The sequence below is a fragment of the Hemicordylus capensis genome, chromosome 2 (genome assembly GCF_027244095.1).
Source record: "Hemicordylus capensis ecotype Gifberg chromosome 2, rHemCap1.1.pri, whole genome shotgun sequence".
Lineage (NCBI taxonomy): Eukaryota > Metazoa > Chordata > Lepidosauria > Squamata > Cordylidae > Hemicordylus > Hemicordylus capensis.
In genome coordinates this window covers 128512117-128656295 of record NC_069658.1, presented here as the reverse complement: position 1 = coordinate 128656295, position 144179 = coordinate 128512117, and the positions used below count along the sequence as shown (strand labels likewise).

Here is a 144179-nt window from a genome sequence, read left to right as displayed (position 1 = left end):
TAACTCAACAAAGAAGACAGATTAACACCTAGTAATCCCCCTTCCTTCTGTCAGTGCTGACTGAATCTCTCCTTCTGTGAATTTGCTTTTTATGGCTCCTGTTCAGTTATTCTGAGCATTTACTGAGTGCTGGTTCAAAAGTAAGAATTTGTTGGAGTTATTAAAATTAATTTCAGCATGTTCAGAATCTTCAGAGCCACACCTGCATCCATGAAGTGGTTAGCATTAATGAACAGAACAGGTGAGAAAAGAACTCAGTCCATGAAGATGAGGATACAAATAGTCACACACACACACACACCCCTCCTCATTCTGCAAACTCACATAGAGACTATTCTCATGATCGCCCAAAAGTGGGCTAAGAGACCCTAGCCCACTTTTGGGCAATTGTGTGCTTCAACAGGAGCCGCGTGGCTTCTGGCAGCAAACCTCGCTAAGTATCCCTCCCCTTAGACGAGCGAGCGCTCTGTTAACCTCATCTTTTTGCTTGTGTGTTGCCGTGGCGAGTAGACCCCCTGAAAACAGCCTCCCGGAATCAGGGGTCTCTCCAGGATGCCCTGCGCAGTCGCGCGGGGCGTCCCGGAACTTCCGGGGGCTGTGTGGCCCTCAATCCCCATAGCCCCCGCTGCCTCCGTGACAGAGCCAGCAGTCATGTGGGCAGTCATTCTGGCCACCCAGGGCTGCCATTAGATCTTCTGTGGGGAGAGCGGGCTAAGCCCACTCTCCTTGCAAACCCCCTTACAGCTCCTCACAATAATCATGTGAAGAGCCTCATAGTGTGGACTGTGGCTGGAGTATGTTAGGTACACTTCTAGTGTTTTCAAAGAGAGAGAAAAAGTAACCCCATGTCAAGACTTGAGGTTGGGACTTGGAAATTAGTGTTTAAAATTTACAGATGTTAAAATAAACAACATATTTGTTAATCTTTGATGTGTTTTAAACCCTTTATTTATTTATTACGCTGCCACAACCAAATTAAATCAACATTTGGGATTCTAACAGTAACTTTGGTATTGCGCCCAATTTGGTAACATGAGCCGAAGTAAATAGACACAGCTGAAACAATGTTTAAAGTTCCAAACCAAAGTAAATAACTTTCTTCTTGTACAATAGCTTCAGTGGTTTCTTATTCACTACAGTATAGAATCAAACACATAATAGTTTATGAGACAAAAAGCCATTTCTCATGATCTGTGAGAAGGGCTCAAAGGGGCAAGGGGAGGAAGCCTTGAAAAGCTTACCTCCTCCGCAGACGATCCTCTTGTTGCTGGGCGGGCAGATCGCATGTGTGTGGGGCATTATGGGGAGTATTTTGATGCCGGCTGGGAGGCTGATGGTGTGTAGGGGCTGCGTGGAGCCCCATGGCACCAACACATGATCAGTTAACCCAGGCTAACAGCTGGGGCTCCCTTGTGGGTTTGCCACCGCTGAGAACCACGGGGTTCCCGGCAGTTCTCACACTCAGGCAAAACTGGGCTGGGCTTCCCCAATCCAGTTTTGCCTGTGGGTGAGAACTAGGGATGTGCATAAGTATATTTTTTTTCATTTTGATTTGTACCCAAATCAAATCACTGCCAATTTGTTTGGGGTCCAAATCTGACCCCACCCAATCACCACAGATTCTATTTGTACCTGAATTTCCCAAACCCAAATTGATTGGGGCAAAAAAGGGGTCCTGGGAAAAAAAGAGTGAAGTGGGTGGTAGTGCCCAATGGGTGGAATCTACCACCCAAATTTCAAAGAAATTGGGCAAAGGGGTGATTTTTAAAGAATTTTTGAAGTTTGTGGGTCTTTAAGCTTTTCCCCTTAGGGAATAATGGGAATTTCAGCAGCCCCAAAGCCCCATGTAGGGGGCACCAAGATGGCCCAGAGGGGTTGTGGTGGGTGTTAGTGCCCAATGGGTGCAAGGAAGCTACCACCCATATTTCAAAGGAATTGGTCAAAGGGGTGATTTTAAAAAGATTTTTGAAGTTGGCATGTCTTTGGGGCAGATTTGGGGCAGAAAATGGGTTTCAAGGGCAGAAGAGAGGGTCAGGTGGTAGTGCCCCAATGGGTGTCTGCTACCGCCCAGATTTCAAAGAAATTGGTGTAAGGTGTGATTTTAAAAGGATTTCTGAAGTGTGCACGTCTTTAAGCTATTTCCACATAGGGAATAATGGGGAATTTCAGCAGCCCCATAACTCCTCTTGGGGGACACCAGGGTGGCCCAGAGTGGGGTGCAGTGCGATGCACATAGGGTGCCAATCACCCCCAAAATGACAAGCCCATGGGGCACTGAGTGGATTCAATGAAAAACATTGAATCCACTCTCATTCCTACCACAGAATCTACTCTCAGAAGAACACTTCAAAAACAACAAAGCCCAGTGCCCTATTGGGCACTACAACCCACCACAACCCGCTCTGGGCCACCCTGGTGCCCCCACATGGAAATCCCCATTATTCCCTATAGGGAAGAACTTAAAGATGCACCAACTTGAAAAATTCTTTTAAAATCACCACTTTGCCCACTTTCTTTGAAATTTGGGTGGTAGCTTCACCCATTGGGTGCTGCTATCACCCAACCCACTTTGGCCAAAAAATGGAGGTCTAAATCTTTGAATACTTCAGGTCCAAATCTGGGGTGATTTGTTTTGTACCCAAATCTGGGCAATTGAGGACAGGGTTGATTTGTTTTGTCTACAAATCACATGAATCAGCCAGATTCAGGTACAAATCATTTTGTACCCAAACCATTTTGCACCTCCCTAATGAGAACAGCCTCAAAGTAACAACTGTATAACTGTCAAGACTGCACACCACCTCTTATATTTCAAACTTGTATTCATACTCAGGTACTTATATAATATTGTGTCAGTACATCAATAAAGGCTTTACTTTAAAGTTACTGAGGTAACTGTTTAGAAATAAGCTTCTTCAGACTTTCAACACCTTTACTGGGATACAGCCCCCTGGCTGTATATCCCATGTAATCAACCATACACTCCCAGCATTTATATTTGACAGTCAAGCTTGCTTTACAGAAGTAAAGTTTGCATGCCCAGCCTTAGACTAAAAGTTTGAACTTCGGAGTTCAGGCACTCAGTTTAATGCAGTGGTATGTGTCTCCTATTATACAACAGCATTCAAATTCAGGCACAAGTTAAAAATGCATCCCAAAGGTCTTTGACTTTGCAGATTCTCCAGCATTAACCTGCTCTATTCAAGGATGCAACACAATAATTGAAGACTAAGTTTTTCATGGATTACCTCTTGTTATTCTTTTTAATCCTAGGATTTAAGATGTCTAAAAAGGATTGTGACTAGCAGGAATTGCTGAGTTTCCCCCAATGCCCATATGTTTATTCTGTTTGCATTCTTGTGCTATCTCTCTGTTTATGTCCCAGATTTGAGGGAATCTCAATCTTGAATGAAGCCAGCTACTTCTAAATGTATAAGTAGTACTTAAAGGGCTTACAATGAGACTATAGAACTGTATGATTCAAGGTACTGGATCTCATTGTCAGACAAAGGTGTGCAATGTGAATATTAATACTAATAATATTGCTGGGCCACTAATGCAGCCTTGTGAATAAATATAAACCCTGCACCAATGCACATAATGTAACTACAAGTCTCTCCACATTGTGTTTGTGTCATAAAGTGGGTTGAGCACAGAACTGGAAAAGCTTGTCAACTATCTCAGTTAGTGTGCCTGAGTTAACTGTCTCGACATATGCAGTAGGATCATGTGGTACTGTTTTCCCTGAACGTCACCATTCAGACTGTAAGCATGAAGATATCTTTTCCGCGTTCCCACAACAGGGGGAAAAAAACCTCCTTGAACATTGCAAGAGCCTCCATAGCTTGCACAGAGAAAGCTAGAATGTCATGGAGACAAATTAAAGGAGGTGGATTAAATCTGCAGAGGCGGATTAAAGGAGAGGCAGACGCTGGATAATTGAGAAAGCCAAAGAATATCAGAAAGAAGTCAATATGCAGAGGCATAACTAGGGAAAACGGCGCCCGGGGCAAGCACTGAAATGGCGCCCCCCACCACCACGCCCCCCCGCCGCCCCCCCAACATACTACATTATACTTAGGTTTTTCCTCACAAGCGCCCACCGCCGCCGCCAAGCCAGGCCACTGACTGGCCGCCAGGCGCCAGCAAAGCAATGGGGGGGGGGCGCAGGCGGCGTGGAAGGGACCGCTTGTGGGGAAGGGGGCACTGACACGTTCCCTTGACTGCTGCAGCGCTGCTGCACTGAGCAGGAAACATTTGTATTAACAAAAAATTAAAAATTAAAAAAAAATTGGTGTTGGCGGCGCCCCCCACGTGACCAGAAAAGATGGCGCCCGGGGCACGTGCCCCCCTGCCCCCCCTATAGTTACGCCTCTGTCAATATGTGCTTTATTGACTACAGAAAAGCCTTCGATTGGGTCAACCATGTCAAGACGTGGAATATCCTTAGGAAAATGGGCATCTCATTGTTCTCATGAGAAACCTATACACAGGACAGGAAGCCATAGTCCAGATGGAACATGGTGAAACAGACTGGCTCCAGATTGGCAAAGGAGTAAGACAAGGCTGTATACTTTCTCCTTCTCTATTCAATTTATATACTGCATATATTGAGAGAAACTGGATTGGAAGAAGATTAGCATGGTTTGAAAGTTGGAGGAAGAAACATCAGTAACCTGTGCTATGCTGACAACACCACTCTGATAGTTGAGAATGAAGATGGTCTGCAAGCTCTAGTAATGAAAGTCAAGGAGCACAGTGAAAAAATGGGACTACAACTAAATGTAAAGAAGACTAAAACTGTTGACAACGGGTACAGCAACCAGCCTCAGAATTGATAATGAGGACAATGAAGTGGTGGATAGCTTCTGCCTTTTAGGATCAACCATCAACAGTAAAGGATCCAGCAGTCAAGAAATACACCGCAGACTAGCACTTTATAAGGCTGCAATTAAGGCCTTGGAAAGGTTATTTAGATGCCATGATGTGTCTATACCTACAAATATTAGAATCATTTGGACAATGGTTTTTCCTATGACACTCTATGGATGCGAAATCTGGACCTTTAAAAGGCAGGAGAGGAAAATTATTGACGCTTTTGAAATTTGGTGTTGGAGAAGACTTTTGAGGATACCATGGACAGCCCAGAAAACAAACAAATGAATCATAGAACAAATCAATCAGGAATTTTCATTTGAGGCACAAATTACCAGTCTCACTTTGGACACATTATGTGAAAACCCAGCTCCCTTGAGAAGTCCATAATGCTGGGGGAAGTCGAAGGAAAGCGAGGAAGAGGGCGACCAACAGCAAGGTGGATGGACATGATTACAACAGCAATACCACTGAGAGACTCTCAAGGCCAAGTTGAAGACAGATCATCCTGGAGAAAATCTATCTATGTGGTCACTAAGAGTCGACACCTACTAGACAGCACTTAATCAATCAATCAATCAACCAACCAATCAATCAGGATAGGCAGCTGCCTATTGTGGCTAAGTTCCCTGCAGCGGCAAATTTTGGGGAGAATAATGTTCAGCACGCCTCAGATTTGTTCTGGATTTCCCCCCTCCCTGTGAGTGATTGAGAGCATAGGCAGAACTTGGGGGGGGGGCAGGCACGGCACGTGCCCTAGGCACCACTGAGGTGGGGTCGCCACGCCAGTTCCTGCCACCCACTGCCCACCTGCCCAGCCCCAGGGCTCCTCAGCCACTTGCCTCCAGCTCCGGCTGATCGGCAAGGCCTGCAAACTGCAGAGCTCTTCTCTCCCCGCCTCTCAGCTGATCGGTGGGCGGGCGGGGCTTCCAGAGAGGCCTCCGAGTAGGCCTCCCTGAAGCCTAAACTTGGCAGGCCCGAAGGGAGGCAGGAAGCCAGGAAGGAGGCTGGCAGAGTTCCCTGCAGCAGACCCTCTGCCCAGACCATCCAGTACAGCCTTTGCCAGGTAGGCTGTGAATTCCTTTTTGTGGTTAACCCCCCCCCCACCAAATATAGGGATCTGCTTGTCATAGGGCTTTGATATGGGGGGTGGGGTGAGACTGAGAAGTCTCTGAATATTTAATTTAAAACAGACTGGAAAATGTGCTGGCTTTAAAAACAAAAACTATCTTAAAAGGCCTATAAGTGGCTTGTTTCAGGGCAGAAAATTACGAACACTTCTGGAACAAATATTTATTCATTCATTCATTCATTCATTCATTCATAAATGCACTTATGTTCAAGTTGTTTTGCAACCCAGAAGGTCTGCGTGAGAACTGTGAAGCATGTGTTGTGCTTTTATTTTATTTTATTTTTCTTGTGTGTGAACTGCTCTCCAATAACTTGCAGGGACTTCAGGGTAAATCTGGCCAACATGTGAATACAGCACCTCCATTCCAGAGGAAATGTGTGTTAAAGGGTTTTAAAAGTCTCGTGTGAAAAACCTCCTGGAATCAAACTTGACTGAATTTGTTCAGAATTCTGAGAAAACAAACATAGGCTCACCCTGCATGGTTGAAAGTCTCCTTTGCTAATCTGCAGCGAGGGGGCCATTTTAATAATTAGCATTGCTAGTGTGTTCTAGGCATTAAAAGTAGCACAAATATATAGTACACAATGTATATCACTATATATTGTGAAGTGTGCATGTGTATATTCAGTGAAATGTATTTCCAGGCAGCATACTTATTTTGAAATATCAGACTTAAATCCTTGGGGGCCTGGGGTATGTGGAGGCCCTGGACTTTGAGTGGGGGGGGGCATTTTAAAATCTCATCTTGGCCCATTCCAACCTTGCTATGCCCCTGGCGGTCACTACACATGGGTTTCTGCACAACACCTACACAGAAGAAACTTCCATGTAGAAAATGTGTCTCTTGTAAATTGACCCTGAATTTTCGATCCATGACTGGGATATTTGAGAGTTAGAGTCAATAATAAAAGAACAGCATGCTGCTTGTGACAGGAAGGGGCAAATTACAATGATTTCTTACTCTTAGTCTGGCAGGGGCTGGTTTTGGCCCTGGAAGAACTTGGCTGTCTGCTCCTGTTGCAAATGCCTCTGTCTAGTGTGGCAAACTAATGTATCCTCCTCCCTCTTGGTGTCAAAGTAAGCACTAGTATGGTGAATGCACTTATACCCCATCATGAGCCAACAGTCATCATAAGACAAAGGCTGGCAGGAATCATTCACTGGTTTATAGACACACACACACACACCCACCACCTTCTTCTTCCCCTATTTTGCTAGTGGCTATTTGGGCAGGTGATCCTCTAGGACAAAGTCATGTTTTTAAAAAAGAATGAGATGAGACAGATAAAATGACACTTGGAATCCTCACATAACTCCTGACTGTTGTTCTAAGTCTTAGAGAGATGGCTCATGTTTTCAGGTTTTGATCAACAACCATGTCTAGATGGTACAGTGTTCCTTTTAACAGGGATTTCCAGATATTGTTGACTACAAGTCCCATCATTCCTGTTTGGACAGGGGCGCAATTTCAGTGCTTGCCCTAGGCGCTATTTTCCCTAGTTACGCCTCTAATTGAGGGTGTGTATTTTAACTGAATTTGCAGCACGTGGGGGGTGGGGGCAGATGACAGCATGTGGAGGTGGCCTGAAAACTGGGGGAGGGGGGCAGCACCATGGCAGACAGACAGTATGTGTGTGTTATTATTGTTCTTCTTTCTCTGACCATATGCTTGAGTGACTGACTGAGATCGTGGTGTGTGTGTGCACCAAGACAAAGCAGAGCAGCCTAGGACTGGTTGCCACCCAGAGGGAAGCCAGGGGGAGGTGCAGCAGTGTGTGCCATCCCATTGGCTTCCTTCCAGGTGGCAACCAATCCTAGGCTGGCTCTGCTTCATCTTGGCATGCACACACAAATGCCACAGTCTCAGTCAGTCTCAAGCAGACAGGGTGTGTGTGTGTGTGTGTGTGTGTGTGTGTGTGTGTGTGTGTGTGTGTGTGAGAGAGAGAGAGAGAGAGAGAGAGAGAGAGAGAGAGAGAGACTCATGTTTTTTCATTGTTGCTGTCCGTTTTGGAGCGGAGGATATCATTTTTGATCCGTTTTCTCGGAGGAGAGGAGTGGTCGCTATTATTAGCCAAGCAAGCCAACAGGCAGCTGAGCTGTTAGTGCTATTAGGAAGGTAGTGATTGATTAACTAAAAAGGTTAAGTGTGATTGAAATCCTTTTGTCTTCTCTAGTTTCCCCTTCCTGGAGTGAACAATTATTCCCCCCATCTCTGAGTAATAAGTAGCCCTTCAGACATCACCTCTTCTAGGTTAGTGAGTGTTTAATTTTTATTTTTCATTTTGCCACTAGATCAGCCCCTAGAGCAGGAAGAGCCGAGGGGCCAGGGCCAGCAAGGAGAGGTGTGCAGAGGGAGACTGGCTGTGGTGGAAGCAGCCCAAGGAGCTCAGGCCATGGTGGAGGACAGACTGCCTGGCCTGCTGGTTCAGGATGGAACTTCCTTTGCAGGCCTGGCCTGGCCAGCAGGCTTCTGTTCTCTGCCATCCATCCTCCAACTTGGACTCCCAGTCCTGGCCGACTCCCACGGCTATGGGTGCCGGCGCTGCTTGCAGACAGCAGCCTACTGCCACCCGCCAGCCTGGGCAGTGCCAGGACTCACCCCATCATCCCTGAGGATGAGGATGACGATGACCATACAGGACAGAGGAGTGAACAGGACTTCAAGGAAGCTCTCAGACACAGGCAGGTAGGGAGAGAGACAACAAGCCGACCTGCTGGACCATTAGCCAGACAGGCAGCCCCACTGCCCTGGCCTGCTCTGTCCAACATGGCCACCTATCTACTGCTGCCACTGAAGGTGGAGGAGAAGGAGGGACCTGGAGAAAGAGAAGCATTTTGCTGCATTATATAATACTAGCCGACCCGCACAGAGCATCTGTGCACTCTTTGGGGCTGGCTGTTCCCCCCTCCCTCCTGCCCCACTCTCTCCTGCCCTCCCTCCCTATCCTGCCCCACTCTCTCCTGGCAGGCTGCCTGGCAGGCCCGCCGTTGGGCCAAGTACCGGTTCCGCGGCCCTCCGCTTGCCTCCGTAGCCGCCGCTTGCCTCCCAATGCCAGCCAGTCCCAGCAGGCTGGCCCGCCACCATCGCAGCCTTGCCACCGCAGCCGGGCCTGCAGGCCCACCGCCGAGCCGAGTACCAGATCCGCAGCCCGCCACTGGCCTCCACCACCGCAGTGTCACCACCGCAACTGGGCCTGCAGGCCCGCCGCCAGGCCGGGTACCGGTTCTGCGGCCCGCCGCTGGCCTCCAAGTGCCAGCGAGTCCCAGCAGGCCGGCCGCCGCTGCCATTGGCATGCGCATCGACTAAGCAGGTGCGTCTGCCACCCAGCCAATCAGCTGGGTTGCCGGGACACATCCCCACAGACACGTTTACGAGAATTAAATATATGGATGAGTCATGTGATTGACTGTATATTGGCGTTTGGGACACATTGCCAGGGAAAGGAGGGGCAGCAAAATCCTTGCTTGCTAGCGGGCGGCAAAAGAGTTAATCTGCCCTGGGAGAAGGGGAGAACCTCTCTGTATGTTCTTTTGAGAGCTCTGCATATATATGTGTAGAGACCACTCCAAAGAAACTCTGGACCACCAGGAGCTTTCCCAGACAGCAGGCTTTACCACAGGTTTACTGCAAGGCTTTACTGTGAGTTCAGGACATATCAGATCCTCTGATGCAAAATGCAGGTTTTTTTAACGCGGACATAAACCAGGCTAGGATCCAATCCTCAGGAAAAATGCTGAATCATGTACAGAGTGCCTTCTGATATGTTGCACGGACTTCAGGATAAATCTAACCGATATATGAATGCATATCCTCCATTCCTGTGGAGATGTGAGCTAAAAGCTCCATCTGGGAATGCTTCATGAGAACAGATGTTCTAACTGAGCAAAGAGGCACCTTTTAAAATTGTGCCTCTCTTATATTTAGCATGAGGAGAGCAGCAGTTCCTATCCATCCCCAGCACAGCATCCCTCCAGTAGTTGTTCCTGGTGTCTACCTTATGTTTAGGTTGTGAGGCACAGGGAGTCATCTTATTTATTACTGGGCACAGAGAGTCATTTATTTTTCTATGTAAACCACTTTGAGAACTTTGGTTGAAAAGCTGTATATAAATATTCATAGTATTCGTAGCAGATTCTTGAACCTGTTTGGGGCGGGGTTTTTTGGTAGATCACTTGAAAAGTGTTTGTGATCTTGGTAGACCGCAGGGAAAATTACAAATATTCTCAATGGTTCTGCAACTATTCTGCAAACAAACTGGCTGGAGCTTGCAGACGTGGGGGTCCACGGACCACAGTACTGAGTAGTTCTAATGAATGTGCATAGGCCAGGGTAGAACCTGCCACTGAGATGCTGCTCCTCATCATACTGTGAGGTGTTTATGGTGCACCTGCTACAAATTCCCTGTGGCTGCTGGGCAGGGTTGGAAAAATGGCTCAGAAACAAAAGTGACTGTGGTGTGGGTGGTTGGGGACAGAGAGAAAGGACCTGCCGTAGGGATGCCATTTTCATAGGCAGCCTTTGTAAGAAGTGTAACAGCGTGCTCTGCACAGCTCTTACCTAACAGGATTTCAGTACAGGGCCTACTTTCGAGAGCTTTCACCATCCCATCTTATTCTTCAGGAGAGATGGGAGACCTCTCCTGGTCTTGTGGTAGCAAGCATGACTTGTCCCCTTAGCTAAGCAAGGTCTGCCCTGGTTACATATGAATGGGAGACTAGAAGGGTGAGGCCTGTAAGATATTCCCCTTGGGGGGTGGAGCCACTCTGGGAAATGTAGAAGGTTTCAAGTTCCCTGTCTGGCTTCTTCAAAATAGGGCTGAGAGAGATTCTTGCCTGCAACCTTGGAGAAGCCACTGCCAGTCTGTGAAGACAATACTGAGCTAGATAGACCAATGGTCTGACTCAGTATACGGCAGCTTCCTATGTCCCTATGACATTTTTAGCCACCTTTCCAAAGGGAAGAAGACTTATGAGTTCACCATGCCTGTGAATCCTCCTCTTAATAACTGTTAGGATTACAGTCTGATCCAAACAAAATGCTCAGCCAGCACATGGGAGGCAATTCTTGGGGATCCCAACAGAGTATTTCCAGCACACCCACTCACCCCTCACCACAATTTACCATGCTGTTTCAAGATGGGAGCTGTAGTTCAGCAACATCTGGAGGCTCCCAGTTTGGGAACCACTGATATAACCTATAAAATGCAGGGGAATTTCTTCCTTAGCCCTCATAAATTTGTGCTCTCAATGCACTCAAAATCCACTCCCCCTCCACCAGTGCAGTGCTTTTTTCATTCTGCCACATTTATACCACTATCAGTACAGTGGTGATAGTGTTATGCCTGTGAGTTAGGATAGAGATAAAGCTATTGTTTCTGTCGTGTTAGAACAGAGCACTTCTACAGAACATAGTAGAAGTAGCAAGCATGAATGTCCATTTTGTTAAGCAGGTGCACCCTGATTTGCATTTGGATGGGAGACTACATGTATGAGTACTGTAAGATATTCCTCTTAGGGGATGGGGCTGCTCTGGGAAGAGCATCTGCATGCTTGCATACAGAAGATTGCAAGTTTCCTCCATGGCATCTCCAAGACAGTGCTGAGAGAGACTCCTGCATTCTGTCTGCAGCCTTGGAGAAGCCACTGCCCATCTGTGTAGACAATACTGAACTAGATAGACCAATAGTCAAACTCAATAGAAGGCAGCTTCCTATGTGAAACTTGGGGACATCTTGATGGTGAAACAGAGTGTAGTGTGCCCTCCTATGGAATCTCTCAAGAACTACAAGTCCTAGTGTTCCTTAGCTAGCAGTTTTTGTGTATTTGCAGGCAGTGGTGGCAAGAGGGGCACTGCTCCCCGCCCAAATAAAAACAAACAAGCTAAAGAATCAGACTTACCAGCAGCCAAGGAAATCTTCAGAGCTAAGAGCTTCTTCTATCTTCTCCTCTCCTGCCTGTATTGTCTTCTTTTGGTCTTACCAGCTGAAAAAGCTGCTACTCAAGCTAATCTGATTCCTAGGTGGCTCCTCCTGGCACTGCCCCCAGGAAAAACTAAAATAATGGGATAAACATGAACTTCTTAATTGCTTCAGTGAGTATATTTTAAATACTTTCTCCCTTTCCTGGGGGCAGTGCCAGGAGGAGCCCCCTAGGAATCAGATTGGCTGGAGGAATTTGAGTAGCAGCTGTTCTAGCCAGCAGGACCAAAAGAGGAAGTTTCAGGCAGGGGAGGAGGGGCTGGAGGAAACTCCTTGCTATGGAGGATCCCCTGGCTGCTGGTAAGTCTGATCCTTTACTAGCTTGTTTGGTGGGAGGGGGATGAGATCCCTGCTTTCTCCCTTCTGTCCCTCTTTCTACCTTTTGCCCTTCCTTTCTCCCTGCTTTTTGACCTGGCTTTTTTGCTTTCTGCCTTCTTCCTCCCGCCCCACAAAACCTTTCTGTTTTCCACGTTTGCCCAGCTTTTTCTGTTTTCCTCAAGGGTGGCAGGCTTAGGTAAATACCCAAGCCAGCTGGCATGGAGGAAACCTCAGGGTGGGGAGGGGTAGGCTTCTGCCTTGGTGACCAGGCTCTCCTTTGCCCCCACCCCCCCACTCCAGTGCCCACCAGCCACTACAGTTTGCAGGAGAGGTCTATGGGGTATGATAGCTGCTTGTGCTTGTTGCTTTCTCCTGCAGGGTTAGGGACATTCATCTCAATAAGAGAGAAAGTCAGGGCTGGTGTTAAATTTATAGGTGCCAGAATGGATTAAGTGAATTAACCTTAATTGAGAAATTTGCCCAGGCAACTATATTTCAAGAAATAGACAAATGAACACTTACCAAACTAAATGGCTTCTCAGATACGCTGAACTTAGTTTAGGGACAGGGGAGCAGAAGGCTCCTAGGGCTTTTGGAAGCCATTTGATTGCCTAAGAGCTGGATGCTATTTTATCCTACCAGAAGGGTCATCCCATGAAACTAATTGCCAAGAAATTTAGGATGGACAAAAGGAAGTACATTTTCACACAATGCATAATTAACCTATATAATTTTCTGCCACAATATGTGGTGACAGCCACCAGCCTGGATGGCTTTGGGAAGTGTTTACTTAAGTTCATGGAGGACAGGTCTATCAATAGCTACTAGTCTGAGGGCTGTAGGCCACCTTCAGCTTCACAAGCAAGATGCCTCTAAATACCAGTTGCATGCCCTCACCTCTTGCCTGTGAGCTTCTCAGAGGCATCTGGTGGGCCACTGTATGAAACAGAATGCTGGACTAGATCGGCCTTGGGCCTGATCCAGCAGGACTGTTCTTATATTCAAAAGAATGAGTTGTTCATATGTTCGTATTTCTGGAAAAGGCTGTGTTTTTGTTTGTTTGTTTTTGCTATCTCAGAGGATCAGGAAAAAATTGGTTGCTGTTCTTGTATGCCCTGAGTCTTCAAGAGTTTAGAAGTTAGGCAGACAAGTGGAGTGGAGGTGGTGGGAGGGGGCAGAAAAAGCATCTGTGCTATGTTTTCTTAAATCACATTCTTTCAGTTTAAAATACACGTATCATCATCAGAGGTTAAGAACATAAGAACAGCCCTGCTGGTTCGGGCCCAAGGCCCATCTAGTCCAGCATCCTGTTTCACATAGTGGCCCACCAGATGCCACTGGAAGCCTACAGCAGGAGTTGAGGTTCCCCTAGGTAATTTTGGAGCCTGGGTCTAAAGGCCTTTGGAGGCACCCCTCCCCTGCAAATTAAGTATCATCATGCTTAGCCGGGTGACCACACTACAAATGAAAGAAGATTTTGTACTTCCTAGGGGCTGTGGAGGCCCTGGAGTTCGGCCCGGAAGTCCAGGGCCCGGAAGTCCAGGGAAGTTGGAGTTCCGGGAAGTCCAGGGAAGTCGGAGTTCCGGAAGTCCAGGGAAGTTCGGCCCGGAAGTCCAGGGAAGATGCATAGCTCAGTGATAAAGCAAGATTCCAGGTTAAATCCCTGGCACCTCATGTTAAAAGGGATTTCAGGTAGCAGGATAGGGGGAAACACCTCTGAGCTCATGGAGAACTGTAAGAGCACCTCTGATCATCATATTTCTTTATTGAAATATATATTTTAAAAGGTATGTTAAAAGTCCACCTCTTTTCCTTATGTAGAAGTGCCCTTTTGAATTCATCTGCCACCCAGTGAAAATCCCTTCAAAAGTGCCTTTCTATTCTTTTTAGCCCACCAGAAAGAAGCTTCTGTGTAAACACACTATTTGTCTCTCTAGCCCTTTCAGATATTACATTGTACGTGTGTAATACCTATGTACATGTTTTACAATAATGAACTCTCCTATCATTTGTAATCACTCAGTAGGGTTTTTCATTTTTGTGACTGTAGTTGAGATTGTGTATTGCTTTGCCGCTTGTCAGAAGAACCACACCGTCAGGGAAGATGCATAGCTCAGTGATAAAGCAAGATTCCAGGTAAAATCCCTGGCACCTCATGTTAAAAGGGATTTCAGGTAGCAGGATAGGGGGAAACACCTCTGAGCTCATGGAGAACTGTTGTTTGTCAGAGAAGACCATTCTGGGCTGGATGGACCATAATCTGACTTGGCTTCATACGGTAGATGCAAACCAGGATGCATAATAGGTTAAAATGGGTTATCTGTTTTTATTTATTTCTGAATTCACCAGGAAGCAGGCAAAATTAAAAAAGAAATGAAGCATTAATTACAAATCATTTGCAGCAGTTTAATAAGGCACTCCCAACTATTTCAATTGTTTCTTATATAAGATTGCAGCTGTCAGAGCAAAATGAAATTTGAGACATTCAGCTGAAGGATCCTCTTTCTAAGATCTATCATGGTACTGCATCCAGAACAGTTAATTACTGGAATCAAACTCTATCTTCAGATCTGCCAGCCATTTTATGAATAACATTTAGGAAATAAATGTTTCCTGTCCATTAATATCTATGCTGCTTTTCAGTTTACTTGTTGTTTAGCCCTGCCCTGTTCATTTGCTAATAACTAAATGGATAGTTTCTGGGCAAGTACTGCACATATCAATGATGAATTTCCAGTTCAATATCTCCTGTTACTCATACAGATATCCCAGTTGATTTTACTAAAAGTAGATTCTGATGGATTTGAGCTTAAATATGTAACTAGTTTTATTCATTCCTCCCCTCCACTTATTTTTAAAGGGGGGAAATGTAAATGTGTTCAAATGCAGTGCTTTCTTTGGGAGTGTGTTAAAATAGAATAGGCTGAAATGTAATGATATATTGAAATTGTCTCAATGTTTTCCATTCAAAATGCTCCCTCTAACAATTCCCTGCTGCTTTTCTTCTTAACCCATAATTTTAGCACTTCATTCTTGTTTACAGTGTGAATACAAAAGATTTCTGCAAGGGCAAGTCAGCAGCATAATGGTGTTTCCAGGTGACCTGTACTGACTTTTCGTGTCGCTTTCTTCTCCTTTTAACCACGTTGCATTCCCCAATTAGTTCTACTTCGATGTCATTGCCAAGGATGCTTTAAATAGCCCTGCATGTTTTGTATGTGTGTACACGTGCATGTGCATGTGCGTGTGTGATGTTGTAGAACTGTGGATCACTTTTGCACAAAAGTGCTTTGTGTCACTTTTGCACAAACCAAGACATCCCATAGAAAGGGTGAAGTCAGGAAGGAAAAGGAGGGAAGTAGAGCAGGAGAGAGGGAGCAGTGGGTATAGCCAACACGGGAACAGAAGGCCCCACATTAACTAGAAGAAACCATTAATGGAAGCCACCCCCTTTCTTCCATCCAAATTCCTTTCTCCTAATACCTCAAAACAGGGGTTCAGACAGAGGTAAAGCTTGACGATCAATTGGTCACTTAATCTGGGGTGGGGGTGGGAAATAAAGGCACTTTTTAGAGGGAGATATGAGCTATTACATTTGGTGGAAGTTCAGTGAAATGGGGAGGGGGACTCACATGCTTAGAGGGGATTCTACCAAAAGGGCCCTTCTGAATAGAACCTTCTTTCCTTACTAGGACATTTGCTGGCAAGTCTCCAGACTCGCTGCAGGTCACGGCCAGCAACTTAGGTCTCGAAACAGAATATAAAGTGCACTGGTTATGGCAAAGATAAGGAGAGTGCTTGCTTCCTTAATTAGTGCCTCATTGTCGAGCTACTTTCATAGTACCCTCTGAGGTGTATTTATGAATGTAGTCCATCCCCCTCTATACTGTAGATGCACTTCACAGTCCATGTGTCTGTGAGAATAATGTGAAGGAGGATAGCGACTGAAATCTGAGAGTAAGGAAAGACAGCTGTAGGAGGTGCATGAGGACTGGAGCAGTGGAGAAGAGATATCAGGCTGCAAGAAGGGTTATGACCGATGTGTGCTTCGATTCTCCTCCCTCCAAAACATAAAATAAAATTAAGTGTTATTTTAAAACATTGTTTATTCTGACTATTATTGGCTATGGGGAGAAGAATAAAACACTAGGCTTCTGAAAAGAGACAGCCCTTTCAAATCTGAAGTGCGTTTCTGAAAGCCTGGAAGGCCTCATCTCATGCTGCACAGCCAAGTATTCTGAGGCACAGAAGACTACTTCAGTGAGTCCCTAGAGTCTTTGTCTCTTCTATTACTCTGGACATCATCATAATTTGATTGCTCAAAGATCAATACTTGCCTGCAATATGGCATAGAAAGGTTAAGTTGGAGTATTTGAGTGTTGATTACAGTGATTTAGGACAAGATTACTTGTTAAGCAAACCAGTTTCTGAGGTGAGGAGCTCATTCGTGCCAAAGGGCACAAGCATTTGTTCTTGTGCCTGCCTATCACTCAAGAGATATTTCAAAATTTCTCTCATGATTCTTTTCTTCTTCCTAGAGTTATACCAGTATACAGTTTTTTCTTGTCATGAACAATCACCTATAAAAGTGAAAATGTCGGGAGGCTGAGAGATCCATTTCTCTTTCAGGGTTGCAGTGAGGGCTAAACCAGTTGTGATGGCAACAGCTCTGTGTGTTTGAACATAGAACGTACCCAGTCTCATAGAAAGATGGGGTGGGGTGGGAATCCAGCTTGAAGAGGAAAAGGCTGTGTCAATGAGGGGAGGTGTACTCTCCCCACTTTTGTGGTTTAGGTCTTTGAAGTCCCTTTTACCAAGTCCTTTCTCTCAGCCAGGGTAACTTCCAGTATCCAGAACAAAACAAACCACTGACAGGGGAGGGGCTGAAGTAGAGAAGGTAAGTAAGCTATGGGCAAGGGTAAGCTATGGGCAAATCCGGGTGGCCTAATTTGCAAATTATGCAAATTATGCATTGACTAATTTGCATTTTATTTATTTATTTGACAAATTTGTATATTTTCCACTCCTTCTCTGTTCTCCTATGTGATTGGATCCAGAGTAAAATCCGGGTAATCCAGGCAGCGCATTTGAAATCTGTGTAAATCCAGGTGGAATTCAGCAGCTGGGTGGAAGAGCCAAAATCCAGGGGCTACCCTAAATTCCGGGGGACATGGCAAGTTGGCAACCCCAGGCAGGGGAAGATTCTGCACTTCATACTCTCTTTTTGATCTTCATGTCACTGCCAACCCTAAAATTATTAAATATGTAGTAATTTTTTGTTTCATTACAACACTATCAGTAACTCCAACCCCACAGCCAATGCTAGGACAAGGCTCCCTATATTCTTGTATAGCTGCTGTAAGCATATGTGTAATTCATGAGCATGACAGTAGCCTTGCCCATATAAATAAAAAGCTGATGCTACAAGTGACATCTGATGACATCTGTGAATTGTAAACCAGCTCTTGAGAATGCATCAAATGTATAGAACAATACATTCCCTAAGGTGCAGACATTGAGTTGCCGTGCATCACAAATTTGTTACCTAGAATTGCCAGACTGAATTCCTGTTATAGTAATGCAACACACACATATGCACATCACATCCTGTTCTCCCGGGAACTGAGAAGAAAGTATTTTTAAGGGGAAGGGATAGCACTAATTTTAAATTGCTGCAATGCCTTCAGTCCTTCTGAAATGCTTTAGCATTCATAGACTATTTTTACTGCAAGCCAAGGAAGTCTAGTGTGAAGTTTTCAGCAAGATGTATTCAGCTGCATGGATGTATTGGTGCTAAAGGAAGAAAAATGTTTTGGCATGGCCTTTATTGCATTGACAATACCAGAGGATTTTTATTTTATTTTTATTACTGGGAACCTTTGAGAAGCCATGCAAACATTGTGGGTACCAGGAGTTAGAGCTGGATCCAAATAACTTCTGGTTGTGTAGTTTTTGCCCCTTTTCCTGAGCGTCCCCTAACCCCCAGAAGCAGATTTTAATGGGTGTAGAGGCCTGTGGAAAGAAAGGGGGGTTGGTCAGTGAAAATCACTCCTATTCCCTTCATGAACATAATTTGTTAATATCGTTATTTTGTATTTGTATTTTCATTTTTGTACTGTTTTTCTTTCTCTCTCACACACACACGGCCTCAAGGTATTATCTTCTGCTTGCGTAAGGAGTTTTTAATTCTTCTAATCTGGGTACCTGCCAGGATTTGAACTCACAGCAGATCCTTAACCTGAGAGGTTTCAGGCTGGAAATTAGCCTGTATGTGGTTTCAAGGCATGTATATGTATATATGCAAATATATGCATTTATTTACACCCGAGTAGAGATAAATTCCAAATGCAAGTTTACAGATATGAATACGGTGAATATTTGTATACCGCTTTTTAAACAAAAATTTCCAAAGCGGTTTACATAGATATAAATAAATAAAATGGCTCCGTCCTCACAGGACTCACAGTCTAAAAAAGAAACTTAAGATAGACCAGCAACAGCCTGGAGGGATACTGTACTGGGGGTCCGTTACAATAGGACAAGCCACAAAGAATAACCCCATATGTATACAGTAGTGTCATACAGCTATTATATGATAGCTTTGCTTGTTCGAGGTAGCATGTGCCTTCTTCAGAACAAAAACTCTCAGAGGTCGTTCACATGACCAGATGGGCAAGGCAGCAGATGGGGGGAAGGGAGGCTTGGTAAACTCACCCCTCCCCGCTGCCGACCCAGTTCTTCTGTTGGGAGCACGAACCACGCTCCCAGACGAGCAGCGCTGCATGCCTACAGTGCTCTGTGCCTACAGTGCTGAGCTCCAGAGGCCAGGAAGCATTATCCCAGCCTCCGGAGATCCCACAATAGACTGCGGGAGTGTGTGGTACATTGTGGGGATCCCCTCAGCGACAGGCAGGCACCCATCACTGTTGCAGCACTAGCTGAAAGCAGCTGGCACTGACACACAGTCAAGGAAATGGGGTCAAGGGAGTGTTTGCTCCCTTAACCTCATTTAAGAAGCCGGTTCCCTAGGCGGGTTTGCTGCTGAGGTGCCTCCGGGAGCTGCATGCCTCTTGGCAGTTCTGCTGGGCCTCCAAGCCCAGGCTTGGCTGCCTTAGCCCGGACTTGGCTACTCAGGAGAGCAGCCTCTCAATCTCTCTCTTTAGCAGTGTCCCCAAAGTACGCTTGTACTGCTCATACCACTCCTATGTGAGATCCCAAGGATATGAGAGAAAAGGAAGGCAGACAGGGATTGTCTTGTCCAAGGTCTTGTCCTTGGTTTGTCCAAGGTCTTGAACTGGTGGACAGACTTGCTTGAAGACCAGCTGCAACAAAAGAAGCAAGTTCATAAAGCAAAGTGTTTCAAAGCCTCCTTTATCCTCTCAGATCAGGCTTCTTTCTGATGCAGCAAACTCCAGAACATTCTAAAGACGTTCTGAACACACTCCACTACTGATTAAGAAAGGGGAGGGGAACTCGCCACACTCTTTAGTTGCCAGGTTCAGGGATCCTCTATAGCTAATCCTCACCATATGTTAGCAATAACACTGGTAGTAATGGTGGGGGTTACATGTGCACCCCCACCAACTCTGGCCAAAGGAAGGAACTGCAGATAGATTGGTCAGACTAACAAGAAAGTATTTTAATGGCAACAGGCCAGTACAGGCCAGGTACTTCCTGTAAGTGTAACCTGTTCCCTAAATCTATGACTTTGTTAGCTGATGATCAATCAGGAAATAACTTATCAGGAAATTATTCAAAATAGAGCAATAAGTGACTAAATCCATTATTTCTACTTATTAATTTGAAATGTTACATAAACAGAAAACATTGGCTGACCAGCAGAAAACATTGGCTGCTGGGATTCCTGCTGCCGGCTTCAGCCACTGTTCTGATTGCCGTGACGAGCTGCAGCTGCGTGGGGGCTAGTTTCATCAGCTGGGCTCCAAAGTCCACACAAGAGGTGGAGTTTGGGGTGTTTGGGCTTAAAAGGCTAGACAACAGATGGTAAATCAGATTATGCTAACGGGAAATTGCTGATTAGGATGAGTCCATGTTCCTGATTATATTATGTATATATTATTACTATATTCCGTGTATTATTATGTATGTAAATTTTTGTCTATGACCGTAAATAAACATGACTTTGACTTTGACTGGGGCAGGCTAGATGTGCAGGGCACCATTAGGTGGGCTGCCTGTAGGCAGCAGCTGAAGCTGGCTGCTAAAGGGGGCTGACCTTTGGTCTCAGGGGAAGTTATATTTAAGGTCCTCCAGTCTTAGTTTTAGTTTTTTATTTTGCTTTTGTTTTAGTGTCCTGTGCCAGACTGTTTAAAGGGATGTGTATGGGCTCTCTTGTTAATGATGGAGCAGGGAGCATGTTCATTGAGGTTGGGGTGGCTATTTTGGTAGTGGTGGGGAATAGAGGATTGGATATTGGCCGGCCAGCATGCTGTTACAGGGGAAGGGAGTCCAGTAATTTAATTACTGTTTTCCCTCCAAGGTGCCCTGTCAGCTCTCAGACCTTGAGGAGTAATTCCAACTGTCCACTGAACCTAACCATGCTCTGTTGTAATGCCAGGTCAATTCAAAATAAGATCAAAATCATCCATGATTTGATCGTGGATGAAGGAGCTGAACCAGCTTGTATAACTGAGACCTGGTTGGGAGAGGCTAGTGGTCCTGTGTGGGCCCAGTTCCCCCCCCCAGGATACTCTGTTGTTGAGCAGGTTAAGGGAAGTGGGTGGGGTGGTGGTGGAATGGCTGTGGTCCATAAGAATAACATCTCCCTTACCAGGATCCCTGCAAGAGAATTGACTTGTATTGAGTGTGTGCACCTTAGGCTGGGGACTCAGGATAGATTGGGGTACACCCTGCTGCCTAACAGACTTCCTAACTGAGCTGATGGAGCTGGTTGCTGAGTTGGCCTTGGAGTCGCCCAGGCTTTTGGTGCTGGGTGATTTCAACATCCACTTTGGGACAGGCTTGTCTGGTGCTGCTGAGGAGTTCATAGCGGACATGACATCTATGGGCCTATCCCAATTAGTCCTAGGACCTATGCATGTTGCTGGTCTTTTGCTCAGATCGGAGGGTGTTCCGTGGGTGAGGTCTCCTGTAGTTTTCCCATTATCATGGATGGACCACTTCCTGGTTAAGGTTAGTCTCACAATCACATCTGACCCCAGAAGGGGTGGTGGACCTATTAGAATGGTCCATCCAAGAAGGCCGTTCAATCCTGTAGAATTCCAAAGGGCCTTGGAGGGTTTTGTAGTTAGTTCTTCCAATGATTATGTTGATGCCCTGGTGCATACTTGGAACAGAGAACTTACCAGGGCAGTAGACATGATCACTCGTAAGCATCCTCTCCGATCTGCTTCAAAATTAGCTCCATGGTATATGGAAGAGCTATGGGAACTGAACTGGCAAGGTAGATGACTGGAGTGCAATTTGAAGAGGACTCATCTTGAATTTGATAAGACACAGCATAGAGTCAATCTGAAGCCATACACTGTGGCAATACATGCAGCAAAGAAGCGATTTTATCTGTGTGTATTTTGTCTGCAAGTTCTCGTCCATCTGAGGTGTTTCGGATTGTTAGGGGTTTAACTCAACCCCCTTCTGTTTCAAATCTGTCTCTAGAAACAATATCTCACTGTAGTGCATTAAATGAATTCTTTGCAGATAAAATATCTCGTATTTGGGCTGATCTAGACTCCAGTATTTCTGCAGGGCCAGTTGTGTGGGGTGGGATCCAGCATCCCTCTTGCGAGATTAGATTGGATTACTTTTGATTTTTGACTCCTGAGGATGTAGACGAGCTGCTTGGAGCGGTATGGCATACCAACTGTTTTTTGGATCCTAGCCCAACATGGCTTATTTCATCTTGCAGGGAGGTTGTTGGTCTAGTTGATATAATTAATATCTCACTGAGGGAGGGCAGGATACCATCTTGTTTGAAGGAGGTGGTGGTTTGACCCCACTTTGGATCCCCTGGTGATGGATAACTATAGGCAGTATCCAACCTCCCCTGCTTGGTTAAGATGATTGAGAGGGTGGTGGCTAACCACCTCCAACCGGTCTTGGAGGAAACTGGTCATCTAGATCCATTTCAAACTCACTTTAGGGAGGGCTATGGGTTTGAGATGGCCTTGACCTGACTGATGACCTTCGTCAGGGAATTGACAGAGGGAATGTGATTCTGCTGGTTCTTTTGGATCTCTTAGAGACTTTTGATACCATCGACTATACAGGTGAAACTCGGAAAATTAGAATATCGTGCAAAAGTCCATTAATTTCAGTAATGCAAATTAAAAGGTGAAACTGATATATGAGACAGATGCATTACATGCAAAGCGAGATAAGTCAAGCCTTAATTTGTTATAATTGTGATGATCATGGCGTACAGCTCATGAAAACCCCAAATCCACAATCTCAGAAAATTAGAATATTACATGGAACCAAGAAGACAAGGATTGAAGAATAGAACAATATCGGACCTCTGAAAAGTATAAGCATGCATATGTATTCAGTACTTGGTTTGGGCCCCTTTTGCAGCAATTACTGCCTCAATGCGGTGTGGCATGGATGCTATCAGCCTGTGGCACTGATGAGGTATTATGGAAAACCAGGATGCTTCATTAGCGGCCTTCAGCAGTTCTGCATTGTTTGGTCTCATGTCTCTCATCCTTCTCTTGGCAATGCCCCATAGATTCTCTATGGGGTCAGGTCAGGCAAGTTTGCTGGCCAGTCAAGCACAGTACACTGTATACTTTTCAGAGGTCCGATATTGTTCTATTATACAATCCTTGTCTTCTTGGTTCCATGTAATATTCTAATTTTCTGAGATTGTGGATTTGGGGTTTTCATGAGCTGTACGCCATGATCATCACAATTATAACAAATTAAGGCTTGACTTATCTCGCTTTGCATGTAATGCGTCTGTCTCATATATCAGTTTCACCTTTTAATTTGCATTACTGAAATTAATGGACTTTTGCACGATATTCTAATTTTCTGAGTTTCACCTGTAGTATCCTTCTGGATCGCCTGAGGGACTTGGGTATAGGAGGTAGGGGTGTGCACATTTGTACTCAAATTGAAACACCCTCTATCTGTTTTCAGTCTGAATCTGACTCCCCCGAATCACCCCAGATTCAATTTGTACTTGAATTTTCCAAATCGATTCAGATTAAAAAAGAATGAGTAGTAGTGCACAATGGGTGGAAGCTACCACCCAAATTTCAAAGAAATTGGGCAAAGGGGTGATTTTTAAAGTATTTTTGAAGTCTACACATCTTTAAGCTTTTCCCCATAGGGAATAATGGGGATTTCAGCAGCCTTAGTTATAACTGACTGGCGGGGGTGGCACCAGGGATTCATTTTATGAATCTACTTTCATTTGCTACCAGAGAATCTAATCTCAGAACACCTCAAAAACAACAAAACCCAGTGCCTCATGGGTTTCTAGGTTTGGAGGTGGTTGGAACTACACCACCACTCGCTCTGGGCCACCCTGTCGCCCCCCCCCCCCATTTGAGTTTTGGGGCTGCTGAAATCCCCACTATTCCCTATGGGGGGAAACTTAAAGATGCGCAAAATTCAGAAATTATTTCAAAATTGCCCTTTTCACCAATTTATTTGAAAGCTGAATGGTAGCAGGCATTGGGGAACTAGCACCTGACCCACTCTTCTGCCCCCCCAACCCCCCCTTTCCCCTGAATCTGCTCCAAAGACATGCCAAATTCAAAAATCATTTAAAAATCACCCCTTTCCCCAATTTATTTGGAATATGGCTGGTAGCTTCCTTGCACGCATTGGGGCACTACCACCCACCACAACCTGCTATGGGCCACCCTGGTGTCACCCTCCAGGGAGTTATAACTAAGGGTGGTGAAATCACCATTATTCCCTATGGGAAAAAGCGTAAAGTTGCATAAACTTCAAAAATTCTTTAAATATAACCCCTTTGCCCAATTTCTTTGAGATTTGGGTGGTTGCTTCCACCCATTGGGCACTACCACCCAAACCACTTTGGCCACAAAGTGGATGTCCAAATCTCCCAATTTTTTCAGATCCAAATTGGGGGTGATTTGTTTTGTACCCAAATCTGGGCAATTGAGGACAGGGGTGATTTGTTTTGTATACAAATCACCCAAATTGGCCAGATTCGGGTACAAATCCTTTTGTACCCAAATCGTTTCTCACATCCTTAACAGGAGGCACTTTTTTATAGTGGTTCTGCCCATTTGTCTTGGGTAGATTTCAGATGGTGGCGCTTGGTGACAGTTGCTCTTCAAAGCAGGAGCTATGATATGGAGTCCCCCAAGGCTCCATTCTGTCACCAGTGCTTTTAACTTCTACATGAAACTGCTTGGTGAGGTCATCAGGAGATTTGGTGCTGGGTATTATCAATATGCTGATGACACCCACATCTGTTTCTCCTTGTCATCATCAGGAAATGGCATTAGCCCCTTAAATGTCTGCCTACAGGTAGTAATGGGCTAGATGAGGGATAATCAACTGAAGCTGAATCCAAGCAAGACAGAGGTGCTCATTGTTGGGGAGTCATAATCTGCAAGATGGGATATAACTTCTGGATGAGGTTACACTCCCTCAGAAAGAACAGGTTCGTAGCTTGGGATGAAGATGTGGCCTTGTGCCTTAAACAGTTGCACTGGCTGCCTATGTGTTTCTGGACAAAGTACGAAGTGCTGGTTATTACCAAATATAGCGCCTCTCTCTACAAGATCTCCACCACTCATTAAGATCATCGGGAGGTGCCACTGGTTCTGTTGGCAGTAACCTGGGACTTATCGCCCTTGGGTTGTGGAAAATGCTCCCCATGGATATCAGAGGATTATTTTCCTTGGAGGTCTTAAAGACCTTAAAGATCAATCTTTTTAGCTGGTTTTTAATGCTATATAGTTTTAATTGTAAATTTAATCTGCTTTTAATTGGTTTTTTTATTTTAATTATCATGTATTTTTTATTTTATTGTAAACTGCCCTGAGCCACTTTAGGAAGGGCAGTAAAAATAAATCAAATTAAATAAATATATAAATAAAATAAACAAACACTAAAGGTTAATAGCAGTGAAAATGAAAACCTTTACTTGAGTAATCCCAACTACATTTGATTGAAAATGAATTCCTGTTTTTAAAAATGTGGAGGTGCTTCTTTTTATATCCTATGCAAACTTTGATTCCATCTTGAGCAACGTGAGTCCGATTCTTTATTTCCCTCCCCCTATCCTGCTTCTTCTTCTGCTTCTGCTTCTTCAAGGCACATGTCTGCTGCTGTTTAATGTGTCTTTCTAGACATAGGGATGTGAGGTGAATGCTATCAAGTTCACAGCAGATAGGTCTCATGTGTGTTAAGTAGATTTCATTGTAAATAAGCACATTTATCTTTATTTTCCAACAAGGAAATTAAAGGATTTAAATGGTTGTATTAGATTTTTACCCTCTGTGATATTGGTTCATGAATAATAATTAATTGATTTTTCTTCCTTCATGGTTATTTCTTCGACTAATGCATTGTACTCTTCTTCCTTTAATTCGTTTAATGGGCTGCATTTTAATTTTCTCTGTTGGCCTTGAAGACGATGTGGATAATTGATGAGGGACACATTTGCAGGGAGAAATGACTGGGGAATGAAACTGTCCCCCACACAACGGTCTTTGGTGAGGAGTTTGCATCATTCAATCACTATTGCAATAACATTAGTGCTTAGGCCTTTAGCTGCTGGCATTAATACATTTCATTTAATTATAACTTACAAGTGGTGGTACAAGCAGCCATTAATACTCGGGGGTTGAGTGGGGAGAGAAGAGAACTTGTGGCGCCCTTGTCAGCAGCTGCTCCAGGCCTGCACAACTTGTGCTCCATCCAACCAAATACAATCTGACAACTATGTATGGGAGCGCACCAGTGAGGGGGCTTGATAAATCTTCCTGATTTTACTTCCATCCTGCTTAGTGTTGCAAAAACAGGGTTACCAACCACCTAGCTGTCCACAAACACTGGTTGGTTGCCTTTTTCTCGATGAGTTACAGTTTGTGTACACCTGAACCATTTTCAGGTGAGGAAACACTTTGAGTGGGGATGAAGAGCAGTCGGCTAGGACTTCACTCTCCCAGTCACTCTTCACTCTCCCGGTCACTCTTCACTCTCCCACTGTTCCCGCCAAACCTCTCTTACCTATCAGTTGGCAACTATGGAGGAGGTTATTACTGGTCTTAGGGGCATCAGTTAATTACTGGACTTGGGACTTATGATAAAAATAAGAGAGACTGGGTTTATGCGGCCAGTCTTTTCAAGAAGTATTGGTGGAAGGCTTCCTGAAACCGATTAAGGCTTTTGTGAAATTTGAAGTAACAGGCAGAATACCAGACTTTGCAGGAAATAGTGGAAAAAGCTATAGAGAATTAGTAGTATGAAAAAAGTTTAGGGGCAAATAAAAGTTGCACAGAAGGAGGAAAGAAAGGTCATGCAGGGGCAACATCCTATTCCTTGGAATCTTGGACACCCTCCCAGTATATCCTGTCAAGGAATGCTGCAAAGGGACATCCAAGGCATCCTCTGAGGCAGGGGTGTAGCTATAATTGAGTGAATAGGTTCAAAGAACCCAGGATCCTGAAGGCCACCCAGCTCCACCCCTCCCTATTTTCTTCATTATCTCCCTCACTCCAAGGGGCCACTGGACAGAGGGGCAAACATGGGCCCCCTCTCCCCTTGCTACACCCCTGCTCTGAGGCAAGCACCTCATCTAGCTCCTAGGGAGACAGAAAGAAGAATGAGATGGGGCGAGTATACTTATTATCCTCCACTCCCACCTCCTATAAACCCCCAACATCAGGGACAGGCAAGGGAATGTACGAAACAGGTTGTGGAGACTTTTGGCAAGTTTGGGAGTGAGTAAGGACCAGATGGATGGGAAATCTACTTTGGAGCTGCTTGAACAGCTCATGTAGTTTTGCAGGGATGGTTTTTCACACCTCAGCCAAAACCAAGGGTGATAGCCCTGTAGCCCCTAGCCGTGGAGGGGAGGTAGGAGTAATTTGCCTAGCAGACAGTGACTGACCAATACATTGATACAGTAGTAGTGAATGACACCTAGGGACAACCAAATGGCATAGTTTTTGATGATGTCATCCACCCCGTTTCAAGATGGTGAAGGTGTGAATGTTTAAAACTGAAGTGGGCTAACTTGTGAGGATGGTAGTTATGAATTATCTCATCTATCTATCTATCTATCTATCTATCTATCTATCTATCTATCTATCTATCATATTTTTATACTGCCTGATATATACTTCTCTGGGTGGTGAGCAAAATTTAAATATTTAAAAGTCAACACAGGTTAAAATACATGACACAATTAAAACAGCATAAAACAGTTATTAAAACAAACTATTAAAATTCTAATTAAAAGCCTGCAAGAACAAGAGAGTCTTGAGAGTCTTGCTGAATACAAACTCAAAAGGAGATGCTCTTATTTCAGCAGGAAGTATATTCCAAAGCCCTGGGACAGCTACAGAGAAAGCCTAGTCCTGTGTCACCACCAAACAAACTGGTGGCAACTGTAACCGGACCTCTCCAGAAGATTGTAACAGGTAGCAGGATTTATGACAAAGGAGGCGCTCTCTTAAATAGCCTGGACCCAAGATGCTAAAGGCTTTATAGGTAATAACCAGCACTTTGCATTTCACTCGGAAACATATCGGCAGCCAGTGCGTTTCTTTTAACACCGGTGTTATGTGGTCTCTTTGTGTTGTCCCAGAGACCAATTTCCTGATGGTTGATATGGGGAAATAGTTCTGGGTGTCATCACCATATTGATAACACCCTGCACCAAAACTCCTGATAATCTCTACCTGTGGCTTCATGTAGATGTTAAAGAGCATTGGAGATAGTTTGGAGCCTTGTGGAACTCCATACTTTAGCTCTCACTTTGCAGAGCAACAGTCTCCAAGCGACACCATCTGGAATCTATCAGAGAAGTGGGAATGGAACCACTGTAAAACAGTGCCACCAAATCCCACCTGGTTCAGGCGACCTAGAAGGATACCATGGTTGATGGTATTGAAAGCCCCCAAGAGATCCAAAAGGATTAGCAGAGTCTGTCAATAGCCAATTGGAGATCATCCATCAGGCCTACCAAGGTTGTCTCAACTCCATAGCCTTCTCAAAAGCTGGTCTGAAAAGGGTCTATATAATCTGTGTCATCCAAAACTGCCTGGGCCACAACCCACTCAATCACCTTGCCCAACCATGGAAGTTTGGAAGTGGGTCTGTAGCTAAGTCTGAAGGATCCAATGCAGGTTCCTTCAAATAAGGTCTAATAATAGGAGAGGAGAACTAGTCTTGTGGTAGCAAGCATGACTTGTCCCCTTAGCTAAGCAGAGTCTGCCCTGGTTGCATGTGAATGGGAGACTTGATGTGTGAGCACCATAAGATATTCCCCTTAGGGGATGGAGCCACTCTAGGAAGAGCATCTAGGTTCCAAGTTCCCTCTCTGGCATCTCCAAGATAGGGCTGATAGAGATTCCTGCCTGCAACCTTGGAGATGATGCTGCCAGTCTGTGTAGACAGTACTGAGCTAGATGGACCTATGGTCTGACTCAGTATATGGCAGCTTCCTATGTAATAGCCTCCTTAAGATGAAGAAGCACCCTGCCCTCCCTCAGAGAAGCATTGAGAAGCATTAATGTTGAGGCAGGAGAGAGTTAACAAAACACTTATGTCCTTGGAGATTCTCTGCACTGTGTAACTTTGAATGGTTCTTATTCTTTGGTTCTGTTCTTTGAAATATTAATGCTTGAGTGGGTGTCTATTGTTTTGGTCTATGGGTGGGTGTGAAGCTGTTGTGCTGGAAAAAAACAAACTAAAAATCTAAAAATTCCCATTTAGTTCAGAGAATATTCTTTTTGAATGCCAGGAGTTCTACAGAATGTTCCGGGTTTGGGGATATTTTCTTAATAAATATGTGAAATTTTAACATTGCTTCTCTCTAGGCAAAACCTTGATGATTTGGGATGTGTGTGTGTGTGTGTGTGTGTGTGTGTGTGTGTATATATATATATTCTTATACAGAAAATATAGTTTGATACAAAGAGTCGCCCATATCAATCTGCCAGTAACAGAGATCTGGTTGGTGGGGACTAGAGACGGGGCCTTTTCGATTGTGGCCCCTAGACATTGCAACACCCTCCCTGAACAGCTTCACCATGCTCCCTCCCTCTGTGTTTAAAAACAAACAAACTAAAAGCACACCTTTTAAAGGAGGCTTTTCAATGCTCCAACTTTATAACTTTGGTTATATCTGGTAGGTTATGAAGATGAATGGAGACGAAATGAAGACAGGGCAGGGAGCCGGATTGGTTGCGGGTGTTGGGGCAGGGGGGGGGGAGACAGGAAGAACTAGGGGTGCAGAAGCTCTGCGCCGGGTCAGCTAGTAAATATATAATTCATTTGCTAGCTAAAGACATGCCATAATGCTTATATAATTTCAGTGATCTAATCCTATGAGCTAGTGTGCTGACCCAGATGATCTGCGCACATGTTATGATCATGTACAGTGAATACACACAGCAGGGGAGGTGCGATTGTGCATGCTACACCGTCACTATGTGCGTTCAGCATAACTTCTGAAAATGCTTTCAGGCCTACAAGATGTTCATGTCTGGACTCTGTACGTATGATTGGAACCCTGCAAAGAGTAAGGTCAGCCTTCAAAACCCTTACTGAATTCAAGTAGAGAGGGGTCACAAGGATAGCAAACACAGTCCCACTCTCTCCTCTGTGCTTTCAGCGTACTCAGTTATACACTTTACTAATTTCACCCCCTGCCCCCAGCTGTGCTCAGCAAACATAGCCCCAGTTCAGGCTGGATTTTTCAAGATGAATATGATTGTGCTTAAGTGATGATGATATATCCCCATAACTGTAAGAATGGCAGAATGCCTAAAGGGTACAGGGGACATGTAAGAAAGTTATTATATTTCTTCAAGGAAGGTGTTCAGTATTGATTGATTGATTGTTCAGTTGTTATACTGCCTTTCATAGTGTATCTCAAGGAAGTTTACAAAAGATAAAATACAAGAAAATTCCATAAAAGTTACATTTAAAACTTTAAAATCAATATTAAAAACCATAAGCACACCAAAAAACAATTTTAAAAGTATAAGTGGGTAAAAGCCTCTCAACTTTAAAAAATAATAATTCTTGTTCAATATATATATTTCTGAAAATAACAATTCATATACACTCAAATGCATGTTTCGGTTTGACAAGAGGGTCATACCAGTTTTTACTGAGTATCAGAAAATCACTGATTTTCTATCCATTTTTCAAGACCCTGGAAACAAAATTGTTGCATTCACTGAGGCTCTCCACATGAGCAGTGTGGAGAGCCGGAAGGGGTTTGGTGGGGAGAGCAGGTCAAGCCCGCTCTCCCTGCACATGAGCATCCGTCTAGCCCTGGGCGGCCAGATTGGCCACCGACACCATTACTAGCTCTGTCACGGAGAAAGTAGGGGCAGTGGGGATCGGGAGCCACTCACCTCCTGGAAGTCCCAGAATGCCCCATGCAAGTGCACGGGGCATTCTGGGGAGACCCCTGAGGCTGGAAGTCTTCTTGTAGCCTCCCAGTCAGGGGTCTCCTCATTGGACACCAACTGTAGCAATGAATAGTGACATACTTGGGCACTGTGGCTAGGTATATGCTTAAAAATAATTGATAGTCAGTCAGGAGAAGCAACTTTCAGTAAATAAAAATAAGTGCATATGCCAATGTATTTGATAAACAACTTTTGAAATATAGTTTAATGTTGCCTAAAATGTAATACTTCCTGAGAAGTGCGGTTGTTTTCAAGTGCCCACACTGCACGGGGGTAGAGAGTCCATTCCTGCTGCAATGTGGATTGGCTTTGAATTATTAAAGTTCTGGCCCCATGCCTTCCAAGGAATGTTGCTCAATTCCTTTCTGGTGTGGAGGCAATCTCTTTGCTGCTGTTGGGCTTTTACACAGAAAGTTATTCTGCTAAGAACTGGAAGAACAGAAGTATTAGCTTGTTTCAGAGAAACAGCAGAGGAGAGCTGGTCTTGTGGAAGCAAGCATGACTTTTCCCCTTAGCTAAGCAGGGTCCCCCCTGTTACATGTGAATTGAGACTAGAAGTGTGAGCACTGTAAGATATTCCCCTCAGGGAGTGGAGCTGCTCTGGGAAGAGAAGGCTCCAAGTTCCCTCCCAGCTTCTCCAAGATAGGGCTGAGAGAGATTCCTGCCTGCAAACTTGGAGAAGCAGCTGCCAGTCTGTGAAGACAATACTGAGCTAGATAGACCAATGGTCTGACTCAGTATATGGCAGCTTCCTATCTGACTGTTTGATAAAGATTGTTTTTCTGGTTTAGCTGGCCTACAGTCTTGACAAAAGATTGCAGCAGATTATGCTTCTTTGGGGCTTTTTTTGCAACTGAAAAACACCCCCGCCGCCGCCAAAAAACCCCCCAAAACTCCTTGAAGCAAAATCCTGCTAATCATGGCTTAAATTTTTATGAACATCTAAGCAGAGCAAATCTGGATTATGATATTACATTAAAAACAACAGGTACCTCTTACTTGCTTTAGTTTACCATCAATCTTGGCAAGAGATCACAGCAGATTATCCTATTGTTTATAACTGATGAAGAGCACAAAAGTATCTGAAGCAAAATCCTGTTTAATCATGGCTTAAATTTCCACAAGCATCCAAGCAGAAGTGGAAATCTGTATTGTAATATTACATATAAATGGGTATCTCTTATTCACATTTACTTTTTTACTGCTGTGTAGATAACACACTAATTAAAACACAGAGTAAGTAGCAACTGACATAATGCATATTTTTATATGTTCTCACACCTGATATGAAGTTAAGCTTGGTTCACTTCAGTGATGTAAGCAACTCATAGTGCAACCAGAAGTAAGTCCTACTGTGTTCTATGGGACTTGTTATGAAGTGGGGAAAGAGAAGCCATGGATATCTACTTCCCTCTTTCCTTGGGACCTTTAAGGCTATGGTTATAATTTTTATTTGTTTGTATGTTCATTTATTTATTTCATTTTATATCCTGCTCTTCCTCCAAGGAGCCCAGAATGGTGTACTACATACTTAGGTTTCTTCTCACAACAACCCTGTGAAGTAGTTTAGGCTGAGAGAGAAGTGACTGGCCCAGAGTCACCCAGCAAGTATCATGGCTGAATGGGGATTTGAACTTGGGTCTCCCTGGTCCTAGTCCAGCACCCTAACCACTACACCACGCTGGTTATAAAACAGACGACTCCAGAAATGGTCACCCACATATCTTAACATCTAATTAATAATACATTTTATTGAATCAAAGCGAGGCTAGAATAATCTAACACACAGGATGTTCCCACATGTCATAAAACACGCAAGATGGAAATGCATGTTCTGGCATTAATGCTTAACCTATGTTAGAGATTATGCTTTTATATGTTAAATAGTTTAATATGTACTACGTATCAACTAGGTGTATAATACATTAAACCTAAAGAAGAGGGGATGGGAAATCAGGGTAGGAAGGGGTTAATCAAGTGAAATACTCCAACTGATGTTGAGGAGAGATTTGGATGGGCGTTTGTCTGTATTGGTGTCTGAGTAGGCTGAGGAATTTGACAATGCTTCCAAAAGCAAAAGCTCAGGCAGGAAGAGTCAAGTTCCTCAGGCTTCTCCATACAACAGAGCCCTGCAGACACCAATCCAGCTATGGCTCCCCTTACCCACCCCACTTGGTAACAGACTTACTCCCAGGAAAGTATGTATTGGATTGCAGACTACAGCCACTGCATAATGTATACTTCCTTGGGAGTAAATCTCATTGAACTCAGTGAGACTTTCTTCTGAGTAAAAATGCACTGGATTGCATGGCTAATTAAGTATGAAACGATAAAGTTGTGCTGTCGAGTCGGTGTCGACTCCTTGCAACCACAGAGCCATGTGGTTGTTTTTGGTAGAATACAGAAGGGGTTTACCATCGCCATCTCTCACACAGTATGAGGTAATGCCTTATTATGTCAGATACCTCAGTATGAGGTATCTCTGGTACAGTGTGAGATGGTGCCTTTCAGCATCTTCCTATATCGCTGCTGCCCAATATAGGCATTTCCCACAGTCTGGGAAACATACCAGCGGGCATTCGAACTGGCAACCTCTTGCTCCCTAGGCAAGTTACTTCCCTGCTGCACCATTAGGTGGCCGAATTCAATATTAGGTTCTGCTTTTACAGCCATATGGCTGCTGTGTATTATCCACAAAATGGTCTATTAGGTCTATAGACTTATTTCTATAGAAAGAAGTCAATCATTTTGACATCACAGCATTGAAACCCCACATAAAAGACTACAGTGCGCCTTATAGGGCATAACTCTCAACAGTAATAGCAACGTGCCAAAAATGTGTTCATCTAAAATTTGACTTGGCTGTATAGAAGTGATAGGTATTGCTTGCAATGTCACATACATATATGTCTGAAATCCTCAAACCAGTTCTTTTATTTCTTTTTATTTGTACATGCAAGGTTCTGCTTCTCAGCTGTCAGAACCAATCTTGCCTTTTACAACATTTCCCTATACAATCAGATTTAGGATATGGAAAAGAGCCCTTAAAAGAGTAGGTGTTATAAGTTATGTTGGGTGTTTTCGGAGTCAGTAGTTGCTGGGTTTATTGTTGGTGTTTTATGCTTACTGTTTTAATTATTCTTTTGTTTAAAATGTTGTTTTATTTTCAAACAAGTCACTTTGGACTATGGAAAAGTGGCCTGTAAATGTTTTCGGTAAATAATGACATGAATGCTTAGCATTTCAATAGCACTCTTAAGTGCTTTTATAGGACTTAGAATTTCTATAGCACTTTTAGTAATCTTTGCAATCACCCTGAAAAATTCATCAGTATTGTGATGTCTACATTTGGAGTATTGTGTTCACTTCTGGTCATCATATCTGAAGAAAGACATTGAGGTTCTCCACACGAGCAATGTAGAGAGCCGGATGGGGCTTAGCAGGGAGAATGGGCTTGGCCCATGCCGCACACGAGTACAACACCCCTCTGGGTGGCCAGATCAGCCACCCACATGATAACCAGCTCTGTCACGGAGCTGGTTTGGGTGGTGGGGATCGGAGGCCGCCTGGCCCCTGGAAGTCCCAGGATGCCTCATGTTTTTCCCGGGAGCATTCTGGGGAGACCCCCCCTGCCAGAAGGCTTGTTGGAGCCTCCTAGCTGAGGGTCTCCTTGTGAGTCGCCGCAGCACAGAGCTGCACCATAGAGACTCATGATCAGGGAAGTGGGGTTATTGGAGCACTCGCTCTGCTAACCTCATTTAAAAGGGGGGACTTTTAGTGAGGTTTGGTGCTGGGAGCCATGCAGCTCCCGTTGCAGCACACGACTGCTGGAAAGCAGGCAGGCTCCCTTAGCCCGCTTTCCAGCTGTCGTGAGAATAGCCTCATTGTAGAACTGGAAAAGATACAGAAGAGGGCAACCAAGATGATCAGAATTATGGAGCAGCTTCCTTATGAGGCAAGGCTATAGCATTTGGGGCTCTTTAGTTTGGGAAAGAGTCAACTTTGGGGAGACATTATAGAGGTGTATACATTTAAGCATGGAGTAGAGAGTGGACAGAGAGAAAGTTTTCCCCTTCTCTCACAACACTAGAACCAGGGATCATCCCATGAAACTGAAGGTTGGGATATTTAGGACCAACAAAAGGAAGTACTTCTTCACACAACACATAATGAATTTATGGAATTTTCTGCTAAAGGATGTGGTGATGGCCACTAGCTTGGGTGGCTTTTAAGGGGGCTTAAACAAAGGGGCGCTTCTCACGATCAGCAAAAATGGGGCTAGCAGAGGCTAGCCCAATTTTTGTTGACCGTCAGAACCACCGGGCTTGCAGCTGAGCTCGGTGGTTCTGGAGCTGCAAACCCGCTCGAGAACCCCTCATAAAAAGCAGGTTTGCGGAGCGAGCGCTCCTGCAAACCTGCTTTTTGCAATCGTGAGTAGCTGCGGCATGCCTTTGCGCCGCGCCTACTCACAAGTAGACACCCGGCCAGGAGGCTTAAAAGCTTGTGCAGGGCATACTGGGGCTTGCGGGGGTCGCATGGCCCCCGCTCCCCCCACCCCCCACTGGCTCCATCTCCAGAGTCTGAACACGAAGCTGGGAATTCCACAAAGTTGAGGCTTGGTCTGTAGCAAGCTCAAACGACGCGCTGCTTCCAGCAACTTGGTTGTTGCCTGTTGACTGATTTATAGTACTTGGCCTAATTGCTCTCCTTCTCCAGCCAGCTGTTAGAGATTCAGTGTTTATCTTCATGCTTGCCGAGGAGCCACTGACTCGGTCTCAGTGTCTGCAGCTGCTGTTGGCATTTTGCATGCCTCCACTCTTGAATGGTAATGGTTGTTCATCCTCTTGCCTTCCATCCTCCATCTCCTCTGCCTCCAATGGGCCTTCTTGTCCCGAAGCTTCGTCTGGACCCGTCTCAGCTCCCTTCTGTGGCCTGGTGGCCGAGCTCTCCCTTTTAGATGCCGCTTCTGGAGGATTGCCATCCTCCTGTTCTTCTTCGCTATCTGAGGGCATGCCAGGCTACTAGTCTGGTGGCTATAGGCTACCTATAGCCTCAGAGGCAAGATACCTCTAAATACCAGTTGCTGGGGAGCAATGGCAGGAGAGAGAGGGCATGCCTTCACTCCCTGCTTCTCGGAGGCATCTGGTGGGCCACTGTGTGAATCAGGATGCTGGACTAGAGAAACCTTGAACCTGATCCAGCAGGGCTATTCTTATGTTCTTCTGGCAGATGGAGGGGAGTGGCTTGGACTGTGAGCGAGTTAGCTTGCCAAAGGCCTCCTAGTGAGCTCATGTTGGGAGATTTGAACCAAGAACTTCCATGTTTGTTTGTTTATAGTATTCTTACTTGACCTTTTAGTCATAATTTCAAGGGGTCCCCACATCAATGGCATGAGAGTGCCCCATGTGGGTAGCTTTGTTGCCTACTCAGTCCCTAGGCAGCATTTGTTCGGATCTGATTACCTTCTTTGGCCCGTTCACATGTTATGTTTGATGCACATACAATCTGTGTACAGTGTGTGCATTGACAGATTGGTTCACCCTTACAGTTATTCACATATTATGTTCAGTGCACATACAGTAGTACACTTCCTATCTGTACCCTGATTTTGCAGGGACCTGTACCATGTTCTGGCCTGGCAGATGGTGGTGGGTGGCGGGAGTAGGGGGGCAGGGTTCAACCTACCTTCCCCCAGGTGGCTTCTCTCAGCCCCTGCTGCAGCAGTTGAGGCTGCAGCAGTTGTGCCTACATGACCTGCTGAGGATAGGCGCTCACACTGACACACAATCCCAGCCGCCAGGAAAAGGGTGCCCTTAACCTTGGCTAAGAGCCGGGCTTCAGCACTGGGTTTGGTGCTGCGGGGCCACCAGGATCCGCATGGATCCTGGTGGTTCTCATGGGCAGCCAATCCAGGTTTGGCTGCCTAAGCCTGGGTTTGGGTGCTCTCAAGAACAGCCTCCATGTCTGAATAGGGCTCTTGGGTTTTTTGAGGTCTGACTGCTAGTTTTACTTGTTTGTGCTACTGTTTTATTGTAACCTGGTTGGTTTGTTTTTTTAATTAACCATATTGTGATCTGTTTTGGAAGGAGGGTGGGATAAAATGATTTTAAAGAAATAAACCAGCAAGCAAAAAGAGAGATCTCTGCCACAAGGAGCTTACAACCTAAAATTGACAATGGGAGGAGTGTAGCAGGAGGAGAAGGCGAGGGAGGACGAAGAAGTGCAAGTGCATGCCATTGTGAGTACTTAAATATGAATTCACTCGGAGGTTAAGTCAAAGCCTTTATGGAAGAGGTAGGTTTGGAGGAGAAAGTTGAAGGAAAAGGCAGCCCTATGGCGGAGTTCTGGGAGGCAGTTCCAAGCAAAAGAGCAGTGTACAAAAAGAACAAAAATTCACATTGTAAGCTTGCACATTTGATCTCCCATCCTTGCGAAGTTGTGAAATAATCTTCCCCACCTCAGCCAAAAAACTCTCAAATATAAAATAGATGGCAAGATATTCTCTTAACATTCAAATCCAGGAATGGTCTAGCCTTGTATGTTCTTTTGAGTGTGTGTGTTTATGTCTTTCAAAAGTCCCTTTCAAAGTACACAGTTTCTTCAGATCCAATAAAAATATCCTTAAGACAGAAAAGACGTTGTTCATATCTCACTGAGTTTGATGCAGTTATAAATTACAGTCTCCTCTGCAATACACTCTGTGCTATTTTGATAGTCTTTCATGTCATTGGCTTCCTTTCTGATCTGCCTCTGTGCATATAAACTTTAATAAAGTGTGAAAGCAAAACTCCCTGGAAAAGAGCAAGTCAACAGACAAAAAAGAACAAAAGCTTTACATAAGAAAGGTTGCTATTTTTTTTAAAAGTATTTTTCAAGGGCTAACTAGCAAGGCATGGGGTGGAAGGAGAAACCCAGGGATGGTTGGGAAGCATGGGATGACCCTGATATAAAAAACTGTTCAAATCCAGAATAAAATATAGATGCCTGCAGCCAAATATCTGGCTGGTGATTTCACATAAAATATGTGAACATTAGCAATTGTAGCTGCTGGCCCAGGGCATCTCACCTCTTCCATTTTTCTTTCTCAGGCTCCCCAAAAGGCACAGCACACCCGCACAGTGCCTTATGGAGACCACCGAACCCCGCTGCCCCAACCAGCTCCATGACAGAGCCAGTAATCATCTGGGTGGCTGATCCGGTTGCCCAGGGAGGGCTCCCTGCTCATCTGTGGGGAGAGCGTGTCAAGCTGCTCTCCCCACAAACCCCCTTTTGGCTCTACACATGGATCATGTGTATAGTCTTCTTGTGCTCCAACCATCCTTTCCTAGTTGCCTCTACCTCTGCTTCCCTAGACCTGGTGTCTGTTTTGGCCTTGCCCACTTTTTTCCTAGGCTCCTATTGTTTCCATTCTTAGGACCATCTGCCTAACCTTTCCCTCTATGAGCAGCGCAGCCAGTTACAGCCTGAGACTGTTCCACCTGGCCCGTCCATTAGAGTAACTTCTCTTATTGTCAGAGGCTACAAGACAAACCTTTAGGCGGATATCAGCTCAAGGAGCAGTTAGTGTTGAGTCCCATCATTCACATTACAGCAGTAAACAAGTATCAGCATTGACCAGTAAACAATTGAATGGAAAATGACAGAGAGATTTTGTTGAAGTCACTTGAGAAATGTTGAGCTGTAACTGTAAATGTGGAATAATTGGGTCCTTAAGCTTTAGCCAGCTTTGGCCATTTATCAAATGCCTTGACAAATATTGACATTTACTAGCGAATAGTGAAAGAAAAAGAAAGAATGAAATTTGGTCATTGGTCAAACGCACATTATGGTTCTTGAGACATAGACATTTATTATTGTCTTCCTAAAGTATTAACAACGATTACCAACATTCCCATTACAATATGAGCAATTCATCATGCATATGCAAACTATCTCCGTTTTTTGGCGGGGAGATATCCAAATATCAAGGCTGCATAAATCATGTGATGCCTTTCTTAAATGACCCTGAGGCAAGAATGGATGTGAGAGAGAAAGATAAAAGGGGCTGATTCTAGGAGAGACTAAGAGAGGCTATTCTCACAACCACTGGAGATCAGGCTAAGGGAGTCCAGACTGCTTTCTAGTGGTCGTGAGAACACTGGGCTTGCCAGCAAGTGTGGTAGCTAGCCCGCTTCATTTCCCACTCCTCTAAAACAAGGTTAGCAGAACAAGTGCTCCGCTCAAGGTTAGCAGAACAAGTGCTCCGCTCACCCTGTTTTCCTGATCATGAGTTGCTGTGGCATGGTTCCACGATGCGGTGACTCACATGGAGACCCCCAACCAGGAGGCAATGGGGTCCCAACATCGGGGTTCTCCACAGAATGCCCTGCACACTCGCGCAGGGCATCCAGGGGCTGGACGGCCCCCGATTCCCGCTGCCCCTACCGGCTCTGCGATGAAGCTGGTAATCATGTGGGTAGCCGAACCGACTGCTCGGGGTGGGTGGAGTGCTCATGTGCGGGCAGAGTGGGCCAAGCCTGCTCTCCCCACCAAATCCTCCTCTCTCTACCAAATCCTCCTCTCTCTTGTGTGGAGAGCCTCAGAAGCTATTAACACATGTGTTCAAAACTGGGCTAAGGGAGCCCAGCCTGGTTTTGCACGCACGCATGAACCGCTGGGATCAGACCCGATCTCTGCGGCACCACAGTAGCAAACCCACATACGGAGCCACCCTGCAAAACAGGGTTAGAAGAGCAAACGCTCCTAACCTCACTATAGATCATGTTGCATAATGCAGTGCACACTTATGCAGTGCATTATTGGAGCTTCAGGGGGCGGGAGGCGCGTCCTGGCACCCGACCCTCGGAGCTACCAGCAGCAGCCAGTGCTCGTGTAGGTTGGCGATATGCCCACCCAGAGAGGGCAGAATGGTCATCTTCAGGGAGGTAAGTACTTTTGTGCAAACTGGGTCGCTCTTTCTCACTGCTTGTGAGAAAGGGCTCTAAGTGCCATTTTGCAAGTTGATGAGGCCATATCTTTGTTAATGCAGAAGATGGAAGCTTCTGGCACCACCACCACGTGTACAGGATAAACCCCATGGTTGGTAGAAAAAGAAATAAGAATTGATTTATATTTACTACAAAATGATGGAGTTTCTTTTTCCAAGAGAGAACGTTCATTTGCATTTCATCCTACACATAAAATTATTGAAACTACGTTCCATTATCTTACTGGCACCCTAATCCAAGTTCCATTGGTTACAATCCAAATAGGAAATATGTACACAGGAGAGATTTTTCCTTGATGTTTTTTTGGCAGATGTCTGATAGCCAAAGAGGCAAGCTGCTTTTTAAACTGAACTATGCCTTGCCTCTTTGGCCATAGTCATAATCTTTATTTCGATCTTTGACCAGCACAACAACAACATAGACAAAAACAGTTCAATCTACTCCTACAAAATAATAAAAAGTCTCTATAAAATCACTTAGTATAATAAGCAGAAGAAGCTAGAAGTTAAAACTATGAACATAAAACTATATATGCACACGTGGACAAATGTGTTGGTGCCCCTCCACAAAAAAAGAAGAGCCCACAATTGTCTCTGAAATAACTTGAAACTGACAAACATAATTGGCACCCATCATTGTTTGTTCTGCATTTAACAAAAACCAGACTTTCCTTTAGAGTTTTGATGCAACAGAATATGTCAAACAAAAGCACAAATGAAAATGGCAATGGCATGGACAAAAATGATGGGACCCTTAACTTAATATTTTGTTGCACAACCTTTAGAGGCAATCACTGCAAACAAGCAATTCCTGTAGCTCTCAATGAGACTTCTGCACCTGTCAACGGGTAGTTTGGCCCACTCTTCCTGAGCAAACTGCTCCAGCTGTGTCAGGTTTGAAGGGTGCCTTCTCCAGACTGCATGTTCCAGTTCTTTCCATAGATGTTCGATAGGATTCAAATCAGGGCTCATAGAAGGCCACTTCAGAATAGTCCGATGTTTTGTCCTTAGCCATTCTTGGGTGCTTTTAGCTGTGTGTTTTGGGTCATTATCCTGTTGGAGGATCCATGACCTGCGACTGGGACAGAGCTTTCTGACACTGGGCAGTACGTTTTGTTCCAGAATGTCTTGATAGTCTTGAGATTTCATTGTTCTTTCCACAGACTCAAGGCACCCTGTGCCAGACACAGCAAAGCAGCCCCAAAACATAACTGAGCCTCCTCCATGTTTCACAGTAGGTATGGTGTTCTTTTCTTTGAAAGCTTCATTTTTTCGTCTGTGGACATAGAGCTGATGTGACTTGCCCAAAAGCTCCAGTTTTGTCTCATCTGTCCAAAGGACATTCTCCCAGAAGCATTGTGGCTTGTCAATATTCATTTTAGCAAATTCCAGTCTGGCTTTTTAATGACAAAACTGGAGCTTTTTGGCAAGTCACATCAGCTCTATATCCACAGTAAGTCAACACTAATAACAGAATGACACTGAGTATAAAGGTAGCAAGACATCAAAATTATGTAATTAATACAGAGCGGTGTTAAATTTCATAGAATATTTAGTTCTTAATGAGCTCTAAACGAATTTTGCTAGCTATAAGGTAGAACTTAGCCACATTATAGGATCTGGAGTCATTCTGATCTGATGTTATGCTATTTTGCACGTAAATAGGACTATATCTTTTAAAACAAAAGCTTCCTGATAGTGCGCATTTTTTAAAAGCCCACAATTTATATCTCGCTATGGATTAGGTATCACATTGAAGGGGACGCTAGGGAACAGATGCTGACTAGTGCAAACTGAGCAAAGAGACATCTTTTAAAGTGGCGGTTCTCTTATATTTAGCAAGGGGAGAGCAACTGGCCCTATCCAGACCCAGCACAGCATCTCTCCAGTGGCTGTTGCTGGTATCTGCCTTATGTTTCTTTTTAGATTGTGAGCCCTTTGGGGACACGGGACCATTTTATTTATGTATTTTTCTTTGTAAACTGCTTTGTGAACTTTGGTTGAAGAGTGGTGTGTGTGTATAAATATTTGTAGTAGTAGTGGTGGTGAAAGGAGGTATAGCACTGCTAGAACAAAGCTGATGAGGAAGATTGTTCAGGACTTTTTATTAATTTTATTTTTATTAAGCTTAGCTAAAGAGGTTGTGTCTCCCTGCTTGCCTTAAAGTGGCTTGATAGCAATCAATTTCTCCCCTCTCCCTGAATCAGGAGAAAAATCAGATCTTTATCTCGCCACTTTAAGGCTCAAAAATAACTCTCCTTTGCTTACTGGGCAATTGATTTCTTTTATTAACTTCACTTCGCACCAGGCAGTGAGGGACCAGTAGCAGTGGCTTTATCCCAGTTTTTAAAAAATGTGCAGCAGAGGCATTTTTCTAACTCAGAGTTTTCTCCTCCTGAAAGTCCAGGGGAAAGTGTGAGTGCTCTAGGGAACTGTAGCCTTTTCAGGGGCTGCTGCAATTAGCCATTGGTGTAAGTGGGACTTATTACTTCCAAGAAATATTAATACTGATCAGCCTGTTACAGAATTGCTAATGCCTTTTACTTCTGATCCTGAGATTCCTATGAAGCTATCTTGATTTCTTTTTAAAAGTAGAATGTGTTCTTTTTGTGTTACGGCAAATTTTAAATGAGTTTTGGAATGTTTGTACCCTGAGTCTTTGCAATTATTCTTGTCCTGTGAATGCTGAATAACCAATCCTAGTGATCTGTTAGTTTAAGCAGTTTTATAGAGCTCTGTAATGTTATTAACATTTCTCAGGGAAGAGGGAGCAGGTGGAAGCACCATCTGTCATCCCTACCTCAACGGCTAATTTGCATAAAAGTTTTAAGAACAGCAGCTTACTGCCGAGACAATCAAAGTTAGCCTAGTAAACTGAGCATAAAATCGCTGAAATAATAACTGATACCTAACGTTTTTTCACTGGTGGCTTCCCCTTGTTTTACATTATTTCTTAAGAGCCAGATAGAGGGGTAACAGATGGGCATACACCGAAGCTGTAAGAAAACTGATGGGGTTTTCTCCCCCTTTATTTCCCTAGAGCCCAATTCTTAGAGTACTGCAGCAGCACAAGTACAATTTGTTTTGGTGCCATGAGCATTGATAAAGCCTCAGAAGATTGGACTATAAGAACAAATTATGAGGGAGGTCTTAGTCTACATGTGTGGCGGTGTTGTTGGGTTCTTCCAGTTGGCCAAAGCAGAAACGTTCAGGACTTCTGGAAAAGGGGTAGGAACTAGGGGGTCTGTGTGCATGGAGGAGAAGTGGGCCTGCTTACCGGAATTCTTTGGGCCAAGCTAAATGATATGTATGACTGCCCATGACAATAGCAGCCACATGTCTAGATTTCCCCACTCTCCCTTGTAATGTTGGATAGAATTTGCCCATGTCCTGATATTACAATGTTCTGCCAGGCTTTTTGGTGCAGCAGCAACATAGATTTGATGAGTGGAGATTCCGTTTATCTGTCGAGGTTCTCTGTCCATCTAGTTTCAAATGTTTTAACCTGAAATTGTGCGGATGAGATAGGATTGGGATTCTCTTAGTGTGCTATCAACACCACTGCCTAATAATCAGAGCTAATAGAGGTACCTCAGGAATAGTGTTGGCGACTCCCAAGCAGTAATGTGAAAGGGAGACATTTTCACCATTGAAGCCCCCCCCCCCATTTCTAACAATTGATTAGGGCTATTCTTACGATCACAAAAATCGGGCTAGGAAAATCCTAGCCCGATTTTTATGATTGCAAGAACCACCGGGCTCGCCGAGCCTGGTGGTTATGGAGCGGCTAACCCGCTCCTGTAGCCCGCCCCTTAGCCCGGGTTTGCGGAGCAAGCACTCCGCAAACCCGGGCTACTTGCAAGCAGACCCCCAGCTGGGAGGCTTAAAAGCAGCCTCCCGGCTCAAGGGTCTCCCCAGTATGCCCTGCGCACTCACGCAGGGCATACTGGAGCTACTGGGGGCCGTGCAGCCCCCGAGCTCCCCAGCCCTCGCCGGCTCTTTCTCAGAGCCGGCAATCGTGTGGGCGGCCGATCCAGCCGCCCAGGGCTCCCTGCCCTCTCGTGAGCGGGGAGAGCGGGCTTAGCCCGCTCCTCCTGCTCAGTGCCCTAAACCGGTTCTCACTGATCATGAGACCCGGTCCATTGTCTCATAAAATTAATAATGAATTGATATAGACAAATTAGGCCATTTCAAATTTGTAATTGCTTCCCCACCCCAGATGATTATAAGCCTCTTCTTGTTCTGTTCAAATATTCAATCAACATGTAAAAGAGGACCCACACCTTACCTCTGTGTGTTAGGGGTGTGCGTGGAACCATTTATTGTGGTGTGGTTAAAATTTGAACTGAACCACTGGTCCGCAAACTAGTCTGCTTGGACTGACTGTGCACGTGCGGAAGCCAGTCCATGTCAGACCCACACCATGCAAGTAGGCTGCTAGCGAGTGCTGGTGGCCTTCTAGGAGTGGCAGAACAGCCACAGTCAGACCAGTAAGGCTCTTTAGAAGCCTTTTTAATTATTTCCCCACCCCTTTGCTTGTAAACGGGAATCCTCACTGGATTCTCCTTTATAAGCATAGCTGTCATAAACCCGCCACAGGCGATGAGCTGTCCATAATTTACGAAGGTGAAGAGATTTCTCCAGTTACACACTTCCTCCAGGTAAGCACAAGGTTTTGTCCAGCATCTGTAAAGAACAACAAGAGAGCAAATCACTACCGAGAACCAAGTCCTACCTGTATTCCCTGCAACCAAGGTCGCTCACCAGATCCCAAAAGTCCCGAGTCCAAGGGTCCAAGGCATCAGAGGGAGGTATCGAGGCTGTTGACAAGTTGTCTCCAGCAGCCCGTCCCAAGTGAAGCTGAAGAATTTATAGCAGGTTGCCAGCTGGAATCAATCAGCACTCCGCCCAGTCAGCCGCCCTCAATCTGTCTCGTGCACGCTGCAAGCAACTGCAACATCTCAACTCTCTGACTGGGTCACACTGCTTCTCACACTTGCATGTCCTGGGAGATAATACTGGCCATGAGAGTTCCTCCTGGGATTTGCCACTCTGTTCTGCCTCCTGCACCAAGCCATCCTTGAGTGCCTCCTCCCTCTGGTCACAGAGCTCTTCAGGTAAATTCACTGCCTCCTACTCCTCTTCTGAGTCCTCCAATGAAGGCCTGACAATAGCCCCCTTGAACCACCAAACCAATTCAACCTGGTCCACTTTGGACTGGGCTCGGTTTGGTTTGATCGCAGACCAAAATGCTTCCGGTTCAATAAATGATTGAACTGTCAAATGGGGTGTGCACAAAATTGCCTGTCCCAGTTCAGTTCGAGTTCCAACTGGACTAGGCCAGTTTGGTTTTGCCCCCCAGGGTTTGGTTCAGTTGGGGCAGGGGTCTGAACTTATTTTCCATTTTTCTTTTCTTTTTTAGCTTATCACCTCTGGGAGGTTTCTCAGAGGTGTGGGGGGTGGGTAATGGAGGTCGCCCCCCAACCCACCAGCCTTCCTATATGCAAAAATTGCCCAGTTTGAGCAGTCTTCATCCCTTTCTGGGCCTATTCCCCGGCACAGCAGCCATTTTGGAGTCTGCCATGCATGTACAGTGGGACCCTGCATTGCCTGGGACATGTCCGGTTCAGTTGGGAGTCTGAACCACCAGGGTGGTTTGGCTCAACCCCAAACTTTCAGACCGAACCAATTCAAATTCGAACCTGTTTACACACCCCTACCATCTAACTGGTCCAGTTTGAGGTGAACTGGCTTGCCTCGAACAGGTTGGTGCACACCCTTCCTGTGTGTCAGCTAGCCCTTCACACAGACACACCCCTCCACACACACAAACACTTTCTGCAGAACATATGGAAGTTGTTCGTAAAACTCATTGACTGAATGTAAGATGGGGGATTGTACATAAGCACATAGAAGAAATGTACCTATATTACCAATGCCCCACCCTAGGCCTCGTGCTGCTGGGAGGGTACATTGTTCCATCCCCTCACTAGACAGCCCGGAAAGCAGGGTATTGGATGATTTGTTTTTTGAGGGGTTGGGGTTTAGCTCGCTGCTCAGGCAGTTTTCCACCCCAACCTCAGTTTTGCGCTTCTTCGTGTTCCCTCCCTCCCATTCCTAGGTGCAGAACAGGCTTTGGCTGGTCATCCTTTTGGGAGCCAAGTAGGGTATTTTGGCTTCTAACAAATTCACCCGGCTGGGAGTCTTTTTGCCTACTCCGTTCTGTTTTTCATAGTATTAGATAGGTCACAGCTTGGCAGGGACAGTGTGGGCTGGGTGCTAAGTTAGGATGGATTTAACATCAGTGAGCACACTTGGACAGTTAAAAGGGTAGATTGGTCAAAACCCATGTGGTTTTGGCGGCCCAGGGATGCTGATTCACTGTGAAACCTGCTTCAGGGCTTCACAAACCTCAGGGCTGTGCAGCTCGGGGGCTGCGAAGACGTAGAAGTTGTCCAGGCCCCTTTGGGGTTGACTGTGAAGGGAATAAAGCGGGTTTGACCTGCTTCTTTTCTAAGCCAGGGCATGTCACCCACGCAAACAGCCATGGGAGGACCAGAAGCTGCCCCACTTCTTTGGAACTCTCTTCCCCTTCAGATTCGTCTAGCCCCTTCCTTACTGATATTCAAATCTCTATTGAAGACTTTTCTTTTTTACCAGGCTTTTGCCCTGTAGTTTACCTATTTTTTTTGTTAGTTACTTTAGTTTTTAATTTAGAATGTAATTTTTAATGTAGCCTTGTTTTGCATGTTTTTGTGCCCCACCCAGAGTCTTCGGAGTGGACGGTATATTAAATGTTTCAAATAAATAAATAAATAATGTCTGAACCTGGCCTTTGTTAGGCCCGCACTGTCAGGGGTGGAATTCTGACCCTATACAGTTCACTAATTGGAGTTAATTTGATTAATAAAGTTGTGGCCCTTATACCCATAATGCTGTTGTCTGTGTGTTTCTTGGTTCTGGGGGTGTAGGGACAATGTACAGTTCTTTTGATATGCTAATATGTTAACAGTTATCAGTGCCCCATAAAATGTAAGTACCGTAAAGAAAGTGCATGCTCTGGAATTGCCAAGTGTTCCATCGAAAACAGTTTCAAAATTAAGCCTTGTATTCAATATAAAATTGAAATTAAGCCTTGGATTTTAATATAAAATTTAAACCACGTTAAAGTTCAGTCCTATGCATGTTTATTCAGTAAGCCCCACAATGTTACTTTTAAGGGTAAGTATGCTTTGTTGATTTCCCCCCCTAATCAAATAGGAAATGTTTGATATTCTAGAAATGTTTACAGAAAATATTCAATAGCATTTTTCAATTCCAAGTTTTCCAGAAAACCAACAACACTGCCTCCATGATTATTGTCCCAGGGAATGTCGACATTCACATTGAGGCCACTTTGTCAGGTGCCACTCAGGATTTTATGGCCACCATGACAACCATTGGCCTGTCTCAGATAAAATCTGAACAAGTATATGTGATGGCTCATTCCCTCGGAAGACAGGAAACGGAGGAGGATTTGTGGCTTCCCTTTTTCATGAACACAGATCACAACACAACCTTCTTAGGGAGGGGTCGGCAACCTTGGCTCTCCAACTGTTGAACTACAACTCCCATAATCCACAGCTATAATTTATTATTACTGGGGATTATGGGAGTTGTAGTTCAACAGCAGCTGGACAGCCAGGGTTGACAACCCCCTTTCTTAGGTTTAAGTTAGAGGCAGTCTCCAGCCTCTGCAGAAACCTGTCAAGATAGTCCTATGGACCTACATGGTTTCCTTGGAGATGGTTCCATCTCCTTGTGAGTTTTTGACTAATATGGAAATCCATGTTATGTAACTCCCATAATATGAAAATAATTCTGGAAGTCCTGTAAGCACTCTAGAATATGGAGGTGACAGGTTGTTAACACATTTGCTCTAATATGTCCTCTCTTGTTTTATAACAGTGGACCATTACTTTGGTTCTTACTATCTCTTCATTTGAAAACCAAACATCTCTTGGTGTTCTGAGGATGTGGGTTCAAAGAAATGAACAGGACAGTGGAGGAATATTCAGGACAGTACAAAAGGCTGAATCTGAATGGGCACAGCTAAGAGGCCACAGATTTGATATTGTTTGAGGCCAGTAGTTTCTTCATAAATTAATACCAAGGAGGAGATTTTAAAAAATCACCATGGACAAGTCCTTCCACAGGCATAACATCCTCGTGCAGATTTCCTTAGACTCATTTTCTCTTTCCTCCTTAATGCCTGCATATTGGCAGCATGCAGGCAGTGTTGTGAGCCATTAACTCTCATATCCCCATTCATCCATATGACAATCAGTGTGTGGGGGTGCTGGATCCAGAATGGGCTTGGATCGGGCCCTCTGTTTGTATTTTTTAAAGTAGTTTGGAACCTATTTTCTTACAGAATTTTAAAATTATCATTTGAAACCTGGAGAACATTCCTCCCTGCTCTGATTAATTCTTGAAGCGAGAGCTATCATTCAAAATACAGAAACCTGTCTGGTCTTTCATCTTTGAACCATATTGTGCCAGTTTCATCAAATGCTACAAGCACCTCCTGGAGGAATATCTCCGTGTCCCTTCCCTTGCTGTAAATTGCTGCATCTGGCATGTGAACCATGCAAAATACATTTCTGTATACTTAAAATAAAATAAAATAAAAAAGCCTACAGGGAATATCTGGCCTTATCAGACCAAAGAGGTAGGCTATATCTGAGGAAGGATGAAAAGCCCTGCTGAGAGTAAATGTTGCAGGGAAAGTGTATCACGTTGCAGGCTATTCATTTTCTTTCAGTGGGAAATGGCATGGACAAATCTTTTGATATAGAGTTGCCTCTGGATTTTGCAAAAAAAGAAGAAGAAGAAAGAGCCGACTCTTTCAATTCCTACTTGGACCAGAAAAGTCAATGTTGAGGAAAGTAAAAAGTCAGGGCAGTATTTTATTCAACTGTTTTCCTGAGTACGTGAACATGTCCTTTTTAATCCATGCTTTTTCATTTTGGTCTTCCAGCTAGTCATTAAGAAATGGATAGACTTGCCATTTGCATAGTGTCTTCCACTTTCTTATTTTACAGCACAATGCAATATATATTCACAAACATATGTGGGGAAGTGCCAGTGCCCACCCCAGCTTGTTTCAGGTGTGGTGCTTTTGCTCCACCCTGTTTAGGAAGCATGAGGCTAAGTAAGTGAGGATTGGTTGGAAGGGCCAGATGGGCATGGCTTCATGGGAATAGTGGCCCCTGGCTGTGCATTGTTGTAGCATCTCTGTGCTGCTGTGTCAGGTTCCCATGAGCTGCATCACAGACCAGTTAAGGGGAGATCTGGAGTTGTGGAGAGGCTTTCGGCAGTTATTCATTGAGGTGTCTGTCTGGGGGGCTGAACAACTTCCTGAGGTGGATCTGTAAGTCCACTCAGATGTGGCAGGCAGCTTGGGCTTTGGGGTATATTTCAGAGGGTGCTGGTGTGCAGAAGCATGGCCTCCCACTTGGGCCCAGGTGTCACCAGGGACCTGACCTTTTTGGAATTCTTCCCTAATGTGGTGGCTGTCCATTTGTGGGCTGAGCATTTTGGGAATTTGATCATTAGATCAAATTTGATCAAGTGGTCAAAAGGGCTGGTCAGAGTTTCTGGGTTGCAATACTTGTGACCCAATATGCTTGTTCTTGTCTGACATGTAATGGGGTTGCAGAATGGTATTGAGGGTACCCTCTCTTCTTCACCAGGAGAAATTTTCTGGCAACTGGCTCCAGAGGTGCAGCAGAAACAGGACAGGATTTCTCAGTGGCCATGCAGAGGCCCACTGAGTGTGCACGGCGACCTCCAAAATGGCCACTGCCATGAAGGACAGGCCCGGAACAGGCGGAAAACCTCATGTGGTGGTGCTGGCCTTTGCTTTTGCCAGATGAAATAAGTCAATTCAGGATTTGGAGCAGGCTGGAGAGACCTGACTGTAGGTAAACCCTGAGGCCAGAACTTTTAGAGGCAGTGGTGGGGCTGCTCCCTGGCTTACATGTGTCCTTACAGGAAGTGACCTACTTTAAGGCAGTAACTCTGGTTGCTATATTTGGTGCCTTCAAAGCCAGTGGAAAATGTAGCTATGCCAGGAGTATTTTTAGAAGGAGTGGTCTGTCATTTAATATGGGAGGGGGGAGAGTAGTGCTGTGGTTCCACCTACCAAAAACGTGGATCAGATTGGGAGGAGGCAATCCAGCGCTTTGCATCAGGCTGAGTGTCTGCAGTTTTGTGAGGGCTACCTCTTTTCTAATTCTGATATATCCCTCTTACACAGTGACAGTTCGGGGTAGTTACGTGCAAACCACTTGGGAGTTTGGTGTTTGGGCTGAACTCCTTCTGGATCAGTGCAACCACCACACTGGCACAAATGGGTTTTAATAAAGGTGAAGTTAAGAACATTGAGAGTTGGCATGCTGCAGTTGATAAGTGCTATGTTTGTTTTTGAGGGAGTTATGGGAGTTAGTTCAACACTACTGAATTGTTATTGGGCTTGAAGTTCATATATGTTTTCCATCTTGGCAGGTGGCAGTAGCATTCATGCACTATCTGCCAGGGTTTTGATTTCTGGACATTCTTTACTTTTCTGGGCCCACAAGCGGGCATGGGAGTCCAGCTACAGGGCACAGCTTGGCTAGGGGAACCACACTTCAGTCTGCTGGGTCAGGAGATGGAGGATACTTTGGAATCAGTTGAATCCTGATAACCATCTGGGAATACTTGAGGGCTGTGGATGTACAGAGATTGGCGAGGTGCCACCGCCACGTGGGTGGCTTTTTAAACAAGGCATCACATGTGTTTGGGGCCACATGGCGGCCGGGGGGGGGGGAGCCATGGTGCTAGCAGCCGTGCTGGCTGGATAAGAACCTTACTATCTCTTTTTCCACCCCCACCCAGCTAGGACTCCCACCCCTATACTTCTAAAGTGGAATCCTCACCAGATTCCCCTTTACAAGTATTGGCAGCCTGAACTGCCGAACCAGTTCGGTCAAATGGCATAAACCAGTGAGTCAGTTTGACCAAACTGGTTTGGCAGCACATGGTTTGGCTCAAATTCGAGCCAAATTTTGGTTCATGCACACGCCTAGTTGTGGCCTATTTCATCCAGATCTGTTGTCTCATGTCTTCATTGGTATAAGGGCAAACTGCACTTTAGTGCTGGTAGAGATCCATGATGATCCATGATGATCCATACTAGAGACTATACCTTGAGATTGGCATTGGAGGCCCTATTCTCCATCCTGCCTTTGACCAAGATCTATTTGATGGGTACCAGAGATAGCACCTTTCCAGTGGCAATGCCTCACTTTGTGGAATACACTTCCAGGGAGGTACAAACAGGATTCCTCTTTCAAGATTTTTAAGTAGCACTTGAAAACCTTTTTGTTTCCTTAGCCTTTTAAAATTTCATTTATTTTTTTTTTAGTGAAGCTTTGTTTTGGTTTTAGCTTTCATTATTGCTCTGTGGTATTTTTTCCTCTGTTTTTGTCTTCTGTTAGCTACCTAGTCCCAGTTTGAATTGAGAAAGGGGGGATATAAATTATCCAGACAACAAGTTGTTCTGGTAAGAACTAATCTGCCTACTTTCCTTTCACTATAATCTTAATTGATAATTACTATATTCACAAGTTAAACCACTTCAGCCCTAAATGTTCACACATCTGCCATCCTGAATTGGGGTGAATGACATCTTCACAAACTATGCCACTGAGGTGTCCCTATGTGTCACTCACTACAACGGTACCAAATTTGGTTCAGATTGGTTAGACAGTCCACAAGTAAGCCCACTTGTGCCTCAACTGTTGACACATCTGTCATCTTGAATCAGGGTCAATGACATCATTACAAACTCTGCCCATGAGTGGTTCTTGTGTGTCCCTACCCACAATACTGGAAGCCCAGTTAGACTGTATACCCAAAAGGAGGAAAGGTACCACTAAGTCCAAGAGAATGCCAGCATGGCTAATGGGTACCATCAAGGAAGCCATAAAAGGGAAGAAGACTTCCTTCCGAAATTGGAAGGCCTGCCAAATGAAGAGAACAGAAAGGAAAACAAACTCTGGGAAAAGAACTGCAAGGTGACCATAAGGGAGGCAAAAAGAGAGTTTGAGGAACATTTAGCCAAAAGTATCAAGGGGAATAACAAAAACTTATTTAAATGCATCAGAAGAAGGAGACCTGCCAGGGAGATGGTTGGGCTATTAGACAATGAGAGAGTGAAAGGGATTATTAAGGAGGATAAGGAGGTTGCAGAGAAGCTAAATGAGTTTTTTTAGTCCGTCTTCACGGCAGAGGATACTGAACATATACCTGTTCTTGAACCAGGCTTTTTAGGGATGGAGGCCAAAGAACTGAGTCAGATAGAAGTGATGAGAGAAGGTTTTCTAAACTATCTGGAAAAACTGAAAACTAACAAATCACCAGGTCCAGATGGCATCCATCCAAGAGTCCTCAAAGAACTCAAATGTGAAATTGCCGACCTCCTTGCTAAAATATATAACTTATCCCTGAAATCGGACTCTGTACCAGAGGACTGGAGAGTAGCAAATGTAACAGTGATTTTCAAAAAGGGATCCAGGAGTGATCTGGGTAATTACAGGCCAGTTAGCCTAATGTCCATTCAAAGCAAATTGATGGAAAGCATCCTCAAGGATACAATTCTGAAGCACATAGAAGAACAGGCCCTGCTGGGAGTGAACCAGCATGAGTTCCGCAAAGGTAAATCTTGCCTGACCAACCTTTTGGAGTTCTTTGAGAGTGTCAACAAGTGTGTGGATCAAGGTGATTCAGTTGACATAGTATACCTGGACTTCCAAAAAGTTCCTCATCAAAGTCTCCTGAGGAAACTTAGCGGTCATGGGATAAGGGGACAAGTACATGTGTGAATTGCTAACTGGTTGAAAGACAGGAAACAGAGGGTAGGGATAAATGGAGAGTTTTCACAATGGAGGGAAGTAAGAAGTGGGGGCCACCAAGGATCTGTACTGGGACCGGTGCTTTTTAATTTATTCATAAATGATCTAGAAGCAGGGGTAAGCAGCGAGGTGGCCAAATTTGCAGATGATGCCAAACTCTTTCAGGTAGTAAAATCCAAAACAGATTGTGAGGAGCTCCAAAGGGATCTCTCCAAACTGGGTGAGTAGGCAACAAAGTGGCAAATGCGGTTCAATTTTGGCAAGTGTAAAGTGATGCACATTGGGACGAAAACCCCCAACTTCAAGCACATGTTGGTGGGATCTGAGTTGTCGGTGACTGACCAGGAGAGGGATCTTGAGGTTGTGGTGGACAGCTCGTTGAAAGTGTCGACTCAATGTGCGGCAGCTGTAAAAAAAAAAGGCCTTATACAAAACTATGGTGCAACCACACTTGGAGTACTGCGTACAATTCTGGTCACCACATCTAAAAAAGGACATTGTAGAACTGGAAAAGGGGCAGAAGAGGGCAACCAAGATGATCAGGTGCCTAGGTCTATCAACAGCTACTAGTCAGAGGGCTGTAGGCCACCTCCAGCCTCAAAGGCAGGATGCCTTTGAGTAGTACCAGTTGCAGGGGAGTGACAGCAGGAGGGAGGGCATGCCCTCAACTCCTGCCTGTAGGCTTCCGGTGGCATATGGTGGGCCACTGTGTGAAACAGGATGCTGGACTAGATGGGCCTTGGGCCTGATCTAGCAGGGCTCTTCTTATGTTCTTATGTACCCCTGTAGCAAATTTGGTTGAAATCTATTAGGTGGTTCACAAGTTAGCTCACTTGTGACTCAAATGTTCATGCATCCGCAATCTTGAATTGGAGTGGATGACAGCATCACAAACTATGCTGTTGAGGTATCCCCACAACTGTAGCCATCATGATTCATATGCGTCCAGGCATTGCAAAGCTGATAGGACACACCTCCCCCGATTATATGTAACTGGAATACCACAATCTGTTTTTGTTATGCAGAGGGTCTTGGATGATATGGATTATCTGGACCCTTTTCAATCTGGCTTCTGCCCCGGATATGGGACTTGCTCTAGTGGATTACCTACTCCGGGAACTAGACACGGGGAGTGCATCCCTGTTGGTTCTGCTGGATCTCTCGGCAGTGTTTGATACCATCAATAATTGTATCCTTCTGGGCCGCCTCTCAAGTATGGGAATCGGAGGTACTGTGTTGCAGTGGTTCTGGTCTGTTCTTGGGGAGAGGGTCCAGAAGGTGGTGCTGGAGGACTACTGCTCAGCTCCCTGACTGTTGGCCTGTGGGGTCCCGCAGGGATCGATCTTGTCCCCCATGCTGTTTAGCATCTACATGAAGGCACTGGGAGAGGTCATCCGGGGACTTGGACTGAGTTGTCAGCAATATGCGGATGACACTCAGCTCTATCTCTCCTTGTCACCTGATCCTAGGGAGGCGGTGGATGTCCTGAATCGGGGGCTGGAGGCCGTGATGGGTTGGATGTGGGCTAATAAACTGAAATTGAATCCAGACAAGACGGAGGTACTGTTGGTCAGTAGGAGAGCCAATCGGGAAGAGGAGATTTTACCAGTTCTGGATGGGGTTGCACTCCCCTTGAAGGAGCAAGTACGTAGCTTGGGGGTATTACTGGACCCGGCTCTGCTTTTGGAAGCTCAGGTGGAGGCGGTGGCCAGGGGTGCTTTTGTGCAGCTTCGACTAGTGCGCCAGCTGCATCCCTTTCTTGAGAAGGCAGATCTGGCCACGGTTACCCATGCCTTAGTCCCGTCACGGCTGGATTACTGCAACGCACTCTACGTGGGGCTCCCCTTGAAGAATATCCAGAAACTGCAATTAGTGCAAAACACTGCAGCTAGGGTTCTCTCTGAAGCTGCCCAGAGGGAGCACATCACACCCATTCTGAAAGAGTTGCACTGGCTGCCAGTTCGTTTCTGGGTCCAAATCAAGGTACTGGTTTTCACCTTTTGGGCCTGGAGTATCTGAGGGACCGCCTGCTCCCAAGGGTTGCTGCCCGCTTGGTGAGGTCATCTGATGGGGCTCTGCTCTGGGTGCCGACAGTGAGAGAGGCTAGGTTGTCATGCACTCAGGACAGGGCCTTATCTGTTGCTGCCCCCACTCTGGAATGCTCTCCCGGTGGGTGTCCGCTCCTCAGTCTCCATCACAGTTTTTAGAAAGCATGCCTGACTTTTTACCCAGGCTTTTATATGATTGTCTCCACTGCTGCTTCTTGTATTTTGTAGTGTTTTTATGCTTGTGTTTTAATTTATTTTTATTATTTTAATCAGATTTGTTTTTATACTTTTTAACTCAATATTTTAATGTGTCTTTTTTATAATCATGTTTTTTCAATTTTATTGTGAGCTGCCTTGAGATTTTCTTAATGAAAGGCTGGGTATAAATTTAATAATTTAAAAAAAGGTTACAATGCAAACTTTATGTAAAGTAATAATGTAAATTATTATTAAAATCGCTGTTTCAGAATGAGTTGGCTGTGTTTTGTAATCAAGAATAAAAAATAACAGTTGAAAATATTACTTTCTATTTCCTGGGTATTTTAAGGGTCACATCCTCACAAAGGTTCTGCCTATAACCACTATGCAGCATCTTAAATCATGCTCTGTGTTTCCCAATTGACTGAAGTGCATCAGGTGACCTTGTGGTACCAGCCCTCTGGAACAGACTTCCAAGAGAGGTCTGCCTGGTTCTGTCATTGTTTCCTTTTATCTGGTAAGTGGTAAGAACCTGACTTTTTAGCTTGGTCTGTGAGGCTTTGCTGGCTTTAGTCTTTCCCATTCCCTGTTCCTGAGGGATTTAAGGGCAGCCGTTCCATGCAGCAAGGTGTGTCAACCACTTCAGGCAGCAGATTATTGGGGCACCAGTGAGGCAGCAAGATGTCCTCCTACCACCTGCTTTAAAAAATAGGAAAGCGGTGGCTGAGGGTGCGTGCAAAGGAGCAGCATTTGGCACCCAGGCTAAGGTGCACAGTGGTCTTGTGCCACCACTGAGGGAGTTGGTCCCTTTTGCTATATCTTTGTTTAATAGTGTGCAATTGCATTGCTGTGCTAGTTTTATTATTGTTGTTGTTGTTGTTTTGCTTCACTGGTAGGTTTTGTTCTTCTCTTTTTATTCTTAGCTTATCTTCTCTGTTCTGCTTGCAAGAAAAGTAGGATACAAATGCTTAAAAGAAACAAACACAATAAAATTGCATTAAAAAGATAAATTGCATTTCCCAGTGGCAAAACTTGCCAACTTAACAGATCTTGGAATACACTCCAGTATTTTCAACCACAGGTTTCAGTTATCCAATGTAAATGAGTTTAAATTAATCAACAGATGCAACAGAGGCTTGTGAACATTTCATGATAGGAGGAAGTGCTTGAGCTCATTGAGCAAATTAGTCACTTTGAATTATTATTTACTCTACATTGACTCAATTATTAATAGGGACCACCTGACCCAGCCATTACTGGCATTATAAGCTGTGAAGATGTGAATGCTCTCTTAATTACCGTGTATGCATTTAATTAGAATTGCCATGGTTGTGATGTTTTGTTTACTGTGGAAACCTTCTTCTATCAAGAGCCAGTAAAGAATCTGAGAAGGAAAGAAAGCATGGTTTTTAAACCAGATTTGCCATTTCCAGATGAAATCATTTCGCTTCATTTGGAATGGAATGGCCTCTGCTCTGGAGGGATGTCTAGTTTATTTAATTTATTTAAAATTTATATGCTGCACTCTCTGCCACCTAAGTGGCACTTGAAGCGGTATACTTTCATTATGAAGCTCATAATGCTAACAATAAAAACAGTAAAATATCTCACAAGTAATAAGGCTTTGTGAAATGCCAACACAGTCAACAATTAAACACAAACGATGGGAAGCAGCGGAACCCCCTGCAGCAACATCCAGCTCCAACTGCAGCTGACTGGTGACAAAAGCCTTTTGAAAAAGTAATGTTTGAGCACAGTCCTGGAAGCCAACAGCAAAGTTGCCAGATGTGATTCTGTAAGCAAAGCATCCCACAGGGTGGGCATCATCATGGAGAATGCACAGTTCTGACAATAATCCGTTAATAATCCAATCTAAAGGCACAGGGCAGTCAGGATGTTATCAGATACTTATCTTGCCACATTTTGTAATTAATTGCATGGTTCTAAACCACATCTGCTCCACTGTAAAGCAGATTTGATAAAATATGGCTATTTATATATCTGTATCTACATCTATCTATATTATTAATTCTCCAAGATGGGCCATGCGTGGGGACGTGGTAGAAAGGAGGCGATTGGCTGACAGAGTTTGCAAGCAGAAGCACCTGATTGGGCATTGGGGATTCCATATGCAGATAGGGAGAAGGAGCCTGTGAGAGCAGAAGCACCATGGTGACAGTGGGGATTCCATATGCAGATAGGAAGTTGGAGCCTGTGGCACTGTGGTGATTGGGAGGTGGGGATTCCCTATGCAGATAAGGAGGAGGATCCTGTGATGGTTAAGGTCAATTGGAATGCAACTGTTACTGGTAGGAAGATGTTCTTGATTGTAGAGGAGAAGAATCTCTCTATATAAAAGGATAGCAGGCAGGGGTCTGCAAAAAGACGGGTCCGGAGGGAGGAAAGAGGCCCTTCAGGAGAATGAGGTTGCCGTTGTGTGAATTAGATGAGGAAACAAGATGAACAAAATCTGTTAACTCAGGAAGGGAGAGAGAGAGAAAACATGAAGGGAGGGGAAAGAAAGAGTGGGGTGGCTGGGCGGGTTGTGTGGCGGGCAGGCAGGCTGCAGGGGGAGGGTGGGCGGGCGGGCTGCAGGGGGGGAGAGCGGGCGGGCGGGCTGCAGGGGGGGAGAGCGGGCGGGTGGGCTGTGGGGGGGAGAGCGGGCGGGCGGGCTGTGGGGGGGAGAGCGGGCAGGCAGGCTGTAGGGGGGAGTGGGTGGGCTGTGGGGGGGAGCGGGTGGGCTGTGGGGGGGAGAGTGGGCGGGCTGCGGGGGGGGGGGGAGACCGAGCAAGCGCGCTGCGGGGGGGATGCCACTGGCTCAGTGCATGACCGCACAGATGCTCTGTGTAGGGTCAATTAGTATATATATAATTTGCATAAAAGCATGTGGTTAAACATGTCTTTTGCAATGCATTATGGTTGTTTGGGTAGGAAAATGCCTGAAAATGTTTGAAAAACTAGCATTTGCATACATTTTTGAATACATATTGAGGCTATTCTCACGACCACTCGAAAATCAGCCCTCTTTCCAGTGGTCATGAGAACCACCAGGCTTGCCTGTGAGCCTGGTGATTTAGCAGTGGGTAGCCTGATTAAATAGCCTCCCCCCAAAAATGAGGTTAGTGGAGCGAGCTCTCCACTAACCCCATTTTGGTGATCGTGCCACAATTAAGCACGAGTAGACCCCTGACCAGGAGGCTAAAACAAGTCTACCATGTTGGAGGTCCCCCCAGAATGCCCCGCACACTCGCGTGGGGCATGCTGGGACTTCTGGGGGCCAGGTGGCTCCCGATACCTGCTGCCCTTACTGCCCGATACCTGCTGCCCTGCTGCCCAGATGGAACTGGTAATCATGTGGGCGACCGGTCTGGCCACCCAGGGAGAGCAGAGTGCACATATGCGGGGAGAGTGGGCCAAGCCCGCTCCCCCGCCAAGCCCGCTCCCCCGCCAAGCCTGCTCCCCCTGCCAAGCCCACTTCCCCTGCCAAGCCCTCCTCAGGTCCCCACACTGCTCATGTGGAGAGCCTCATTGTTTTGCCAATGGAAAACAAATCTGGGATGGAAGGGAAGAGAAATTAAAGAAAACTGTACAAAGGTTGGATGGAGAGCCACCTATACCTATTAGGAGTACATATAAGAGGCCCCCTGTGAAGTATAAGGCCCAAAATTCTGTAGGGTTTTAGGGAAGCAATTGGAAGTTTGACCTGGGCTTACCATTTAATACAAAACCAATGCCACTGAGTCAATGGAAATGAACAATTTTTTTAAAAAATGGGGGGATGTTTGAAAGATATCTGTGCTGTTTGTTGAGCCTTGACTACTTCATATGTTGAATTCATGTACTGATTCAGGTTCCTTACAGCAGCTCATAGAGATGTCTTCCTAGTTTTTAATAAGCCCTTTCTCATGAGCTCTGAGAAAGGGCAAGTGGACTAGCAGGGAGGAAATCTTAAAAAGCTTACATCCCTGCAGACAATCTGGTCCTGTTCTTTGGGTGGACAGACCGCCCTCACAGACGATTACCAGATACTGCCAGTATCTCCAAACATTGAGGTTCTAGACGCATCGTCCCACATTTCCCTACCCCCAGAGCTCCCATAATATACCAAACTAGTGCACAGTGCATTATGGGGATCCTTCCTACCTTCCCGGAAGCTGATCAGGAGCCCCACCATCTGCCAGCCCCACTGGGGATGGTAGACCATCGGTAAAATGGGGTTAGGAGAGTGCTTGCTCTGCTAACCTCATTTTGGAGGATGGCTCCATAGGTGAGTTTGCTGCCACCACACCAACGGGATCGGGCCTGATCCCGGTGGTACACACATGCATGCAAAACTGGGCTGGGCTTCCTTAGCCCAGTTTTGCACACACATGTGAATAGCTTCAATGGCTTTAGTCCTCCTTTGTTACTAATTAAGGATTGTAAGTAGCAAGGCATTGAGGTGGGTCTCACGATCAGTGAGACCCGGTTTTGCCGGTTTTGCGGGGAGAGTGGGCTAGCCTGCTCTCCCTGCAGATGAGCAGGATGGGAGCCCTGGGTGTCTGGATCAGTCGCCCACACGATTGCCCGCTCCGTGACAAAGCCGGAAGGGGCTGGGGAGTTTGGGGTCCGCACGGTCCCCGGAAGCTCCGGTATGCCCTGTGCAAGCGCGCAGGGCATACTGGGGAGCAGGGGCATAACAAGGCTGGAGTGGGCCCAGAGACAAAATTTTAAAATGGGCCCCTCGCTGATACACACACACTCTTCACAATATATAGTCATATGACTTGCCTCTGGGGGCCCCCTCAAGGTGTGGGGGCCCCCAGGCAGCCGCCTCCCCTTGCCTAATAGTAGTTACGCCCCTGCTGGGGAGACCCCCGAGCTGGGAGTCTGCTTTTCAGCCTCCCGCTGGGGGTCTACTCGTGAGTAGCCATGGCACGGAGCCACACCGTGGCTACTCACGATCCCCAAAACTGGGTTTGAGGAGCGCTCGCTCCGCAAACCGAGTTTCAAGGGTGGGCTACTTGAGTGGGTTACCTGCTCAAGAACCACCCGGCTCAAAGCCCGGTGGTTCACTTCACACAACTGTAGGAAATCTGGCTAGTGGAAGCTAGCCTGATTTTCTACAGTCGTGTGAATAGCCTCATAATCATGCTAGTGAGTTTGTTCTTAACCTGCCAGGTCAAAGTTTCTCCTGCTGGTGACAGTTGATTATAAGAACAAGATTCTCAAGGCAAAGTATTATCCGTGCATATAATTTTTTTAAAAGTTTGCATCTGTTTTATCCTTTAACTCTCTCTTGATTATTCTCTCATGCTCCCACATATCACTGTCCTTCTTTTGAATGTTCACCCTGTCCTCTCTGGTGGCTGCAGTTCCTCCCACATTTCTATTCTGTGTCTGGTTACTAAAGTATTAAGTCCATCGGAAGCAGCAGCATTTCTGTCTAAATCATCAACAAATTTATTCATAGAAATATCCCATTTGTCCCAAAGGAATGTAATTCAAGTAGACATATGTGTTAAGGATGAAGTGTCATCCCAGCATCCTGGAGATTGAATCCAGCAAATGGAGGCTACTAATAACTAGGGCTTGCCAAACCTCAGCTCTTAGAACCTGCTGAAGTGTTAGGCTTTAGTCATAAAGCATGTGAAGAAATAATAAAGAAGAGAGTTCCTTTGTGGGTGTTTCCAACCTGTTGTATAATTGGGCTGGAGCACCTTCTAATCCTTATTTCTTAATTGCTTACTTGCTTCTTGTCTTAATAGTTTATTTGCATGCTCCGCTGCACCTTATATCAGAACATGAAAGAAAAACTAGCATAGCCAAGAGAAAACTAATTAAGGGGCATAAGCAGTGAGACATTATTGTACGATTGAGTTTGTTCTTCACCTGCCAAATCAAGCTTTCTGCTGCTAGGTGACAGTTGATTATAAGAACAAGATCCAAAAAAGGAAAGTATTATGCTTCTACTTAGATAAAACAAGTGACCATTATTGCACTGCTAGCAAAATGCCCACCAGAAAGCTATGTGTGTATTGAAATGTGGCCGTAAGGCTGAATGGGTTTACAAAGGTTAGCTCCAACTTCCTTTCCCAGTTGGCTTTGTCCAACTTCTTATTCCCATCCATTCTGCTTCCTTTATTGCTTCAGTTCAGACCCCTGCCTCATGGCCCAACTCCTTTCTCTTTTCCATCCAGGTGTAGAAAATGGCTGCCTGTGGCCATATTAAAAGAGATGCCTACCCAACAATGGGTATGTGTATGGGAGTGTTATCAAGAAATGGCCACTCTTTTGTATAATGTATGCAGAGTTTAGATTTTTGCTTGTCCCAGACCTTGGAGGATATATGCCTGCATCCCCAATTCCTTTACTATCACTAAAATTGGTTTCCAAACAACTATGTTGTTTGCTTCTCACCACTGTATCCATGCATACATTATTGACCCCTTGCATCCAGCCCTGTTAAGCAAGGCAACTTGTGTTCCTCTTTTTAAAATGTAAAGTGTGGTGGTTGCTAGGCATGCAAATGGTTCTGAGATGAAGATGGGGATTGGTGTAATTGTTGCTGATATTACAAAGACACTGATTGCTCCCTAAAGCAGGGGAAACAGCATATCTACTTGGGATGTGCACAGAACTGTGGCTGGGTGGCAGGGGTGGTGCTTTAAGTGAGGGGGGAGGGTGCACTTACTCCTCCCACTGCTTTCTCCCCGCCAGCGTAATTTTTTCATAAAAATCTTCAGGGCGGCAGCGTACCTCCCCGCCACCCCATTGCCCTCCTTGGCCGGAAGTGGCCAGAAGTACTGGGCACATGTGCACACGTCGTGTGTGTGTGCATGCGACATGTACATGTGCACCCGGTACTTCTGTCTGAGGAGAGCAATGGGGTGGCAGGGAGTTACACTGCTGCCTTGCAGGTTTTTATGAAAAAATGATGCCAGTAGGGGGAAAGCGGCAGAGGGGTAAGTGCACCCTCCCCCCGCCCTTAAAGTGCCACCCTCAGGGCCTTTGAACCAGCCCCGTGTTCGAACCTGTTCAGACACCCATAAATGGCCTCCGAACAGGTTCGTGCGCAGCACATCCCTAGTATCTCTACCTATGCAGTTCTTAGGGAGAAATGGGACTTGGCTGCTCTTCTCAGAGTCTTCCCCACAGACCATGTCCATAAAACTGTACACACAACAGGTCTGTATTATTGGCAGCTATCAAAATGTCCTTTACTCTAGGACATTTCTGCAAATCATTGAACAGTATGAAATACCTAGATTGGAATGAATACAAATAAATGTTCAGTGTCAAATAATGAAAATAATAGGGTTCCATTTCTTAGTCAAAAATGCATGGAGAATAGATGAATATGGCCCGCAACTAAGGGCATTCTCACAACCTGTGAGCGGGGTGGGGAAAGCAGGCTGGATCTTACCTCTGCTCCAGATGATTCTGGTATTGGTTTGGTTGTGCGGCTAATGCGCCCACACGACCAGCGCTGCCAGGAGCCACGGGGCTATGTAGAGGCCAGGGAAATGCAGCCTGGCCTCCAGGAATCTCTCAATGCACCATGCAAGGAGCGCAGTGCATTGGAGGATTACCCCACAATCTGGGTGTTCTAGTTGTCTGACTCTGTGTCTGTTTGGGCTGCAAGCAGGGAACCTAGGCAGAAGGGCATGCTTCCACCCTTTTATCTTGGTAATATCCTGAGGCAAAAACCTGGGCTACCTGGCAGGGCAGTTCCAGGATCAGCCCTGATCCCGATGCATTGAACAAGCAGCCCTACCCTTGTAGGGCTGCACAAGCCTCAGTAGGACTGCTCGTGTTAACAAGTCTTACTCTCTACTCTCATGTCCTTGTTTTCTATAAGAAAAGCCTGAATCCCCTGTACTTATGATTAACTCACTGAGGTAAAGGTCTTAAGTTGTCGTGTCAGTGGATGCTTCATGGTGATCATTGACTTACAAACTGTATTATAGTCTAAGTGCTTCAGAATCAGTTTGACTGTGCGGATACCAAAAGTGTTAGACACTTCTCTGAATAAAACAAGAGAACGAAATTTAAATACTGCACCCAGCTGTTAGATTTAGGAGGATCCATTTTTAATCCCCCTGTTTTTCAGGTGAAGAAACTGGCTCCAATCCAATAGATGGCACACAGAGCCCCTTTTAAAGAAGCTGAAACTCTGCCAATCAGCTGCTTGGTAAGAAACTGGGGTGACTGAGTATTTTTGTCCCCCTCCTGAACAATAGATCATTTGAATTTCTGTGTGTTTATTTTTATGTATGTGTTTTAAAGGCCATAGACAGTCCAAAATATTGGACTGGGGGAAAGAATCACAGTTTAGTCCTTTGAAATGTCCTGACTTACAAGAGTCAACCTTAGTCAATATGATCATGTTGGCTCCTAGTAGTGTACCTCTGCTTAAATGGGCCGAGGAACGGGAGCTGTTAGGAGTATATTGCAATCTGTGTTTAAGCTAAGAAAATACAAATAAATGTATTATTCATGAAATTCCACTGAAAATCACCTTGATGTATCAAAAATGCACTATTTACCCTATTGAATTTCTTTTCCACTTGCTTTGAAAGTGTGTGTGTGCCACTGAAAGCAAAAGAATACAGTCTGAGTTATTCTTAACACTAACCTCTGATTTGAAATGAACTAAAAGTGGGTGGGCAATCCTTCAGTTCTGCCTCTGTTCCCCATATATGTGATTTTAATATTCATAAAAGAAATCCTCCACAGAGAAGTTTATGCTGAATATGTAACTAAATCTCCCATCTCTGTATGTAAGTTTGGCTAATGTGATTGTGCCTCATCAGACAGATGCTAGTCTGCTGATGCAGTATGCAATCAAGGCTAGACTTGACTCTACTAAATAGGCATATAAAGCATTTGTGCCATTGTTGCAATATTAAAGCATACTCTTTTTGCCGAAGGAAAAAAACCCAAATGGTACAGCTGTTGTTTTAAAACAAAATTTAAAAAGATGTGGGGACTTAGTGTTCAAGGTTTGGAATCACTGATTTTGGAAGTGATGGGTGAAATCTCCTCATCTCATTTCAAAATTGGCTTGGTATTTACAAGCATGTGGGCAGAAAAGAAAAGAGAAGAGGGGGAAAAAGATATCAGTAATTAAAGACATTTCTTTCACATGGAAGCAGAAACTGGCATGAAGCAATTCACCGAATCTATTTGAGGGGTAATAATCCGCCAGCCTGGATCAGGTGAAGCAGGCTGAACCTGCAAGCAATACTGTAGATTTCTATTGACAGTTATCATTGTTTGTTGTTATCGCCACGGGGGGGGGGGCTCCAAATGCTCCCTCTCTTCATTGCTGCAGCAGGCTGTGCTGCCAACAGCAGTCCCCCAGTCCTTCTCCCCCACCCCACCCCCACCTGTCAACAGCAGTGATGACTGGAGAGTGACGCTGGGCCTGCTGTTCGGCCCAGCATCTCAAACGAACTGCAAGGTGCACCTGCACAGCTGTGAGAGCTCATCGCAAGCCCCTGGCATCACAGATAGATATCCTCAGGACAGAACTCTTGAGGAAGCAGGAACCAAAGACAGAAGAGTGAGGTGAAGTTGACTGAGAAGGGAGGTTGGGGCTGGCAAATACTGCTTCAGATATGAAGAGAGAGGCTATTCACATGAGCGTGCAAAACCGGACTAAAGGAGCCCAGCCCTAAGGGAGGCTACTTAGGCAAACCCGCCTAAGTAGCCTCCCTGCTAAATGAAGTCAAGGGAGTGAGTGCTCCCTTAACCACATTTTCCTAATAATGTGTCAGCTGTGGCTGTTTCAGCCACAGCTGGCACACTTCGCGGGGAGGGGGATCCCAGTAATGCACCGCACACTTGCGCGGTGTGTTATTGGGGCTCCAGGGGGCAGAGCGGCATGCAACAGCACATCCCAGCACCCTGACCCCAGGAGCTGGAGCAGGAGTTGCTGCTTATCTGGGCCGGCGATCCGCCCACCTAGGAACTTCACAGAGATCATCTGAGGGGAAGGTAAGCTTTCCCCACAGCCCGCCCACAAGCTGCAAAAAAAGATATTCACAAAACAATGTCACTGTGACTCTAGTCTTCTCCTAGTTCTATGAGGTCTCATGGCCCATGCTGTCCAATGGGAAAGATTTGCTGCATTCTCTGGGGCATTAATCCATTTTTCTAGATTTTTAAATTTTTTCCATAAACTGAGTAAGGTCAAAACCCACCTACAAAAACAGCATGTTTGTCTTTCAGACAACTTCAACTTGTCTTGAAGTTTTGTGGAAGTCAGAAAGGCTATTCCCACGAGCAACAAAAATCTGGCTAGGAGAGCCTAGCCTGATTTTTGCTGCTCATGTAAACCACCAGGCAAGCCTGGTGGCTTACAAACGGCTAGCCCACTTAGGTAGCCCGCCCCTTAAACTGGGTTTGCGGAGTGTTTGCTCTGCAAACCCAGTTTTTAAAATCACCAGTAGCCGCGGTGCGGTTCCGCACCGTGGTTACTCACAAGTAGACCACCCCCTTGTGAGAAGCTGAAAAGCATCCTCCCGGCTTGGGGGGTCTCTCCAGCATGCCCTGTGCGCTGGCACAGGACATGCTGTGGCTTCTGGAGGCCGCGCAGCCCCTGAACTCCCCAGCCCCGGCTGGCTCTGTGATGGAGCCGGCAGTCGTGTGGGCGGCTGCTGCAGCCGCCCAGAGCAGACTGCTGCTCATGTGCGGGGAGAGTGGGCTAAGCCCACTCTCCCCACTAACCCCCTAGAGGCTCTTCTCACTAATCATGAGAAGAACCTCAGAGACTGAGTCAGTGAGGACATGGAGTTTGCAAGTATCTTAACTTCTTATCTTCCTATGACTCTAGTTTTTTCCTAGCTCTATGAGGTCTTATTCCTCGAAAACAATGAGAGTGTTTTCCCCAATTTTCTGGTAAAGTAGAATTTTTCCAGAGTTTGGGATCATTAATTACTACTACTACTACTAATTCATGGTCTGGGCAAGGTCTGGAGCCTACCTGCGAAAATGGCATGTTTAGTCTGAGAGTTTCATGTCAGTCAGCAAGACCCAAGCAGTGCGCTCTCTCTCTCTCTCTCTTTCTCTCTCTCTCTGAGGTTCCACTCACTCTCCCCACCTACTGCTCTGCTCAATGGCAGATTAACTCAGAGGCAGAGGAGGCATCTTCCTAAGGCGGCAAAATATGAGGAGCAGCGGCAGTAGCTGTGGGGAGGGGGTTGAGAAGAATGTTCCCCCCTTTTACTTTAACTTTTTTTAAAGCCGCAGCAGCAACAGTAGCTGCAGGGAGGGGGGCAACTAGGGGAGGGGAAAGTTCCCCTCTTTGCCCCCTAAAGATCGCCACAGTTGGCAGAGGGATGGGGCGTGGCGGCAGCTGGCTGCAGGGAGGGTGGGGGTGAGGGGAGAGTCACAGTGCCCCCTTTTTAAATCTTTGAAAGCCCACTGTGCGGGTGTCGTTGAGCTCCTTCCTCCTCCCCTCCTCCCAGGTGACTGCACAGCCACCGGGCTCTGCTATTTGCAGCCCATTTCCAGCTTTCCTTCCACGTTATTTTTTGGCACTATTTCCAAATACATTCATATCATTTGGTGGACATCTTGATAATTATTTTGGGGACAAAAATTTCCATTTCAAAATATAGCAATCTAAGGTAAATGATTATTTGCTTTCCTCTTGCTCGAAGCAGGAAGGACCTAAAGCTATTTAATGTGCCCTATCTGAAATGCCTTTGTATCCTCAGCTTTTAGACACTAGAGTTGTAACGGATTAGGCTAGGCTATTTTAAATTCGCTCTAATAGAGACAAGGCTCAAATCTGATTATGCTAAAATGCCAAGATTATCAATATGGCTTTGTGCATTATAGAGACTTTAGACACCAGTGTAAAACAAAACTTAGCCAAAAGGTCAACTCTCCTTCCAGACAACTAGGCTGAAGAATACTCAATGCTGAGAAGGTATTATCCAGATCTTGTGGAACTCAATTGGAAATCAATGTTGATTTTAGTGGAGTACCTAGTAATTTTTAAGGGGAGCTTTACTGACTAAAACCATTTTTTCTGCTGTGCTGTTTGTAATTTGTTTATTTATTGTTTGATGTATATACTGCATTTTATAAAACTTATCCTGAGGTTGTTTACAAAAGTTAATACAATAAAATCCCATTAAAAATTGAAATATAAAAATCAATTAAAATCATAAAAACACACAACAGTGATAAAAACAAAACAGATCAGCTGGAAAGGAAAGACTGGCACCCCCCTAAGGGGTAAAAGCTGAACAAATAAAAGCCTTGTAAGTATTAGTTTATTGGCTTCCTGTCGGCCTCCTGATGGCACCATCAATGCACCAAATGAAAACTTTATCAGCTAAGGGGTCCAGACCTCCTTGTAGTACCAGCCAATCACTGCTTCTCGACTTGTGAGTCATGTAGAATTGCAACATTGCTTCCACACCACTGTAGGTATCATGCGTTTTGGGGACACAGTAGACCGACAATTCTCCTTTTACGTCTCCTATCCCTGTTGTGGTCTCTTGTTTCTGAGCATGCGCTTTTCAGGAAAGAAAACAAATGTACTAACACAAGTCTAGAGCTGTAGTCATTGTGCTGCTGTACCTCAGTTCTCAAAACAGGCTGGTTTTCTCTGTTAATAAATTGACAATTTAAGCATGGAGAAGATCAGGTGGGCATCAGATGGGTGATGTTATCATGGGAACCCCTGTAAATAGTGAGTGAACAAAGTCTGATAATCCCAGAAACCCATTCCCCTGTAAGGAACACCTGCCATTTAAGATCTGTGTTGGAGGCTTTTTCCATGTGACTTCACGAAGTGGATGACAGCCAGGGTGATGGCCTTTTCAGTGGTGGCACTTTGTCTGTGCAGTGGCCTTTCCCAAACGGTGACAGCAACAATGTTTTTTTTTAATTCAGAGGACAATTCAAGATCTTTCTGCTCACCAAGGCTTCCAGTGGGTTTCTATGGATTTTTCTAGCTTTTACTGTTATTGTGGAACCTCCTCAGTGCCATTTTGATTCTATATACATTTATTAATATCTCTGTTTTGCATCTAAAATGTCTTCATTATTTATCATTACTGCTTGTCTTACAGGTTTTATTTCTCTTGCATATTATTCTTATCATATATGTGGCTTAGAGATATTTGAAAGAATTGATAGATGGATACATACAATAAAATATATCTTCCAAAACCATAACTGTCAATGAAGTGTAGTTAGACTTGTATAGCATAAAACTTGGGGTCAAACTATACATTTTTTAAACACCTCTCTATTAAAACAAATTTACAATGCTAAGCAACATTGATCCAAACACAAACAGCAAAACCTAATTCAACAAACCCTGATTCATCAATCCATCCAAATTCTAATATTGAGCCAGGTCACACAATCAGTGGGATCCTGGTTTGGTGAGCTGAGCGGGGAGAGTGGGCTAAGCCCGCGCTCCCCGCAGACAATCAGGGAGGGAGCCCTTGGCGGCCAGATCAGCTGCCCGCACGATTGCTGGCTCCGTGACAGAGCTAGTGGGGGCTGGGGGGAGCAGGGCCAATTGGCCCCCGGAAGCTCCAGCATGCCCTGCGCAAGTGCGCAGGGCATGCTGGTGAGACCCCCGGAGCCGGGAGGCGGCTTTTGACCTCCCCTCTGGGGGTCTCCTCATGAGTAGCCGTGGCATGGAGCCGCGGTGCGGCTACTCATTATCTTGAAAACCGGGTTTGCGGAGCACCCGGTTTCAGGGGAGGGGTACTTGAGCGGGTTACCTGCTCTAGAACCACCAGGCTCACAGCCGAGCCCGGTGGTTCACACAATTGCAGAAAATCAGACTAGCAGAGGCTAGCCCGATTTTCTGCAATCGTGTGAATAGCCTCATTGTCTAAGGTGGGAAAACAACCATAATTTCCCCGATTATTATAAAGAATAAAATCTGACCAAATTACATTAAAAACATTATTTGTAGTCTAGTCTGAATGGGAATGAATAACATGGGTTAGCTTTTCTGAGATTGCGTGATATGCCATAAGTTCTTATAGAGATATCCATCAACATGGTTTTATTTTTCCAATGTTTCCAATGGCTATAGTTAACCTGGCAGCAGTTACCATATGCACAGTTAATTTTTTTTTAATGTCACATTTGTATTGACCCCAAACTTGTAGCCTTATTTAATTCCATCCTTGAAGGTCAAGCGATTCCCTAGTTATGGTGATACTCTAGGATTTTTGTGCTCCCCAAACCTAAGAAAGATATTAAGGCTCTCCACATCGCCCCTCCTGCAGGGAGTTTGTGGGGAGAGCGGGCTTGACCCGCTTTCACCGCACATGAGTGGACAGATCGGCTGCCCACACGATTACAGGCTCTGTCACGGTGAGTCTACTTGTGAGTCGCTGCAGTGTAGAGCTGCACCACAGTGACACACAAGTAGCAAGATGGGTTAGTGGAGTGCACGCTCTGCTAACCTTGTTGGGGGGGTCAATTAAGCAGGCTGGCCGCCAGGAGATCCACAAGCCCTGGCAGTTCACACCCGAGGTGGAAACTGGGCTGGGCTCCCTTAGCCCGGTTTCCACCACACTAGAGAATAGCCTCAAGGAGTTGGTGAACCCCTATAGACCTATTGCCTTGCTCAATCAAGATATTGAGATTCTTACATCCTGCTTAGCAAAAAGACTAAATGTTATAGCCCAGTATATAAACCCAAACCAGCTGGGTTTTATAAAAGGAAGGCAGATTGCAGATCCCATTCATTGCATACTGAATTGTGTATACTTTAGTAAAAGGAATAACATCCCTTCAGTCATATTTACCTTAGCCATGTGCAAGGCATCTGACCACTTGCCATGGTCTTATTTGGTTAAGTTAATAGATCATCTTAAAATGGGAACAGGATTCACTAATATCAAATAACTGTATAATGAATCTTATACCACTGATCAAATAAGTTCCTTGGATTGAGAAATATTTATCAAAAGGTGCACAAATCAGGAATGTCCACTTTCTACTTTGCTATTTTTACTTTCCAGAGAGACATTAGCTCAGGCCATCAGATATAACCAGCAGATTAAATGCCTGACTATTAATGTTACTGAACATAAGATCAACTTATATGTAGATGATATCACCTTCATATTATCAGATCCCCGATGTGCTATTTCATCTATACAGGATGAGTTGTTTAATTTTGAAAAAGTTGCAGGATTACAAATCTTTTTATTTCAGAAATTTTGTGTACTGGGTTCTGCACCAAGTCTCAAAAGGACATAATTAAATCCTTGGATATTATCAAAGTCTCTAAAAATATCTGATACTTGCACGAGCACATTGCCCCCACACCCACAAGTAAGACACAACAGAAATAGTTTGGATAAAAGGGCCACAACTTTATTAATAATTGAATTGGTGACCTGAGAGTAGTGCAAATTCTACCCCTCAACTGTGCAATATCTGTCATATTCATATTTGTACCCTGTTTCATCTCAATTATTGTCAACCCAAAGGGTCAGGGCACTTCTAGGGCTTCACCCCCCACAAGCCACGCAGCCTTTAAGGTTTGTGAAGCCCTGAAGGAGGTTTTATGGCAAATCAAGATCCACGAACCACACAGCCTCTGAGGAAAGATTGACCAGTCAGCCCCGTACTAACTGCCCAAGGGTGCTCACCGAACTCAAACCTTTCTATACCTTCACCCAGCCGCACTGTACCTGCCCAGTTGTGACCTAACTAACTAATACTAGGATAAACAGAATGGAGTAGTCAAAAAGACCCCCAACAAAGGCCAGTCAAGGGCCAAAAATTCCTACTCGGCCCCCTAAAGGATGACCAAGATAGCCTGTTCTGTTCCAGGGATGGGAGGGAGAGAAAGCCACTAGGAAACAAACTGAGGAGAGGATGCGTGGTGGACATTAACGGCTCGTGCCAGCCACACACCCCAAGCAACTTTGCCCAATAAGGGCTGCACTTGCAGCAGTCAGACGAGGAGGGTGCTGAATGCTTGGCATGCTTGTTTTTCTTAAGTAAATGACATTCAGATCTGGACCATTAAATATGGGAGGACTCTTGAAATATTTGCCCCTTCTGTGGTCCTGATCTGGATAACCTCCATGGCTGCTATTTGCATTGGAAAGGACAAGCTCCCCTTTTGAGGCAAATAGCAGCCACAGGGTCAGGCCAATCTAGTTCAGGACCATGACAAGGAAATGGGATAAAACTTGCAATGGTCCCAATTTATCTGGCATAATCCAGTTCCTATTTAGATTTAAAAAAAAAAAAAAAACCCACCTGCAAGCACATCATCATTAAGCACATAACATAACATGTAGTTTCACCCCTACAAATGAGGATTTTGGAAATCTCAGCAAACAGAAAAAGCCATATTGCTGAGTGAAGTGCTAAATGTCGCCACATTACTTACCATCTCCTCCTTCATAATTAGGTGAAGGCCTTTTTATTTCTCCAGATAAATAGGAACTACGGGAGCTTGAGTTGATATATATTCAAGATTTTTCAGGAATTTTAATGTGTCCTATGATTTGGGTGTTTTCCTCTCTGTTTTATGTGTGTTCTGTGATAAAATAGGTGTTTTTCTTTTCTTTCTTTTTCTTTTCTTTTCAGGTCTGTTTTTATAGGGTTAGCTCCTTTGGGGCTCTTCAAGCTTGCCGATGAATTATAAATAGAAACAGTCATTAATGTATCTGTTGTCATTCATAACTGAACACTTAATTTCAAAAGAGTGCTGTGGCATTTTGAAGACTAAAACATTTTTCGTTAACCACTGCATTTGTTTAAAAGTATAATTTTTAGTCCTATTTTAAAATTGAAATGATTAAGCCCCATTAAAATGACTGGGACCTCCAAATCAAGAGAAGACTGTTGCATGAAGAACGAAGCATCATGCAAGAAGAATGAAGTTCTTCCCTTCCAACCCCACATTTGTTTAACTGTTCCTGGTCAGAAATTTCAAGTGGTACAAATTATCACACTGACCACCTCCCAAAAAGTATCCTTCCTCAGGAGACATGAGCATTTGATTTGCATTTCAGAAAGTTTATTTTGAATCTCTTTTCTATTTTTTGCAACACATAGTGTGATGGGCAGCATGCCTAGAAAAAGAAAACTGTTCAACTGCGTCCAAAAGCTGTATAATGAAATTGCTGACGGATTGCATTTGCTGTTTGAAAGAAGACATTTTCAGGTTTATTTTTCCCCACCTGGTGCATAGTATCCAGTTGCAAAAGTGCAATTTAGGAAGCATAAGCCAGGTCTGCAGCACTGTCACTTGGCAAGCTGAATGAAGACACTCTAAGGCATTAACAAGAAGGCAGGCAAGGATTCCTAAATAAATAAATAAATCCACAAGACATATATTGTGGCTTCCCAGCACCTCAGTAAATCTCCCAAGTAAATCTCTTTTCTGCAGCTTGCCAGCGGTTGTGAAAATAACAGACCTGTGGCAACCACCTACCAGGCCTCAATACACGGAGAGTTTGCATTAGCTTGGTGAGTTGCATTAGCTTGGTGAGTTCTGCAGGCCTTGATGTAAGCAATTCAAATTTATATTTGTTTAAACCACTGCCAGCATAGCGTAGTGGTTAGAGTGTTGGACTAGGACTGGGAAGACCCAAGTTTGAATCCCCATTCAACCATGAAACTCACTGGGTGACCCTGGGCCAGTCATGTATCTCTCAGCCTAACCTACCTCACAGGGATGTTGTGAGGATAGAAATAAGCATGTACTTGCCTGGGGTTGCTTACGCTTCCTCTGAGCTCCTCGGAGGAAGAGCAGGATATAAATAAATAAAAATTAAATTAAAAATGAAAATAGCACGACATGCATTCAGTTCTAAAACTATGATTGGCGTAGTTCAAATTTTAACCACTGAGAATATGTGAGGTACTGAGGTTGTATCGGATGGTGGGGTGGTAGGTGGGCAGGTGGGAAAGCTGGGTAACTTACCTTCCCCTGAGATGAACGTGTTCTAGCTTTGGGAGTGCGAACCGTGCTCCCAAATGAGCAGCGCTGTGTGGAACAGTGCACATCTACAGAGGCCAGGATGATGCATCCTAACCTCCAGGAATCCCACAATGTTTTATATTGTGAACTGCCCAGGGATATTTTTGTATGGGGTGATATATAAATGTACTAAATAAATAAATAAATAAATAAATGCACTACACAACACGTGTGATGCATTGGGGGACTCCCCCAAGAGACGAGCATTCTAGGCAACCATCTCTATGGGCAGCTGGGCTGGAAGCAACCTGACTGGCATGCAAGCAGCAAGATTGGGTTAAGGGAATGCTTGTTCCCTTAACTTCAGTTAGCAGCAGGGTAAAAAGCTGGCCTGCGTGTGCTGGCCCTCTGGGATCAGACCCAATTCCAGCGGTTCTCCCATTCAGCCTAACCCAGGATGGGGATCTCTAGCCTGGGACAGGCTGCACATGAGAACAGCTTTGCTAAGTGATGGCAAGTTAATGTTCCCACATTCTCAGAGGAGAAGTTACTTAGGAAAACCTATCTAGAGGCTATCATTGAGGCTATTCCAACGATTGCTGGGAAGCAGGCTAAGGGAGCTTAGCCCACTTTCCAGTGATCGTGGGAACCACCGGGCTCGAGGGTGGGCCCAGTGGGCCCAAGGCGGCTAGCCTGCCTAAAACACCCTCCCTTTAAACGAGGTTAACAGAGCGGGCACTCAGTTAACTTCATTTCCCTGCTCGTGTCCTGCCATGGCACATGGCGATACACGTAGACCCCCAACCAGGAGGCTACAAGCAGCCTCCAGGTATCAGGGGTTCCCCCAGAATGCCTTGTGCACTTGTGCGGGGCATCCTGGCAGCCCCCGATCCCCGCAGCCCCACTGGCTCCATGACGGAGCCGGTAGTCGTGTGGGTAGCCCATCCAGCCGCCCAGGGCTGCTCAACTGCCTGTGTGTGGGGAGAGCAGGCCAAGCTCGCTCTCCCTGCAAAACCCTCCCAGGCTGTACACACAAATCGTGTGTAGAGCCTCGTTGAATTTTAGAGGCTCAAGGTTACTTGGAGGTCTTCTAACCCCTGCCTCACAGCAGGAAACTGCTAGGGCATCCTTGACAGATGGTCCTCCAGCCTCTAGAAAAAGGAGATAACCTTTAGAAAAGGAGAGCCCACCACTGCACAAGACACCACTGTTTGATTCCACCATCTAACAGCTCTTACGTAAGAAAATCTTTCTTAATGTCAATCCCAAATCTGTTTCCTTTTCAACTTAGCCCTCAGGAACAACATAGAACAAGTCTGGGAGGCTGTTCTCACAAAGCCCAGGCTTAAGCTGTCGTGTGCAAGTCAGCTCTGAAGATTGTGTGTCAGCGTGAGCTGCTTGCTGCTTGCTCTGACATGGAGATGGATGCCTAGAGCATCCCTCTCCTGGGGGAATCCCCCAGAGCACTGTATTCAGCGCATAGTGCACTGTGGGATTCTTGGAGGCTAGGATGAGTCTCAACCTCAGAGTAATCAGTGCTGTTCCGCGATGCACAGAGCAGCAGGGGTCATGTGGGAATGAGCTCTGTGCTCCCACCAGCTAAACAATTATCATCTGGGGGGAGGAGGGAAGGTTTGGGAAGGCTTGGGATATCCACCCACCCATCTGGTAGGTCATGTGAATAGCCCCTGTTTCTTCTTCTATATGACTCTCCTTCTGATATCTTGTCTACCCTCAGTCTTCTTTCTTTAGGCTAAACATACCCAACCTCTTCAGCCATTCCTTGTAGGACTTAGTTTCCAGACCACTCACAGTCTTTGTTGCTTGTTCAAAGGAAGCTGAGCTTGCTAAGTCACAAAGACAAGTCAATAAATAAATGTGGGATGGGGGAGAATGAATATATGAAATCCCTGAAATATCAAACGTACTGGTCAATGGAAGTTGATTTGATAGTCAATTTTTAACCTCATTGCCACCATCCATGATTATTAACCTCATACACCAAATCCTGGGGTCATATTGCCCAAATTTCATGTCCAGTCTGTGATGATTCCTGTATCCACTGCCACCTTTTATCTTCATTAGCCCTCTTCTATAATATCTATTTGCCCTTGATTTCAGGGTAAACTTTAGGTATGAGGTGATTTAGGTAGGCTTTAGGCATAGGGTGCCAATAGAGAAAATGCAACTATTTTCAAAATAAAGAGGATGTATTGTCTCACAAAGAAAAACAAAAACAAGAGAAAAGTTGATCAGTTCAAAGCATAGCCAGTTACAGTTTTCTGTCCATCAGTCTGAGTAGCTTTCTGCCCCCTTCTTTCTTAGCAGTTAACTTCTAAATGAGGTTATATGAGGTCCTGGCACCTACAGTTTGACTTATCCACAGTTGGGCCGTGTGCACTTGGTCTCAGTAAATGGTTAAAATTCAGCTATCTGTGGTTCCTAGGGTGTCTGGAAATGACCTCCAAGGTCTGAGGTCATTTCCAGACACCATTTTGCTGACTGGAGCAGTTTTATGGCTCTTTCCTAAAAATAAATAAATAAATCCGTGATTTTTCACAGAAAATCAGCACAATTGAAGGGGTTTTGTTGGGGGGGGGATTGCTGGACAAATGGAGTGGAGACAAATGGAGCATGGCAAGGTAAGTTATTTCTCCATTTTCTGACTTTTGCCCTTTTTGGCTCTCCAGGAACCTAACCCCCAATCGCCATTGACTTAAGGAGGAGATTCTCACGATCCACAAAAGCGGGCTAAGGGAGCCTAGCCTGCTTTTGGAGGATTGTGTGCTGCCACATGAGCCGTGCAGCTCCTGGCAGCAAACCCTCCTAATTCCCCCTCCCCTCCCCTTAGATGAAGTTAGTGGAGCAAGCGCTCCGCTAACACCATCTATTTGATCATGTATTGCCACGCGATGACAACACATGAGGAGACCCCCACTGGGAGGCTGAAACAAGCCTCCCGGCCCAGCAGATCTCTCCAGGATGCCCTTTGTGCTCATGCGGGGTATCCTGGAACTTCCAGGGGGCGTGTGGCCCCCGATCCCCGCAGCCTCCGCCGGCTCTGTGCCCGCTCTTCCTGCTGGCTCTGTGCCCGATCTTCCCACTCTCCCCGCAAACCCCATTCAGGTGAGTCTCACTGATTGTGAGACTCGCCTCAAGGTCTCATAATCCACGGTTTTGTTATCTGTGGAAATTGGTGGGATAGCAAGGCCTGCCTGTATACAGCACACTTCTGTAGAACTGCTCTTTTCAATCTAAGTACCTAGCAAGTGTTGCTATGCTTAACTCATTAAACAACATATAAATTTATGAATGATTCTTAATTAGTCACCAAATCTTGGGACCATATTGACCAATTTTCATGTACAGTCTCAAGAGTGTTGTCCTTCAGCTCTGCTTCCAAGCACAGAAGAAAAATGCTTTCCACATTGTTCTCCTGGAACAAAGAAGCCAACATCAATAGAAAGAGCTTCTGAGTGCACAGTTGAGGAGGTTTATGCGTGAAAAATTATTTATGCCAAAAAACCTGTATTCACATGCCTATAATCAGAAGTGTGTGAGAGAGAAAGGAAGATTGAGTTCACAAGGAGACGAACCAACTGATAGGTTGCCTGGGTTACATTAAAGATTGCATTTTTGAAGCAAATGATGTTGCACTCTTTTCAAGATCTGATCTTCTCATTGTTACACTGAGTTAATTCTGAATTGTTGAACTTCATTCTCGGTAAATAGCTATTTCAGTGAAAATTTGAGGGTGCAGGGAGGGGAACAAGTCAAAAGTTCTAAGTCATTATCCTGGCTGTGGCAGAAGATAGAAGTTCATTAAGGTAAAGCTGAGTTTCTGCCTCAGTGAAGTTCTTTGTTTTGTTACAACCAAGACTCAGAAGAAAAAGTCAAAAGATGTATAGCCGATGGCTTGTTATGCTATTGTTAGTCTGGAAAGGATCTGAAAATCATCAGTGAATTCCTCTATACCCAAATGATCACAGAAGATGGATTTACCTTTAAAACTCTAAACAGCGCAGGACTCAAATATCTCAAGGATCACCTTCTCTTTTAGAAGGCAGCCAGAATCCTATGATCAGAGGCATCCTCCAGGTCCAGCTCCTTCCCCTGTCTTCCAAAGTAAGACAGATGGGGATGGGGGAGAAAGGGCTTTCTTGTGGTGCCCTGTATATGGAGTGTGCACCTCAGGGAACGTAAAGACCTTTTTATTTACTGAGGCTTTCTTCATGACTTTTTTTGGCTCTGCCAGATTTTATCCTGTTTCTTGCTTCTGGGTCCTTAACATTTTAATGCAGTATTTTTGTTGTGTTGTATTTTTAAAAATCACCTTTGTTAACTGTTCTGGGAGTATTTAACTGAAGGGTAACAATCTCTTAAAACAAACATTTTTTAAAAAATGAGTACACTATACTCATTATGTACTGCTGGCATAACTAAAGCTATTTTCCCCCTTTGCATTATCTTAATTCTGAATTGTATTTTCATTATACATGTGCAGACTCCATTTAAGAGCATTAGCATAGGTTAGCTTCAAATTCTGTTGTGATGATGTTTGTCCCACTAGCCATTCTTCCTCTATCTCCTTTCTCTTCATTTAACTTGAGAGAACAGCAGTGCACTATTTCAGTCAGAAGCTATCAATGAATAGCTTTTCAGCCCCACCCTTCTGTGGAATGTAGGTTCACCTGAAGCTACTTGAGCTTTGCAAATTTTGGCTCTAGCTTCCTAACAAACCTATAAAAGGAAGCAGGAGGAGATGGTTGGTGGGCTGCTCAATATGGATCTTTTTAAGGGCTGCTGCCTGCAATTCTGGGTGCCTGTCTTCTAACAACTTGCTTTATTTATTTTGTTCTGCTTATTTATTAATTTTCTAAAACTGTATACTATTCCCCACCACCACCAAAGTATTTCTGGGACTTTAGTTTTTCCCTAATCCAGCTATGCCCTCTATGCTCCTGTTTGCCCTCAGACAGTATTCCTTGCTTCTTCTTGAAGAACTGAAGAATCCTGCCTTGTTCCAGCCATCTAGGTAGATTTTTCCTGTACAGGGAAGGGAAAAACATTTCCTCTTGGTTTCCCCCCCTATCTTAATATTCTAAAAGGACTCATAGTACAGGGGTTTTTAACCTTTTTGTACCAATGGATCCCTGCAGTCCTCAAGTAGTATCCACAGACCCCCACTCTACTTATTATTTAATATGTTTTTATAAAGCTTAATATGTTTTTATAATATAATTTTTATATTATAAAAATTGAAGAAGGAAAAATGGGGAATTGACAGAAGAAGTGTGACTCTGTTGGTTCTTTTGGATCTCTCAGGGCCAGTGGTTTTCCATATGATTTACCATAGCATCCTTCTGAACTGTCTGAGAGGGTTGGTGGTGGGGTGCACTGTTTTGCTGTGGTTCAGCTCCTACCTCTCAAGCAGATTCCAGATGGTGTCACTTGGAGACTGTTGTTCTTTGAAATGTGAACTTTTATATGGTGTCCCCCAGTTACGAACTCTCTCCAATGCTTTTTAATATCTTCATGAAACCATTGGTAGAGATCATCAGGAGATATAGTGCAGGGTGTTATCAGTATGCTGATGACACCCAAATCTATTTCTCGATATCAACATCATCAGGAGAAGGCATAACCTTGCTAAATGCTTGCCTGGAGGCAGTAATGGCCTGGGCTGAGTGAGGGGTAACAAACTGAAACTGAATCAAAATGAGTTGGAGGTACTTATTGTGTGGGGTTGGAATTCAGAAGACAATCTTGATCTGTCATTTCTGGATGGGGTCTCACTTCCCCAGAAGGAACCAGTATGCAGTCTGTAGTGCTTTTGTTGTGGGAAAATCCTCTGGAACCTTGCCCTCCTGTTTAATTTAGCCCCTTGTGTTCATCCTTCCATCAGATTGACAGAGAATGGGGCGTCTTACTGAACTAAAGAGGATTAGACAAGGTTCCCGCAGTAGAGCTTATTGCCTGGCAAATATGAGTCAATTCAACAAGGGTGTGTACTCAAAATAAGAGTTTATTCATTATCATGAAGGCAGCGTAGAAGTTAGGAGTCTGACAGTGTACAAGTCAGTACATCCACTGACATATCATTTGTAGTTACACATTTGTTTTCCTGTGGTGCCAATTAGAGCCTTGGACATGAATTACCGTTTGGCCTTTCTGCTGACCCTACTCCTTATCAGTATCTCCTGGTGCCAGCTATGTTTCTTTCTGCTGAGTGAGGAATTTGTCCCATGACCCTGGTTATATATATTGCCTCCTGTCAGCTCTGGTATTCTTACCTCACATCCTTGACTCGAACAATTTCATTCTAGCCTACTAGCCTTACATTCTGTTTAGAAGCCTGAGTCAAACTTTTATACACTTATTTGTGGGCCTGGATTAAATATTTCTTCATCACTTTTGGACCCAAATCTCTCCCTGGTCTCTAAGGTTAAGGCAGTGAGAGGGATGCTTTCTATCAGCTTTGGCTGAGATGCCGTTTGTGTCAGTTTCATGATGCAGCTGGCCGTATAATAGTACGCATGTTCATAACCTATGGTTATCACAACCTATAACCTATGGTTATCAGCATAGTACATATGCTTATAACCTCCAGACTAGACTACTGCAATGCACTTGAGGTGGGGCTGCCTTTGTATGTAGTCCAGAAACTGCAGTTGGTACAGAATGTAACCCAAAAAATGGGGATCACGAACCAATATGGAAACTAACCCAAAATACCTGTGATCATATAATCTTCTAAGGCACAAGAGGACCAATTACAATTAAACTGAACTGATTAAAAAATGAAAAAAAATGTGTTGACTAAATGAAGGTGGAATACACATGAAAAGATGTGTATTGTAAATCTAATATCACAAATACAAATGTAGAATCCTACTGTATTATCCCTTCTATAAATCTTATATAGCTAATGAGTAATATACACGGACTCAAAAATTATGTTACAATATATTTACACTAAACTGCAGTGACTAAACAATTTCCAACATGAATTCTTCTTCCATTCCTTCCAAATAATAATACATAATAGACATAAAGAACATAATTCAACCAAACATAATGCTGGTCTCTGGAACAAGAAAAAATATATGACTCCATTCCATTGAAGAAGTACATAGTCTCACTGTATCATGGTCTCAGACCGTCCATGCTAGAATGAAGCTGGAATTAAAGCTGGAGCTGGAATTGAATCCAAGGCAGCCGCAGTATATGGACCCAGAAGCAATCCCCGCTTAGCCCGCTCTCCCCACAAACCCCATCCAGGCTCTTCTCACCAATCATGAGAAGAGCCTCATTGCCAATACTGTAGAAAACTGCTCCACTTGTTTGATGTATCAACCATGCCAACAGCCTGAACCCCATGCCACAGAGGGCCTATGAGAAAGTTGGCACTGATCTGTTCACATGGAACTCAAGTAAAAAATTAGAGGATACCCGGACCATGAAAACAGACCATATACATAGAGAAATATATATATATATGCACCGTGTATAGTTATCTATTCCAAAACTCACACACACACCCTATGAAATAGTTCTACATAAAAACATTGTTCCAAAATTTATACCAAAATTAAAATTCCATAAATCTTTTCAAATCAATTAAAATTTGCAATTGACCAAATATATAAATGTTTTAACACAAGTAATCAATGGAACTTGTAATCAATTTACATACAATGATGAAACACACAGAATTTTGAAAGAATTGTGGGAGAAATAACTTCTATTTCATAAGTCCCGAATGATGTTACTTGAAGGTCAAATATTGTATCAAAAGTTCCTTTATGCATATAAATCCTATATAATGAAGGAATAAAATAGGGAAGACAATCCTTGTGGTTCCTTCAAAGTCCTTATTGGTCTTTACTCTTGTAGATTCTTGCCCAGATTCTTGCTCACAGGTGTCCTTGGTAGCTTTTAACCTGTTTCCTCCGGCCTAGGCAGGACTTCATCAGGAGAAATCTACAATGAACCAAATCACAATAATACATATATCACCTTAGCATTGAAATACCTTCAACAAAATATTATATTTATTCAAAGGGTTCATTTATTTCTTACTACTTGCATTTATCACTTCATTAGTGCCTCTGCACCTACCAGTGGTTTCACCTTGAAACTCCTACTGATTACAGGGTTGTTCTAACTTCAAATAATGCTGTTTAATATACCATACGCCATCTGCCAGATGTTTTCACTCCCATTAATCACCAGGAATGTAATCCTTATCCAACCATGTGTCTAAGTGGCCAATTCTACTAACAATCCACACGCGTGTGGAGAACGCCAACACTGAACTTCAAAAGGAACCCTGGGCTTTTTTTTCTTAAAGTCTTAAATTGCTATGGAACTAAAATACAAAAGTCTGCGAAAGCTTACCAAAAATGTTTACACTCTAATAATCCAACAGAGGGGATGATACTTATGTCCCCAAAAGAGATCTATTTAATCTCTGTCAATGTTAAACCTCACCCCACTGTTCCCCAGTCCACATCTGAATCTTGAAATAAAACAAAAAACAAAACCATTGGAAAATGAAAACCATCACATGATGCCTATAAATAACTAGAAAGGTCATTAACCTGATTTAAGCCAAAAGGCTTAACTACATGGAACTCAACTACATACCCTGTGGCATACATTATTACTTATACCCTGAGACTTGCACTTTGTGCAATACTAGCAGCATATAGGTTAGCATATATTCCTGCTAAAATAATTCATCACACACACCCCCTAATATTGGGCTGCTCCGTGGTTCTTCTCATTAGACCTTCCCCATCTCTCATGTTGCTGTAACATTTGTACTCGTTCCAGCTCTAACCATTTGAATTGCTTGCCCTACAAGGAAGGATTAGTACTTGCTAACTAATATGAGTTCTATGAAAGCTGAGCCAGAGATGGCATGTTTAGCAAATTCCATCTTCAGGGCAAACCATCTTGTGCTTCTTGCATGGATTCTAGTCTTGTTTTGCTCTCTCGATGAGCATAGTAGCTCTGTTGCAAAAACTGATATTTGCCATTTCAAGACTGCTTCGGAACTGCACTATTAAACCTCTCTGAGGAAGTTGCTGAATTAATCATTCCTATATTTTCCCCCAGTTAGACTGGGAATATTCTCATATTTTCTTGGTCTCTTTGGAGGTCATCTAGCAAACAGCTCATTCATTTGTTACAATGGATTCCAAATAACTCTGCTGGGATGTTTACCTCCTGTTTAAAGTGTCTTCTCATATTTTACCTGTGCAGCTGATGAAACCTGAGCTCCAGAGTAAAATACTGACTCGCTTCCAAAAGATTCCTCCTCCTTGATTTAATATTCAAGGCATTTCATAGACTCACTGTGCCTCATTGTCCTCAACATTCATAAAATGTGACAACTTACTCTGTACATCATTGCTGCAGGATTTTCCAGCCTCCTGTAGCTTAGGGTTCATAAGCAAAACAAGGGAATATACATTTTTTAAGAAATGCTAGAATTCCTTCTACATAATGCATTCTTCAGGTCTTCGGTCATTGATAGAGGGCTGAAGTAGATGGTTGCAGGCTGGGTCTGGTGCCATGAGTAACAGCCAAACAGCTGTAAAGCTGCAATATGTATGTGTATGATTTACACTGGTGAAACGCTTAACTTTTTTTGCCCACTGGTTTCCCCCTGTGACCAATTCCATCCCCCCTTCCCCAAAACCGTTTCCTCTCTCCCCCCTCTGAAGAAAGAAAGAAAGAAAGAAAGAAAGAAAGAAAGAAAGAAAGAAAGAAAGAAAGAAAGTCCTCTAGGTGCCATTCCCTGCAACATTGCAAACACAGATCTGGAACCCTGACTGAGGTAAAATTGGATGGGGTGCAGAGAAATATGGATGACCACGGAAGGATATAACATTCTCCCTGCATCTGACACTTATTTGCTGGGAATCACATTTCTCTTGCCATTTTGCAGCTGTTGCCTACTGAAATCCTGAGACTCAGCCCAAAGTCTAGTTCAGCCCACATTTGAAATTAATGGCCCACTCATAAGATTTTCTGTATATATGTGAGAGCCTGTAGGATGTCAGACCTATAGCTGGAAAACTGCCCAAACTTAGCTGGGAGTGCTTTCAAGAAAGCTGCCTACCATGTTGTAGCATGAGTTGTCTAATTAAGACTGTTCATGTTTTTCTCACATGAACTGTGAAGATGAAACAAAATATGAAATGGATAAAACTGAACTTTAACTGGATTGTGTGATTTTTTTAAATTTTTTTTTTAACTTTTCTAAGGCATTTTGTGCTGGTAGTAATGCTGATGAAACTTGTAGTAGTGAGGTGCTGTGGTGACCTAACATCATGAGGATAGGACCAAGCACAAATCACTCTGTCATTGGTTGAGCTATTTGATCCAAAATATTAGTAAATGGCATTGGCTAAGAGCTACTCTTATCCAAGAGAAGGGGGCAAACGGATAGAAGACTCTAGGGAAGGAGAAGATGCAAGGGTGGGGGGACCAGAAGTTTGGGAAGAGAAGGGGGAAAATGGGGAATGAATGGACAAAGAGGTGTAGTGATCACAGCCATAAATTGCAAAGGTAAAAGGCTGACATTTACATAGTGCTTCAAAATAACCAGCCAATTTTGGGAGTGTAGACCACTAATAGTATATCATTATCATCTGCTACATTTTTTTGCTCCTTGCCAGTCAGACAGTCTTTATTATGGTCTTTGACCAATACCAGTACACCTAAAACAATTATATAATTTATACACATCCCTACTAATAGCATAGCTGTACATAGGTTCTAACCATTAGCAAGCAGAGTACATCAGGCTTGTATTACAGAACAACAACATTTCACAACTGAGTATGTGATTAACAAATGTGTATCTGTTAGCAAATATTTGACATAAAATTTGTTCGATCATCCCAGAAAGATTGTCCCCAAAAACAGGGTCTATTAACCTTTGCCTAAGAAAAGGCACAACCCAAGAGCACAAGCACAACCAACTCGATCTCATCTGAGTAAGAGGGGGCAATATCTCTGCTCAGTCGGAATTCTACTTTATCTACCAGCTAATAATTTTGAGGGGAATGAATTCATCTGTGCCCTTGAGAAGGCCCATCTATATTTCGGGAAGGTGAGGAGGAATAAGAAATCTGCTGGTTAAGTTCTCAATGAACCATTAAGCAGGCAGTTGCCTCCTGTAAAGGGAACGGAAATAGGTTTGTGAAGGCAGCTATCAGGAAATGTTCTTGGGTAGGTGATCAACCTCCAAGAGCTAGTCCAGAGACACTCTGACACAAGAAGAGAGCTGGTCTTGTGGTAGCAAGCATGACTTGTCCCCTTAGCTAAGCAGTGTCTGTCCTGGTTGCATTTGAATGGGAGACTTGATGTGTGAGCAATAGCAATAGCAATAGCACTTACATTTATATACCGCTCTATAGCCAGAGCTCTCTAAGCGGTTTACAATGATTTAGCATATTGCCCCCAACATTCTGGGTACTGTAAGATATTTCCCTTAGGGCATGGAGCCGCTCTGGGAAGAGCATCTAGGTTCCAAGCAACTTTCCTGGCATCTCCAAGATAGGGCTGAGAGAGATTTCTGCCTGCAACCTTGGAGAAGCCATTGCCAGTCTGTGTAGACAATACTGAGCAAGATTGACCTATGGTTTGACTCAGTATATGGCAGCTTCCTATGTTCCTAAGACACAGAACCATTAAATAACACAATCACTATGATTAAGTAATGGTAGCATCACTCTGATCAGGTTTACAAATGCACATGATCCATTCTTAGGGCTAAGACATAACACCAGGGCACTTCTAAGCTCTTTGAACACATGGTTAAGTGTTTCCAAAGTGGTTAACATTCAGCAGTTCCCTGCAGGCAGATTTTTGACATGTTCTTTCTTGTCATTGTGTTTAAAAGCTGGGATTCCATAGCCAGAGGACAACTTTTGTGTCAAGGGAGGCCAGGTGTCATATGCTGACCTTCAAATGTTAAGCTGGATAATGCTTCAGCCACATGAAAAATGCTGTTTTGCTGCTGCTGTGATCACAGTGAGAAGAGAGAACCAGCCCAAGCCGGGTTTGTTACAGCGATTCTGGCTGAGGCCAGATGGTAGTCTCTTTGAGCCGCATCCAGGATCTGTGACCAAGGGGATAGGAAAAGGAAGAGCAGCTCTAAAGGCCTGAACTGACATGATACATTCTGTCCTGTAGACACCTGCGCCTTGTATTGTGTTCTGTTGAAAGGTGCATCCCAGTTATGGATACTTACTGAATGCTCTGGAAAGCCATGTCCATAATGATGCAGCATCATTACAGTGAAGTAAATTTTGTGATACTACCATGGGTCACTTCACATATTATTCAAATATTCTCATTTTGTTGGCACCTCTGTGCTGTTTGTGATTTTATTTTATTTTATTTTATTTTAATCCATCAAAGGCTGGAGACAGATGACAACTTTTAAGAGTATTGGAAGAGATTTCAGAGACGTGTGCTCCCCTGCCCCCGCCCCCCAGGTCAGATAGATTTTGCAGGCTTTCTGAAGCATTGCAAAAACCTGTAAACTTTATTCACCAGAGGCACAAATGGGATGAGATGATGTATGCAAGCAGTGATCCTTCTTTAATGTTGCCTTCAGCTTACTGGGGGCGAGGGACAGGAGTCATCTGTTTCTAGCCTAACATTATAGGATGCAAACATTACCTAATATAGTCAAAGCAGGCAGGGCTGACATTAAGTTTTGCTGCCTGGGAAATGCAGCGTGTTTCTAGTGTCTTCCTTTCTAGTGTCTTCTCATACTGCATAACAACAGTACACAAAAGACTCTGAGTTGATGCTGTTTTCTTTGGTTCATTCTTAAGGTCTGTCACATCTTCTCTGGGCAGCTGATGAAAAGCAGGCGGCCCTTCACTACTATGTCTCCTAGAACGCTGGGTATACTCAGGTGATGGTATCCACCAATTTGCCTCTGTGTCTCTTGCAGGTAGCAGCCCTCCCTCCCCAGAAATATCTCCCTCCTCCAGATATTTGCATATCTGAGGCAGGCAACACTGGAATGCTGGCATTAGCTTATACAGCTTCTGGTTGAGCTGATGCTGAAAGCAATGAACTGGGACTATATTTTAAAATAATGCTGTCTTCTGTTCCTTATTCTCTCTCTTGACTATAGTGACTTGGAGGTGGCTTGTCCAGCCCTCTAGGGATGTGCCTGAAGCGTGGTTTGAGCATGGTTCAGAAGCAGCATGGGGGAGCTTTAATGAAGAGGAGAGCAGATCCTTACCTGCTCTCCACTGCCCCACGCAGCTCCCTGATGGGGCAGTGCTCAGCCCAAGAATCTGCGCGTGGTGCCAGCGTGCACATAGAGTCTGTGCATGTGTGGGTGGTATTTGCATGGTCAGCAGCGTCATGCATCACAATGGTGTTGCTGACCACACAAATGGCGCTCGCACGGAGCCAAGCAGGGCTTCTTGGGCCGAGTGGCACCCCAGCAGGATGCTGCATGGCATGGTGAATAGCAGGTAAGGATCCGCTGTCCTCTTTCTTAAAGCTCCCCTGTGCTGCTTACAGACTTTGCTCAAACCATGCTTCAAACTGTGGTTTGGGCCCATCTAGTATTCCTTGTAACAAGGATTCCCCGATGTTGTTGACTACAACTCTCAGAATCCCCAGCCAAAGGCCATTGAAGCTCGGCTTGCTGGGAGTTGTAGTCAACATCTGGGAATCCCTGTTGAAGGGAGCACTGGGCCCATCCCTACAGCCCTCATCCATCTCTCTGCCAACCCCTGCTAACTTGTCAAAGAGGCACCTTTTAACGTGGTGATTCTCTTTATTTAGCAGGGGGAGAGCAACTGGCCCTATCCACCCCCAGCACAGTACCTCCAGTGACTGTTGCTGGTGTCTATCTTATGTTTCTTTTTAGATTGTGAGCCCTTTGGGGACAGGGCTCCATCTTATTTGTTTGTTATTTCTCTGTGTAAACTGCCTGAGCCATTTTTTGAAGGGCGGTATAGAAATTGTATTATTATTATTATTATTATTATTATTATTATTAACAACAACAATAATAATAATCTAGGTAGAGAAAGGATGGGTTTGTCAGCCCTCAAGCTGTTGATTTAGCATCCCCATGTGCTTCCATGTAATTCTCAGAGAGCAGCTGTTATACTCACTTGATGATCAAATACAAGAGGACTTCCTTTCACATTTGCACATTGTCTCCTGTATTTGACAGCATGTAGAGAAAGAGACAGCATGTCGCTTACGGTTTTGAAGTGTGATTGCAAACCAAAAAGTAAGCAAATGGTCCTTGTGCAATATTATAGCATTATAAGAATGTGTGTTGAGTGTTCTGCTCTCACTGACAATGACAGCTGCATCGTCCCTTGAGCATATGAAACTGCTTTATAAGGAGTTAGATCATTGGTCCATCTAGCTTGGTACTGTCCACACTGACTGGCAGTGGTCTTCCAGAGAGGGAGCTTTCCCAGCCACATCTGGAGACACAAGAGCTTAAACATGGCATGTTTACCATGCAAGGCATGTGCACTGCCACTGAGTTGCAGCCCTTCCCTGAACTACACAAGCAGTGCAAACCTCATTGTATATCAGAAGGAAGTGCCAGCTGATACATTTAGCAGAATCAGGTGTTAAAAGGTTTCCCTGAAATGTCCAATATCATGTGGCAGCTGAAGTGTTGAATATGTTCTCCCAGAAAGAAACATCATGCACAATACAAAAATAGCATGCCAGGGAGAAGAACAAGCTGAGCATGCAATCCTATACCTCTCTCCTGAAGCAGAATAATTCAGGTGCATGTTAAGATATTCTTAAAATCAATAAAAATTTAAACAAACAAACAAAAAGAATAATTCAGGTGCATTTTATCAGTTGCTACTTGATTCTTCAGCATGTTTGGCCCTGCAAGGAAGCTCGTAGCACTAACAACAAAAAAGTTGTTCTAGTAAGAACTAATCAGCCTACTTTCCTTTCACTGTCTCTACATCTGGACTAAATTTGGTGCAAATTGAGGGCTACAAGTTAGATCTCTTGCGCCTCAAACGTTCAAGTGCCCGCTATCTTGGATTGGGGTGGATGTCATAATTACAAACTGCACCATTGAGGTGTCCCTGTGTGGCATTCACTACAGCAGTTCCAAATTTGGTTGAAATTGCTTAGACAGTTCACAAGTTAATGCACTTGCATCTCAAAGGTTTCTGCATCCACCATCTTGGATTGGGGTGGACAACATCACAAACTGCACCATTGGGGCATCCCTATGTGTCCATTCAGCTGTAGCAAATTTGGTTCAAATTGGGTAGACTGTCCACAAGTTAGTGCACTTGTGCCTCAAAAGTTTACATGTCCACCATATTGAATTGGGGTGGATGACATCATCACAATCTTATTTATTTATTTAACACATTTTTATACCACACAAAATGCAAGTTCTTTGGGCAGTTTACAAGACAACCAATAAAAAGATAAACACATTTCAACAATTAAAATTTAAAACATTAAAACTATTAAAACACAATTAAAACAATATCTAATTAAAAGCCTGGGTGAACAAATGCATCTTGACTGCCCTTTTAAAAGTTGTAAGAGATGGGAAGGCTCTTATTTCAACAGGAAGTGTGTTCCAAAACCTCAGGGCAGCAGTGAAGAAGGCCCATCCCTGAGTAGCCACCAGACGAGCTGGTGGCAACTGCAGAGAAACCTCTCTAGATGATCTCAATGGGTGGTGTGGTTCTTAGCAAAGAAGATGTTCTCTTAAATACCCAAGGCCCAAGATGTTTAGGGCTTTATAGGTTATAACCAAAACCTTGTAATTTGCCCGGAAATTTATCAGCAGCCAGTGTAGATCTTTTATGATAGGAGTGATATGATCTCTCGAAGATGACCCAGAGACCAACCTAGCAAAACAAAGAGGAAAGAACCCACCCGTGACTAAGACGGAGATATATAAGAGTCATATATTGCAAAAGACAATTAGGAATATGTATTAATAATCAATAGAAAAATAGTAAGATAATTTCTTATTTCTTACAGTTGTAAGAACATTGATAATTGAACCAAACATAACAATTCAAATTGCAACATAAATAATAACATATATAATAATAATGATGGTCAAGACATCTGGAGGAGATATTCCTGAAACAAGGCAAAGGGGGCTTGCTCAAGACCTAGATGAAGTAGGTAGGACTCTCAGCTGGCACATGAAGATGATGTCTGAAACACGGCTGCCAAAAGAAATTGTGGATGATGTGCTCTCAATGCAGTCCATGCAGAAGTTGGAAGGTATCACGTTCCAAAAATAGGTCCAGCTGTGTGTAGCCTCAGTGTAGCCACAGTACAATGTAGGTATAATAAGTCACAGGCTACGCCCCCACATGCCATAATAGATGAATGCAAAGTTCATATATCAAAACTTCATATGTCGTACGGCTCTTCCGGACATAAGCCGTTTCGCAGAGATAGCTTCTAGGGATGTGCGTTTTGTTTCGGATACAAAACGTTTTGTGCACAAAACAGGCCATTTCGACTGTTTTGCAGCCAAAACAAAACACCCAATGCTCAAAACAGAAAATGTTGTAGCCAAAACAAAATGTCCCTGTTTCAGATACAAAATGTTTTGTTGTTTCGGCTGTTTTGGAACTCCATTTTGCAATCACAAAAAGTCTTTCTCCTTCAGTCTCCATTTTGAGTTTTGGCATCTGTTTGAATTTCCTGCCCTACCAGCCCGCAGATTGGCCAGCGAAAGCATTAGCTGATCTGTTGGCAATTGCCTCCTTATTCCTTTTAAGCAAATTTAAGGGTAAATTTTACCCTCGTTGGCTAGTGGGGCAGTGTGCATTTACCCTCACTGGCCAGTGGGGCAGTGTGCATTTCATTGTTGTTGTTTCACACTGTTGTGTGTAGATCAATTGCATTTCGGGCAGGGGGGATGTAGATGTGCATGACCTTTGGAAATCTGCCTGATTTTCTTCCAAAGCTCTGCTGTTGTTGATGTGTGATGTTGATGTTATTTGGGGTGGATTCGGGGCAGAAAGGAGGCTTTGGGGGCAGAAGAGTGGTTCAGGTGGTAGTGCCCCAGTGGGTGCCTGCTGCCACCCAGATTCCAAAGGAATTGGGGGAAAGGGCTTATTTTTAAAGAATTTTTGAAGTTGACATGTCTTTGGGGCAGATTTGGGGCAGAAAGGGGGCCTGAGGGGCAAAAGAGTGGGTTGGGTGGCAGTGCCCCAAGGGGTGCCTGCCACAACCCAGATTCCAAAGGAATAGGGCAAAGGGCTGATTTCTTAGGAATTGTTGAAGTTTACACTTCTTTAAGGTCCCCCCACCCCAGGGAATGATGGAGGTTTCAGCAGACCCATAACTCCACCTGGGGGCCACTGGGGTGGCTGGGAGCAAGTGGTGGTGTAGTGCACATAGGGTACCAACCAACCCCATGGGTTGCTAACCCATGGGGTGCTGGGTTTTGTTGTTTCTGAGGTGTTCTGAGTGTAGATTCTCTGGTAGCATATGAGATTTTTAATGACAAACCATGAATCTACTCTTATATGCTACCAGAGAATCTGAATCTACACTCAAAACATCTCAGAAACAACAGAACCCAGTACTCCATGGGTTAGCAATGCATATGGTTGGTTGGCACCCTATGTGCTCTACACCACCACTTGCTCTGGGCCACCCTGGCACCCCCCCCAGTGCAGTTATGGGGCAGGAATTATGGAGGTCCATCATTCCCTATGGGGAAGACCTTTACAGATGCACAAACTCCATTACATCTTTAAAAATCATCCCTCTGCCCAATTCCTTTGAAATACTTCTGGCAGCTTCCTTGCCCCCACTGGACACTACCACCCACCCTACTCTGCTCTGGGCCACCCCTTTCCCCCCAACATGAAGCTATACTTTTGTTGAAACCTCCATTCTTCCCTATGAGAAAAATCCTATACTTCAAAATTCACTAAAAATCAGCCCTTTGCCCAATTCCTCTGAAACATGGGTGGTAGTTTCCACCCATCGGGCACTACCACCCCCACCCACTAGTTTTGCCCTGGGGCCATTTTTAAAAATCCAAAACGTTTCGGATTTGGATTTTCCAATTTCAAACAAAGAACAAAATGGGGTGTTTCGGATTGGCTGATTTCGAACAAAGAACAAAATGGGGGTGTTTCGGATTCGGGCCAAAAACAAAACAGAAAAAAATACAAAACGCACAACCTTAATAGCTTCATCAGCCTCCTCTACTAAGAATAATACCAGTACCTTACTTCTCAGGCTGTATAGAGTATCTCAGTATTGTCCGGCGTTTATAATTGTAAGAAATAAGAAATTATTTTACTATTTTTCTATTGATTATTAATACATATTCCTAATTGTCTTTTGTAATATATGGCTCTTATATATCTCCGTCTTAGTCACAGGTGGGTTCTTTCCTCTTTGTTTTGCTTGGTTGCATTCCTGTGATTGCCCTGGCTTTTGTTCCAGAGACCAATCTGGCTGCCGCAGTTTCCGGACTGCTACAGAAACTGCTGCAGTTTCCGGACTATGTACAAAGGCAGCCCCACATAGAGCGCATTGCAGTAGTCAAGTCTGGAGGTGTCCAGCAGATGTACTACTGTTCTGAGGTCATTTATCTCAAGAAATGGACACAGCTGGCGTATCAGCCAAAGCTGATAAAAGGCACCTCTGGCCACTGCCTCAACCTGGGACACCAGGGAGAGTTTTGTGTCCGGAAGCACCCCCAGACTGCTTACTTGTTCCTTCTGGGGAAGTGTGACCCCATACAGAACAATTTGTAGCCCTGGGCGCCACCATATAAAAGTTCACATTTCGAAGAACAGTTGAGTGACACCATCTGGAATCTGCCCGAGAGGTAAGAGTGGAACCACTGCAGAGCAGTGCCTTCCACTCCCGAGCCCCTCAGATTCTCCAGAAGGATACTATGTTCGATAGTATTGAAAGCCGCCAAGAAGTCCAAAAGGACCAACAGAGTCACACTTCCTCTATCAATTCCCAATTGGAGATCATCCATCAGGCCAACCAAGGCAGTCTCCACCCCATAGCCCACCCGAAAGTCAGTCTGAAATGGGTCTAGATAATCAGTTTCATCTGGCTAGAGTTGGGAGGCCACCACCCTCTCAATTACCTTGCCCAGACACGGAAGGTTGGAGACAGGCCTATAGTTGCTCAACTCTGAGGAATCCAAGGCAGGCTTCTTCAGAAGTGGTCTAATAATTGCCTCCTTAAGGCAAGGAGGCATCCTGCCCTACCTCAGAGAAGCATTTATGATCTCTACCAGGCCTTCTACAACAACCTCCCTGCCAGAGAATATTAGCCACGTCGGCCAAGGGTCAAGAGAACAGGTGGTAGGCCACATCGCTCCAAGCAATTTGTCTGCATTCTCATGAGTCACAAACTGAAACTGATCCAGCCTAACCACATAAGAGGAGTCACTGGACACCTCCAGTTCAGACACAGCAGTAATTGTGGGTCTAAATCCAAGTCAGCCCAAATACGAGAGATTTTATCCACAGACAAAAATCATTAAACATGTCAGGTAGTAGATGGTTCCAAATTCTGATTCAAGAGAGGAGGGGCACTCACTAGCCCTTTCACAACCCTGAACAACTCCGCCAGACATGAAGCTGCAAATGCAATACGGGCCAAAAAGAATTCCTTCTTTGCCGCCCATATCGCCAGAGCATAGATCTTCAAATATGCTCTATGTTGTAATCTGTCGGATTCGAGTCGAGCCTCCACTTGCACCCCAGTTGTTTACCTTGCTGCTTCAGCCCCAGTAGTTCTTCCGTATACCAAGAGGTCAATTTTGAAGCGGGTCGGAGAGGACGCTTATGTGTGATCATGTCTACTGCCCTGGTGAGCTTGCTGTTCCAGTTCTCCACCAGAGCATCAACAGGATCACTGGCAGAGCCAACGCTAAATCCCTCCAAGCCTTCTTGGAACCCAATTGGATTCAATAACCTTCTTGGGCGGACCATTCTTATGGGCCCCTCGCCCCTGCGAAGGTGGGGTGTGACTGTGAGTCCAATCTTAACCAGGTGGTGGTCCGTCCATGACAATGGGAAAATCACAGGAGTCCCCACCCATGGAATACCACCCTGATCAGAGTGAAAGACCAGATCAAACATGTGACCTTCAATGTGTGATGGTCCCAAGACCCTTTGGGATAGGCCCATAGTTGTCATGGTTGCTATGAGCACCTGAGCTGCCCCAGACAAATTGGTCCCAAAGTGGACATGGAACTCCCCCAGCACCACAAGCCTGGGAGACTCCAGTGCCAAACCTGAGACCAAGTCCATCAGCTCAGTTAGAGACTCTATTGGGCAGTGGGGCGATTGGTACACCAAGAGAAGTCCCACTCCTGGTCCCCAAACTTAGGTACACACATTCAATATGGTCAGACACTTCTACAGGGACCCTGGTCAGGGAGAGGTTATTCTTATAGACCACAGCCACTCCACCTACCCGCCCACATCCCCGCACCTGCTCCTCAACAATGTACCCTGGAGGGAGAAGCTGGGATGAAGCTGGCATCAAACTGGGCCACCAGCCTCCTCCAACCAAATCTCTGTAATAAATACCAGGTCTGCTCCTTCATCCAGAATCAGATCATGGATGGTTTCCGGTTTATTCTGGACAGACCTGGCATTACAGAAGAGCAAGGTGAGAGTCTGTGGGAGGTTGGCACTTCTGCAAAAGGTCAAAGAGCTGGCTGGACAGCTGGAAGGGGAAACAGCTAATAGATTTCTGACTTCCCTTCCCCTGTAACGACACGCTGACCTGCCACCTTTACTTCCTCTATTCCCCACCACCACTGGAATAGCCACCCACAGTCAGTGGACACACCCCATGTCTCCCCATCCCCAGACAAACCAAGACACATCTGAAACACCTAGGATCTGAAAACAACAGAAGCCAAAATATATCACCAGGCCCTCGCCCTCATTGCCCCCAAAGGGGTGACTCCCTTTGGTGTCACTCCGTTGGTGGCAACCCCGCCAGTGGCGGGCCCGCTGCCACAGGGCAGCAGCCCTTTTATAAACCCAGAAAGATGGCTAATCTGAGCAGCTGACCCTCAGGAACTGCTGACTCACCCTTTCTGGCCCTGATCCCGCACAGACTCACCTGCAGGGCAGCCACAGTGCCACACATTAGGCGGCACATACATATTTGTTCTTCTGAGCTTGAATATGCACCAAGGTCAGCTTGATGTGTGAAGTGGTTCATTTCTTGATGAGCAAATGTTGCTCACCTTGTCAACTTCCATTTTGAATTGTAAATTCCCCAATACACAATGGAAGGAGGTCTGGAGAAGCTTCATGAACCCATTGATTGAATGTCTGAACTAGAGAGAAAGAAATGAGAAAACACAACCTTGTATGTAGGGAGGAACAAAATGGTTTGTCTCCTGCTGTGTTTCTCCTTCAGTAGAATGCATGTTACAGCACTTAGTAGAAAGTGTAGCACTGTTTTTAATAGGATCCGCCTGGTTTCAGAAGCAATTATTTGTTCTTAATGTTATTAATGTATAAAACTCATTTGGTGTGTTAAATTAAAATGGAAAAATAATCAATGTGACTGTTCACTTTGAAAAGTCTTTGTTTATGCAGATAGCATGAAGAGAGTCAAACATTTACAGAAACGTCCTTTTTTAGCTGGAGCTAGTCATGACAGCAGACACATGGGTGCCTTCGAAAGCAGTCATTGCACATCTCCTTTGCCTCCTTCCTCCACCACCCACATCGGCTGATACAAAGTGAATGACCTAGAAGCCCTCTTCAAGTGTTCAGAAATCGGGTACATTGTACCTAAATACAAGGGGGACCGTGCACTATAATCGGGGACAAGGGCAACAAGAGCATTCTGGGTAGCCATGCCCCCTGCACCAACACACTCCACCATTGGCCAGAATTGCCAATTCTTTGGAGAAGCACTCCCTGAGTTCAACGCTTGCCTCTGCAGGCAAGCACTGACTGCAGAAAGAGCAGAAGCCACTCTAGAAGATCTAACCCGAGAGAGCAAAGGGGTAGCAAACGTTCCCAAAATAATGAGGATTTTGCTATATGTGAAATACTTACAGAGGCAAGGTAATTAATGTAATTAGTGAGAGTCCTACGTACCTGGCTGCACTAGACTTCCCCTGGAATGCAGGGTAGCTCCCGGATTTTGGCTCCTCCACCCAGCTGCTAAATTTCACTCGGATTTACCCAGATTTCTAATATGCCACCCGGTTTGCCCGGATTTTGCTCTGGATCTGATCACATGGGAAGGAAGAGAAGGAGGGGGAAGGAAGGAAGGCTTTGCCTCCTGCCATTGGCTCCAGTTTATCCACAGTCATTGGTTTGTTTTATTGTTCTAAACCACTTAGAGACTTGAGTAGTGGCAGGCAGTATACAAATGACAAACAAACAAACAAACAAAATGCAAATTAGTTGCAGCATAATTTGCATAATATAAAATTAGGCCACCCAGATTTGGGAAGCTTGAATATGGCAACCCTAGGCTGCACTGACTTTTGCAGCTTGTTCTTGGGTAAAGGAGTGAATGAATTAGGGTTCTTTATGTTGCAGAGTGTGTTTGTCTTCGTTGGTTACAGAGCAAACACCAGAGAAAGGTTTAAAATAACTTTACTTGCAAGACAAAGGCACTCAGAGATCAGTACAGAACTTGCTGACTCATGCACAATGGAACATGAACAAACAGGAACAGGAAGGAGAATAGAAACTGGTAGCTAGCCCAACCAATACAGAGGAACCTACTCATATAGTGCCTCCTCTGCCTTCATAGTAAATTACATGCAAACTATACACTAAGCTAGGCTGCAGCGGTTGCATATCCCAACACTTTAAACAATGGATGACTTCTAACATATTTCACAATATAGGACCATAATATACCATGATTATGTTGTCTGTTGTAAAGTTCCAGTCTGGTGGATGTGAGAGCAAAAGGGGGAGTGAAAAATATTGGGGGGGGGGGGAATGCCCAGTACCCCTTGCTACCGCTTGGAGTCATCCCTGTGGGAGAGCAGGAGGTACAGCTACAGATGCCTGGGCACCAGCAAGCCTGTTTTTGTTCCCCTGGTACCTGGCTACAACATGCCATCTGCAAGCACTTGTAGCAGCTATGACAGGTGCTCCTGCTGGAACCCAGAGGCTTCTGTACGCAGAAGGTGCCTCATTCAGAGGCTACTGTTTTCCTTCACCTTTGTGGGAACCAGAGTCAGGTGAGTCAGATCGTCACCTGGGGGAAATCAGCTTAGTTCATCATTGTCATAACTTTTTATAAAATGCCTGCATATATTTATTCCTTTTGAAACAGTGAAATTGGTATGTTTGATTCACAATACATTCTAGTGGAAAGGAAGATTTATACCCAGCTGGGCAAGAGTTTCTGTTTTGTACACATTTTTCTGATGGACATTTGCTATTTGCAGCTCCCCATCCTGCGGTGTAATGAAGCTCCCAGACTGATCCACAGAAGAGAGCTGGAGGCTGATACTGAGGTTTTTTTAACCTACTAATCCAGATTTGTTCCATGTAAGTCTGCTATGGCCAACACTACTGAAACTCGTCTCTATTTCCCTTGAAATCACTTTGTGTGTAAATAGAGAAAATAAGCCATCAGCTTCTTTAGTTATATTATACCTGTACCTAGTATATAAAGTCTAAACCTTTTGCGGTACATTTTCAATAAGAGAAAATGGGTTTGTATTTGAGATGCCGGGACTTGGGTGATGGGTTTCATGCATTGATTTTCACAAAGGTAATACTGTTTGGGTCACTGTAAAAGCAAGTTAATCTATTACTGGTGACAGTGTAATCTCCCCTCCTCCCACTGACTTTACCCCCTATTGCTTAAAAAACCCTGATGTTTCCGCATTAGGTTGTTGCTAGGCTGGTCACACAATAGTGTTTTGAGTTTGTGATATATATATTTTTGCTTGCAATTTTATTTAAGCAGAAACACAACTGTTCTTCGCAGAATGAAATATTTCAGAGCACTTTAATGGAAAGGAGGATAACTAGTGATGCATATTAATGAAACCACCTGAAATGTCTTTCCTTGGGACTGGATGGCCCTAGAATTGCTTGCTGTATTAATAGAGCACCGAATACAAGATTGTGGAAGTAACACAGCTCAATTCAACACTGATAAAAATATCTCACTTCATGAAGAATGTTCTGGGCACATCCTGATGTCACATTTCTAAATGTATCCGTGAAATACACATCATTATGACTGAGGAGGAAGAAGAAAACGTATGAGTGCACGCACGTGGTCACACCTTAGAGGAACACTCTTTCACATTACCTCACAGCTGCTATTGGGTGCACTGCAGGGAAGGGCAGATGATCAACAGCCACCCTCCTCTCCGCTGTGCTGTGTGCCCACAGGAGGAACAGTGCAGCAACAGCAGGATCTGGGAGTGGGAGGACTTCCCCACTCCTGCATCCCAGGATGCCTCACGCTCGCTGCTCTCCTTAGAGCAGCTGCTGCACTTGGTGCAGCTGCTCCTCCCCACCGGCTTACTGCCAGAAATGGTGATGGGCCCTGGGAAAGTTAAGCAAACCACAGGTATTAGCTTAAGCTCGGGAAGACACCAGGTTGAAGAATGGGGATTGGCGTGGGAGCAGCACCAGGAGCAACCTCGCTTCCGGTGCTTCACATGCACAGGCTAGCCCAGACTGGGTTAGCCTGTGCATGTGAATACCCTTACTGTATATCACAGAGAACCCTGTGGAAGCTGGACATCTTAATTTTTTGTTTTATGAAAGGCTAGAAAGCTGATTTTGGATGAGGAATCCCAGATTCAAATCTCTGTTCCAATATAAAGCTTACTGCATGGCCTTCGATACATCACCATCTCTTGACCAGACCTACCTCAAAGGGTTGTTGAAAGACTGAATGGCTACTTGTACAGGAAGGGTAGAATGCAACTGTAAAAAAATAAATCTCAGATTTGGGACTACTCCAGGCAAGCTTATGGTCTGTAGCTTCAAATCAAATCAAAGCAACTTTATTACGGTCTGAGACCAGCATATGGTTTGTAGCTTCAAATCAAATCAACTTTATTATGATCCAAGACCAGCCTAAGACAGTACAGTAGAGCAACATCAAAAAATAATTATAAAATGTGACCACACAGTCAAATTTAAAATCATGTTGATATGTTTAGAAAATTACATCAACATTAAAATTACATTAAAATTACTATAGACCACAATTACTGTAAACTATACCGTATTTTATGGACTATAAGACTCACTTTTTTCCTCAAAAAATATCCGCCAAAATTCAGGAGCGTCTTATATGTTTTAACAGTTTAATATGTTAAAACTCTGAAAAACTGGATTAAAATTAAGGTGCGTCTTATAGTCCGTAGCGTCTTATAGTCCGTAAAATACGGTAATCTAATTATTGATAAAATTACTAGAAACTATTAAAATTATTGTAGGCTATAAAAACAAAAACGTGTTGTTCTAAAGTTATAATCGCCAATAAAGTGGGCGATTCGCCAGTAAACTCTATAACTTAACTCTATAACAATAATTGCCAACCCCCAGGAATATGGCTATGAGTGTCAATATATGTGAAGGGTGAGGCCAGGACTGGAGCCAACCACTCTTTATTAGTCTGGTTTGGGAGATTTATTATTCTGGTTTAGGAGATGAGCGACTCAATCTCTGCCATAGAGACTTGTCCACATGGGCAAGTCCTCATTATCTGGTAGAGGGGGGATATCCTCAGCTGAGGGGTCATGATACAGCTTCTTAAAGTGCGATTCCCGGATCTCAGATGGAATATGAGCGTCTAGCTGGGCTGCACCAGAGTGGTTGATTGTAATGCTCCAGAACAGAACTGAATCCTTTGCTCTGAGCGCCTGGATATATATGTGAAAGTGGCCTTCATTGTCTCTTAGAGGAGAAGTTAGAGGAGAGCTGGCCTTGTGGTAGCAAGCATGACTTGTCCCCTTAGCTAAGCAGAGTTTGCCCTGGTTGCATATGAATGGGAGACTTGATGTGTGAGCACTGTAAGATGTTCCCCTTAGGGGATGGAGCTGCTCTGGGAAGAACATCTAGGTTCCCAGTTCCCTCCCTGGCATCTCCAAGATAGGGCTGAGAGAGATTCCTACCTGCAACCTTAGAGAAGCCGCTGCCAGACTGTGTAGACAATACTGAGCTAGATGGACCTATGGTTTGTTTCAGTATATGGCAGCTTCCTGTTCCATTAGGGGTGTGCACAGAACCATCTGGTCCGGTTTGGTTCGGCTCCCATCGAACCCCCCCGGTCCGGTCTGGTTGGGTCTGTGAATTTTTTTATTTTTAAATGAATAATAAATACCTGTAGCCCCTTCAGGGGGCTTGCTGTAGGCCGGGGGGGGGGTCCATGAGGGTTCCCCTTCTCCCCGCTGACCTCCCTCATCACCGCGGCCGGGTAAATGTAGTATTTTTGGTCCTTTCGGGCTTCTGCAAAGGCAAGCAGCAGCCATTTTGGCCACCGCCGTGCATGCACAAATGCCCTCTGTGAGGCAGTAATCCAAAAATACTACATTTACCAAGCCATTGCGGTGATGAGGGAGGCCAGCGGGGAGAGGGGAACCCTCATGGACCGCCCCCCCCCCCGGCCTACAGCAAGCCTCCCAAAGGGGCTACAGGTATTTATTATTCATTTTTTTAAAAAAAAATATTCACGGACCTGTCCAGTGGTTCAGTTCTGGTCCAGACTGAACTGGGGGTGGTGGTTTCGGTTCGATCCCAAACCCCCAAACCTCCGGACCGAACCGTCAGACCCCTGGACCACCAGACCAGTTTTGCACATCCCTATGTTCCATATCCAAGCCTTGAGTACCAGTAGATGTTTATATTGCTTCTTGGGGATGATGAGGCATGGAAGGGCCATTGCGGCGTTGATTCCTGTGCTGGATTTGTGGGTACGGTAGACGGAAACAAGAACTTTCCTGGTGTCAACACAGTCCTTTTCAAACCATGGCTTCGAAGGGTGCACAGGTGTCTTTGCCGGGGGTGGGCAGCCTTGCGGGTTATAGTAATCTTTAATCTTCATATACTCCAGTTTTCCATCTGTAGAATAGGGCCAGTGTTGTTCACCTCATGGATATTAGGATAATCAGTTTAAGAATTGTGGAAAGTTATTCAAATAAATACAATGGGGGTTCAATAAAAGTCTCAAAGTGAACCTAAAGAAATGAATCCACTCATAATTCCCCAGACCAATGGTGTCAAGGGTGGCTCCAGAAAGGGGGGGGCAAGTGCCCCCTCAAAAAGTAGGTGCCCCCACCTGTCCATTTCAGTTTTATAAATCTGTCATGTGGGATACAACTTGTCCACTCAGAAATGCACTTTGCCCCTTCTATGCCACCTCTCACTTTTTTTCTGGTGCTGCTACTGACTGGTATGACAGATAATTTATTCTTTAGCAGTAAGATTGACAATTGACCAAAAAAAGAGGCGCACTCTGCTCCTGCACCTTTAAAAACAGGTTGATCCTCTACAAAGGCAAGACTTTGCCAAACATGGAAGTCAACATTATTGCCTGCTAATATATGCAGATCAGCTTTTCTCAAAGGCACAGGAGCAGGCGCTGATAAAAGACTTGGCAACCCTCTTATTCAATATTGTCCAAATTGTGCTTAACTAGTATAAGTCCTTCTCCTGCTGATCAATCAGTATTTGCTGCACAAAGTGCCATTGCTAACTCTCCTACTGCATTTTTCATGTAGCCTGCCATCATGATGCAAAATTTATAATGCTTGCTTTACAAATGCATTGTATGCCACAGTGTGAAATGAACTTCAACCAGTTTTTCATACTTCATTCTCCCTTTATACCCAAAGGGAAAAACTCACATCTTCAATTCAAAAATTTCTGAAGGAAGGTTAAAACAATTTTACGCTGTATGTCTCTGCATTCATGCTTGTGCCTTTTAACAAATGTTTACAATGGAGATGTTGCCTTGAATATGCATTCCAGGCTTTTAGCCATTTAAAGACAGGCATGTCATACATTTAAGATGAATACCCCTCCTGGCTTTTAGGAAATGAATGATAGTTGAAAAGTGAGACGCTTCCTGTGACAGACTTAAAACATTTTCCATCTATTTAAGTTTCCGTTCAGCTTTTTACATCATTTCAAACTTTAGAAGCAAGCCACAGATCACAGGGAAAGTCGGAACCCCTTGAATTCCATCTGCAACATGGTCTATGGAATCAAATCACAGTTGTGTAATGAGGCATTGGGACCTCACAGGAATATGGAGGCAACAATCTGTCTTGGACAGTACAGATAAGACTTAGAATTACCACTCAGATTTTGCCTACAGTGATAGTTTTTACATTAATTTTGGTTCTCCATCCCTTAGTAAAATAGCTGAGCAATTTTAAGGGAACGTAAGAGGGTGTTTTGTTTTGTTTTGATGATGCAACAAAATTGCCAGGGGGAGGGTTCTGCATCTTTAGGTACATGGAAATTTTCCATAGTCAACAATGAAGAATTAAGAAACATGGAAACTCCAAGTTCAAAGGTGGTATATTTCTGATTGTCAGGTGCAAAAATGGGGGAAGCAAATCTTCTGTCCTGCTTGTGAGTGCCCAAAGACATCTGGATGGTCATGCTGGAAACAGAATACTGGGCTAGATAGACCATGATTTGATCCAGTGAGGCCTCTCTGATATTCTTATTCTGTGAGGCAGCTTGACAACTTCATTGAGCACAAAGGCTTCTGGAGGAGAGAAGAGATCCCTTTTCCACCTATTCTCTAGAACCGGTTCTTCCGTTTTAAGAAGTCTATCACAACGTATCTATCTTCTATTTTTTTTAGTAGATTTTTTTTATTTAAAAGAAAAGAAAGAACATGATTGCATTGTCGTCTCTTGAACTTCCAGATTACAATAATTGCATTTAAATATTACAAATAACTATTCAGAAAAGCCTCTTCCACCCGATTACCCTCCCTTACCCCATAGCAAAGTTAAAGCAAACATACAAGTGTAGGTAATATACATCAAGTGTCATTTTTAAGAGAAGCCAAACCTTGGAGATGGATGAAGACCTTGCAGAATATTACAATTTATAAAAGGTTCCCAGATTAATGCAAATGATTCATCTGAGTTATGGCGTAAGTAGGCTGTAACCTTAGCCATCGAAGCATACTCCCATAATTTTAGTGACCATTCATCCAGAGTCGGTGTTATCTGTGATCACCAATTGGCAGCATAAAGTATCCAGGCAGCAGTAATCATATATAAAGATAACTGTGTGTATTTAGAGGGGATGCTAGGTTTATTCACATTTAACAAAAAGAGCTCTGGCAAGTAAGGGAATTTTATATTTAGAATTTGCTGCATCTTAAAGTGATTTCCCCCAAAAAACTGTTGAGCTTTACTACAAGTCCACCACATGTGATAAAATGTCCCTGCATGCTGTTTACATTTCCAACTGTCTCCTGGATAATTACCATCTATCTTGTTAATAGTCGCCAGAGTAGTATACCATCAAAAAAACATTTTGTACCAGATTTCTCTTAAATTACTCTTTGCTGTAACTTTAATGTTCGTCTTCCATTGGTATTCCCAGTCTTAAAGAACAATTGTTCTGTTTATGTTTTGCATCCATTTAATCATCTGTTCCGTTTCTGTATCAAATTTTACCAACAGCTTATATATCAATCCCAATAAATGGTCAGCAGTTTTAGTTACTATTTCTTCAGTTAAGTCTCTCAGCTTTCTGCCTTGTTTTTGTATTTCTTTCTGCACAGTTGAACTCATTTGTAAATACTGAAACCATGGAGGTTCTTCAAGCCATTCCGACCTGAGGGTTTGAACTGATTTTGGTCTAACCTTTCCAGTTGTTAAATTTTGCAAAGTATATCCCTTCTCTCTCCAAAGATCGTATTTGCTGGATGTTTCTTCTTCATAAAATATATATATTCAAAATCGATGCCAAAGGCAATAGTTCTGGACTAATCCTTTTCTTATATTTGTACCAAACACTTAATAAGCTGTTTCTAATTGTTTGTGATCTTATTTCTGGGTTATTTCTTTTTGTATTAATCCATAAAAGCATATGTAATCCTTCCGACAGGCCTGATCCCTCCATATCCGTAAACGAACTGTATGGTGCTCTAATCCAGTCCGAAGTCCATGTCAAACAGCTAGCATGGTAGTATAACTCAAGATTTGAAACAGCTAATCCTCCCCTTTCTTTTATATCTTGCCTAATCTTGAATTTAACTCTTGGTTTTTTGTAGGCCCAAATAAAGGAATTTAATTGTCTCTGCCATATATCCAGTGTTTTATCTTCAATCTTGATTGGAATCATTTGGAATAAAAAGTTCATTTTTGGCAATATATTCATTTTAACTGTTGCTATCTTTCCGAACCAGGAGAGATCTAATTTTTTCCATCTTTCTAAATCTGCTGAAATGAGCTTCCATGTTGATAAATAATTGTTCTTAAACAAATCCCTGTTATTCCCTGTAAAGTCGATGCCTAGGTATTTAATAGGTTTTGTCGTTATCTGGAATCCAGTCTTATCTTGCAGATAACCTAATTCCACAGCTGACAAATTCTACATAATAATCTGAGTTTTGCTTTTGTTGATCTTGTAACCGGAAACATTGCTGTATTGGTCTATGTATTCTATTGTATCTAGAGAGACCTTTGGTCAGGTCATAGTAAGAAGCAAGTCGTCTGCATACAACTTTATTTTATTTTCTTGGTTCCCCATCTTAATTCCACAGATTTTTTGTTCTTGCTGAATTTTCTTTGCTAAGGGCATATCCATCTTCTAGAAGATGGACTCCTTGGATGATAGATTGAGGTCAGAAGGCATGAAAGTCACATTGCTACTAATGAGTAGTGATGTGTCTCTCCTCGCCAAGACCTGTGTACATGCAAAATGAGTATTTTGCAATCCCACCTTGCATCACTTTGTAATGACACAATTGATCCTTCTTTGCTAGAATTTTTGCTGCCATTCTTTTGCCCAGTAGCCCACTTGGAGAGATTCTTCTAGCACTCTTCACCAGGACTACCTTTGCACATAATGGCAAACTGTGGGTCCAATGGACCCACAGTTTGCCCCCATGTCATCTGCTGTGCTCTCAGACCATGCTGATCTGCAGTCTGGGAGATTGCAGGGAGGGGAGGAACTTGCTGTGTGGGCTTCCTCCTTCACATGAAGGAAAATTACAACAGCCAATCAGAGAAGGAGAGAGGGAGGAGCTTCCTACCCTCAACTCTAGTTTTACACAGTGGCCTGAGGTTTTGGCAGCAAAAACCAATTGGAACCAAAGGTTCCAATTCAGGTTTGGGGTTGAAAACCTTGAGTCACTTTTGTATCGGAATCACAGGTTCCCCCATTCAGACAACCACAAACCTGAACCTCTGGCATGGTTGCCTCCGGTTTCATTCATTCATTCATTTGATTTCTATACTGCCCTTCCAAAAATGGCTCAGAGCAGTTTACACAGAGAAATAACAAATAAATAAGAGGGATCCCTGTCCCCAAAGGGCTCACAATCTAAAAAGAAACATAAAGTAGACACCGGCAACAGTCACTGGAGGTACTGTGCTGGGGGTGGAGAGGGCCAGTTACTCTTCCCCTGCTAAATAAAGGGAATCACCATGTTAAAAGGTGCCTCTTTGCCAGGTTAGCAGGTTTGGCATTATGTCAGAAGGTGCCAAAGTTTCCCACAGGAGCAGCTGCAAATAATGCTACACAGCAAATAATTAGGGGTGTGCAAATAGGTTTGAATCTGAACTGGTTTGATATCAAACCAGTTCAGTTCAAAGGTTTTGGGTCAAGCTGAACCACCCCCAGTTCGGCTCAACCCCAGATCAAACACACAGCCCAGTTTGGGGGTTTGTCAAACATTTGTGGGGAAATGTTTTTCTCTCTTTTTAACTTACTCCTCCGGGGTGCTTCTCCAAGATGGCGGGGGGGGGGTGTCCATGGAGGTTCCCCCTACCCCTGCCAGCCTTCCTTTTTGTGAAAATCTCCTAGTTCAGTCATCTTTGGCCCTTTCCAGGCCTATTTCCCGGCACAGTGGCTATTTTGGAGGCCGCCACATCTGCGCAGTGGGACCCAGGACACACAGTTAAAAGGGCAGGGGGGGGGTCCAAAAAAATGTTTGATGCAACCCCCCCCCCAAACCAAATGGGGGGACAGGTTGAAGGGGGTCAAAACCAAACTGTGGTCTGGTTCCAACTCGAACCAAACCAGGCCAGGTGGTTTTGTGCACAGGCCTACAAGTAATGACTTCAGGTATACAAACATGGAAAGCATAAGGACTTGTGTGAGGTGGATTTCTTTGTTGTTTTCAAAAAGCAAATAGGTCTCCAAACACAGCTGGAATATAATAGGCTGGTGCAGTGCCACAGAAATCAATGGGATTGTTTCAGCAGGCCTAATTCCCCAAGAACCTGAGGTAACTTTCAAAAATGCTGAACAGCCAGGCGCTTCCATTGACTTCAACACTTGTGGAAATTAGGCCAGTCACTGAGGTCTCTTAAGAGCATACCTGGAATTGAAATCCTATGGTTGTCCTAAAGGCTTTTCTTTTTCAAAGTAGACAGAAAATGGCAAATCCGGTCCCATTTCTGTAAGGAGCTCTAGGTAGGCAGTCCCTGAGGAATAGTCAGTGAAACCCAGCTGAGTACTTTGAGTGAGCTACACGCAGAGTAGAAGTTCCACATCAGAAAAGCAGAAACTCTTGATCTGAAAATATGGCAGAGCAATCCTAGCCTAATAGACTTCAATAACCAAGGCAAGATATTAAAATGAGAGCTGGCAACCAATTGATGTTTAGTGTATTTGCCATTTGCTGTTGAACAGATCAATCAACTCAATTTCAGTATATTTGCACATCACTAAAACATCCATATAGGTGCCTTTTGAGGTACTGAAGGAAGCATGAGACAGTTTCCAAACTAAACAGATAAAGGTTACTACATTGTTGGAAGGAAAGGCCATCTTTGATCTTCCCTCACTTTCATTCCCTATTATAATAACACATGAGAACCAAAATAATTGGGAACAAACAAACAAATGTACTCTTAAACCCTCTGCCTCACCAATTTGCATATGCCCTCACTAATTAAAATTGGCCTTCACTGATTAATCAACCAAAGCTTTATTTGACTGATCTACTGATTAAACTCCAGTTCAAACTTGCACCCAATTAAAATGCTGCCCTCTTGTGAAATAGATTTTCTGATTATATTTGATTGACAGGTGGTTGTTTTTCATTTGACAAGGTTCAGTTTCAAACCTCAGGTTAATTAGTGGAGGTGGGTGAGTGGGTCATCTTCTGTAGGTAAAAGCCCCCATTATTTTCCTAACATCGATAAGGAACCTCCTTATCAGCTACTCTTTGAGGGGGTTCAGAGACACGGGCACCACCTTAGTATATCCAATGCATTTCTTTTGCCACATATAAACAAAACACTTTTAGCAGACAAGACAACCTTTCTCGCTGCATTGCTGAAGGACTAGAGGAAAGGGTATGATGGAAAATAGCCTACAAATGAACTGCTGAGGGACAAGTGACTGCTTTGGGAATGAGTCTTATTTCACAAAGTCAAGCTGGGATTTCTGTATCTTGGGCATGGCACATAAAGGTAAAGTGTGCCGTCAAGTTGGTATCAACTTCTGGCGACCACAGAGACCTGTGGTTGTCTTTGGTAGAATACAGGAGGGGTTTACCATTGCCTTCTCCATGATGCCTTTCAGCATATTCCTATATCACTGCTGCCCGATATAGGTGTTCCCCATCGTCTGAGAAACGTACCAGCGGGGATTCGAACCTGCAACCTCTAGCTTGCTAGTCAAGTCATTTCCCCACTGTGCCATTAGCACATACATTGAGCAAATATGTAGATCAGAGTTCTTTCCCACTTGTTTCAAATTCACACCCTGAGGGAAAATGTAAATACCTTTTAGCACTATGTGGAATTCTGAGGTGGAGATGGTGATCAATTCCTGTCCAGCACAGGTAATCCACCTCTGAGAAGTTTCAGAGGCTAGCTTAATGTTGGCCACATCCGCACATAAAGCAGAATGGTGTGTTCAATAGACCCATGCTTCCACCACCCACCCCTGCTCTCCTGTCTGAATTTGGACATAATGGAGAGCAGGGAGCCTGCAGTCAGTGAGACTGCAGAGAGGAGGGGGAACTGGTTGTGTGGGCTTTAATGATGGACAGCCCACATAGCCAATCACAGCCAGAGAGAGGGAGGAGCTTCCTCCCTCAGTTGCAGTTTGAGGGAACACAGCCTGCAGTTCAGCATTCACATGTAATGCAAGCTGTGTTTAATCTCAGGTTGTGGTGGTGAAATTCACTACAACCCGAGGGTTCAAACTGGAGTTTGGAGAGCGGAACCTTGGGTCACTTGCTGTGCAAAACCGAAGTTTTGAAGGGGCGTCTTGCATTTGGACATATAAGTTTGGCAATATCTGGCCCCTTCAACCCCCGTTTCGTGTTATGTGCAGATGCGGTCATGATTTCATCCAACATCCATGGACAATAAAAAAGAGGGAAAGAGAACACTGCCATTGCTGCTCCCTGTACACCAATCTGTCCTCCTCAGCTGTTTGATAAAAGCAACAGTTCATCCGTGCTGACTATGAAAGGAGGCTGCTATTGTGAAGATAAGATACAAGCAGCGGCTATTGAGGATGGTTGGTATGGGGTGGGAACAGGGTTGGCAGTTCCTGTTGCTCCTTTCTCCTCCAAGGGATTGCAGAAGATGACAGTAAGTCAGCCCTCCAAATCTCTCCTGCCTTGCCAACTGTTGTATGTGTGTGGAAGGGAGCTTTCATCTGCATGCCAGACAGCCAGAGGAGAACCTCCACCCATGTATTTGCTCAGCATGTGAACTGAGAACCTTCATGGGCTTAAGAAAAATCTATCCAAGCTCTGGCTAAAACCAAAGGGCATTTGTGCACAAGTGTGTGTGTGTATGCAAACACAACAGGAAGGCATATTGGGTGGGTCTCCCTCCCTCCCGCTCACTCCCCGCACCCTCCTTTTTCCAAAGAGAAGGCAAATGGCATATGCACATTTGGAATCTGAAGCCAGGATACTCACATCTTAAAAAGGAGGCAATATGTTTTCCATAAGGTATCATTAACCCGTGGAACTAATTCATGGCCACATGAGATCAGTGTGGCCAAGGGCTTAGCAGCATTAAATATAAAGAAGAAAAATGCAACATCTATTACAGAGGTGAACACCAAAAGACATATTGGCTAGCTGAAATAAAAATTCTTCATGCTCCATAAGGATGAAACAACTGCTGTGTGGCAAAGGTTAGGAATAAAATTTCCATTACAAGCAAGTTATCCCATCAGTGTGCATGTGGCGCATGCATGCCATACTTTGAAAAATGGCACCAGCAAATTCTCCTAGAAGAAATTTTTACAAAATGCAAAAGTTCAAAGTGGGAGGAGAATGATGGCAGTTGTCAGAATGGGACAGCCATATGTGATGAACTGCTGCACTAAACTGATACAGCCTATTTGACTGTGTGCTGCAGGCTCTTATTCATACATATCAGTGAGATGGCCATTATCATGAAGGGCAGGGACTGTTTTTCTATATGCATATAACTTATGCTGAACCTTTGCAAGGGGTGGCAAATGTAGCATAAAGTACTAGGAGCCTTGACCAGTGTCATGGCAAGGCTGAAGATGGCCTGGGTGGAAACTCGGGAGCACCCTGACACTCCTCTGCCTGCCACTTTGCTCCCTCTGCTGCCCCTTAATTGGCCCCTTTGCTTGCCCGCTACGCACTCCACCCCCCGCGATGGCAGAGGTGTTCCCACGCTCCAGCCAGCTCTAGCCCCTGCACTCCAGCCCTGCTCCATCCAGCACGGTCAGTGGCTGGGCTTGGGAAGCAGCAGCAGATGGCAGGAGCGCTGTGCACCATGCTGTGGATGGGCAGTGCCACAACCATGTGCTGCTGCAAGCTGGCCAGTGGGGGTCGGCAAGCAAGGCATCCCCTGTGAGGGTTAGGCAGCTCTGGGAGGCAAGGCGGCACAGGTTCTTCAGATCCGTCTGCCCTGTTGACCCTCCCATCCCGCTCTTGACAGTGGCCCCTTCCATCTGGCTTCTGTTTGATTCCCAGAAAGCCCCTGAATGACACAACAGCATGATGTAACATCATTCAAAGAAGAATTTTTCAGCTGGAGGAAAGGAAAGGAAGGGCAACATGAAATAGGTGCTTGTTTGTTTAAGGTGGAAAAGGACACCTGCCATCCTCACTAGCAAGCAATAAGCTGCCGCCAGCCAAACTAAGAATTTTGTGGGAAAATTATTGAAAATGAAAATTATTATTATTATTATTTATTTACACAGTCAAACAGGTGTTATTGACTGGTTTGTTTTATACAGACATCAAGTCCTTCCAAAGGTCCTGGGATGACTGAATTTTATTGTCAACGTTGTTGCTGTTGTTATAGATATAGGCTGTTCCCAGTAAAGCTGCTTTTTGTAATTGGCTGATGGTGAGTTCTGTGGCCCCTATGGTGTTGAGGTGCTCTTCAAGGTCTTTTGGAACTGCACCCAGGGCACCAATTACCACTGGGATTATTTTGGTCTTTTTCTGCCACAGCCTTTCAATTGCAATTTGTAGATCTTTGTATTTTGTTATTTTTTTCTATTTCCTTTTCTTCTATTCTGCTATCCCCTGGTATTGCTATGTCGATTATTTTGACTTGTTTTTCTTTCTTCTCAACTACTGTTATATCTGGTGTATTGTGTGGCAGATGTTTGTCTGTTTGTAGTCGGAAGTCCCATAATATTTTTGCATCTTCATTTTCTACCACTTATTCAAATTTTATGGTCCCACCAATTTTTGGCTACAGGTAGCTTGTATTTTTTGCAGATGTTCCAGTGTATCATCCCTGCTACCTTGTCATGCCTTTGTTTGTAGTCAGTCTGTGCAATCTTTTTACAACAGCTGATTATTATTGTTATTATTATTATTATTTACATTTTATATCCCACTCTTCCTCCAAGGAGCCCAGAGTGGTGTACTACATACTTAAGTTTCTCCTCACAACAACCCCCTATGGGGTAGCATTTCACCCATCTGATCAAGTCCACAAAAGCTAATGCTGCAATACATTTGTTAGTCTTTAAAGTGCCACTAGACTCTTTGTTGCTTTTTGCTGGAAGAGACAAACATGGCTACCCCTCTAAAGTCTGTCTGTCTGTCTGTCTGTCTGTCTGTCTCTCTCTCTCTCTCTCTCTCTCTCTCTCTCTCTCTCTCTCACACACACACACACACACACACACACACACACACACAGAGAGTCAAGCATGGTAGGCAGGTTGTGCCCCTGCAACATATCTGTTTTGTGGGGTTTTTTTTGCTAATCCTGTTTCCTGCTTCTGTTGACCCCAGTCATTAAAAATCAAGTCTCTTTATCTTTTCAGAGTCGACTTGCTTCCCCTTTGTGGCCATTCTATACTACACTGAAATGTTGTTAAGAATGGGACATAATGCTGGGAAATGATTTTATATTGGTTAACATGTTTCAGGCATTCATACTCAGCAACAGCTGATGGCATTAGGGTTGTGTGTTTTGTTTTGTTTTTCTGTTTTGTTTTTGGCTCGAATCCAAAACACCCCAATTTTGTTCTTTGTTCAAAATTGCAAAATCCGAATCTGAAACATTTTGAATTTTAAAAAATGGCCCTGGGGCAAAAATAGTGGGTGGCAGTGGTAGTGCCCAATGGGTGGAAACTACCACCCAAATTGCAGAGGGATTGGGCAAAGGGCTGATTTTTGGTGAATTATTGAAGTTTAAGATTTTTCCCATAGGGAATAATGGAGGTTTAAGTATAGGTTCACATCAGGGGGAAAGGGGTGGCCCAGAGCAGAGTACTGTGGGTGGTAGTGCCAGTGGGGGCAAGGAAGATGCCAGAATTATTTCAAAAGAATTGGACAGAGGGCTGATTTTTAAAGATTTCATTGAGTTTACGCATCTTTAAGGTTCTTCCCCATAGAGAATGATGGAGGTTTCAGCAGCCGCATAACTGCACTTGGAGGGCACCGGGGTGGCCCAGAGCAAGTGGTGGTGTAAAGCACATAGGGTGCTAACCACCCCATGGGTTGCTAAGCCATGGGGTACTGGGTTCTGTTGCTTCTGAGATGTTTTGAGTGTAGATTCTCTGGTAGCATATGAGAGTGGATTCATGGTTTGTCATTGAAAATCTCATATGCTACCAAAGAATCAACACTCTGAACACCTCAGAAACAACAGAACCCAGCACCCATAGGTTAGCACCCTATGTGCACTACACCACCACTTGCTCCTGGCCACCCCAGTGCCTCCAAGTGGAGTTATGGGTCTGCTGAAACTTCCATTATTCCCTAGGGGGAAAACGTTTAAAGATTTGTAAACTTCAACAATTCCTAAGAAATCAGCCCTTTGCTTTATTCCTTTGGAATCTGGGTTGTTCCAGGCACCCCTCAGGGCACTGCCACCCAAGCCACTGTTTTGCCCCTCATGCCCCCTTTCTACCCCGAATCTTCCCCAAAGACATGTAAACTTCAGAACTTATTTAAAAATCAGCCCTTTTCCCAATTCCTTTGGAATATGGGTGGCATCAGGCACCCATTGGGGCACTACCACCTGACCCACTCTTCTGCTCCAAATCCCCCTTTCTGCCCCAAATCCACCTCAAATAACATCAACATAACACATTAACAACAACAGCAAAGCTTTGCAAAGAACCAGGCAGATTTCCAAAGGTCATGCACATCCACATCCCACCCCCCCAGAAATGCAATTGATCTACACACAACAGTGTGAAACAACAACAATGAAATGCACACTGCCCCACACAGTGTGCACACTGCCGCACTGGCCATTGAGGGTAGATTTTACCCTCAAATTTGCTTAAAAGGAATAAGGAGGCAATTGCCAGCAGATCGTCCCATGCTTTTGTTGGCCAGTCTGCAGGCTGGAAGGGCTGGAAATACAAACAGATGTCAAAACTAAAAATGGGGGCTGAAGGAGAAAGACTTTTCGCGATTGCAAAATGGAGTTCCAGAACAGCTGAAACAACAAAACATTTTGTATCTGAAACAGGGATTTTCTGTTTTGAGCATTGGGTGTTTTGTTTCGGCTACAAAACAGCCGAAATGGCCTGTTTTGGGCACAAAATGTTTTGTATCCAAAATTAAACACACAGCCCTAGATGGCATATATATTGCATATCTGTTCAAAAGGCCCACTGGCTTACTTGTCTTATAGCTAAATTGTATCGCTTCATGTTTACTGTGGTAATGAAATACAATGAGGCTATTCTCATGATTGGCTAAAATCAGGCTAGGGGAGCCTAACCCAATTTTAGCAGAACGTGAGAACCTCAAAGCGAGTAACTAAAATGCAGCCTCCCGGCTCGGGGGTCTCTCCAGCATGCTCTGTGCACTCACGCAGAGCATGCTGGAACTTCCAGGGGCCCTGTGGCCCCCAAACTCCCAAGCCCCCGCCAGCTCCATGACGGAGCCTGCAGTCGTGTGGGCGGCCGTTCCAGCTGCCCAGGGCTTCCCCTCCAGTCATCTGCAGGGAGAGCGGGCTTATCCCACTCCCCCCCCGCAAACCCGCTCTGGGCGAGTCTCACCGATCGTGAGACTCATCTCAATGTCTCAAAGTTTTTGAGTGCCACCATGATAGTCATCCAGTCAGACAGAGGAACAAATAAGAATGGTAGAAGTGACTTTGTTTGGTGTCCTTGCACTCTGAAATAAGTATATGACATGCTTTCTTCAGGCTGCAACAGAGTTCTCATCTTGAACACCTGCTGCTTCCTAATAAAAACAATAAAGCCCCATTGGTCATTCGCTTCCCTCTCTAATGTCACTGTGTTGATGTATCAGCATTCAAAACTAGGATATTGCATACTCTTACAAACATTCTTAACTTAATTTGGAGCTAATGCTTTCAAATCCAATTGAGTGTTTGCTCTATAGTAGAATTTTTGTGACTTTTCTGCTTACTTGCAGGGAACCAAATATGAGACTGTACATTGGAACTGAAATGTCTCCAAAGTGATATTCAAAAGAGTATTTCAGGATTCCTCTCAAGGAGAAACATCAGAATTTTTTTTTTTTACATGGTTTCTCCACACACACCTGACCATACACTAAGGCACCTTTTTGTAGTAGATCATCAGGTTGTAACTGGCAGATGTACCGAATGCTACGTTATTTCTCTCTCTCCCTCCATTTTTTCCTCAACTTGATGCATTTCAGATAATTTCATTTTTTTCAGTCCCACCACTAAAATGGCCTTATCGCTGACACCTATCAAACAAAGTTCAGTGAGTGGTGGGCAGGGAAGCAGATAGGTTCATGTGGACATAGGCAGTCTGCGAGTGAATCTGCTTCCAAATTATATAGGATTTTAAGCAGGCACTTTAACCCTCATCTGGAGTCATCTTTTTACACATGAGTAGGACTTCCTGCTCCCACTGGATGCCCCCCACTTTTCAGGCCAGAGAACCCACTATAATTTCACTCCAAGGGAGTGCAGCAGTGACCCCCACATCCCAAGCATCGTGCCCATGTAACTGCACGACTCACTGAGAATGTGAGTTCTTAGCTAAGAAAATGAATGCTTCACCCCACACTAATAAGGATCCGTACTTCAAGAGCTCAGTTGTCAGCATTTCAGCTGCAAGGACACTCTGTGATTGACCTGAAGGCAAGCATCATGGCTCTGGGAGCTGGTCAAGTGCCTTTTGCAGGCCAGTCTCCCACCATCATCACATCTTTTGCTTGGTTTCTTGTCAGCAGTCCTTGGGCACACATTTCTTGGGTAGACACAAGACCATGATCTGCTATCCATCCAAGCCAAACACAGATGATGGTGCTTCCTTTTGTGGATGTGGTATTTGTTGCATTTTTAGGGGTCTGTCTATCTTGTTGTTTCTCATAACGGCTACATAGGTCAAACCCCTTGCTCAAGAGATCCTCTGCCAGCTCTACACTGGGCAAAAGGTTATCCTGCACATGCAACAATTTCAGGGCTGCAGCAAGGAGGTATCTGCCCTGATGTCACTGATGGATGTGCCCATGCGCTATTGGCACGTCTTTCAATTAGGAGAGCTGGTCTTGTGGTAGCAAGCATGACTTGTCCCCTTAGCTAAGCAGGGTCTGCCCTGGTTGTGTATGAATGGGAGACTAAAAGCGTGAGCCCTGTAAGAGATTCCCCTTAGGGGATGGAGCCACTCTTGGAAGAGCAGAAGGTTCCAAGTTCCCTGCCTGGCTTCTCCAAGATAGGGCTGAGTGAGATTCCTGCCTGCAACCTTGGAGAAGTTGTCACCAGTCTGTGCAGACAATACTGAGCTAGGAACATAGGAACATAGGAAGCTGCCATATACTGAGTCAGACCATTGGTCTATCTAGCTCAGTATTGTCTTCACAGACTGACAGCGGCTTCTCCAAGGTTGCAGGCAGCAATCTCTCTCAGCCCTATCTTGGAGATGCCAGGGAGGGAACTAGAAATGTGAGCACTGTAAGAGATTTCCCTTAGGGGATGGAGCCACTCTGAGAAGAGCATCTAGGCTCCAAGTTCCCTGCCTGGCTTCTCCAAGATAGGGCTGAGTGAGATTCCTGCCTGCAACCTTGGAGAAGTTGTCACCAGTCTGTGCAGACAATACTGAGCTAGGAACATAGGAACATAGGAAGCTGCCATATACTGAGTCAGACCATTGGTCTATCTAGCTCAGTATTGTCTTCACAGACTGACAGCGGCTTCTCCAAGGTTGCAGGCAGCAATCTCTCTCAGCCCTATCTTGGAGATGCCAGGGAGGGAACTAGAAATGTGAGCACTGTAAGAGATTTCCCTTAGGGGATGGAGCCACTCTGAGAAGAGCATCTAGGCTCCAAGTTCCCTCCCTGGCATCTCCAAGATAGGGCTGAGAGAGATTCTTGCCTGCAACCTTGGAGAAGCCGCTGTCAGTCTGTGAAGACAATACTGAGCTAGATAGACCACTGGTCTATGAAGAGTGGTGGAGCGGGGGCTGGCAGGTAGGCAGCACCTTCCCTGCCTCATAAAGTTACCCCACACACACCCTCCCAGAAGTGTACGGAACCAGTTCTGTGCACATCCCTACTGCAGTCCTTCTCCAGCTTGCTTCCAAAGGTCAACAGCACCTGTTAGGGGGTAGGATGTTTCTGTATCACAGCAGCATCATATTTTCAAACAGTACTTCTTTGGCTTTCTTGGCATGTGTTGCCAGAAGGGACAGCACTTCAGAAACCCAACAGCTGCTCATCATCTGTTAGGGCAGCCCCAGGAATGTAGCACTGCTACATGAAGCTACTGCCTAATGAGTTAGACCATTGGTCCATCTACAGCAGCATTGTCTACTCTGAATGGCAGTGGCTCTTCAGGAGTTTAGGCAACATTTTGATTTCTCCCTCAGGGTTCATGATGGTCCCTGCTACCTTTTACACACTCAAGGTCTCAAATTGCAAGGGAGGGAGTTGCTTTACTCAGTGCCTCCTCATGCCAGACTAAACCTATCTTGGTCCTGCCTCTCACTGGAGAACCCAGAACCTACCTCAGCACTGTTCACCAATCACTGATCCGCACACATTAGAAAGGGGATTGAAAATAAAAAGGCTAACATTATAATGCCCTTATACAAAACTATGGTGCAACCACACTTGGAGTACTGCGTACAATTCTGGTCACCACATCTTAAAAAGGACATTGTTGAACTGGAGAAGGTACAGAAGAGGGCAACCAAGATGATCAGGGGCCTAGAGCACCTTTCTTATGAGGCAAGACTACAACACCTGGGGCTTTTTAGTTTAGAAAAAAGACGACTGCAGGGAGACATGATAGAGGTCTATAAAATCATGCATGGTGTGGAGAAAGTGGAGAGAGAGAGATTCTTTTCCCTCTCACACAACACTAGAACCAGGGGTCACTCCATGAAATTGATTGCCAGGAGGTCTAGGACCAACAAACGGAAGTACTTTTTCACACAATGTGTGATCCACTTGTGGAACTCTCTGCCACAGGACGTGGTGACAGCCAACAACCTGGATGGCTTTAAGATGGGTTTGGATTACTTCATGGAGGAGAGGTCTATCAATGGCTACTAGTTGGAGGGCTGTGGGCCACCTCCAGCATCAAGGGCAGGGTGCCTCTGAGTACCAGTTGCAGGGGAGTAATGGCAGGAGAGAGGCCACACCCTCAACTCCTGTCTGTGGCTTCCAGTGGCATCTGGTGGGCCACTGTGCAAAACAGGATGCTGGACTAGATGGGCCTTGGGCCTGATCCAGCAGGGCTGTTCTTATGTTCACCTTTAAATACCTCTATTTCACCCACACATCCCTTCAAAAGCCTCCCATTTCCTTTTCTATTTCCCAACTCCACCCCTGTCCTTCCCCGATGAACCCCCTTGTCAACCCTCCATTTGCTGTTTCCCAAGCCTACGTAGCTCCATCTATCCCAGGCCATCTCAGGTTTCAGTTTGAAATTGATCTATTTGTTTGTTCCAAACAATAGGCCTGATATTATGGGAGGGATTGGTTTCATTTGCCCTAACTCGAGAGCACAGAATGATGCAATGCCTCAGACTGGTTCACGATCCATGAGACCCGCTTTTAAAAAAACTGTGGGGAGCACGGGCTAAGCCCGCTCTCCCTGCAGACGAGCGCGCAGATGAGCCGGCCAGATTGGCCACCCACATGGTTGCCAGCTCTGTGACGGAGCCGGCAGGGGCTGGGGAGCTTGGGGGCCACACGGCCCCTGGAAGCCTCAGTATGCCCTGCACAAGCTAGTTGTGCAATACTGGGGAGACCCCCTAGCTGGAAGGCTGCTTTTAAGCCTCCTGGTCAAGGGTCTACTTACGAGTAGCCGCGGCGCGGAGCCACGCCAGGGCTACTCACGAGCAGATAGCCCGGGTTTGCGGAGCACTCGCTCCGCAAACCTGGGCTAAGGGGCGGGCTACAGGAGTGGGTTAGCCGCTCCAGAACCACCAGGCTTTCCTAGCCCGATTTTTGTGATCGTCAGAATAGCCCCTGAGGCTATTCACACATGCCTGCAAAATGGGGCTAAGTCAAACCAGCCTGCTATTACATGTGTGTGTGTGTGTGCCTCCGAGATTGGCCCAATCCTGGCAGCACCACGGTGGCAAATCCACCTATGGAGCTTCCCACGAAAATGAGGTTAAGTGAGCAAGCACTCCCTTAGCCTTGTTTTTTGGATCGTTTGTCAGCCGCGGCTGCAAGCAGCCATGGCTAGCAGACCTGGGGAGGAGGGATCCCCATAATACACCATGCACTTGCGCTGTGCATTATTGGGGATGCGGGGTGGGTGGGTGATGCATGGTGATGCTTCCTGGCACCTCAACCCTTGGAGCTACTGGCAGAAGCCGCTGATCATCTGGGTGGGCAATCCACCTGCCCCAGGAACGGAAACTGCTCACGTGCAGGGAGGTAAGCTCTTCAGGCTTCCTGCCTGATAACCCTATAGCCCTTTCTCACTGGTTATGAGAAAGGGCTCAACATCTTCATCAAGGGAAATGAAACTGAAGTTTCCAAAGAGAGACAGGGAGCCGGGTCTCACGAACAGTGAGACCGGGTTTGGAAGGGTGAGCGGGGAGAGCGGGCTAAGCCCGCTCTTGCTGTACATGAGCAGAGCGGGAGCCCTGGGTGGCCAGATCAACTGCCCACACGGTTGCCAGCTCCATGACAGAGCCAGCGGAGGCTGGGGAGCTCGGGGGCCACACGGCCCCTGGAAGCTCCAGTATGCCCTGCATGAGTGCGCAGGGCATACTGGGGAGGCCCCCGGAGCCGGCTTTTTGCCTCCCCTCGGGGGTCTACTTGTGAGTAACTGCGGCGTGGAGCCGTGCTGCGGCTACTCACGATCTTTAAAACTAGGTTTGCGGAGTGCTTGCTCTGCAAACCTGGTTTTAGGGCAGGGGTAGTTAGGCAGGTTATCCACCTAGGAACTACCGGGCTCTCAGCCGAGTCCAGTGGTTCACACGATGGGGCAAAATCAGGCTAGCGGAGGCCAGCCCGATTTCTCCCCATCGTGTGAATAGCCTCAAGGTGTTTTCCCCCATCCCAAAAGTCTTAATATGGGCATGGGATAGATACCACCCCATCATAGAAAGCCCATTAATTTCTGAGGTAGTTTTAATCCCAATTGATTTATAGGAATGGGATAGAAACCACCCCACCATAGGGATTCCATTCATTTCTGGGGTGGTTTTTCTCCTAATTGTCTTAACATGGGAATAGGATAGAAGCCACCCATTCATTTTGCCCATTCATTTCGTGGTAGTTTTCTACCCTGTGTCATATTTTCATTAATAACACAAATACCATAAGTGCTGAGGGGCCATTCTTGTGGATATATTGCATACCAGAGTGCAGGTAAGAGTTTGACAACAAGAACATAGCTAGGAACGTGCAGTGGTTTCCTTGTTTATGCAGCTTTATGCAGCTGGGGGTAGAAATGCACCCCAAAATCTGGGTGAGGGTTAAATTGGGCCTGGAAATGAAGGCAACCAGTGTAAGTGTTACAAACTAGATAAAATGCATGCAGAATACTCAAGCCTCATCTACATCTAGCATTTGTGTTTTTAACCAATTGAAATTTCTGAGCAGTCTTTGAAGAGACGAAAGGCAGAGGGAGGAGACTGAGAAGGGCATGGTAACCAAGTTAGGAGAGCACCATATGGCCAAGAGGTGCAGAAGTGAGTAAGGTTAGGATCCCACACTAATTTGAAGGAATCTCAATAATTCTTGGGAGGTGCAAATGACAGCTGGGGGTAATTTTCACTGGGGAAATGGTGTTGAGGAAAGGATCAGCTCCGACATGGATCAGCCTCTCACACCTTTTTCTCCTACTACCATTTAAAGGGATGGGAGATCCAATCATGTAAACCTGATGTCTCATTTAGTCTGATCTGAGGAGTGGGAGGTGATAAGGGAGATGCCCATGGCCAGGAGTTGCAGAGGTGAAGAAAGCTAAAGTCTACATAATGAAGCAAAACTTTGCAGACTGTTATCTTTCAAATTTGAAAACAATATTGTCAAACCTGAACTGCTTGAAAATATTGCAATTAAATCCTCGCCTTTTATTGTGATTAAATCCTCATCAGGTTGCAATTAAATCCTCACCTTTTCGGTCTCCATCCTGCTCCGAGCTGTTTGGGAGAATACAGCTCCTCCTCTTCCTCCTTTTCTTTTACCACCAAAAACTGTTGTGCAGAGCTTTTGTGTGAACTTTGAATTTCCCTAATTATGCCTGGGCATTTAAATGAAGACATCTTTTCTTAATGAGATGGCAATATTATCCTGCAAAGGAACACCAGGTGAAGAATCCCGCTTTTGTTTTAGGCGGCAAAAGTCCCACTGCAGCTGTCTGTCGGCATTCAGACCACCACAGGCCCCATGCTTCGTGAGTCCTATGTGCCAAGAAAGACAATTTCACACAGAGTTGCCCTTTTTGTGCCTGCACCTTTGGATGCCTTTTGCCAAGCTTAATCTTTTAATTAAACTCTGCATGACAATGAGTCAACTATTCGCTCTGCTTTACTTGCAGCTGCTATTTTGATAGAGTCATCGATACTGGCTTGCCTTGACCTCTGCATGGTCAGAGTCACTGGCAAAATTACATAAACCGGCTTTAAAGCACACATTCACTACCTCCCCAATAAAAGGGCACTTTAAAAGATCATTAAGGCTTCTGTTTATGCTTGTTTTTGAGACAACGTCTCGAAACAATTGGACTTGCATATTATGCTTGCAGTTTTATGCTCTCCTCAGAAACATAAAACCAGCCAGCTATTCCTGTGCAATAAAGCCATTTTTCCCCTCAGTCAGCCCCTTTCTGCAAAGTTTCTTATTCTAACAAATCAATGCCTGAATGGGATCAGCATTCTGAGGTTATCTTTCCATTTATTCTTAGAAAAGCTACAGCAGGTTGGGGGCATGAACTTATTAGGTAGCTTTCCTGCTCCCGCCCCCCACAAACCATTGCAATTCAGTTACAGAAATAGGGGAGAGATATTCTCCATTCCTGAGAAAGGTCCTGAAACTCTTTTTTTTTTTTTTTTGCTTCCATCAAAATTCATGGGATGTTTCTCCCAAGCAGGAATGTCCAAATCCATCTCAGCACCTTTCTTGAGGGGAAATCTGGTGGCAAACTAGCTCTCAGCAGCTGCTCGGAGCACTTCTTCACTAATCCCAAACTCCCAGTAGGATATCCATTATGGCTGACAGGCAAATGTACAGGTCAACTAACAGCCTGCATCAATGTTTTATATGGATTTCAGAGAGAAGCATGGAATTCAGAATGTCACAAGTTGTACTGAAACTCTTCTTGCTCCCCTCAAATTCCCTGTGCATTTCTGCTGAGACTGAACCACAGATTTTGTGTTGACATTTCGTCATAGGCAGAGCTGTACTCAGACTTGTTTTAGGGCAAAACTGGGAGTGGCTTAAGGATGTATGAACACTCCTGCCAAGATATTGTACTATGTGTGTGTATGCATGTGTGGCCCATGCACCAGGGGTGTAGGGAGCTTGCCAGTGCCCTCGGGAAAGGATCCCATTAGTGGCTGCTCTCTGCACAGCTACACATGTGCCAGCCACGCACCCTGTGCCAATGTCAGATTCAGGGGACATGGCCCACCCTTAGAAGGAGCTGCAAAGCCCCTCTCCTGCTCCTTCCCTCAGCCAACAAATGAAGGGCCAGCTGGGTGCTTGCTTTCTCCTCTTTGCTCAAAGTGAGGGGGGAAAGAAAGCATCCAGCCAGCCATTGGTTCGCTGGGAAGGAGGAGGAGAGGGGCCACACCTCAAGCTCCCAGCCAAGGAGCGCTTTATTTGGCAACTGGGTGTGGGAGGAGGACAAGGGGATATGCTGGGAGAGGGGCAAGAGGATGCCATGGCAGCACCTCCAACCCCGGCAGCCAAAGGACATTTGTCCCTCCCTACCCAGTGGTGGCTGCGTCACTGCTGTGCACACTTAACATTGTCAGATCCAACCCAGTCAGACAAGAAAATGGCTTGACTGCCTCCATCCCCCACAAACTGGGTAGGAATTCCAACAGTGTTTCAATATGCAGTCGGGGACCACCACCCCTGCCCTTCCTTTGCCTTTTCCTGTCTTCTCCTGCCCCTCCTGATCCCTTCACTTACATGGAACCTAGGTGGGGCAAGGGACAGTAGGCACTCACTCCACCCAGAGCACTGGAACTAACTACCTCACCAACTTGCCACTTGCCTATCTTGACAACTGTTACTTTAAAAGGTACTTTTCCTGCTTTACGCTCCATGTAGGTCTCCAACCAGCATTGGAGACTGTGGGGATCATCGTTATTTTAAGGGCTGCAGCCATATATACGTCATATGCTCCCTTTGACATTCTTTGGCTGTATCTTTGATCAGAAACCTCTACCTCAGTGGTAGGCAAACTTAGCTATTGTTGAACTACAACTCCTATCATCCCCAGCCACAAGGGTGCCTACCTCTACTCTACATGCATGTCAGTTTCAATTTGGGTGAATTTTGAAGGCAACTGAAAATAAAATCCAGAGGTGGTGTAATTTAGTGGCTACAGGCTATGGATTACTCTGTGCAAATCTTGCTTCTGCTGTGAACACACTAGCTGCCCTTAGGCAAGACAGTCTAACCTCAGCTCTTTCTCCCCCATAACCTCAGCCCTCTGTCTGCGATGTTGGGATAATATTGTTTATCTGCTTAATCAGGTCAATGTGAGGATTACCCAAGCACTTTGAACATTTAGTGCTGAATACTTCTAATAATTCTAAGTGTTGTTTTTTGTTTTTGTTCTTAGATTGTAACAGAGTGATACACTAAGGGAATGCTGCATAAATGTTTCTTCAGTGCTTAGCTAAGCTGGACCAAAAGGGGTTTTCCAAGGCACATGCTGAAGCGCCTGGATTTATTTCACAAATCTACATCATTTCAGAGAGGAGGTTTTTCACTGTAGGATGATACACAACACTGCAAAGATAAAGGGATATAAGGAGACATCTTTTATTGGATCCCTACAAGAGAATGTAAACTCTCAAACCCTCATTGGGGTACAACTGAAAAGTTTCAAAATAACGTTTGAAAAAAGACATTTGTACAACTTATACAAATAAATCAATTTCAGCTATGTGTTGCCTGGATTAAATTATATTTCCAAAACACATAATGGAGAAAATATTGTATATTCAAAGCCTGATTTTGGTGAAGATCATGAGGCTCTTCACATGATTAGTGTGAAGAGCTGTGAGAGGGTTCTGCGGGGAGAGCAAATTTAGCCCGCTCTCTACGCAGATGAGCAGATTCTTATAGCTGGGCAGTCAGATCGGCCGCTCACACAACTGCCGACTCCATCACAGAACCGACAGGGGCGGCAGGGATCGGGGGCCATGTGGCCCCCGGCAGTTCCAGGATACCCTGCGTGAGTGTGCAGGGCATCCTGGAGAGATCTCCAAACCTGGGAGGCTGCTTGCAGCTTCCTAGCGGGGGTCTCCTCTTGTGTTGCCATGGTGCAGAGCCACATGATGGTGGCACACAATCAGAAAACCCGGGTTAGCAGAACACTCATTCCGCTAACTTGGGCTAAAGGGAGGGCTACTTTGGCAAGCTAGCTGCCAGAGCACCACTGGGGTCACCCGCGAGCCTGCTGTTTCTCACAATGGGGAAAAACTGGGCTGGGCTTCTTTAGCCCGGCTTCTCCCCATTGTGAGAATAGCCTCCCTGTCGTCTTTAAATCTTGTTTGGTTGCTACGACTGAAACTATCAACCACTATAACCATTGGAAATATTTTCAATTCAGACTTTGAATTGTGACTAGCTGTGTCTTGGCACTTGAAACCTCTTGTAAAGTATTGTTCTGTAGTTGGGAAAATGTCCAGTAGGTTAAATGAACTTTGTGAATACAGGAGATCAAGGCTATATGGGGATGGGGATCTCTTGTTGTTCAGCTTCCTCTGCTATTCCCTGCTCTCTTAATATGTCTCCTTCTCGCCACAACTTATTGATCTCAGCCAGTGTTCAGAAAATGTGGAGAACAAATTAGATTCATGCTGAGCAGGCTCCTCTCCATCTTCTACTGGTGAAATACAATATTGTAAACTGAATATTGTTAACTTGAAGGAGATGGCGGAATAAATGTCTCTCCCCTTACTATACCCAATATGGTACCGGATTTAGTCTATGGGCAAAACCAGAATGAATCTCATTTTGAAATAAATATTCTTTTAAGAATATGGAAGCCAATATTCTCATTAAGAAATTTACAAAAATTGCATTAAATTAATTTTAATTAAATCACAAAAGTATGAAGCAATCTGAGCTTTGAACCTGCCATAGGCTTATCTTTGCAGAAGTTGAATTTTACTTATTTATATTTATTACTTTTTTTAAATTCCACCTTTCTTCTAGGGAGCTAGGGCAACATATATTGTCTCCCCTTATTTTATCCTCACAAGAGCAGCGGGGATTCAAACTGGCAACCTCTGGCTTGCTAGTCAAGTCATTTACCACTAGTTGACTTTTAAAAACGACAGAATGGAGTGGGCAAACTGGGCCATTCTGTAAAGAAACAGAAGAAAAACGCTGCTTAGCCTGCTTAGTGATGCCAACAGGAGGGAGGGCTGCCAAAGGTTCCACTGAGAGAGATGCAAAGTAGGGAGGCATGCTAATGGCTTCTGTGAAGCCATGCCTCCATGCAAGGTTCTGGTCCTAATCCCCGCCCACTGCCTTATGCATGTTTCAAAGGCCGGGTAGGACAAAGCCACCCCCACCCCCAGAACAAGGCTGGGTGTATGGTGTTAATCAATCCAGCATTGCAGATAATAATATTTAGAAACTATTTTCAGTATAACTTAAGTTTTAAGGCAGCAGAATAAACCCAGAAATTAGTGCCAAAAATTGGAAGAAAAAATACTTCACTCCATCGCAACAAAACTAGTTATTAACTATGGATGGAGCAATAGCAACAATGGAAAAATTCAAAATTTGTCATGGTATTGCTGGGTTTTAGCATACATGTAAGAGACTTCCCTATATTTATTATCCCATGATGAAATGAATGCAACAAATTACAGTATAATAAGCTTTTGATTTAAGATTTGAGTTAAGGTTATTTCAATTTTCATGGAATTCTAGGAACATGGAAATTGCAAGTTAAGGTGCCAACCTTAACCTCTGTCATATAAGCCTTGTATGTTATGCTAGCTTTACAGATTAGGCTCTGTACTTTGCCTTGGTCTTTCAACTCAACATTGGGCTGGAGGGTAGTGTCTCCAGGCAAAAATTCAACAGATGCAGTTTCCTCCATCACTTGCTAGAGGGGCACCTGATTAATTTCTACCTGATGGATCTCTGCAAGGAACAATGCTTCTCCAAAATGCCACTTACTTTAATAAATGTCTAGGGAGCACTTCAGTCACACTGGTCCAGAGGAACCTTTTCCTCTCAGAAACACTGAAAAGTGATCACTAGAACTGGAAGTCCTGGGCCAGCACTGATCTGAAACTCTAGAGTTGGAGTTCTTGGGACTGAAAGACTAGCAGTCTTCTAAGCACTCCCTATGATGAAAAATGCTGCCCTCCACCCTGCAGCTCTAAGAGTATGATAAGAAACATTCATTATTTCCCTCAATAGGTGTGTTAGAAAAGAATGAAATGTTTACAGATGCTATCAGCATGTGGTTGGATTTGTTGACAATAAATTAATGCCTCTTTTTGTCATGACCCTTGGAGTACTGAGATGATGCCTGTAGTAATTCTCTCTTTCCATGTCTGACACATACCTGTGACTTGACTTTTACTAAAAGTAGTCAGTTAGGCTGACATTTGGCATAGAAAGAATGGTTTTATTGGCATTGCTTTTGAAGGTCAGACTGTGTGATGAATTAGATATATACGCACTGACTTTTTTGCGGCAAACAAGCAAAAAACAAAACAGGTTGTGAATATAGAAAAGAAGTGTAACTTTGTTCCTCTTCTCAAAAGCTTATCTATTTGCTAGAGGGCTAGTGGATTACAGTCTTTGTTTAGATGACTAAAAACTCTGGGTACTCTCCTTAATGTTGTAGGCCAGCCTAGCATCAACAGCACAAGATCCTTTACCATCAGTGGGGTGACTTTAGTGTGAGAAGGAACTTAGTGATGGTGCACTAATCCAGCACCAGAATCACAGTGGCTGACATCTGGAGGTCATTCACATGACCTGTGAGCCAAGCAGGGGGGGCGAGGAGGGAAGGCAGGATTGTAGCTACCTTCCCCCCCAGACAACTGTCATCCTCTTCTTGGCTGCGCTGCTTGCTCATGTGGGCCATGAGCCATGGTGCTCAGAGAGGCTTGGCAATCTAGAGGCTGGGAAAATGCAGCCCGGCCTCCAGAAATCCCCCAGTGCACCATGTGAGGAGCGCGGTGCATTGGGGGGAATTCCCTGCAAGCCCAGCACATGAGGTGCCTGGCTCTGTGTCTGCTGCCTAAGCAGACACACAACTGGGGATTGAGCTAAGTTTGCAACCTTTCTTACCTCAGTAAAAGCCTGGGGACAAAAGCTGGGCTACCCAGCAAGACAGTGCTGGGATCGGCCCTGATCCTGGTGCTTCATAGAGCTGATCCTGGTGCTTCATAGGGCTGCACAAGCCCTGGTAGGGCTGCTCGTGTGAACAACCTTCCAGACTAATGCTGCACTCAGGGGTGTAGCTATAATTGAGCAGATGGGTCCAACGAACCCAGGCCCCCAGCTCATGAGGGCTCCCCAGGTCCACCCCTCCCCATTTTCTTCATTAACTCTTTCTCTTTGAGAGGCCACCAGGGAGGAGGGCAAACATGGGCCCCATCTCCCCTAGCTACACCCCTGGCTGCACTAGTGCAATGAAGAAAGATTTAGACACACAAGAAGGTCACTTAGCTGAGCAGATGCCCAAAGCATCTATGGTCTCTGTCCTCATCTGCAGCAAGGAGAGCAGATAGCCTTATGCAAGTCCCTGCAACATTTATGGACCGAGGAAGAGGTTTCATAGCAGGAGGTGTGTCACACATTGCACAAACTGGCTTCCCCCAGATCATACCAACAGGGTGCCTTTACACGTGATGTCAACAAGTCCATTTCCCACCAACTGCCAGTTCCCAGCATGAGCCACAGGTTCTGCATATTTTGTGACATGTGAACCTGGAAGTGTCGGGTTGCCCAGCACTTCCCTCTCTCTAGCACCTGACATCTGTAACCAAGATCTGAAGTTGGATGGCAGATGTCGAATGGTGGAGGAAGGTGCAGCTCAGCAACCCAACATTTCCAGATTCAGATGTCACAAAATGCATGAAACTTGCAGCTCACACCGGGGAAGGTGCGCTCACTGGGAATCAGCGTTTGGTGGAAGTGGACTTGCCACCGTAACATGTGAAGTCACCCTAACTATCTTGCTTAGAAAACTCCTGCAGGGCGCTTTCCACACTAGACCCTACATCAGGGTCAGGACGAATCTCAGAAGTGTGCTTCCACACGTCATGCGTCGTGACACCACAGTCCCTACGTGGGCAGAAGGGTGCCCTTCACATTTCCAATGCCTTGTTGCAAGTCTAATCACTGTGATATAGAGCAAGGACGTTGTATATCCGGCATGAAAAAGTTGCTGGTTTTTTCAGGTTGTTAGTTGCTGCGAGACTGCTCCCCCTGCTGTTTATGTTCTGAATGCGACTTGCCGGAATGGAGGCATTTTGCTGCTGATGAGCAGCTAGTCTGGAAAGTGCCCAGTTGGAGACAAATGTTTCCTCTAAAAGAATGGAGGGATGCTGGGATTGAATTCCCAAGCACACTGATGGAGAGGAAGTTTCTTCTCAATCTATCTGATGACGCAGTATTGTTGAGTACTCTTTTTCCTTGATCCTGGGGTTTTGCATGACTGTGTAATAGAACAGAGGATACATTTGGGGAGTAACTGTGGAAGAGATTTCTAATTTAATACTGTGATCAGCATAACTTTTTTTTAATTTTTGAATTATTTTGTAAAAGCCAGAGATCAGGGGTTGTTTTTTAGAACATACTAAGCTGCTTTATGCCAAGTCAGACCATTGGTCCATCTAGCTGGAGAGGAGAGCTGGTCTTGTGGTAGCAAGCATGACTTGTCTCCTTAGCCAAGCAGGGTCTGACCTGGTAGCATATGAAAGGGAGACTAGAAATGTGAGCACTGCAAGATATTTCCCTTAGGAGATGGAGCCACTCTGAGAAGAGCATCTAGGCTCCAAGTTCCCTCCCTGGCATCTCCAAGATAGGGCTGAGAGAGATTGCTGCCTGCAACCTTGGAGAAGCCGCTGTCAGTCTGTGAAGACAATACTGAGCTAGATAGACCAATGGTCTGACTCAGTATATGGCAGGTTCCTATGTTCCTAGCTCAGTATTGTCTGCACAGACTAGCAGCAGCTTCTCCAAGGTTGCAGGCAGAAGTCTCTCTCAGCCCTATCTTGGAGATGCCAGGGAGGGAACATGGAACCTCCTGCCTCTCATGCCCCTATTTGAGGACACTGGAGAGGTGTGGTGGGGGTCAGGCAACTTACTAGAAGGTGGAGAGGCACCTGAGGAGCAGCAAGGCGGAGATGTGAATAGGGAGATAATTGAGACAGGCCAGGGTGAGTGTTTGGAGCAGGAGGGAGCAGCAGGGCTGGGAGACCTTTGGAGAGAAGGGTCAGGATTAGGGATGTGCAAAAAATTTTGGGTGATTCGGGGCTGAACTGAATCACCCCCGATGCCCCCCGATATTTTTCAGGGCTGAGCCGAATCACCCGAATTTTGGGGCTGAAAAATTCGGGTGATTCGGCTCATGACTGATTTTGGGGGAATTTCTGAAGTTTTAGTGACTTTGGGGCAGTTTGGGGGGCATAGCATGGGAACTGGGCAAAAAGAGTGGGGTGGGGTGGTAGTGCATAATGGGTGCAGGCCACCACCCCAATTTCAGGGGGATTGGGCAAAGGGGTGATTTTTGGGGAATTTCTGAAGTTTTGGTGTCTTTGGGGCAGATTGGGGGCAGAAAGTGGATCTGCCCCAAAAGAGTGGGGTGGGCTGGTAGATAGTGCCTAATGGGTGGAGGCTACCACCCGTACCCAATTTCAGAGTGATTGGGCAGAGGGCTGAATTTTGGTGAATTTCTGAGTTTTTCTGGAGGTGTGAATTCTCATTCTATGATAGCAAAAGAGTTTTTATTTTCCGATTAAACAACTCTTGACCCCACTCTCACTTTTTCACACTCTCACTTACTATGAATATGATGAATGAATGAATCAATCTAGCACACCTTATGAAGAAAAACCTCAGAAATTCACCAAAATTCAGCCCTCTGCCAAATCACTCTGAAATTGGGGACGGTTGGTAGCCTCCACCCATTAGGCGCTATCTACCAGCCCACCCCACTCTTTTGGGGCAGATCCACTTTCTGCCCCCAATCTGCCCCAAAGACACCAAAACTTCAAAAATTCCCCCAAAATCAGCCCTCTGCCCAATCCCCCTGAAATTGGGGTGGTAGCCTCCAGCCATTAGGCACTACCACCCCACCCCACTCTGTTGGGGCAGAACCACTCTATGCCCCCAAACTGCCCCAAAGTCACTAAAACTTCAAAAATTCCCAAAAAATCAGCCCTTTGTCCAATCCCCCTGAAATTGGGGTGGTAGCCTCCACCCATTGGGCACTACCACCCCACCCCAATATTTTTCCCCTGGGCCCCTTTCCCCCCAAATCGATTCAGATTTGGATTCGGATTAAATCCAAATCTGAACCGAATCAAGGGTGATTCGGGTGTCCCAGATTTGGGCACAAAACAGAACAGGGGTGATTTGGTTTGGGTCCCGAACGGAATCACTGAAAATCCGAATTGCACACCCCTAGTCAGGATCTGAGCCAGAGTTTGAATGGCCACTATCTCTTCGAGGATACAGATCGGAAAAACATCAGCAACAGGTGATGGAATTACAGAGGAGTAGTCAGCTGGTGAGAGGACAGGAGCCGAATTGAATCTGTGGCAGCTGGCGGGGGTGAAGTGTTAATTAAGTGCATGTGGCTGCTGACAATAAAACAGGCAGCCTGTGCCTTGAACAACTGCTGGAAACAACACATCAAATTGGCTTGAATCTCTGTCGGAGAGACTGTGACCTTGGAATTTGGGCCTCTCACTCCTGTATCCCTGGTGAGACTGTTAAACCTGTCTATTTAGCAATAAAACTGAAACCTGAGCTACTGGCTATTGTATCATATATCTCTGGCCAACATCTTCAGTCGAGTGAGCTCGTGACACTGCCAGATGTGCACCTAGGTAATTTTGGAGCCTGAACCTAAAAGCCTTTGGAGCCCTCCCCCCCACAAGTTAAGCATAATTTTTTAACGTGTACATTTTTGAGGGCACAAACCTCAGGACCCAGGACAGACTAAAGAGAATTTGGGGCCCCCCAGGGGTATGGAAGCCCTGGACCTTGGCCCCGAAGTCCACGGGTAAGAATTCCTCTGGCTCCTGCTCTTCCCAGAGTAGCCCCATCCCCTAAGGGGAATATCTTACACTGCTCACACTGTAATATAAAATTAAGTAGATAAGAAAAAAAAATAGACCTTTGTTATTTCATGGAATTATGAAAAGAGCTTGAAAGCGTCTTGTGCTAAGTAAAGGGACTATGTTAATGGCTGGAGATTTTATTGTAATTTTCTCTTCTCCCCTTCTTTCAACTATGAGTAGTTCTTCTTGTAGTGTAGAATCCAGAGGAAGGAGTTGTGGTACACAAGGACCAAGCAGTGGAATATAATTAAGAATGTTAATGGTTTAATGAAGCAAGTATTATTTACAGAAAGGCAAATGCAGATTGCTTTCTATTCTCCTGCTAGTTGTTGTTTCTCTGCCCTGCCTCCAGACTAGGACTGAACTAAATAGTAACTAAAGCACCATTCAAGAGCTGGCTTGGATCAAGGAATGGATTCACCAGAAACACGACAACTATTTATTAATCTTAAAGGAACAGTAAATTCCTAAGAAATCTGATAATTTGATAATAGAATGTCATTTTTTAGAAGAATCATGCAAGAGCTGTACGTGAAATGAATATCGGAGGGCTATTTGTTTATTTTTTCTTTAGCCTGAAGTGTTTCAAAGTGAATTGCAAGTCTATAATTGAAAGATCTGAATGATTTGTTAGTTAGAATGCATAACAGGGGGTTGTTTCTGTTTGGCAAGTTTAAATGGCAAGGCAAGATTATGACATATTTTGAGAATATGTCATTTTAACCAAGAGAAGAAAAATAAAAATATTGCCTCACATAACACTCAGCATGTATGCCTGATGGGAGTATCAGCGGTCACACTCCTTAGTAGACACTGAGCCTGTCCACTTTTGCAAGCAGTGCCAGCAGGGTTTAAAGTGTCACAGAAGCAGTGAGTATGCCTGTTGCCTAGACAGGCAGCTTGCTTTGCAGTATGTCAGCCACTGCAAGAAGGAAGATGAGGATTTATTTGAGCCATCTTCACAGAGACTTATAAGTCTTCACAACAGAGATGTTAAAGAGCCAGGGGATAGGTTAAATGGTAAAATTAAGGGGTGACATCCAGAACAAGTTTGTCATCACTAAGCCCATTGAAATGAATGGGGCTTACGTTACATGACTGACTTGTCTCATTGATTTCAGTAGTACTTAGTCATGATTAACTAGTCGAGATGTTGTCCAAGGAAAAGGAGAAGATATTTGAAAAAAAGAGATAGCTGAAAAGATGCCTCATGGAGAGACAAGTGGGGGAACCCTCCGGAAAAACATACTGATATAGCTGAGAAGGTGGGGTGCTTTGATACAATGAGGCGAGTCTCACAATCAGTGAGGATCGCCAGATAGGGTTAGGCAGAGAGAGCGGGCTTAGCCCACTCTCCCTGCAGACGATTGCCCGCGGAGCCCTGGGCAGCTGGATTGGCCACCCACACGACTGCTGGCTCTGTCATGGTGCTGGCTGGGGCTGCAGGGATTGGGGGGCGTGCGGCCTCCGGATGTTCTAGGTCCTCTAGGATGTCCCACGCGAGTGCGCGGGGCATCCTGCAGAGACCCCCGAGCCCGGGAGGCTGCTTGCAGCCTCCTGGTCAGGGGTCTACACATGTGTCACCGCGCTCCACGGCAACACACAAGCAGAACGCTGAGGTTAACAGAGCGCTCGCTCCGTTAACCTCAGCTAAGGGGAGAGGTAGTTTGGGCGGTTTGCTGCTGGGAGCCGTGTGGCTTAGGGATGTGCATAAAACCGGTTCTCCCGGTTCAGTTCGAGTCTGAACCGGGTCCGAACCGGACCGGGGTGGTTCGGTTTTGGTTTTGCCGAACCACCCCCGGTCCGGTTCAGATCCAAACCGGTTCGGATCCGAACCGAACCGGTTCGGATCGCAAAAAGTGGCTGGTTTTGAAGGGGACCTTGTGTTCTACCTGCCACCCAAATTTCAAGTCGATTGGACCTTCCTCTGATTTTTTACAATTTTTTTTAAAAAATTAATTTTTGCCCATAACTCACAATGTGGAGCACTTAGGGGCAAAAAAGCTGGGGTGGGTGGTAGCCACCCATGGGTGTCCTCCACCCCAAAAATCCCAAGGCAATTGCTGGCTCCTAGTATTATTGGTGAATTTTTGTAGAAAAATTTTTTTCCATTGGCTAGAATGGGGGTTTGGGGCTGCTCCAGACCCGCCTCTGTGGGGTGGCAGCACCCCCAAAGTGGGTCCGGGGCCATGGCAAAAATGCCCTCAGTCTCTCCCAGCAATCCCCGGAGAGATAGGAGTGATGGTTCTGTTGTGTTTCTGAGGTATTCTGAGTGTAGATTCTATGATAGCTAATGAGATTTCCAATGAGACACCATGAATCCACTCTCATTTGCTATCACAGAATCCACACTCACTCAGAACACCTCAGAAACAACAGAACCATCACTCCTATCTCTCCGGGGATTGCTGGGAGGGACTGAGGCCATTTTTGCCATGGCCCCGGACCCACTATGGGGGTGCTGCCACCCCACAGAGGTGGGTCTGGGGCAGCCCCAAGCCCCTATTCTAGCCAATGGGAAATATTTTTTTTCTTCAAAAATTCACCAATAATACTAGGAGCAACCCAACAATTGCCACCCCGTCTTTTTTGCCCCTCTCTCTGGGCGCCCTAACACATAACACCTAGTCAGTCCATCTTAATGCCTACCTACTACCACCACTCCTATCCAAGCAAGTAAGAGGAGGACACTCAGAGAGATAACACCCACTCTCTGATCTAACAAAAAGGCCACTGCTGTGCTGCCTGCCAGCCTAGCAGCAGCAGCGGAGCAGCACACTAAGCACAAGAGCACACACACAGAGAAGAAGCAGGAGGCGGAGCAGCAGAGCAGCAGACCTGCCGCTCTGCATGATGGGTAATGTGATGCCCAAAGAAACCACCGCCTCACTCAGTGCCTGCCACTGACTAGGCCCGACAGACAGAAGCCAGCCAACCTGCTCTGCTCTGCTCTGATGCTCCCCATGGATGATGCACACACACCCTACATCTGCATCCAAATTACCAGACCAGACCAAGTGCGCAGAGTCAGCACAGGCCAGCAGCCACCAGCCCAGCAACAACAACAGCTACTACTGCTACCACCACAACCAGTGTTGCCGCTACAATAACATTCCCAGTCCAGTCACGCGCGCCACAGCCTGAGCCTAGCACACAGCCAACAGCTGCTGCCAGCCAGTGCCTAGCAAGCCCGGCCAACATGAGGAGGAGAGAGCTAAGTAGACGGCGCACGCACATCACCAACCCATCACGATGGCACAACTGCAAGGGGAGAGGGCACAATTACAGGCAGGAGGAGGAGGAGGAGGTGAGGCAATCCTAGCACAGATTTGAAAGTTTAAAATCCACCAGGACATCTTCTAGAATCTAGACTTCTGTTTTTTCTACCACCAGCTGTAGTGTCTAGTTAGTCAGTGTGCTGTGCAGCTGAGCTGAGCTGAGCTGAGCTGCGTGTGAGGAAGGATGATAGTAGCTAGTTCTTTAGTTTCAGCAGACTGAGCATTGAGCATGGGCAGTGGCCTTGGGAAGCAACACAATTACACGACACTCACCTGCTGCTGCTGGTTCTAGAAGTTGCCTCTTCTTGTCTTTTCACCTCTTCTTCGTGTGTGTGTGTGTGTGTGTGTGTTTGCAGTGAGTGCATGCCTTTTGCCTTGCTGGAAAGAAATGCTTCTCTGGTCCACCACCACATATTTGCTCAAGGACACAGAGGCCCAAGGCAGAGGTGGTGGCACCAGTGTGAGTGCATGTGTGCTGGTGGTGTTTGCCACCACAGGTGTTTTGTGTGTGTATGTGTGCGCTGCTAGCTAGGAGGGGGGGAGGGAGGGAGGCAGGGGGGAGGAAAGGGGAGGGGGAGGAAAGGGGAGGGGGAGAGGGATGTAGAGGGGATTGAAAGGGGGGAGGGTCCGGCTCAGAGTTGGTCAGCCACATATTTGTGCACACACGTGCTCACGTGTGTGCTTCGGTGGGAGAGACCAGACTCTCATCATCTGCCAGACCGGGGTTGGGGGCAGGAGAGGAGGTGGTGGGCTGGAAGGGAGGGAGGATGGAAGGTGGTGAAGAGGAAGGGGGGAGGATGAGAGGGGAGGGATGGAGGGAGGCATGGGGGGGAGGGAGTTGGAGGGGGGAGGAAAAAACATGTAGACAGACACACAGCACACTACACACAGAAAGCATCCACACACAGAGACAGTGCTAGGCATCCATTCACACACACAGACAGACAGACAGACACACAACAGGAAGAGACAGACTGAGCCTGCACCACACACACACACACACACACACACACACACACACACACACAGACCCAATTCCCCCCCCCTGCAGAGTTATCAATCAATATGTTGTGTTGGCAGCCAGTTCATTGCTATTCTGATGGTTTTGGGTTTTTTGCCATCAGCCAACATCAACAGTGACCACAATCAAGATGAACATAAGATGATAATAATTCATTCGTTTCATTACAAAAAATCATCCAATTACTTTCTCCATGTAAACCAAGCCCCCCACACATGATTTCTGGTAACATGTCATTTTCAATAAAATCAGTTCATTTAGCATTCATCATTTTGTCATCCCTTTGTCACCTTTTTTTCTTTCTTTTGCATAATTTTGAGGCTTGATTTTAACATGGGTTTTTTAAAGAAAAATTTATTTACATGTTTATTTACATACAGTATTTACATATTTACACTGCATTTTAGAACGTATACCCGCCGCTGCCGCTAAGTCTAGTACTCTGTGGGCTGTGCTACTTTGCGGGGGTGTGCCGTGCCCACGCCAGGTCCCCAAATGCTGACAGGTGGATAGATAAAGGGCCTGTGCTGGTCAGCATTGGGTTTCTTTTAGGTGGGCATGGGCATTGTAAACATCTGGCCAGTCGCAGCACTACAACTACTACTACCACTGCATCTCTGTGTAGGCACACTACACGCTGCGACTGGCTGGCACGGCTCAGCATCTGTCACGTCAGCTCAGCTAGAGGTGGAAGGGGGGAGGGGAGGGATAAGCACAGAGGTCGAGCCAGGCAGGTGACCAACCATGGGGCAACCCACGGTAATCACTCGCCCGGCTCAAACTCCAGCTTGGGGTAGCCCAACAGGGGGAGGTTCACCTTAAGGAAGACCAGCTGCTCCACCAGACCAGGGTCCAAGCGGGAGCGAGAGGGTGTCACCACGTCCCCAGCACGTGAAAACACCCGCTCGCTCTGGACACTGGTTGGGGGGCAGGAGAGGAGGCGCACAGCCACCACCGCCAGGTCCTGCCAGACTTGGCAGCAGCTCGCCCAGAACTGTGCGCAGTCCACGCCGTCTCCCTCCACAGGCTCCTCCAAGTACTGCGCAACGCATTGCTCAGCACTGGAGGGGGGCCTGGCAGGTCGAGCCTCCCGCATACCAGGCATGGCACCATAGCAGAACCGCTGAAACCACTGGGCGGATCTCGAGTCGGTAGCAAGTGGCTGCTGCGATGGCGCTGCCTGGGATGCCGCGCTGCTGGACTGGGAAGAGGGAGGGGAAGGGGAAGCTGACGCCGGCTGGCTGCCCATGCTGCTGCTGGGTGTGGGTTGGGCCGCGAGGGCCGCCCCCGCACCACTACCAACACCCTGGTCTCTGTGGGCCCTAGCGGCCTCCTCCTCCCTAACCTTCTCGACCAGGATGCCCCTCCACCTGGGCAATTCGTTGGCACTCACGGCATTGCCCTTGAGGGCTGGGTGACAGAGACAAGCGAGGACATACTCCTCCCTGTCTCCCAGCACATCAACGAGCCACCTGTCAACCCCAGACCTCAGCCTCCCAGCCAGAGCACGACCCTCTGGCGTGGTCAGAGAGATATGGAGTCCACCCATCAGCTTCTCGAGACCAACAGCTGTGGGCAGCGCCTGGCTCAAGGGAGTGGTGTCGCCACACAAGCCCTTCATGGCAAGCTGGAAGGGCTCGAGTGCCGACACCGCCTCCGACATCTGCTTCCACTCTGCATTCGAGAAGTTGCAGACATCCAAGGACTCATCCCTCGCCAGGGCGACAAGGGCTCTCACCTGCTCCAACAGGTGCTGGAAAAGGAGGAAGGTGGAGTTCCACCGCATCTCCACATCCGTAGGGATGAGATGGAGAGGAAGGCCAAGGTCATCCTGCTTCTGGCGAAGCAGTCTCCTGGACTTCTCGCTGCGGTGGAAGTGGGCGGCCAGCTTGCGAGACTTATCCACAAGCGTGGCCGTGGCAGCAACAGCAGCTGGGATGGGGCGGGCCCCCTTCTCCTGGGACGCCTTAAGCTCCTTAAGGCCAAGGGCGTCCCTGACGGTCAGATGGAGCGTGTGTGCCATACACCGTATGTTCACACAGTCCATGACTGTCTCGACAGCGGCGGTAACGTTGGCTCCATTGTCGGTGACAATGAAGCCGCGGGAGAGGTGTGGACACCCGCCAATCCACTCCTCTATCTGGCGGTCGAGTACGGCCGCCACCTCCTCCCCGGTGTGCCTCGTGTCCATCGTCTCCACGTGCAGGACGGCCCACCTGTGCCGTAGTGCATCGGGAGCTGCGCCGGACCCAGAAGCATCGCCCGCGGAGGTCCCCTCACTCTCCGGTCCCCACCAGTGGGCAGTGAGGGCCAGGAAAGAAGCGTGCATCCCACTGACACTGGTCCAGAGGTCAGTCATGAAATGCACGCTTGTCCCGGCCGGAGCTGCACGCACCTCGGCCGACACGAGCTCCCTGCACCGGTGGTACAGGGAGGGGACCACATTCCAGCTAAATGTGGTCCTTGAGGGGATGACGTATTCGGGAGCCAGGTATTGGAGAATCCGGCGGAAGCCGTTGTTCTCGACCACCTGAAACGGCTGGTCATTGGTGGAAATCATCTCCCCTATGAGGCGGGTGAGGTGATGATGGTCCACGTGAACAATACGCTGGCTGCCCGAGGACTGCGTCCACCGCTGGACGGGCAGTGTAGCCTGCCTGCTGGCTGGCACACTGCCGCTGCCCACCCTAGTGGCAGATGCACAAGGTGCACTAGCGCTGCCAGCCTGTCCCCTGAGACCTAGGTGGTGACGCTCTATGTGTCTCCACATAGGCGTCGTACCCAGGTGTGCAGGGTCCCTTCCACGGCTGACAAGCATCCTGCAGTGGACACAGCGGGCATGGAATGGGGCATCTTGAGGGACCTCAAAATGCACCCATACACCACTGCCCTTGGCCTCCTGCGCCCTGGGCGCCGTCCTAGGCCATTTCTCGTGGGGTGGCTGCAGTCCTGGGGGTGGGGGGCGGCCGCCGCTGCCTGCCCACTGCTGCCACCCAACCCGCCACTTCCGCCCTCCACAGCGGAGGAAGGGCCCGGCTCAACTGGCATCGGAGAGGCAGGCCTCTCCTCCACCACCTCGCCAGACCGCTCCCCACCAGAGTGTCGGGCTTCACGAGGGGGGCCCCCACTGAGCGGCGAAAGGATAGGGGGAAGGGGCCCCAGAGGGAGGGAGAACCTCGCTGCATTGCTGCCAGCCGCACGGTCCTCACCGCCCTCTACCTGCTCTTCCAACTCCGCAGTCTCCTCCACCACAACAACTGGTGGTACCTCAGCAGCACCTGGTGCTGCCGGCGAGGAGGGACCCGCCACAACCCTAACGGTGCCTCTACCTCTGCCGCGATTGGTAGCAGCAGGCAGGGGGAACTGAGTCCTGCGCACCAAAGATGGGGCTGGAGCGAAGAATTCTCCAATGGGGAGAACCGGGGTGTCCTCAGGCTCCCCGCGTCCTCTCCCTCCCCGTGCCGCAGGCACACCCCGCACCTGGCCTCTCCCACCTCTGCCTGCCAAACTTGATCGAGCCCTGCCCACCACTCGGTGCTCAGACATGCTGCTAGGTCAGAAGGAGGGAGACTTTAGGAGGAAGGCCAGACAGGGTCAAAAAAATAATTTGGAGGGGCTTAGGGGCCAAAAAAAAGGCAGCTGATTTGGAGACGGTGGGGGGGGGGGGGTTGTTTTAAAAAAAGGAAGCCAATTGGGGGGAAAGGAAGACTTTTTGATATGGGGGGGAAGCCAATTGAAATGAGGGGGAGGGTGTCCTTTTAGAATTTGGGAGTCAACCAAGCCAATTGGGGAGATGGGTCTGGGAGGGTTTTTTTAAAAAATAGGGGGTTAAAGGGTGGACCCCTGGTGTGGGTGGCACGGGCAGTTGGGTGGAGTAGTTGTGGTGTGGGTGGCAAGTTTTTAACCTTTTTTGGGGGGGAGAGTGGATGGGGGGAGGGCACAGCACCTACCGGGGGTGGGGGAGGGACGCAGTCAACGCTTGGGAACCTGCAGTTCAAAGGAGGAAACCCTTATTTAGTGAACTGGAACACAAAGTGTGGGTTCAGGGGGGTGTTTCTCAAGTAATGCTCCTGTGGGGGGAGCATCAAACTCAATGCAGCCTATTTAGTGAGTCTAAATTGCACACAACCAAAACCAGAACCCAGTCGCACCTACACAGAGGTTGAACCCACCCACTCTGTGACTCTGCCCGCCCATTGCCATGGCAAGCAAGCAGCAGCAAACACTTGATGGCAGCCTCATGGATTGAACATCATGATCATCATCATATGTGTGTATTGGCCCAGCATGTAGTGGCAGCATCGGAACCCAGGACCCCACTCAGACTGCCCCAGAGGCAAGGAAGCACTCTGGCATGGCATTGGCCCAGCATGTAGAGGCAGCATCAGAACCCAGGACCCCACTCAGACTGCCCCAGAGGCAAGGAAGCACTCTGGCATGGCATTGGCCCAGCATGTAGTGGCAGCATCCGATCCCCTGACCCCACTCAGACTGCCCCAGAGGCAAGGAAACACTCTGGAAGAAGGCACCTGTTCAAAAACCACCTGCAAGACGCATGCAATGCAACGCAACACACAGCAGCAATTTCTTTATTGGGCATGAAGACACAAGTTACAACCGTACATCTCCTCTCCCTCCTCCCCACACCCAAATGCATTTCAAGATAGGGGTGTCCCTATTTAAAACCGCCAGCTAGGGAGAGAAAGGGGGCAACAAAAGGTGCACAATTGCACATGCACTAACCCCTCTTCTTCCAGTCCTTCTCCTGTCGCTCACTGCTGGTCACGGATGCGCTGCCGCCAGCCAACCCCCTGGGCTGGGACACAACAGGGCGGCCGCACGAGGCACAGGCAACCGGGGTAGTTCAACGATGGAGGGGCAGAAGTGAGGAGACAACACTATTTATGTGTTGTTGCTCAACTCACCCCCAAGCAGAGACAAATGAAATAAAACAACTTTCAAAAGAAAAAAAAACGATGGCGGGGACCTCCAGGTGAGGTCGGAGGTAGGATACTGTGTGGCTGCAGCTGTGGGAGCAAGGTCTCAGAGATGATCCCATAACTGCAGCCAAGAGAAGTTTCCAGAGAAGAGGCTTGGGTTTATATAGGTTTGAAATTCCCTCCTTTGGGAGCCCCCACCTTTGCACTCCCCCCACGGCCAACAGGGTGCCAGCTCTCAACAGTGCAACAGCCAAGCACCCTACCAGACCAAAGGACTCATTCTGGCCAATCAAGGATTAATAGCGCAGCCAATACAATGCCTGGAAATAGCATCACAAAATGGATGCAAGGAGGAGCAAAAGTTTCGGGAAGGAGACACAAAATGGAGGACACACTTGAAACTTTAAAGAGACACTCCAGAGACTCAATTGCACTCCCGGACCGGTTCGGGAAACCCGAACCGGTTCGGTACCGAACTGGCTCGGATTCAGTCCGGATCGGTCCCAGAAGGGCCCGATTCGGTCCGGGATTGAACCGCTGGATCCGGACCGGTTTGGGACGAACCGGTCCGGATCCAGTCCGAACCGCACATCACTAGTGTGGCTCCCGTAGCAGCACATGATCACCAAAAAGTGGGCTAGGCTACATTAGCCCGCTTTTTGGCGATCGTGAGAATCGCCTCAATATTAGAACAATACAGAAAAACCAATTTGTAAAGAAGTAACAGTACAAAATCAGAATTAAGAATCCAGCTGTGATAGAAGAATTAAAAGTTGTTTGTGGAAACAATACTTTTCTAGAGTTTAAAGGTCAAGTCGTGCTTCTCAGACAGATTTGGACCAGATTTGGAGGGGGAGATAGTGTTGCTATGCATGTATCTAATTGATGTCTGCAGTTTCAAGCAAGTCAGACAGACAGTTTCAACAGAATGTTTTGGGCTTACATTGGTGAAAAAACTACTCATCTGGCATTACAGTGCCAGTACAATTAACTAAATAGATCAGTAAAAAGATTAATGATGATTGTGATTTATTAAAAGAGTAAATTTCAGTCTCATGTCCACCCAGATATCTTTATTCCAAAGATGTACTTTAATTTATTTGTATTTTTTTTTTAGATTTGTGTAATTGTAGCATTACCTATTTTCTTTTTTGATATAGTAAGAAGGCCATGTGGAAAAGGCCTTTTGACTTCTTTCTTCACAGGCAGTGTCCACTGACTGTCCTGAAAAGTAAACAGTTCCATAAAATGTACTGATTGTAAGTTACACATTTAAGTATACTCCTAAGACTTCAAAGTGTACTCTTAATTTTAATTTCTTGCTTGTCTAATGAATATATAATTCATTAAACAAATTATATGATTAATATAATGGAAAGGTACATCATGCCTTTCTCTTATAATGATCAAGCAGGTTTACAAGGATTAAAAGAAATTTAAGAAAAAACAGCTAACTGCCAAGATAGAAAATAGCCAAAAAAACAGCATAAAACATTACTTCATAAAAGCCAAGATCAGAGAGGTGCATAAATTATAGCCAATATTCAGCAGCAACATTTGTAGAAGAGAAATCTGGAGGGGGGGATTTGGGGGAGCAAATTTACTGCATTTGTACTTGGGCAATGCCCTGAACCCTGAAGGGGAATCAGCTTATGATTCATGTGCTTGTATTCTTCTGGCAGACTAACCATATTCTTGAGCCGAATAGCAGAGAGAAGGAAAAGGGTCTGGGAAGTAGAAAGTATGATGAGTTTTCTAATTGCTTTTTAAGAGGAAAGTAATTGTTACTGTCACCCAAGTAAATTAGTTTGTGAGAATTTTACCTCAGAAGCATCTCCTTTTGCTTGCTCTGAATGTAACCATTTTTCATTTGCTTCTTTTCAAAACAATAGAATTATGGGGTAGGTAATTGAGAAGGAGAAGAACAAACATGTGTGAGGATTTTAAAGACTAGGCTCTTGCTAGAAAATTACAGTACAGGTGTTTGTCATAGGAACCTGCCTCCCTCATAAGCACAAAAATACATACCAACAGAAGGCCACATCTGGAATCTGATGTTCTGTTTCAGGTATAAGATAATTGCCCTTGGTTTTGATGCAGATAGTATTCAACAACATTCATATCTCTCCCAGCTGATGTCTGTTAACACCATTTTATTCATATCTTTGAAGCAGCTAATACTGTATATGATATGATGTTTAATTAGATTTTATCGAAAACCAGTTTTCCCCCATCAGGGAATATTTCAGTCTGTTTTATTTTTCATCATGGAACAAGGAAAAAACCAAATGTGTTCTTCAAGTGAAATGTTCTGCTGGATGCTCTTGCACTGGCACTGTATATATTAAGTGAAGGTGTCCAACACATTTTGAACTATAAGAAGTGGGAAACTAATCAATATAAGAAAACAATATGAGCTTCTTGCTTCTATTCTGAGAAGTCTAGCTATTTGAATGACAACTTTTCTATTTAAGCCTATAGGTATTAGGGATGTGCAATTTGAACCAAACTGCGGGTCCATGATCCGGTTCAGTCGAACTGACAGGTGGTTTGGTTTGTTCAATTGAACCAGGTTGAACTGGTATAACTGGTTTGATGGGCTTTGCTGTAAAGGGGAATCCTTTACAAGCAAAGGGGAATCCTGCCTTTAAAAGGACTCTAAGGGGGGCCAGGGGGGCATGAGAGGGGACCTTACCACCACCACCAGCGGTGACTCCTCTAAACCCTGGCACTCCCCCACAATATGCATGGAGGCCATCTGAGTGAACACCACATTCCCCTTTACAAGTGTAGCCCCTCGAACCATCGAACCAGATCAAACCAGTCTGTAGCAGAGCAGGCCTGGTTCAGTTAGAACTCAGACCAGCCACCTTTGTTTGAGGCCAGTTCAGTTCAAGTTCCAACCAATCAAACCAGGCCCGTTAGAACTGAAACTATTTCAATTTAACCTATTGAACTGAACCTATTTCAATTCAATTTCTATTTAAATTCAAGCTGGTTCTGCACACCCCAAACAGGTATTTGCATACCAGAGGAAATGAATGAATGTTGCAACAAAATAAAGACTCAATCAAATGCCCCCTAACAATTCTGGGGCTCCATTTTCCTGGCTCTTCAACTGGCTTCAGTCTAGTAACATTAACCCACATGATCAAGAGGAGGGATTAAGTATTAGATTGAAGTTTGTTAAAGCCTTAGCTCTATTCACACAGTGGGGCTATTCTTATGATCACAAAAATCGGGCTAGGAAAATCCTAGCCCGATTTTTGTGATCGTAAGAACCACTGGGCTCGCAGCCGAGCCCGGTGGTTCTGGAGCAGCTAACCCACTCCTGTAGCCCGCCCCTTAGCCCGGGTTTGCAGAGTGAGCGCTCTGCAAACCCGGGCTATCTGCTTGTGAGTAGCCGCGGTGTGGCTACTCGTGAGGAGACCCCCAGCCGGGAGGCTTAAAAGCAGCCTCCCAGCTCGGGGGACTCCCCAGTATGCCCTGCACGCTCGCGCAGGGCATACTGGGGCTTCCAGGGGCCGCGTGGCCCACGAGCTCCCCAGCCCCCGCCAGCTCTGTCTCGGAGTCGGCCATCATGTGGGCAGCTGATCCGGCTGCCCAGGGCTCCCTGTCCGCTCGTGAGCGGGGAGGGCTGGCTTAGCCCGCTCTTCCCGCTCAGTGCCCTAAACTGGGTCTCACTGATCATGAGACCCGGTCCATTATGTTCAACACATGTACAATCTACGTACATGTAAGGAGTTGTATGCATGTACAGTTTTTTATGCATTATGTTCAATGCATGGACAGCAGTATACTTCCTATCTGTATCCTGCATTGGAGGGTGTCTACTACATTGGAGGGATTATCCTGCATTGGAGAGGAAAGCTAGTCTTGTGGTAGCAAGCATGACTTGTCCCCTTAGTTAAGCAGGGTCTGCCCTGGTAGCATATGAATGGGAGACTGTGAGCACTGTAAGATATTCCCCTCAGGGGATGGAGACACTCTGGGAAGAGCAGAAGGTTCCAAGTTCCCTCCCTGGCACCTCCAAGGTAGGACTGAGAAAGATTCCTCCCTGCAACCTTGGAGAAGCCACTGCCAGTCTCTGAAGACAATACTAAGCTAGATAGACCAATAGTCTGACACAGCATATGGCAGCTTCCTATGTTCCTATGCTTCTACGGGTCTGTACCCAGGTTCTCATTTTAAATGAATTCACATCAAAACATGTACATACATACAGATACCCATTAGGGATGTGAACGAACTGGCACATTCGGTGGTGGTGGGGTTTACCTTTAAGGAGAAGGGAGGGTGCTCTTATCCCCCCTACCACATTTCCATCGCCAGTGCTGTGCCCAAATTACTGGTGCAGAGCGGCAGTGTACCCTCTTGCCATCCCGGTCAGCATCAGATTCACGTGAGCACTTCTGGTCTGATGCTGACCGGGGCTGCAAGTGGGTACACTGACGCCCTGCGCCAGCAATTTTGGGCACAGCACCGGTGGGGGGAATGTGGCAGGGGAGGTAAGAGCACCCTCCCTGCTCCTTAAAGGTAACCCCCCTGCCACTGAACCAGCCGAACTGGTTCGTGCACATCCTTAATACCTATAAGCACATACAACATAATGTCTGAATAGGGCTGTTATTATTAGAGTAACTGAAAATGTTGGTATTAATATGCCATCTGAGCTCACTCATCCCTAGCATGAATATCACATCATTTCACTGAAATTGAGCCAAGTTGGAAGCTGTGTATCGTCAATTCGGAAGCCAAAAGAATGGCTAACATTTGTTGGCACAGTAGCTCTGGGTAAATGTTATGCTTAATAAGGTTGTATTTGAAAGGTTAAAGGCTGTGTCATCCTTTGCTCTTTATATTTTAAGCTGGGAGTCTGGATTTGGCATTCATGACATCTCTCACAGGATCAGAAATGCACTAACTTTTAAATCTTGATCTCAGCTTTGTGCCACAGCAGCAGAAGTCTAAAAAGAATGGCTAAAAGGTGATTGCTACAGTGTGTGCACTCATATCAGTATACCCCCTGAGGGACAGTCCTATTTGATCCCTATTGGAGTACTACCCAACAGTTGAGATGCAGAGCTAAAATTACCAGTTGAAATAAGTGATCAGAGGCAGCCTGTAATGCAGATACTTCTCTTGAATGCTTATAATTGCTCTCACTCAAGGTTGTCATTTGTGAACGGGTATCTAGTTGAAAGAAACAGAATCTGCCTATCCAATTATTCTAGAGAGAACTAATGAGAACATGCTGTTCTTTTTTATTTTTGCAGTAGAACTAAACATTTAAAACAGACCCATTTAGTTCAATAGGATGG

General features: G+C 45.3%; 1 long non-coding RNA gene across 3 annotated transcripts; it reads left to right on the top strand.

Annotated features, from left to right (window-relative positions):
• The first annotated feature begins 63180 nt into the window (after positions 1–63180).
• On the top strand, positions 63181–122074 carry LOC128342362 (uncharacterized). Of its 3 annotated transcripts, none has more exons than XR_008314932.1 (3): positions 63181–63263; positions 96481–96583; positions 121906–122074. It is a non-coding gene; the product is annotated as an uncharacterized LOC128342362 (long non-coding RNA). The 3 variants fall into 3 exon arrangements; XR_008314930.1 differs by lacking the exon at positions 63181–63263 and adding an exon at positions 95008–95131; XR_008314931.1 differs by lacking the exon at positions 63181–63263 and adding an exon at positions 95967–96270.
• The last annotated feature ends 22105 nt before the right edge of the window (positions 122075–144179 follow it).